Genomic DNA, 144179 nt, shown 5'->3' with positions numbered 1-144179 from the left:
AATGTGAATTTTGCCATGCATCAGTGGCTTTTCTCGGCCACATTATATCTAGAGATGGTATTCAGGTTGATGCTCAGAAGATTGAGGCAGTGAAAAATTGGCCCAGACACACATCCCTAACAGATATAAGAAGATTCTTGGGTTTGGCTGGCTATTATTGAAGGTTTGTAGAGGGATTCTCATCCATATCATCACCATTGACCAAGCTGACCCAAAAGAAGGCCAAGTTCCAATGGTCCGATTCTTACAAGGAGAGTTTTCATATATTGAAGACCAAACTGACCACTACTCTTGTTGTAACTTTTCCTAATGGAATAGAGGATTTTGTGGTCTATTGTGATGCGTCTAGAGTTGGTTTGGGCTGTGTGTTGATGTAGAGGGGAAAAGTGATAGCCTATGCTTCAAGACAGCTTAAGATTCATGAGAGAAATTACCCAACTCATGACCTTGAGCTGGCAGTTGTGGTATTTGCTCTTAAAATTTGGTGCCACTACTTATATGGAGTACATGTTGATGTGTTCACTGATCATAAGAGTTTCCAATATGTCTTCAACCAGAAGGAACTCAACTTGAGATAAAAGAGGTTGCTCGAGCTACTCAAGGACTATGATATGAGCATCCTCTACTATCCAGGTAAAGCTAATGTTGTTGCTGATACTCTTAGCAGGTTGTCTATGGGTAGTACTGCTCATATAGAGGAGGGGAGGAAAGAATTGGCTAAAGAAGTGCATAGAGTAACTCGATTGGGAGTTCGGCTTGAAGAGGATAATAAAGACGGAGTTAATGTTCAGGATGGGTCTATATTCTCACTCGTGGCAGATGTAAAAGAGAAGCAAGACCACGATCCTATCCTTATCCAATTGAAGGAAGTTGTTGATGATGTGCGAGAAAGGATTATGGCTGAAGTGCATAATTCTAGATACTCTATTCATCCTGGCTCTACAAAGATGTATAATGACATGAGAGAAGTTTATTGGTGGAGTAGAATGAAGAGATATATTGTGAAATTTGTTTCCAAGTGCCCAAATTGCCAACAAGTTAAAGTTGAGCATCAAACGCCATGTGGGTTAGCTCAAAGCATAGAAATTCTGGAATAAAAGTGGGAGATGATCAATATGGAATTTATTATGGGTTTGCCGAGGTCCCAAAAAAACATGATTCGATTTGGGTGATTGTGGATAGGATAACAAAATTGGCTCACATCTTGGCAGTTAAGACTACCGACACCGCAGAAGATTATGCAAAATTATACATCCAGGATATCATCAGGTTGCATGGGGTCCCCTTGTCTATCATCTCAGATAGAGGAGCTCAATTCACTTCTCAATTTTGGAGATCCTTTCAGAAGGGATTGGGCTCAAAGGTGAATCTTAGTACGACCTTTCATCTCCAGATAGATGGCCAAGCAGAGCGCACCATCCAGACATTGGAGGATATGTTGAGTGCATGCGTACTGGACTTCAATGAAAATTGGGATGATCACTTACCTCTCATAGAGTTTGCAAATAATAATAGTTATCATGCAAGTATTCAAATGGCTCCTTATGAAGCTTTGTATGGGAGGAGGTGCAGATTACCAATTGGGTGGTTTGAGGTCGGTGAAGTTGAGTTAATTGGGCCTGATTTTATTCACCAAGCTATGGAGAAGGTGAGAGTTGTTCAAGATAGGCTAAGGATAGCCCAAAGCCATAAAAAATCTTACACCGATGTGAGGAGGAGAGACTTAGAGTTTGAGGTGGATGATTGGGTGTACTTGAAAGTATCACCCATGAAGGGTGTCATAAGGTTTGGAAGGAAGGGAAAGATTAGTCCTCGATATATTGGTCCTTACCAGATTGTGAGGAGGATTGGGAGTGTCCCTTATGAATTAGAGTTACCCTCGGAGCTGGACACTATTCATCTGGTATTTTATGTTTCGATGTTGAAGAAGTGCTTGGACGATCCCTCATTGGTAGTCCCCATTGATAGTATTGGAACTAAGGATAGCTTGTCATATTAAGAGGTTCCGATCCAAATCCTTTATCGCTAGGTTCGCAAATTGAGAAACAAGGAGATTGCCTCAGTCAAAGTCTTGTGGAGAAATCAATTTGTTGAGGAAGCCACATGGGAAGCGGAGGAAGATATGAAAGCTAAATATCTGCATCTATTTGTGCCCATCGATGAGAATGTTGAAGGTAATGTCCATTTTCTTAATTTAAATTCGTATGTGCATTTTGAGTTTGGATAGTAAATTATTTTGAGAATTTGATTTATTAAATTACTGAATTCTAATTGTGATTTGTACCTCGAGTCCATTCTTGGTTTACTCATCATTCGAGGATGAATGATCCCAAGGGGGAGATAATATAACATCCCCAAAATTTTTCACTAAGATTCGGACCATTCTTCGTGTACGTATAGGATCGTACTAGATGAGTGTAAAGTGCATACATGAGTTAGGACCAATTCCTAAGAAATTGGAGAGTGTCGGATGTGGTTTAGGGACATAAGGGATCTCTAATATCAAGCCAAGTCCAAAGAACCCGTCTTAGCTAAGTTTTCAAATGAGTTTGTATAAGGGTCGACTTCCAATGACCTTATCTTTTCGAATATAGCGAACAGGTTGGACCACGAACTATTAACTTAAAGGTCTTTGAGTCTTCTTTCCAATGCCGCCAAGATTGCATTTTTTGGATTTTGGAGTCAAAAGTTATGACTACCTTAAGACAGACTAGTGCTGCAGGAATTTCAAGCCTGGACCATAACTGAAGAAAAACCTAGGCTTAGCGCCACAGTGGTGCGATGCGCCACTATAGCACCAGGAACAAGCCTCAGTAGTTTGGTCCTTGGCGCGATGCGCCACTAGTAGATGTACAAGGTTTTTAAGCCCATTTTCCAGAACTCAGGAAGTTTAAGCTTGGTGCTGCAATGGCGCGACGCGCCACTATAGCGCCAGGAACAAGCCTCAGTAGTTTGGTCCTTGGCGTGATGCGCCACTATCAGATGTGTAGGTTTTTTAGCCTATATTCGACTTGGAGCTGTAGTGGCGCGACTTGCCACTATAGCGCCAGAAGGATTTTAGACCATTTTTCCAGATTTTTGATGAAGGGAAAAGTGGACATTTTCCCTAATTATATATTCAGTGATTTGGTCATGATTTGGACCATAACTTTCAGTTCATTGCCTCTCCCAAAAAGCCCTAGACTCCACTCTCTTCTCTCTCAATCCATCTCCAACAAGAAATTGCCTTCAAGAATTCCTATGGTTCAAGCTTTCCATTGAAGACCCAACATCAAGGTTCCTTCAAAGTCTTCACCAAGGTATGTAAGGCCACTCAATGCATGGTTGAGTCCACTCATGTGCCCTACACCTTCTTTGAGGTTAAATGTTCATAAAAATGGAGTTTCTTGATAGGCTTATGTCCAAATGAGTCTTTTCATCTATTATCTTAATTTTTGTGATTTTGATATTGTGGAGTTAAGAAAGTGATGTGCTACATGTTGGTATGAGTTGATTGATATGAGTGGTTAAACATATTTTGTTGATTTTCTTAACTATATTAATTTCTTTAATTATGTTAATTCTCTTAAATATATTGATTACCCTAAATTATTGATTTAGAACCTTGGAGTCTTGATGAGTCCCGAAAAGATTTGCTAAATGAATAGAGGAATGATTGCATAGGATTGTATGATGTTATAAATGCATTTTTAAATTTCACTTGAAAGATACGATTGAGATTGATCGGATAGTATGATTGGAGGAGATTTGATTGTGATAGAATTAACGATTTGACAAAGTTCCAAATGAGACTTGTCGATATGATTTGATTGAGTTGATTGGATGGAGTTTTATGAGTATTGAGTCTTAAGAGGTATATCGAGAACTGAATTGGGTGAGAGTAAGTAATAACTCGAATCCAATAACTACGTCACCAAACGTATGAGGGGATTGAACCATTAAAGTTGAATGCTTCCCAAAGTATTATCCTGACATGATAGGACTTGGTTGGATATGGATCCATGATTGGTTGATTCGTTCATACCTTGGCAAGGTATGAACGGACGTGGAAACAACGTCGGCTTATTGTACTATCACTGGCTCATAAGTAATAGTTGTCGGATAAGAGAAACTCTCATATAGGTCTTGATAGTACTCCGAGTTAGATTATGTTGAATTGTATGTGATTGGTCTTGTCTAAATCATATCCATGTTTAGACTTAGGACACTTGATTGAGTTGTTTTTTCTCTTGAGTTGAGATTTCGAGTTGATTTGATTCTTCCTTGATATTTGTTTCATTCGGCCATTTTACATACTCGTACATTCCATGTACTGATGCCATTTGGCCTGCATCATTTCATAATGCAGAGACAGGTACTAGAGATCATCAACCGACGCACCGTTGAAGATCTTCTCACTTCCAGCTAGTTGGTGAGCCCTCCTAATTTCCGGAGGATACCGAGATTATCTTTATAGCTTTGTTTTGTTTGCTTTATTTTGATTGTTGGTAGCCATGGACTTGTCGTTGGCACCTCCTGGATTGTAGATAGAGGCTTCATAGACTAGAGTGTGAAAGTGTTGAATTGTCCGTTTTGACAAGTTTTATTCTAGTTAGTTATTGATTGGGTATTTGTTTGGCCTGTGGCCCTAAATTATGAATAGTAATCTTATGATTGAGTCTTCTGCTGATAGAATGTGAATGAATGAAAGTGTAACTGGACCAGGTGGTTCGCTTAAAGGCCAAAAATGGCTTTTGAGTACCGACCACATCTAGGGTACCCTTTCGGGGTATGAAAAAAATGGTATCAAAGCACAGAGTTCAAGAGTCCTAGGGAGTCTATGAAGCCGTGTCTAGTAGAGTCTTGCTTATGGGTGTGTTGTGCACCACACTTATAATCAGGAGGCTATAAGATATTAAGAATTGTTTCACTTCTTTCATACTCTGAACTCGTGCGATAGAGTTAAACTCTATATGACTTTCTTTCTAATTCGTGCATTTATATGTTACAGGTAATTCCTCCTAAGCATACTGCCAGCCAGAGAAATGCTGATACAGAGATTCCACAATCAGAAATACACTCATTGAGGAATAGGGGCCGACCTGCAAGGTATGCTGAGGCACCTCAAGTGTCTACTACTCCGCCTGCACCAACCTCGGAGGCACATTTTTGAGGAGCGATTGCTATGCTCATTCAATTAGTGGCTGCTCACAATGGTAACCAAAGTTCGCCAACTCTTAGCTCTAGTTCCCAAGAGCCGTCTGTTGCCACAAGAATTAGAGACTTTTTGAGAATGAATCTGCCGGCATTCACGGGTTCTAAGGTTGATGAAGACCCCTAGAAATTTATTAAAGAGATATGGAAGATCCTGAAAGCTATGCATGCTACAGAGATCGAAGGGGTTGAGTTGGTGTCTTATCAGCTTAAGGATATGGCAAACAACTGGTATAACCAGTGGGAACAAAGTAGAGGTGAAGATGCTGAGCCTCCTATTTGGGATGAATTTGAGGAAGCCTTTATTGACCACTTCTTTCCCATAGAATTGAGGGAAGCAAAAGTAGAAGAGTTTGTGAAACTGAAACAAGAGGGTATGACCATTAAAGAGTACAGTATAAAGTTCATCCAGCTGTCCAGATATGCTCCAGAGATGATCCCAGATATGAGGTCGAAGATGAGAAAATTTGTCTCCGAATTGGGAAGACATGTGAAGAAGGCGTGCAAAGCGGCACTTTTGATCTCCGACCTGGATATTTCAAGATTAATGGTGTATGCTCTATAGGTGGATAATGAGAAGAGGAAAGACAGGGAGGAACATCTGTGCAAGAAGGCAAAATCAGCTGGACATGAGAATGAATAGAGAAAGAACAAGGGCAACAGGTCCTTCTTCCAGAAGAGGTCTTCCAACTATGCCTCGTCCACCACAGGTGCACCTATGCTGCATAGCAGGTATGATCGGTAGGGACAGAGTCACCAGAATTTTAGATCCCAGGGTTCTCAATCCCAAGCTAGCATGGGTCGAGGTTTGAAAGGAAAGACACCATGTAGTAAGTACGGTAAGCTCCACTTGGGAGAGTGTAGAGAAGGGGATAAGGGTTGTTATAAATGTGGCCAAGTGGGCCATTTTCAGAGGGAGTGTCTAACATGGGGCAACAGGGCCCAATATTCCACCACCGTACCACCAGCTAAAGGTAATCAGAGGGGCACTACCTCAGGTGTGAGCAGGGGTACAAACCGTCTTTATGCCATGGGTAGTCGCCAAGATCAAGAGAACTCCCCAAACATCATGACGGGTATGATTCGAGTCTCTTGTCTTGACTGTTATATTTTAATGGATCTGGGTGCCACACTATCTTTTGTGACTCCTTACGTAGCTAGTAAATTTAATAAAATTCCTGAATGTCTTCTTGAGCCTTTTAGTGTAGCTACTCTTGTTGGTGATTCTATCTTAGCTGAGAGAGTCTATAGAGATTACACTGTGTCAATCCATCACAGGGATACCATGGTCGACTTAGTTGAGTTGGACATGGTTGATTTTGATGTGATCCTTGGCATGGACTGGCTTTATGTCTATTATGCCTCTATTGATTGTAGGACTCAGATTGTCAAGTTCAAATTCCCGAACAAGGCTATCATAGATTGGAAGGGTAGTCCTGTCATGCCTAAGGGTAAGTTTATTTCCTACCTTAGGGCCTGAAAACTAATCCCGAAAGGGTGTATTTATCACATCATCCGAGTGAAAGATGACAGTATTGAGTCTCCATCCTTTGAGTCGGTCCCGATTGTCAATGAGTTTCCTGAAGTCTTTCCTAAAGATCTGCCCAGAGTCCCTCCTGATAGGGAGATTAACTTTGGGATTGATGTCCTTCTTGGTACCCAACCTATCTCTATCCCTCCATATAGAGTGGATCCTGTGGAGTTGAAAGAGTTGAAGGAACAGTTGAAGGACTTATTAGATAAGGGATTTATTTGGCCAAGTGTCTCACCATGGGGTGCTCCCGTCTTATTCGTGCGAAAGAAAGATGGGTCCCTTAGAATGTGTATTGATTATATGAAACTAAATAAGGTCACCATAAAGATCAAATACATTCTCCCCAGAATAGATGATTTATTTGATCAACTTCTGGGTGCTACTTATTTCTTGAAGATAGAACTAAGATCGGGTTACCATCAGTTGAAGGTGAGGGAGTGTGACATCCCAAGGACAGCTTTTCGGACCCGTTATGGCCATTTTGAGTTCTTGTTATGTCCTTTGGGTTGACCAATGCTATTGCAGCTTTTTTGGATCTTATGAATCGAGTATTTAAGCCATATCTTGATATGTTTATGATTGTATTCATTGATGATATTTTGGTGTACTCCAAGAATGAGGAGGAGCACGCCTATCATCTTAGAGTCATCTTGTAAACTTTGAAAGACCAGGTATTGTATGCAAAGTTTTCCAAATGTGAATTTTTCCTTGCATCAGTGGCTTTTCTCAGCCTCATTATATATAGAGATGGTATTCAGGTTGATGCTCAAAAGATTAAGGCAGTGAAAAATTGGCCCAGACCCACATCTCTAACAGATATAAGAAGCTTTTTGGGTTTGGCTGGCTATTATCGAGGGTTTGTAGAGGGATTCTCATCCATATCATTACCATTGACCAAGCTAACCCAAAAGAAGGCCAAGTTCCAATGGTTCGATGCTTGCGAGGAGAGTTTCCAAAAATTAAAGACCAAACTGACCACTGCACCTGTTCTAACTTTGCCCGATGGAACAGAGGATTTTATGGTCTATTGTGATGCATCTAGAGTTGGTTTGGGCTATGTGTTGATGCAGAGGGGAAAAGTGATAGCCTATGCTTCAAGAAAACTTAAGATTCATTAGAGAAATTACCCAACTCATGACCTTAAGATGGCAGATGTGGTATTTGCTCTTAAAATTTGGTGCCACTACTTATATGGAGTGCATGTTGATGTGTTCACCGATCATAAGAGTTTACAATATGTCTTCAACTAGAAGGAACTCAACCTGAGACAAAGGAGTTGGCTCGAGCTACTCAAGAAATCTTCAGCCCTTACCACGATTCTCTCAAAAAAAGGAAGGAGATGAATCTGCCTAAGTAAGGAAGCCTATGATATGAGCATCCTCTACCATCCAGGTAAAGCTAATATTGTTGCTGATGCTCTTAGCAGGTTGTCTATAGGTAGTACTGCCTATATAGAGGAGGAGAGGAAAGAATTGGCTAAAGAGGTGCATAGACTAGATCGATTGGGAGTTTGGATTGAAGAGGATAATGAAGGCGGAGTAAATGTTCAGGATGGGTCTGCATTCTCACTCGTGGTAGAGGTAAAAGAGAAGCAAGACCAAGATCCTATCCTTCTCCAATTGAAGGAAGTTATTCACAAACAAAAGGTGATAGTTTTTACCCAAGGGGAGATGGTGTGTTAAGGTACCAAAATAGATTGTGTGTCCTAGATGTTGATGATGTGTGAGAAAGGATTATGGATGAAATGCATAGTTCTAGATACTCTATTTATCCTGGCTCTACAATGATGTATCATGACTTGATAGAAGTTTATTGGTGGAGTAGAATGAAGAGATATATTGCGAAATTTGTTTCCAAGTGCCCAAATTGCCAACAAGTTAAAGTTGAGCATCAAACGCCATGTGGGTTAGCTCAAAGCATAGAAATTCTGGAATAAAAGTGGGAGATGATCAATATGGAATTTATTATGGGTTTGCCGAGGTCCCAAAACAACATGATTCGATTTGGGTGATTGCGGATAGGATAACAAAATCGGCTCACATCTTGGCAGTTAAGACTACCGACACCGCAGAAGATTATGCAAAATTATACATCCAGGATATCGTCAGGTTTCATAGGGTCCCCTTGTCTATCATCTCAGACAGAAGAGCTCAATTCACTTCTCAATTTTGGAGATCCTTTCAGAAGGGATTGGGCTCAAAGGTGAATCTTAGTATGACCTTTCATCTCCAGACAGATGGCCAAGCAGAGCGCACCATCCAGACATTAGAGGATATGTTGAGGGCATGCATACTTGACTTCAAAGGAAATTGGGATGATCACTTACCTCTCATAGAGTTTGCATATAATAATAGTTATCATGCAAGTATTCAAATGGCTCTCTATGAAGCTTTGTATGAGAGGAGGTGCAGATCACCAATTGGGTAGTTTGAGGTTGGTGGAGTTGAGTTAATTGGGCCTGATTTTATTCACCAAGCTATGGAGAAGGTGAGAGTTGTTCAAGATAGGCTAAGGATAGCCCAAAGCCATAAAAAATCTTATACCGATGTGAGAAGGAGAGACTTAGAGTTTGAGGTGGATGATTGGGTGTACTTGAAAGTGTCACCCATAAAGGGTGTCATAAGGTTTGGAAGGAAGGGAAAGCTTAGTCCTCGATACATTGGTCCTTACCAGATTGTGAGGAGGATTGGGAGTGTCCCTTATAAATTGGAGTTACCCTCGGAGCTAGCGGCTATTCATCTGGTATTTCACATTTCGATGTTGAAGAAGTGCTTGGGCGATCCCTCATTAGTATTCCCCATTTATAGTATTGGAACTAAGGATAGCTTGTCATATGAAGAGGTTCCGGTCCAAATCCTTGATCGCCAGGTTTGCAAATTGAGGAACAAGGAGATTCCTCAGTCAAAATCTTGTAGAGAAATCAATTTGTTGAGGAAGCCATATGGGAAGCGGAAGAAGATATAAAAGCTAAATATCCACATCTATTTGTGCCCATCGATGAGAATGTTTAAGTTAATGTCCATTTTCTTAATTTAAATTCGTATGTGCATTTTGAGTTCGAATAGTAAATTGTTTTGAGAATTTGATTGGTTGAATGACTGAATTCTGATTGTGATTTGTACCTCGAGTCCATTCTTAGTTTACTCATCATTCGAGGATGAATGATCCCAAAGGGGAGATAACGTAACACCCCTAAAATGTTTCACTAAGATTTGGACCGTTCTTTGTGTATATATAGGATCGTACTAGACGAGTGTAAAGTGCATGCATGAGTTAGGACCAATTCCTAAGAAATTAGAGAGTGTCAGATGTGGTTTAGGGTCATAAGGGATCCCTAATACCAAGCCAAGTCCAAAGAACCTGTCTTGGCTAAGTTTTCGAATGAGTTTGTATAAGGGTCGACTTCCAACGACCTTCTCTTTTTGAATATAGAGAATTGGGTGGCACATGACCTATTAAATTAAAAGTCTTTGAGTCTTCTTTCCAACGCCGCCAAGATTGCATTTTTTGGAGTTTGAAATCAAAAATTATGACTACCTTACGATGGACTAGTGCTGCAGGAATTTAAGGCCTGGACCATAACTGAGGAAAAACCTGGGCTTGGCACCGCAGTGGCGCGACGCGCAACTATAGCACCAGTAACAAGCCTCAGTAGTTTGATCCTTGGCGCGACACACCACTAGTAGATGTGTAGGGTTTTTAAGCCCATTTTCCAGAATTCAGGAAGTTTAGACTTGGCGCTGCAAGGGCGCGATGCGCCACTATAGTGCCAGGAACAAGCCTCAGTAGTTTGGTCCTTGGCATGATGCGCCACTATCATATGTGCAGGTTTTTTAGCCTATATTAAACTTGGAGCTTCAGTGGCGCGACGCGCCATTATAGCGCCAGGAGGATTTTAGCCTGTTTTTTTAGTTTTTTGAGGAAGGGAAAATTGGACATTTTCCCTAATTATATATTCAGTGATTTGGTCACGATTTGGACCATAACTTTCAGTCCATTGCCTCTCCCAAAAAGCCCTAGACTCCACTCTCTTCTCTTTCAATCCATCTCCAACAAGAAATTGCCTTCAAGAATTCCTAAGGTTTAGCTTTCCATTGAAGACCCAATATCAAGGTTCCTTCAAAGTCTTCACCAAGGTATGTAAGGCCACTCAAAGAATGGTTGAGTCCACCCATGTGCCCTACACCTTCTTTGAGGTTAAATGTTCATAAAAATGGAGTTTCTTGATAGGCTTATGTCCAAATGAATATTTTCATCTATTATCTTAATTTTTGTGATTTTGATGTTGTGGAGTTAAGAAAGTGATGTGCTACATATTGGTATGAGTTGACTTATATGAGTGGTTAAACATATTTTGTTGATTTTCTTAACTATGTTGATTTCTTTAATTATGTTAATTCTCTTTAAATATATTGATTACCCTAAATTGTTGATTTAGAACCTTGGAGTCTTGATGAGTCCCGGAAAGATTTGCTAAATGAATAGAGGAATGATTGGATAGGATTGTATGATGTTATAAATGATTTTTTAAATTTCACTTAAAAGATACGATTGAGATTGATCGGATAGTATGATTGGAGGAGATTTGATTGTGATAGAATTAACGATTTGACTAGGTTCCAAATGAGACTTGTCGATATGATTTGATTGAGTTGATTGGATGGAGTATTATGAGCATTGAGTCTTGGGAGGAGTATCGAGCACCGAATTGGGTGAGAGTAAATAATAACTTAAATCAATAACTACGTCGCCAAACGTAGGATGGGATTGAACCGTTAAAGTCGAATGCTTCCCAAATTATTATCCTAACATGATAGGACTTAGTTAAATATGGATCTATGATTAGTTGATTCGTTCATACCCTAGCAAGGTATGAATAGACGTGGCAACAACGTCGGCTTGTTGTACTATCACTGGCTCATAAGTGATGGTTGTCGGATAAGAGAAACTCCCATATAGGTCTTGATATTACTCCGAGTTAGATTGGGTTGAATTGTATGTGATTGGTCCCATCTAAATCATATCCCTGTTTAGACTTAGGACACTTGATTCAGTTGTTTTTTCTCTTGAGTTGAGATTTCGAGTTGATTTGATTCTTCCTTGATATTTGTTTCATTCGGCCATTTTACATACTCGTACATTCCATGTACTGATGCCATTTGGCCTACATCATTTCATAATGTAGAGATTGGTACTAAAGATCATCAACCGACACACCATTGAAGATCTTCTCACTTTCTGCTAGTTGGTGAGCCCTCCCAGTTTCCGGAGGATACCAAGATTATCTTTATAGCTTTGTTTTGTTTCCTTTATTTTGATTGTTGGTAGACATGGAATTGTCCTTGGCACCTCCTTGATTGTTGATAGAGGCTTCATAGACTAGAGTGTAGAAGTGTTGAATTGTCTGTTTTAACTGGTTTTATTCTAGTTAGTTATTGATTGGGTATTTGTTTGGCCTTTGGCCCTAAATTATGAATAGTATTCTTATGATTGAGTCTTCCGCTGATAGAATGTGAATGAATGAAAGTGTGACTGGACCAGGTGGTTCGCTTGAAGGCCAGAAATAGCTTTTGAGTGCCGGCCACGTCTAGGGGGCATAACAGTATCGGTCCTGTATGGTTACTATCTTGGGGTATGATACTAGTGTAGACTTGATTTTTTTGATATTGTGGACTTTTAATTGATTCTAGGGATGGATTGGCTATCTCCTCACCATGCGGTCTTGGATGTTTTGTCCAAGACTGTTACTTTATGCATTCCTGACATTTCATCGATCTATGGATGGGTACTATAAGCCATATGCCTAGGGATGTGATTTTTTTTCTGAGGGGTGATGGTTGGTGGGAAAGGGGTGTCTAGCATATCTTTCTTATGTTCATGATACTAGGGTCGAAACCCCTTTCGTTGATTTAGTTCTGGTGGTTAGAGAGTATCTTGATGTGGTTCCTATTGTTCTACCTAGTCTTCATCCTGATTGTGATATTGATTTCGTCATTGATATTGAGTCGGGTACGCAACTATATTTTGTTCCACCCTACCAGATGGCTCCAGCTGAGTTGAGGGAACTTAAGGAGCAGCTCCAGGACCTCCTAGTAAGGTGTTCATTAGACCCGGTGTATCTCCTTGGGTGCTCCTGTCCTATTCATAAAGAAGAAGGATGGTACCTTTCGTATCTGTACTGATTACTAGCAGCTGAGCTAGGTGACCATCAATAACAAGTATCTTATTGCTGTGGATTGATGATTATTTGAGCAGCTCCAGGGTAGAGTAGTGTTCCCTAAGATAGACTTCAGATCGCGTTACCACCAGTTGAGGATTTGGGCAGCAGACATACCTAAGTCTACCTTTAGGACTCGATACATCAATATGAGTTCCTAGTCATGTATTTTGGGTTGACTAATTCTATAACAACATTCATGGACTTGATGAATCGTGTGTTCAAGCCCTATTTAGACTAATTTGTGATAGTATTCATTGACGACATTCTAGTCTTAGTAGGGAGAAGCATGAGCACCATCTGAGGGTTTACTTTAGACCTTGTGAGATTAGCAGTTATATGACAAATCAACTAAGTATGAGTTTTAGCTAGAGTTCACAGCATTCTTGGGGCACATGTGTCCACGGATGGGATAGGGTGGATCCGGTGAAGGTCACTGTAGTTCGCAATTTTGCCAGTCCTAGTTCCCCCACTAAGGTTTGTGGTTTTCTTGGTTTGGCAGGATACTATAGACAATTCATTGAGGTATTTTTTTCTATAGTGGCACCTTTGGCTAGATTGACTTAGAAAAATGCCCCTTTGAAGTAGTTTGACAAGTATGAGGCGAGCTTTCTGAAGCTCAAGACCTTGTTGACTTTAGCTCGAATTCTAACTCTTTCTATAGAGGGCCATAGGTTTACGATCTATCGTGATGCTTTCAGTGTTGGCCTGGGTTATGTGTTGATGTAGTAGGGTAGAGTTATTTCTTATGCTTCTAGGCAGCTAAAGCTTCACGAGAAAAATTACCTTACTTATGACTTGGAGTTTGCAGTAGTAGTCTTCAAATTAAAGATTCCGCAACATTATCTCTATGGAGTTCATTGTGAGATGTTTATAGACCATTATAGTCATTAATATATCTTCATACAGAGGGACCTTAATATAAGATAGGGGTTGGAGTTACTGAAAGATTATGACCTCTTGATCATTTATCACCTAGGTAAGACTAATGTTGTAGAAGATGCCTTCAGCTAAAGGGCAATGAGTATGGGGAGTTTAGATTTCTTAGCTGTGGAGGAGTGACCTATGGCTTTTTTCATCCAATATCTAGCCAACTTGATGGTTAGAGTTGATCTTTTTGAGCCGAACATGGTACTTGATTATGTGGAGGCTAGATCATCTTTAATAGAGCAGATTCTAGAATACTAGTTTGATTATCCATAGTTGAGGATGATTTGAGATAAGGTACTTAAAGGTGAGGTGAGGAATGAGACCTTACATCTAGAGTGTTTAGGATTGAGGGTCATATATGTGTTCCTAGAGTTTGAGACTTGGTTTGGCTGATTCAAGAGGAGTCCTATTGTCCTAGATATTCTATTCATCTTAGGGCGGCGAAGATGTATCGTTATCTGAGGCAGTATAATTGGTGGTGTGGGATGAAGATGGATATTTTAGCTTTTATGTCTAGGTTCTTGAACTATTAGCTGGTGAAGTACAAGCACCAGAGGCTCGCTGGTTTGACCCAACAACTACCTATTTCGGAATGGAAGTGGGAGTGGATAGCTATGGACTTTCTGGTGAGATTTCCATGTACCTTTTGGAGGTTTGATGCTATTTGGGTAATCATAGATTGATTTACCAAGTCTTCTCACTTTCTACCTGTTCAGACTGCCTATATTTCGGAGAGGTTAGCTCAGATCTACATTCAACAGATATTTTGTTTGCATTGTATGCCAGTGTCTATTATTTTAGATCGTGGTACTCGGTTCACTTTACATTTTTAGAGGTCTAGTTTGAGAGAGTTGGGTACTAGAGTTGTGCTCAGCACAACCTTCCACCCACAGTTGGACGGTAAGTCTAAGAGGACTCTTCAAGTCTTAGAGGACATGCTTCAGGCCTATGTTATTGATTTTGGAGGACAGTAGGACCAGTTTTAGGATATGGCGTAGTTCAGGTATTATAGAAGCTACCATTCCATTATTCAATTGGATCCATTCAAGGCGTTATATGTTAGGAGGTTTTAATCTCTAGTAGGTTGGTTTGATGCCTTCAAGGTTAGGCCATGGGGCACGAACTTGTTGTGTGGTCCTATGGATGGTTTTCATATGATACAGGAGAGACTCCATACTTTCTAGAGTAGGCAGAAAAGATATGCTGACTGGAGGCTGCGGCCTTTGGAGTTCATGGCTGGTGATTATGCTTTCCTACGGGTGTCGCCCATGAAGGGTGTGATAATATTCCGTAGGAGGTTCAAGCATATCCCTAGGTTCTTTAGTCCTTTTGAGATTGTGTCATGACCCGAATTAGGGCCTAGTGATAACATGGACATTGAAATCCCAAAAGGCTCCAACCAAGCCTCTTGTTCATATCAAAAGCAAATAAGGTGAAGTAAACGTGGAAACATCATAAAAAATTCTAAACCATAAATAGTAAATGAAGAATGTCACATGACAACATATACTCAAAACATTTGTCCAACTAGATGCCTCTAATCATAAACATGGGTGGGGGCTAAGACATGTCCCTAGCTCACCCTCAAAATAAAACATAACAAAAGTCTTAGGAAATAATAACCAACTCAATTTCTAGTCACCGATAAATGAGGACTCAACACAACTTTGCTTGATAGGAAAGCTTAACTAGCCACGTGGATGGATATGATCCTCAACCTCAACCCCTACATTATGAGTCAATGTAGGCAACAATATGCATTAGTATGTTTGAATTTACTATGTATGAGGGCACAACATGCAACATAAATAATGGAATGCAATGGACTAGAAAAGTACACGATAAGATGAGATAACTAAAATATGAGAAAATCATAATGACCAAAGCATTTGAAAGGCATACTTGAGATTATGAAAATATATAAGATATTATACATACGTGGGTTATGAACCATAACCGAAAATAAGACCATGCGAGCTATAACATGAAATCCCATTGTTACCCCTACACCGGAAAAAAGGGGAATCCACTTGCCAAGGTAGACTTTACCCCACTTGGTGGGTCACAATGTACTCTATATGTAGATCCACTAGCTAGGCTATGAAGGGAGACTACAGTGGCACATAGTTTAAGAGACATCAGGTTGCTACTAGGGCTTCAGGTATACAAAGTTCATATATACAAAATTCATATCATTCCTTAAGGCACTTCATTGGGCCCTAAGTTACCTTTTCCATAATTTGCATGAAGATAATAATTTGAAACATACTTATAATTCGTGATCATAATTGAAATATACAATCATAATTCAAATTTGGAAATTAGGGTACAACATGAATGCATGATCAGTTGATTGAAAATCATTAAAATTGACTTGAAAACATAGATGATCATATACTTACTATCAGCCTATACATAATTCATAAAGATAATATCATTACGAAGTATAATTGAAAATACACATAATTTATCACATGAACCCTAAAGATCAATATGGAAAAATTCATGGAAAAATTCTTCAATTCAATGCAATAACCATCCATTTATATTAAAATAAACTCATAATCATAATTAGAATAATAATTCATGCAATTAGAATAAAGATCATAAAACCCATAAAATCCCATACTTGAATTTAATATAAAACTTGAGAAATTGATTGGGCTTTATGGATGAAAGAATCCATGAATTAATACCCACATACCTTGAGTGAGAAGACAAAAGAATTTGGAAGAATTTGAGAGCTTTGATGGAGAGCTTGAGTGAATTTCTTGGAAGTCTTCAATGGAGTCCTTGAGAGTCTTTTGTAGAGAGAAAAATATCCGAGTAGGTGAATTATAGTAGAATGAATGAATTTAGAGGTGTAGGTTAATATATAGAGCTAAATTAGGTCCTAAAAACATCCAGGTTCATTAATTAAAAATTTGGGAAATGTCTAAAGTACCCCAACATAAAAAAAATTTGGGACACGTAAATCGCATTTGAAAAATGTGTTTTATGAATTATAAGGTAAATCGCATTCCTTGAATGGTTTTGTTTACCTAATTTGCCCTCAAGTGATTTTTTGGCTAGATTTCGTGTAAAATTACACTATGGGGGAGCATGTCCATTATGTGAACTTGCTGCACGCCCTCTTGTTTTGTGAAATTCTTTAAAAATTCATCTTTTGATATACCGGTCCTAAAAATTCTAATGAGACCATTTTTCTGCAGGTTCTGACCCCCCGATCATTTTTCTAGACTCAGATTTGCTAAAAAGAATAGGTATAATGCGTTATGCGAGCGGCCTATTTCCAAGGTATTCTTAACGCACTTATGAGCATTTTTAGGAATGGTACAGATCCTAAAATGGGTAGCTAAGGTGGCATATAAGATAGCCATACCTCTAGCTCTTTCTGATGTTCACCTTATTTTCCATGATTCTCTTCTCAGATGGTATGCTCTAGATGAGTCTCACATGTTTCATTGGGATTCGATTTAGTTATATGAGTCCTTGGGTTTTTAGGAGGAGCCTGCGGCTAAGTTAGACAGGAAGGTTAGGAAGTTAAGGACTAAGGAGATCCCATCATTAAAGGTTCAGTGGGGGCATCATCTAATTGAGGAGAAAACTTAGGAGATCGATCTTGATATGTGGACCCGATGTCCTCACCTTTTTGAGCCTTTAAGTACTTCCCTTTATTTTACTTTCGAGGATGAAAGTCACTTTAGTAGTGGATGTTATGATGACCCCGAGGTCATTTCTTAATTTTTACATGATTTTAAAGTGTTGCTCTTTCTTGTAGCTTCCTTGTTACCTTTATGAGGTGTTGGGATTTGTGGCACACTTCCTGAGGAGGTCAAGTTAGGTTTGATAGGGTTTGGTCATTTTTGAGGCTTAAGGTTTGAAAGAGTTGACTTTAGTAAACATTCATAGATTCTGCTATAGGATGAAGGTCCTGTTAGTTCCTTTAGCTCCAAAAGGGTCATTTTGGTCTAGTGTGACAATTGTTTTGGGTTTTAGGGCTTTCATTTTGAGTTAGTGCAATTAGGCATTTTAACTTTGAAGTTTTGGCCAAAGTTTGACTTCAGTCAACATTCTTAGTAGATATTCTCGAATTGAAATTTTGTTAGGGAGGTTTTTCAAGAATGCCAAGTTTGGTCTAGAACAACCTTTGGTTCGATTGCCAAGGCATTTGGGATGAGTTTATGGCTTTTTAAAGTTTCTTAATTTTTGATGTTAGTGATGACTTTGGTCATTTTTACAAGACAACCTCTATTTGTCATTTCGTCAATTTCTTTGAGTTTGGGATGTCGTCTACAAGTTGTTTATACTTTTGGTTTGCGTCATTTGTACTTTGAATAAATTTTAAGGGGTTGTTCAAATTTTTGGGACACTTAGATCTTTTTCTAGTTTCTGGTGCCATGACTTTAGCGATGAAGGGTTGGCTATTGGAGTAGACAATCTAGTGACCAAGCATTGGCTTTTGCGATGGGCACCATAGGGGTGGGGGTCGCGGAAATGATCAGGCTACTGCTTTAGCAACCAGGGTGTAACTTTAGTGACAAGAACCTCCTACATGGGGATCTATTTAAAGACCAATTGATAGCTAAAGAGATGCCACTAAAGAGACCATTTGTCAGCTTTAGTGAAAATTACTGGGATTAAATTCCATTTTCTTCTTCACTTCTTCAAAGAAAGAACCCATTGAAGTGGAGCTTGGACCAAGGTGAAATTGCTCAATTCTTGACCAATTAAAGTGATTTGCTTCCTTTACTTTTTCTAAACATGATTCTAGCTTCAATTTTTTGATTTAACTTCATTTTCTGCCTAAATTTCCTTGTTCTTCAATTTTTTAAAGTAAGATTTTTTCCCATTTGAGGTCCGAATTGAACTCTGTTTTGCTCAACATTTGGGCAAGTGATCGTCACTCCGAGGAGAGCATAATGAAGGTTTTAGTTTCATAATTCTGTAACATTGTTCAAGGGTCAATTTTTGACCCAATTCTCGTCCAAATTTTCTAATTGTAATATGGGTATCATTGGACCTGTATTGATGTCACGAGCCAAGCTAGGACCTAGATGTGAAATGGCGATCAGAACCTCAAAGAAATCCAACCAAGCCATCTTATGTATCATACATGAACACATACGAGACATAATAAGAATCAAATCAAATAGACTAGGAAAAAATGCAGAAGTACAATAGTCAAGTCAAGATGACAATATAAGCCAATACACAAGACATCCAACAAGACTCTACATAGTAAATATGGGTAGGGACTAAGACACGTTCCTAGCTCACCCTCCACATAACATGATAAAAACTTTCATAAAGATAAGAACTCATAATCTCGCCCTCGAATAGTTGATGAATCACCAATCTCGGAGTAAGAGCCCATTTGGATGGGCTTTAAGTTGGTCAAAACTAACTTAAAACCTCTTTTTAGCTTTTGAACGTGTTTGCCTAATGCTAACTTTAAGCCATAAAGTTCTTAAAGTCAGTCAAAAATGAAAAGTTAGGATTCCTAACTTTTTTTTCTAAGTGCTTAAAGTCATTTTCTTTGACCATAGAAATTACTTTTATATTCCTTATATTTTAATTGAATTTCCAAACTACCCTTTTTATTCTCTCAATCCTAAAATTCACATCATTTTCCTCATTTAAGCACTTTTATCCAAACACTCAACTCCTTATTTATAAAAATAACTTTCAGCACTTCATACATAGAAGTTACTTTTTTAAGCCCATCCAAACGGGCTCTAAAACAACTCAATCTAGCTACGTAGAGGATGCAATAAAGTATGCGTTAGTACATTTGAATGTAATAAGTATGTGGCATGCTATGCAATACAAAACATGAGATGCAATGATCCATTAATATACATGCTATAAATCTATAAGTAAAGTATTCAGAAAAACCATAATTTAATCAAAGCATTAAGAAATATAAAGGAGATCATAAAGAGTACATAGAAAGAGTATAAATATGTGGGATAGAATTACAACCAATAATAAGACCATGCGATCTATAACATGGAATCTCGATGTCTCCCCATACAATGGAAGAAAGGGGAATCTACTTGCCAAGGCAGACTCTACCCAGCTAGGCGGGTCATGAATACGTGCTATATATAGATCTACTAGCTAGGACATAAACTCAAACCTACGGTGGCACATAGTTATGAGACTAGAGACTTTATATAAGGACCCCGTAGGTCGATCCACTAGCTCAATCCTCATTCGGTTCTAAGTCAAATCCCACAAAAATAGATATCATAATATTCAAACTCAACATATATTCATGAGCTTGTTCATAAACTTCATAATTCATCAAATAGCTCATTTTCATATCATAATTTGAGTAAAGTCCTTTCAACATCACAAATCATACTTGCATGATACATAGCGTTAGGTTCCTAGGTCACCAATTAAGGATCCTGTTACACCCCACACTTTTAAACCTTGAGACGTGTTCCTAACCTTTTTGAATATGGCCAAGAGACCCCTACTATCCACACACGTCAAACAACTCTAAGAAAAGTAGAATACGACACCCCATAGTAGAGAAGGTTGGAAATAGAGTCATAAGAATCCGAAAAGAGTTGGAGGCCAAGAAATGAGTCATAGGACGCAATTCACCTACATAAGATACTAATTTAGAAGTCTTATACACTTGACCTACTTAAGGACATACCAAGCTTACGTAGTACGGATTATATAGGTTTGTGAGATAAGACGAGATTACAAACCCACGAAGAAGGGGAAAAGATGACATGTGGCAGCACCTGAAGTAAGAAGGTGACCCACCTGCTTGGGTTCAAGTAGGTTACCCACCTGCTTGGGGGGAGGTGGGCCCCACTGCCACTTGACCGCCCCTCCTTGAGTGCATGGATACGGTGGCCTAATACGGGCTAGACACGTGTCCCCCTTAAGGGATGACATGTGCCGCCTCGTAGGAACACCTATAGATATGTAATATATGACTATTCATTTTAGTTCTTATCAAGAAAATCAGCCAAAGCCAAGGAAAACAAACCCTAATCAATGAGAGGAAAGAGCGACGGCTAGGAGAGAAAAAAAGGATAAGTCTCAATTTTGTTCCATAAATTAATTATCTAGCATATACCAAGGTGATATGAAGGTATTAGTAGTGTAAGATCATGGCTTGGTGCTGCACACAATGGATAACAAGCATTCCACGCAATTTCAGCACATTTAAAGAGTTTCAGAGGCGCAATTTGGAACGTTTTAGCCAATTTCGGGTAAGGTAAGATTTATCCTTGAAATTTGGACTTTATGGAGTTGTTATGAAGTGTATTATACACCTTATACTTGGATGGAAGTAGAAAAAAATCAGTGGAAATGCCCGACGTTTGAAACAATCTATATTGAAGTCGTCGTAGCTAAATTGAAGATGAATAGTGCATTGTGTTTGTGGTGTGTGGATGCTGGTCATGTGGTGGTGTGTTAAGGTTTTGTAATATGGTTTAAATAGGTCATGTGTACTGCTGGTTTCATCCACACGATCCTTCACTTTGTGTAGTTAACGGTTTTACGAAATAAGGATTAAAAACCCTCTTTTGGTATCGTAGTTTTGGGCGAGTTGTTTGGAACTTATATTGCGTCGTATTGTGATATTTGTATGTGTTTTAGTTGATAGTTTTTGTGGTTGTTATGGCTTCCAAGGTTTTGGATTAAAATGGAATTCGGATAGTGCATGTTATAGGGGAGGTGCTGCCCGATTTTTGTTAACTCCTTAACTAGTTAAGGAACTAGTTGAGAAAGAGAATCAGGGGTTGAGTTCTATGAATACTCATGTCTATCCTAAGGTGCTGGGAAGCCAAAGTTTGTTAATACTCGTATTGATTTTATGTTACTTATGTTCAAAGAACGACGAAACGAACAGGATAAGAAGTAACCCGTAACAAGTATGTGAAACTATCTCTTCTTTCTTTTGGCATGTCTTAGATGTAGACTATGGATGATGTAAGCTTTGGTGCAACTTCACTCTTAGGTTCTGAATATGACTTCACGACTCTTGATCACTTCTGGATGTTAAGACTCTTAAAGTAGATAGACTCTTATTCCTCGAGTCTTCTATGTGACTATATAGTGATTGATTAGACAAAACTCTTCTTTAAAAAAAAGGGCTCTGAGATAACCAATGCTCAGACTTCTATAAGATATTTCATACTGGTATATGTCTAAGATTCCCAAAACTCCTTTTTACATAGTCCTTAGTGACATTTAGAGGCTATACGTCAGATACTTCCTTCCCTGATCTCCAAGTGATAGTTAAATGATGACTTCATTGAGTCACAGATAATGATTTAAACTGTGTTTTGTTTCCCACTATTCTACTCGTGTATACTGTAACACTTCTTCTCCTAGTCCCGGGCCGATTATAAGATTCGTGCTCAGTTCCACTGCATTGTTCATTGCGCGCTCACTAGAGGGATGGGGTACATATATATATATATATATATATATATATATGTGATGATGTGTTGTAATAAGGAGGTGATGGTTCTACAAATATAATTCACCGGATCCCTGATAGGGCCGGCTATATTGAAAAATTTGAGCATGCATGATTTTACCTACCCAGGTATAGGTTTCTGATTTGATAATTTACCCCCTGCTTCTCTATTTCAGATATGCCTCTAGTCATATTATATTATGTTTTACATACTTAGTACCTATATCATACTGACCTCCCTTTCTTCGGAGGGCTGTGTTTCATGCCCACAGGTACACATACAGGTGCTGGAAGTCTGTCAGCTTAGGATTCCATTCAGCTCAGCTGGAAAAGCTCCATTGTATCGGAGCCTAGTTTTTGGTACTGACCACCGATGTATAAAATTGTTTTGTTTATTCAGAGGTACGGCGGGTGCCCTATCGCACCATATGTTGTCATTAATATTCTTAGAGGTCTACAGATATGTATATGTAGGTTGTGTATGTAAGTTGGTTCAACTGGGTCTACATAATGTATGGTACATGTTATTATGTTATGGCAGCCTTGTTGACTTACGTGCCTTTTTATGATGTGATACAAATAAAAGAGGCTACTGGTTTATAAAAATATAATCACCCAATAGGGTTTTATTGCATGGTATTATGTTAATTACAGTTCAACTTGACCACAGCTGATATACACGTATACGGGAGTTTAGATTGGACCCCAGTCACGTCTTATGGGGTTGGGTCGTGACAGAAGTGGTATCAGAGCAGTTTATCCTTGGATTGTCTGCAGACCGTGTCTAGTAGAGTCTTGATTATCGATGTGTTGCACGCCACATCTATAAACAGGAAGCTATAGGACATTTGGGATATTACCTTTATTTTATATTTGAGATCATGCTGTAGATCCGAGTCATAGGACAATTTTTTATACTAACTGTGGATCTTAACAGAAGGACAATATCAACAGAAGGAAGTAATTGACGATATGGGAAGTTATAGAGCATGCAAGAAGTAAAGTAAAGGCACAAAAGATATCTATTGGGTAAGGTATTGACATCTGCTTGTAATGTAAGGGTGAAACCTGAAAGGAAAATAGACAGGAACACACAATAGATGCAGTTCAAAGTGGGACATATGAGGTAAGTCCACTATTTCTATATTATCGTTGATATTGCAAGCCTTGTATGACTGCGATATGAGATGATATTGAAAGCCCAGTATGGTTGTGATATGATATGAATGTATATATATTGGCCCTGTGAGGCATTGTTGGTATCTTCTGCGTGCATGTTTTGGGATAGTAAGAAATATAGAGGAAACTCTGCCGAAATTTTCCCAGAACAAGAAAGGGGAATGAAACCTAGATTCTTAATCTGCCTGGGAAATTGATACCGAGTACCCATATTATGCTAAACTAAAGATCTAAGAGGTACTCTCCATGTCGTTGATAAGGGTCACCCTTTTTACTTGGGGAAGTTTATTTCGGAGAAACAAAAACCTATTTGAGCAGTACAGTTCAGACCACGGTATCTCTAGCCGTATTTGTGTTGTAGGAAAAAAAAGATCTCGTGTTGAAGGGTAAGATGTCCAGCAACTGAGTTTCACTTTTCTTAAAAAGTACCAAGCCCCCAACTCATAGTTGAGAATTAGATAAGTTGTTCATGACTCAAGGATAAACCTAGGGGGAGACCATATGGGTCCTGTGATGTTTAAGAGATTCTAGTTTCTTCCAACGATGGTTGGAAAATAGTTTATGATAATAGTTTATTAGTTCTCCACCAACTAACTAGAGGGAGAAATACTAATAGAAGCACCCCAGAGAGATGTTAGGAATTGAATATGAGTATGAGTTAAAAAGGGGATATATAAGTATGAGTTTAAAGGTATAGTACATTAATATGAGGATAAAGCAAGACCGCTAGTAAGGCACACTTGGTATGGGTTGACTAAGTCAAAAGCCTGTGTTAGTTACACAGTAAGGGCAATGGGCATAAGGTATAAAGAAATGATACGTGTACACAACGTCGCTCCAAAAATAGTGGAACCCTTAAGAGACGAAGACGGCAAACTTAAGAAATAATTGGTGTAACCTACATTCACCCCAAGGAACAAATGATGTAGGTTGGGATAAAACTACTACTTCAAGAAAACCTTGAACAGTTATCATCGCAATACTAGCATTGCCTAATTGGAATTGGAAAGACTACAGGTGATAATTAATTATTGGATGAAGACAATTAGAAGGTGGCCTTGGACAAGTTATTCCATAAGTCCCATTACTCAAGTATAGATTAATAGATGAGGTGTCGTACTATGTATGGAAAGGTTCTCGACGCTTCGTGATTTAGCCAAGGTTCCGTACATGGATAGTCAGGTTATAAAATATGCAGAGAGATGGAAACATGATACAGTATCAAGTAGATTGGGGAAGGAGATTGGATGAAATTGAGATTGGACATATAGACATTGAGCAAGCTATAAGCAAATAAAGGTGTAAGGACCCTCTAAAGGGGGGAGGGGAGTCAATGAGAAAAACTGCATGGGTAAGGTGGAGGCAATTGATGTGGCAACGTATTCAAGATGGATGTTTAAAGTTCAATAAGATCCCTTGCTGAACCAAGTTAGGAAGGTTTGGAAGTCACCAATAATTGGATGGAAGCCAGAATGCTATGTAAGGCAGTGTTAAGAAGTTTTTAATAAGACCTTGAATGACATAACGCTAGAAGGTGGGTGCGTATAAAAAGAAAAAGGGCATAGCAATGAAAGGATATCGAATAACTCAAGAGACACTATAGAGGATAATGACATCATGCTAGACCAAAAGCCAAAATAATGGCTATAGAGTTGGTCGCAAAGGATGTTGCGACAGATGCATAACCAAGGAAAAGGAATAGGAAACCTCCTATGGTAGGAGATGAGAAGAGTAAATAGTGAGTAGGAGAAAAGAAAGAAGTATAGTAAGATGGGAAATAAGCAAGTTCACACATGAGTGAGATGTATACAGTAGAATGAACCAGGAGACGGAAATACTACATCTACCTCCTACAAGTTGCATCCGAATGGTTGTGAAACCTACGGATATGTATATACAAGCATCAGTCTAAGTGAGTAAATACATGGTAAAAGGAATAGGAGTTCAGTAATGACAATGCGGTTATGATATTTTGGGAGACTCTACTGAGAGATGCGAAGATAGATTAAGCCAAACTATCGACATAGAGTTAGTACTACGGGAAAAGAAAGACATGGTCATAATGGAACTAAAGATCTACCCCTATACCAGTTACAAGATAACATAGGACAGGGCAAGGCAAAACATGAAGACTAGCGAGATGACGCTAAGGTAAATCTTGGGATAAGTTGAGTACCCAGCATATTATCGCAAGGATTACAACGAAATGCGACATGAAGACTTCCTAGAGAGGTCATCCATCCTAGTATTACTCTCGCCCAAGCACGCTTAACTTCAAAATTCTAATGGAATTTAGTGCGTTAGTGCTAGTATGATCGTGCGAGATGGAAGAATCTGAACTAGCGGCAGAGAAGCGACATGAGATTATGTACCTAAAGTCCTATAAGTTACGTTGAGGGAATTGAAAAAAAAGAACTTAAGCAAAACAAGCATGATTAACTAATTATTAACTGATGACGCACTTGAATGCCATAGTTTTTCAACATGCTACCAGTTAATGTCATTTACGGAAGGCAAGAAATAATACACAAGGTCGAAGATTACACAATATGACCGGGGCTACAAGGCTCACTTCGCACTCCATAGATAGATGACTCTGGAGGGAATTTTACCGGCAGAATAACAATATTAGCCCATGCTCCTTCAATCAAAGGCTACCTACTCAGCTGAGAAGGTGTGAAATTATAGGGTAAAAGGGGTAGGACCTTATGGAGTCCCCATAGCTACTATCCTAGATGAAGGAGCCCAAGTTATAGTTAGCTACCAAAGGTCAGTCCATGAAGAAACTGAGAAGACAGATAAGCCTTCGTACACTACTTCACCCTCAGACTGATAGACAGACTAGGTCTACTAGCTACATGGTAGACGATATGTTATGGGCCTATGAGGTTGGCCCCAAAGGTAACTCAGAAAATTGGCTACCACCTGTCAGGAGTACTTATGATAGTAACTATCATTCTAGTATCTGAATGGCCCCATACGAGACTTTGTATGACAGACAGTGTAGGTCGCTAATTGGTTGGGTTAGTGTTAGTAAAACACGACTAATAAGCCCAGACATGGTTTGATAAATGGTATAGAAGGTAAAGCCTATTCAGGGAAAAGTTTTAACTGCTCAAAGTCGACATAAGCTATATATAGATGATCATCATTGCTCTTTGGAAATTTAAGCGAGTGATTGCGTGTTTTTCAGGTGTCGCCCATAAAAGGAGTAATGAGGTTTGGCAAGAAGGAAGAAGTTAAGCTCGAGATACATTGGTCTTTACTAGACCATATGTGGGATAGGCAAAGTTACCTATGAAGTGGCCATACTATTTGGGTTAAAAGTAATACACGTAGTCTTCCACCCATCAATGTCCCATAACTGTATAAGTGAACCCTTCCAAAATATTCTCTGTAGATAAAGTCAACTTAATAAAGGAATTATTCAATGAAGAGCAATCTATCGCCACCCTAGATCGACAGATTAGAAGATCATGGATTAGGACATGACTTCCGTTGGGATATTGTGGCAAAATAAAAACCAGAAAGAGGATGACCCAAGAAGTCAAAAGGGAGATAGAGAGAAGATACCCTCACTTGTTTGCTATATATAAAGGTAATCTAACCTCCTAACTAATTGGGAGACAACGAGTATACAGAAACCCCGAAATCCTTATAAAACCCTATAAACCGAATTAACATTCGAGGATGAATGTTCAAAAGGGGGGAAGAATGTTACACCCCACACTTTTGAACCTTGAGACGTGTTCCTAACCTTCTTGAAGATGTCCATGAGACCCCTACTTTCCACACACGTCAAACAACTCTAAGGAAAGAAGAATGCGACACCCCATAGTAGAGAAGGTTGGAAATAGAGTCATAAGAATCCGAAAAGAGTTGGAGGCCAAGAAATGAGTCATAGGACGCAATTCACCTACATAAGATACTAATTTAGAAGTCTTATACACTTGACCTACTTAAGGACATACCAAGCTTACATAGTACGGATTATATAGGTTCATGAGATAAGACGAGATTACAAACCCACGAGGAAGGGAAAAATATGACACATGGAAGCCAATAAAGGAGTGACACATGGAAGCACCTGAAGCAAGCAGGTGACCTACCTTCTTGGAGGGAGATGGTCCCCACCACCACGTGGTAGCCCCTCCTTGAGTGCATGGATACGGTGGCCTAATAAGAGCTGGACACGTGTCCCCCTTAGGGAATGACATGTGTCACCTCCTAGGACCACCTATATATATGTAATATATGACTATTCATTTCATTTCTTATCAAGAAAATCAGCCAAAGCCAAGGAAAACAAACCCTAATCTAAGAAAGGAAAGAGCGACGGCTAGGAGAGAAAAAAAAGGGTAAGTCCCAATTTTATTCCATAAATTAATTATCTAGCATATAAAACGATGATATAGAGGTATTATTAGTGTAAAATCATGGCTTGGTACAGCACAAAATGGGTAACAAGCAGTCCGCGCAATTTCAGCACATTTAAAGAGTTTCCGAGGCACAATTTTGCAAGGTTTAGCCAATTTTGGGTAAGGTAAGGTTTCTCATTTTAATTTGGAATTTATGGGGTTTTTATTAATTGTATTATACATCTTATACATGGCTGGAAGTATAAAAAAATCTGTGGAAATGTCCGACATTCGAAACAATCTATATTGAAGTCGTCGTAGCTAAATTTAAGATAAATAGTGCATTGTGTTTGTGGTGTGTGGATGTGGGTCGTGTGGTGGTGTGTTAAGGTGCTGTAATATGGTTTAAATAGGTCTTGGGTTTCTTCCAATTTGCGTAGTTAACGGTTTTACGAAATAAGGATTAAAAACCCTCTTTTGGTATCGTAGTTTTGGGCGAGTTGTTTGAAACTTATATTTGCATCGTATTGTGATATTTGTATTTGGTTTAGTTTCTGGTTGTTGTGGATTCTAAGGTTTGGGAGTAAAATAGAATTTGGATAGGGCATGTTATAGGAGAGGTGCTGCCCGATTTCCGTTAACTCCTTAACTAGTTAAGGAACTAGTCGAGAAGGTGAATGAGGGGTTGAGTTCTATGAATACTCATGTGTAGCCTAAGGTTATGGAAAGCCAAGGGTTGATAATACTCATATTTCTTTTATGTTACTTATGTTCAAAGAATGACGAGAGGAACGAGATAAGAAGTAACCCGTAGCAAGTATGTGAAACTATCTCTTCTTTCTTTTGGCATGTCTTAGATGTAGACTATGGATGATGTAAGCTTTGGTTCAACTTCACTCTTATGTTCTAAATATGACTTAGGGACTATTGATCACTTCTGGATGTTATGACTCTTAAAGTAGATAAATTCCTATTCCTCGAGTCTTCTATGTGACTGTATAGTGATTGATTAGACAAAACTCTTCTTTTAAAAAAAAACAGGGCTCTAAGATAACCAATGCTCAGACTTCTATAAGATATTTCACACTGGTATATGTCTAAGATTCCCCAAACTCCTTTTTACATAGTCCTTAGTGACATTTAGAGGGTATACGTCAGATACTTCCTACCCTGATCTCCAAGTGATAGTTCGCTTGATTACTTCATTGAGTCTCAGATAATGATTTAAACTGTGTTTTGTTTCCCACTATTCTACTCGTGTATACTGTAACACTTCTTCTCCTAGTCCCGGGCCGATTATAAGATTCGTGCTCAGTTCCACTGCATTGTTCATCGCGCGCTCACTAGAGGGATGAGGTACATATATATATGTGTGATGATGTGTTGTAATAAGGAGGTGATGGTTCTACAAATATAATTAACCGGATCCCTGATAGGGCCGACTATATTGAAAAATTTGAGCATGCATGATTTTACCTGCCCAGGTATAGGTTTCTAATTTGATAATTTACCCCCCTGCTTCTCTATTTCAGATATGCCTCCAGTCGTATTATATTATGTTTTACATACTCAGTACATATGTCGTAATGACTCCCATTTCTTCGGATGGCTGCGTTTTATGCCCGCAGGTATAGATACAGGTGCTGGAAGTCCATCAGCTTAGGATTCCATTCAGCTCAGCTGGAAGAGGCTCCATTGTATCAGAGCCTAGTTTTTGGTACTAACCACCAATGTATAAAATTGTTTTATTTATTCAGGGGTACCGCGGGGGCCCTATCCCACCATATATTGTCATTAATATTCTTAGAGGTCTGTAAACATGTATATGTGGGTTATGTATATCAGTTGGTTCAGCTGGGTCTACATAATATATGGTACATGTTATTATGTTATGAAAGCCTTGTTGGCTTACGTGACTTTTCATGATGGATACAAATGAAAGAGGCTATCGGTTTATGAAAAGTTTATCACCCAATAGGGTTCTGTTGCATAGTATAATGTTAATTACAGTTCGACTTGACCACAGCTGATACACACGTATACGGGGGTTTAGATCATACCCTAGTCGCGGCCTATGGGTTTGGGTCATGATAGATCCTAAGTCAACTCTTTTCATAACTTGCATGAAATTCATATCTTGAACATACTTGAAATCCATGATCATAACCAATACTTGACATATCATAGGAAATTTAGAAGGAAATCTTTGAGATTCCATGGGTGGAAGGTACCCATGAATGAATTACCACTTACTTTGATGAATTCTAGACTTGAGATTTAGAAAAGATACTTGATCTTGAAGAAAACCCTATTAATTGCTTGTTGAAGAAGAAGACTCTTGAGAGGAACCATGAGAGAGAATAGTTTGTTATTTAGGAGTTAATGAGAAAATGAGAGGGTTAGGAGTACTTAGGGTTAGTTTACAGGTGAGAACTTAATCCCAAAACGTCTGCATACATTAATAAAACATAAGGAACGACCAAAATACCCCCATTAAATCTGGCTGAACAGATCCTACGACTAGATCGTTATGAGTTGTAGATGTTTCTATGGGTCGTAGAAATGACTCATCCTAGCAAACCTGAAAAAACATAAAAATCTAATCCTCTTATTTTCTTCTACGACTCATTCCTACGAGTCATACATACTTCTACGACTCATTCCTATGAGTCATATTGTCACTATGAGTCACTTCTATGAGTTTTTATCATTTCCTTGAGTCGTCAATTGACTCATAGACCAACTTCCTTACTTAATCAAAATTTTAGTCTCAACATCAATCCTACCAGTCACTCCTATGACTCATAAGAGTTCCTACGACTCATAGGTCGACCCATAGGCTCTAGGAAAGTCAAATTTTCTTAAAATTTTCGTTCGCTTCGACTTTGAAACTTGTGGGGTCTTACAATATCTCCCCCTTAGGATCATTCATCCTCGAATGAGATTTAACTATCATATAAAGGACATGGACACAGGACCAGGATCCCAATATGAATGTAATGACACTAAAATGCATAAACTATGAAATTTTCAAACTTAGCATAAACATGATTTTAAAATCAACTTTATGAGCATGCATGCACATGAAAAACATAGGAAAGATAGAACGTAGGAGTTTAGGGTATTTGAGAAAGAACAGCTTAGTACCATAGGCTTTAGTGGAGGGAAACAAATATGGATATCATTTCATCTTGTCCGCTTCCGCTTCCCAAATATCACTCTCTACTTGTTCATTCCTTCACAATACCTTGACGGACATAACCTTTTTGTTTCTTAACCTCTTCAATTGTGGGTCTAAGATTTCCACTGGAACCTCCTCATAAGTCAAGTTTTCTTCAACACTCACATTTTCCAAAGGTACAATAGAATTTGGATCACCCACAAACTTCCTCAACATCGATACATGGAATAACAGATGAACCATAGCAACCTCTAATGGAAAGTCTAATGCATATAGCTTCTTTCCAATATGCTTTAATATCACATGAGGCCCTACATGCCTAGGGCTCAAAGTTCCATTCTTAGCAAAACGCATTACACCTTTCATGGGTGAAACCTTCAAATAGACCCAATTAGCCACATCAAAGTAAAGGTCTCTTTTTCTTATGTACGAATATGACTTTTGGCGACTTTGAGCCATCTTCAATCATTCTCTTATGAGCCTTACTTTCTATATTTCATATAATACCAAATCGGGACCAATCAATGCCATCTCACCCACTTCAAACCATCCCACCGGGGATGTACATCTTCTCCTATACAAAGCTTCCAAAGAAGCCATTTCAATGCTTGAGTGATAACTATTATTGTAGACGAACTCAATAAATGGTAGATGCTTATCCTAACTTTCTTTGAAATCAATGAAACATGCCCTCAACATATCCTCCAAAATTTGAATTGTTCTTTCAGCTTGTCCATCGGTTTAAGGGTGGAAAGCAGTACTTAACTTGACTTTCGTACTAAGACACTTTTGGAATGACTTCCAAAAATATAAAGTAAATTGAGTACCTCTATCTGATATAATAGACAAGGGAACACCATTAAGATTTACTAATTCATAGATATACATCTTAGAATAAGCTTCATCACTATAAAAATTCTTAATCGGTAGAAAATGTGCTGACTTAGTCATTCGGTCCACAATAACCCAAATAGAATCATGTTTCCTTCTAGTACGAAGCAAACCCGTCACAAAGTACATAATCACATATTTCCACTTCCAAGTAGGAATCTCAATATTTTGAGATAAACCTCCCGGACTTTGATGTTCAATATTCACTTGTTGGCAATTAAGACACTTAGCCACAAACTCTACTATGTCTTTCTTCATGCCATTCCATCAATGCACTTCTCTCAAATCACAATACATCTTGGTGGATCCTAGATTAATTAAATACCGAGAACTATGGCATTATTCAATATCAATTCCCTTAGACCATCCACATTAGGCACATACAAATGACCTTAGTAATGAAGTACCCCATCTCCCCTTCGGGAGAAAGCCTCAATGACTTTTTTAGTAATCGACTTCTTCAATTCAAGAAAAATGGATCAGGGTCTTGTTTGGCCTTAACATTCACCACAATAGACGATTTTGAGCCATTATATACAGGGATACCCTATCCTTAGAATCAACCAAACTAACACCAAAATGAGCCAATCTAGGAACCTCTTTAACCAATTATTTCTTACCTTCCTCTACATGGGCAACGCTATTCATGAAAAATCGACTAAGAGCATCGGCTACAAAATTTGCAATATGTGGATGGTACAACACATTCTTATCATAGTTCTTTAGTAGTTCCAGCCACCTCCATTGACTGAGGTTAAAGTCTCTTTGGCTAAACATATATTGCAAGATTTTATGATCGGTGAATATATCATCATGCACCCCATAAAGATAATGACACCAAATTTTCAATGCAAATACAACCACCAAAAGTACAAGATCATGATTTGGATAGTTCCGTTCATGCATTTTGAGTTGCCTAGAGGCATATGGTATAACCTTATCATGTTGCATCAAAACACAATGCAAACCAATAAGTGAGGTGTCACAATAAATAACAAAACCCTTGAAAACGTTTCGGTAATGTCAAAATAGGACCCGACGTAAGACAATCTTTCAATATTTGGAAACTTTTCTCACATATGTCCAACCATGGAAACTTTACTTTCTTCTGGGTCAACATGGTGAAAGGTGAAGCAATATATAAGAACCCTTCAAAAGAATTTCAATAGTATCGGCTAAGCCCAAAAAGCTTCTAATATCTAAAGGATATAATGGTCTAGGCCAATTCTTCACCACCTCCATTTTTTAGCAACCTTAATCCCATAACCGGACATCTAATGGCCGAGAAATGCTACTTCTGTTAGCCAATATTCGCACTTACTAAACTTGGTAAATAATTGCTTGTCCGTCAAAGTTTTCAACAAAATCATCAAGTGACCCACATGGTCCTCCTCATTTTGAGAGTAAAGCAAGATATCATCAATTAACACCACAAAAAAAAACATATCTAAGTACGACTAAAAAATTCGATTCATCAAATCCATGAAGATAGTGGGAGCATTAGTCAATCCCAATGACATGACTAAGAATTCAAAATTTCCATACCTCATTCAAAACACCATATTTGGAATATCACACTCTCTTACCTTTAATTGGTGATAACTGAGACATAGATCAATTTTAGAGAAGTAACTTGCCCCTTGCAATTGGTCAAACAAATCATCTATCCTCGAAATTAGATACTTTTTCTTTATGGTGATCATATTTAATTGTCGGTAGTCTATACACATTCAAAGTGATCCACCCTTGTTTCTAATAAATAATACGGGATCACTCCATGTTGAAATCCTTGACTTTATGAAACCCTTATCCAACAAGTCCTTCAATTCCTCTTTCAACTCCTTAAGTTCCACTAGAGACAAATGGGAAGGAGGAATAAAAATAGGTTAAGTATCGTGAAGAAGATCTATGCCAAAATCGATTTCCCTTTTGGTAGGAATACCGGGAAAATCTTTGAGAAACACATCAAAAACATTATTTACAATAGGGATAGACTCAAGAGTAAGAGTTTCAGAATCAACATCCCTAACCCACACTATATAATAAATACACCCCTTAGAAATCATTTTCTAGGACTTAAGTCATGAGATGAATCGACCCTTAACCACTGAATCATTAGCCTTTCATTCAAGAATTGACTCATTAGGAAATTGAAACTTGGCCCTACGAGTTCTACAATCAATAGATGCACATGAGGCATGTAAGAAATCCATACCAATAATAATGTCAAAATCGGTCATGTCAAATTCAATAAGATCACAAGGAATAACTTTATGCAAAAACCAACATAGGACAATTTCTTTAAACTCTCTTGGCTACCACCGACTCACCAATGGGAGTATAAACCAAAAAGGTCTCTAGGAAAATTTTGGGGCACATATCAAATCTCATAGCAAGTTACGGAGTAAAAAAATAATTTGGCACCCGGGTCAAGCAATGCATAAACATCAAAGTTAAAGAACCGTAACATACCCATAACAACATTGGGAGTCTCATCTACATCTTTCCTAGCATGAAGGACATAAAACCAGTTATTGTGTTGACCACGTATTAGTTGAGTTTGAGCATGTTGTAGAACTTTCCCTCCATGAGCAACTTGGACTTGAGAAGGACCTTCTCTTCCTCTATTAACAATATTTAGGCAATCGGATTTTTTGTAGCCCATCTTACCATATCCATAGAAAGTACCCGTTTCCATTAATCACCTTCCTTCGCGATTTTTCCCACACTTAGAACACTTGGGAAAAGTAGTACCACTAGCATTTATACCTACACCTTGAACCATCAAGTATGGTACCCTATCCTTTTCAAATATTTTTCCCAAAACATGAGAAAAATCTTGGCCTTGGAATCTTTGTCCTTGTTGAAAATGATCATTACCACCACTAGTCTTAGCGTTTGAAAACCCACCTTCAAATAGAGCTCTCTTGGAGTCTCTCATCCTCATCTACTTAAGTTTCTCTCCCTCAATTTATTCGACAAAAGTCATGAGCCAAGATATTTCTATTTACTTAACAAGTATGGTGGTCAACATTCCTTTTCAACCAAGTCAGATACCCCAGATACGAATTGTATCATTTGGGCATATGGATCGGCAACCAAAGAAAGAGCATACTTGGAAAACTTAGTGAACTTGAGGGAAACATCCCTCATACTCATGTTACCTTGTTTGAGATTTATGAACTCTAATACCTTTGCCTCTCTTAGGTCAAGTGGGAAGAATCAATCAATGAAAGCAAGCTTGAAGACTTCCCAACCAATAGGATCCTCATCAACTCTCTCGGACTTTTATTGGTTGTACCATACTTGGGCAACACCGTTGAGGTTGTAGAATGCCAATTCCATCTTTTCTTTCAAAGATACTCCTATATGTCTACCACCTTGTACACCTCATTAATGAATTCTTAGGGATCCTCATCTACCTTCAAACTATGGAATTCAGAAGGGTTCATTCTTGCAAAATACCTTAGTATTGAAGCTGAAATAGAGAATTAGGAGGAGAAACAACTCCTTGGTTTGCCATAATATGAGCTAGTATGGTGATAGTTGTCTGAAACTTTGCATTAGTCACTTGATCGGGTAGGGGACCATTACCTTACGGACTTGTCCCTCATAAGCATTAACTCCTCTTGGAAATGGAGCTCTTCTTGGAGGCATTTTTTAAAAATCGCAAAGAAAAGTCACCAGGGAGATAAAGTCTTATAGTATACCCTATCGCACTACATAGATCATGAAAGAAGTGAAGATTTTCTAAAAATACCTTATAGCCTCCTATTCATAGATATGACTCGATTCATATCCATTAATAAGAATCTACTTGACACGGCATGTTGGACTCCCTAGGACACTCTTAAACATTGTGCTCTGATACCAAGTTTGGCATGATCTAAGCCCTAGGTACGACACATCGATCAGAACCTCAAAGGACTCCAACTAAGACATATTACGTACCATACATGAACACATATGAGGAATAATAAGAATCAAATCAAATAGACTAGGAAAAAATGCAGAAATACAATAGTCAAGTCAAGATGACAACATAAGCCAATACACAAGGCATCCAACAAGCCTCTATATAGTCAGTATGGGTGGGGGCTAAGACATGTTCCTAGATCACTCTCAATGTAATATGACAAAGACTTTTAAAAGGATATTAACTTATAATATCACCCTTGAATAGATGAGGACTAACCAATCTCGAAATGAAGTAGCTCAATCTAGCCATATGGAGGATGAGTGTGATCCTCGACCCCTACATTTGATACAAGTAAGCAATAAAGTATGTGTTAGTACGTTTGAATATACTAAGTATGAAAAACATGAGATGAAATTATCCATTAATATACATGCTATAAAATGATAAGTAAATTCTTGAGAAAAACCGTAATTTGATCAAAGCATTAAGAGACATAAAGGAGATCATAAATGGTACATAGAGAGACTATACATATGTGGGATAGAACCATAACCGACAATAAGACCATGCGACCTATAAATGGAATCCCTAGATCTTCCCCACACAATGGAGGAAAGGGGAATTTACATGCCAAGGTAGACTCTACCCTACTAGGCGAGTCATGAACATGTGCTATATGTGGATCCACTAGCTAGGACATAAAGGCAAACCTATGGTGGAACATAGTTATGAGACTAAAGAGTTTATATACGGACCCCATAGGTAAAGTCACCACCTGAAGCCTCATTGGCTAAGTCAAATCCCACAGAATACATAATATAATAATCAAACTCAACATATATTTATGAGCTTATTCATAAAATTTATAATTTATCGAACAACTCATTTTCATGTCATAATTGCAATGTGAGTATAGAACTTTCAATATGACAAATAATACTTGCATGATACATAGCGTTAGGTTCCTAGGTCACTAATTAAGGACCCAAAGTCACCACTTTTCATAACTTGCATGAAGCTCATAGCTTGAAGATACTTGAAATCAATGATGATAGCCTATACTTGACATTCAAGTAGGAACTTGAATACTTAAAGAACTAACTTAAAAATTATGAAAATTGGATTGAAAGCATGCATGCTCATATACTTATACCAACCCATATATATTTTATGAAAATAATATCAATTAGTTGCATAATTTAATTAATGATCATATAATATACCATGAACAAGGAGACCCAATGCATTATCATAGAATTAGAGCTTTTTGAGTAAAATAATCACAGAAAATATAGAAAGAAAGCTATGGGATTTCATGGTAGAAGGTGCCCATGGATGATGTCATACATACCTTGATGAATTCTAGTCTTGAGATTGATAAAGGAGACTTGATCTTGAAGAAAACCCTAGAAATTGCTTGTTGAAGAAGAAGACTCTTGAGTGGAACCTTAGGAGAGAATATTTTGTGATTGGGAGTTAATGAAAGAATTTGAGGGTTAGGAGTACTTAGGGTTAGTTAATAGGCGAGAATCCAATCCCAAAAACATCCACATATATTAATGAAACATAAGGAAAGATAAAATACACCTCATTAAATCTTTTTGAACAGACCCTACTACTGGGTCCTTAAGAGTTGTAGACATTTCTATAGGTCCTAGAAATGACTCATCCTGTGAACCCTAAAAAGACATAAAAATTTGAGCCTCCTATCTTCTTGTTGAGTCACAGAAAAAGTCATGAATCTTGTTATGTGAAGAACTCAGACACTGTCCCTATGACTCACTTTTACAAGTCATTATTATTTTCACGAGTTCTCAATTGACACGTAGACCCACTTCTTGACTTGATCAACTTTACTTCCTTAACATCAATCTTGCGAATCACTCTTATGACTTATAGGTCGGTTGGTAGGCTCTGGGATAGTCAAAGTTTCTTGAAATTTTCATTCGCTTCAACTTTGAAACTTTCGGGGTCTTAGAATTGACTTGCTCATTTATCTTAGCAGTGGTTCGAGGCTCTCTAGAAAGAAAGAGCACCCGAGTAAAGGTTCGAGTGTGGTCTCAGCTTTTAGATAGGTTATGGTTTCCCTTTCTTTAGACTTGGGTTAGTTAGATTAATTATATTTGAGTAGTATTGCATTATTAGGTTGGAACCTTAAGTTGTATTAGACATTAATGATCCTTGGATAGTTATGGCCATAAGTTGGATTAGTTTGTTTAATCTTAGTCAGGGGGCCTTAGCTTAGGTGATTTTTTGTTGTGTTAGTAGAATTCTTAGACCGTGCTCTTAGGTAGCATGGAACTTAGGATATCATGTAATTTTACTTAGATTTATTCATAGGTTGTCGTGTGGTACTTTTAAGCTTTTAATACCTTATTGATATTGAATAGTTGGGCTCGAGGACGTGATATAATACTAGCAAAAGTTCTAAGTTAGTACATCTGCACTACGACGGGGGAATTACCCAAATATGTGTTTGGGTATTGGGAGTTTATATATATACTTAATATTTGTACTAGTTTCTATATATGGATGTGCATTTGGTTGAGACTTCTCTAATAAGTACTTGAACTATGTAAAAATGTGAGTTTAATTTGAAGATTTGGTAATATTTGGGACTTATTTGATTTTAAAATGGCAGAAATGCTCTTTTACTTATTAACCTGTACCTTTGGTTATTTTTACTACTGATAAGTCCGAGGTATCATTTCGGTCGGCCCATTAATATATATATCTAGTTACTATTATTCTATTTATAAGTCCAAGGTATTATTTTGGATAGCCCGTCGACACATATTTGGGTTATTAGTTCACTGTTGATGAGTCCGAGGTTCCATTCAGATGGCCTGAAGATTCTCACAAGTTTATTACTTTCCTTCATCTACCATTTGCATACCATCATTGTGTGGCTTAGTTGTTGAATGTGTTTATGATGTCTTGTATCTTTGTGTATCATTCCTTTGAGCTATTAGTGTCAGTGTCTATTCTTGGTAGTATTGTTATTATATCATAGATCTTATCCTTATATTTTTATTATCATCGTGTTGCTCTCTATATACTTGATTTTTCTGAGCTCAGTCAGCCTATGATACCTACTAAGTACCCCGTGTTTTAGTATTTATACTACACATATGCATCTTTATTTGATGCAACTCCCTGTCCGAGCCGTCCTCTATGAGCTTTAGATATCCCTTGGCTGTCATAGACTTGGATCGTGGTGAGCTCCTAGCATATAGAGACTTGCTGCTTTCCTTCTTTTATATTAACTTGTATATTTTACATTTTGACAAATTATTTCTCTTGTTTATATTGCTTTCTGTACGTAGTAGCTCCTATATAGGTGACACTAGGTCCGTGGATTCGATCTCCTATCAGTTCGATATTTTTGGTCACTTTCGGGTCTCTTTTGTACATTTTGCAACCTATTATAGATTTATGATACAGCTCGTTTCTTGTATATGATATTCATGTTTTCTGATTATTGCTATTATGATTATTATAACTTGATTTATCATCTTTCACAAGTTGTCTTTTGGAATTTAGGCTTGCCTACTTAGGGGGTACAATAGGTGCCATCATGGCCCAATTTTGAGTGACACTCAAATTCTAGGATTTCTATAATTATAGTATGGTTTCAATTTATTACCATTTTATTCATTCATATTGATCTTATTATGCATGATTTGATCAGAATTATATGATTTCAATGATTTTCACATGAACCCACACTATATGTATTATTGATTTTGAAGTCAAGCTTAGAAGATTATGCATGCATTATAAGTTTTAGAACTATGTTTCAATGATGCTTTCGAATAAAGTGACAATATGATTTTATGATACTAGGCTTCTTCCAATTGAAGTATTTTTATTAGGAAAGATTATTATGATTTAGCCACTTCCCATTGAAGTGCGATTTTAATATGAAAGACTACCATGATTTATATGCTTTCGATTAAGTGTCTCTAATGCATTTTTTATGCTATGAATCGTGATACTTTGAAATGTGTTATTCTTACGATTTTGAGTCTTTAGGATTGACTTGGTATTACTAGTCTCTTAACATTTTAAAAACTATGAATATGCTATGTATTTCTGTTTAGAGTATTACCTAGCACCGAGTTAGACTAGTGGTGATTACCCAGGTCCCAAAATTACATGTCCCCGTAGGATGTATCAATTAGACAAATTAGATAGTGGATCCACCCAAGCTTATGATCATGGTCCCTACCTTGGGAAGTAGGTTACTCTCTTTTTGGTGTAGGAGTAGTATACTGGACTTCATTTTATAGCTCGCATTATTTATGTTGGTTGACAGAATCTATCATTCTGGCATGATTATGAGTCTTTCATGAATATTGCATTGACTATGTGTTATGTTTAACAAGATTTTGTAATATTTTAGCTTGGTCTTGCATTATCTTATTTTAATACTTATCATATACTATGTCATGTTACTTCATATTCTCCATACTTAGTACAATCCAAGTAATGAGGCATGCATCTGTTGTGCCTATATTATTTCATCATACAGGTTCTGACATTTCTCCATCTGGCCATGGCTAGTGGATTGATCAGTTTTGCTTAGCTTTTAGTGAGTCCTTATGGTTCGAGGGCATGACCATATTATGACTTCTTATGTTTCTTTCATTTATTTTAGTTTTCATACTATTTTGTGAGCTAGGGCTTGTCCTAGTCACACTTATGATTAGGAGAGGCTTTGTCATGACCCAACCCCATAGGCCGCGACTAGGGTCTAACTTGGACCCCCCGTATACATATCTATCAGTTGTGGTCACGTTGAATTATAAACATGCAATGTATATAAATCAAGTGTAGTCAAACCAAACTACAAACAACACAACACCATGCATCAGAACCCTATTGGGCGATAACATTTTAATAAGCCTATAGCCTCTTTCATTTATATTACCTCATGAAAGGGCACACAAGCTGACAAGGCTTCCATAACATGATAACATATGTTATACATCATGTAGACCCAGCTAAATCAAACTGACATACACAACCCACATATACATGTCTGCAGACCTCTAATAATATTAACGACAACATATGGCGGGACAGGGCCCCCGCCATACCCCTGAATAGACAAAAGAGTTTTATATATCAGTGGTCAGTACCAAAAACTAGGCTTCGATACAATGGGGCCTCTTCTAGCTGAGATGAAGGGAATACTAAGCTAACGGACTCCCAAAACCTATATTTATACCTGCGGGCATGAAATACAACCCCTGAAGAAACGGGGTCAATACGACATATGTACTGAGTATGTAAAATATAACATAGCATAACTGGGATAGAGATGCAGGGGATAAATATATCATAAAACAAACCTCGATACTTGTATTCTGTAAATCATAAAAGCATGCATGCTCAAATTATAATATTTAGCCGGCCCTATCAGGGATCCAGTGAATACATCCGTAAAACCATCATATACCAAGTGCCATCACCACCTTATTACAACACATCATCATATATATACATACGTGCCCTGGCCCTCTAGTGAGGGGCTCAGTGGATAATGCAGTGAACTGTGCATGAGAATCTGCCCTGGCCCGGGACTCAGTGATAGAGGGGTTACAGTATACACGAGTAGAGTATTGAGTAACCGTATGCAATTTAAAATATTATTAGGGACCCGGCAAAATAAGAAAGTTAAGATTTTGCCTGAGGACCCGAGTTATGGTGTAGTCATCTTGAGTGTCCTCTAAATTCCATTATGGGCTGTCTCAATTGTAATCTCGGGGACCCTAGACATGTATTAACATAGGGCCAAATCGTTTATGGAATCAGAAACACTTAGTATCATATAGTCTTTAAGGCTTAGAGCCAGTATATTCATTATCTCCTTAATACATAGAAGTTTCCAGGGAACTAGTTCAACTACTACAAGAGTACGATATTCAAAAGTAAATAGGAGATGCTAAGAATGGAGTTACCCCAGAGTTCATATCATATTTCACTTACAACTAGGACATGCCAAAAGAAATAAAGAGAATAAGCTCTATATAGTATGTACTTCCCTTTATGTGGTCATCCGGTACATATTTCGTATCCAGCCCATCTTGGAGCTCGGTGAACAATAATGGCATCATAAAATCACTTTCATACCAAGTACCTATCAAGAGAAAGGAGAGATAGCCTTCGAGACACTACTTTTTGACACGTAGAAGCCTTAACAGGCAATATTCAATTCTTACAGAAGTTCCAATACTAAATAGTGGATAGGGGTTATGAGACGTACTTGGAGTTCAAGAAATGGAATTACCCCCACATTTCACATAAAATTCACTTACGGCTAAGACACGCCAAAAGAATAGAAAGATAGCTTTACATACTTATGCCAAAAATATGCCAAGAGAAAGCTTCACATACCTCTTATGAGTTACTCTTTATTCCGTTCGCCTCGTCTTCCTTTGAACCTATTCAACACGGAAGTAATAAGAATATCAAATACTCTTGAATTTCCATCACCTTAAGTTTCACCTTAGTATTCATGGAATCTATTTCCTTGTTTGTCTCCTCGACTAGTTCTTTAATTAGTTAAGACGTTAACGAAAATCAGGTAGCATCTTCCCTATAATGTGCCCTATCCGAATTTCCAATTACATCCCTAATACATACAGACAACAAAAAACAATAACCTGCAGCATATGTTTAAGAAATTCACACCAACAATATACAACATAAACTCCAAACGACTCGCTCGAAACTACGATACCAAAATAGGTTTTCTAGACTTTATTTCACAACGCCTTTAATTATACGAAATGAGGGGTCAGGTGGCTGAAACCAGAATCCCCCACACCTATTTTAGAACACTTTTAGTCCCTGCAACACACCACCACACACCTTCAGCATCACACCACAAGAACAATACTTTACTTCGACGACAATTCAACTATAACGACTCCAATTTAGATTGTCTTCAATGTCAAAATTTATATGAAATTTTCACATTTCCAACCACATAAAGTTCATTTAACACACTCCATAACAACACCATAAAGTACAAATTGAAAGGAGAAACCTTACCTTACCCGAAATTGGCCAAAACTATATTTCGAAAACTTCTTGATGTGCTGAAATGGGGCAGACTATTTGTGTCACCTCTCCGCTGCCCCAAAATGGAATTTTATGTTATCAAACATAATTATATCATCTTAGTATACCTTAAATAATTAATTCGCAGAACGAAATCGGGCCTTACCTTTTTTTCTAGCTCAAACCCGTAGGTCCTCTAGCTTGCCCTCCAACGTTTTTCTCTTCTTATTTCTAAGTGTAGGGCTGAAGAATTGGATCCGTATAAATCTTAAGATACATATATAAATCTTCACGTGGTTGAGGAACACCGTAGATAATTAATTCACAAAGAAAAATTGGAGACTTACCTCCCTCTAGGTGCTGTCGTAGCTTCTCTCTTCTCCCTCTTAACTTTTCTCTCAATTTTTAAGTGTAGCAAAGGATAAAAAATGAAGTTCCTATTCATCCATACATATATATATGCCTTTTTGGAGAGTGACATGTGGCAGCCCCTAAGGGTGATACATGTCACACCCTTAGGCACCCACGTCATTTCATGCACTCAATCACATGCCGCCACATGTCCTTGGTGGGGCGCACCCCCAAGTAGGTGGGTCACCTACTTGACCCCAAGAAGGTGGGTCACCTTCTTGCTTGATGTGCTTCCATGTGTCACCTTCCTAGGCTACCACATGTCCTTCTCTTCTCTTCCTCGTGGGTTCATAATCTCATCTTATTTTAAGAATCTATGTAATCCGTGCTACACAATCTTGGTATGTCCTTAAGTAGCTCAAGTATATAAGAATTCCAAGTTAGTATCTTACATAGGTAAATCGAGTCCTACGACTTATTACTTGGCCTCCAACTCCTTCCGACTTCTCTTGACCCTATTTCCAACCTTCTCTATTGTGGGGTGTCGCATTCTTCTTTCCTTAGGGTTGTTTTATATGTGTGGATAGTAGGGGTATCATGGCAACTTTCAAAAAGATTAGGAACACATTTTGTTATGCCCCATACTTTGGTACTTTGGAATGCTTTCTTAAGCTTCTTAAAAGTTTCCACGCGAGTTAGATTGTCTACCACGCTATCAAATAACTCTAAGGGAAGGAGAATGAGATACCCCATAATAGGGAAGATTGGAAATAGAGTTATAAGAATTCAGAAGGAGTTGGAGGCCAAGTAATGAGTTGTAGGACGCGATCTACTTGCGTAATCTACCAAATTGGATGTCTTACATAATTAACCTACTTGAGTATACGTCGAGCTTTAGTAGCAAGGAATACATAGGCTATTGAAGTAAGACGAGATTATGGACCTATGGAAGGGAAATAAGGAAACGACGTGCCTACTTGGACAAGTAGGTGATGCACCTACTTAGGCTTAAGTAGGTGATGCAGCAGCTTGGGGTGGATCCCACTGCCACATGGCAGCATGTGATTAGCCATATGGGTTGAGGTGGCACCCTAGGAGGCTGCCATGTGTCACCCCTAGGGGGATGCCATGTGGCACCTTCTAAAGAGATACATATATATGTCTTATGATGACTATTAACTCATTCTTCATCCAAAATTTCAGCTAACATAGAGAGAAAAGAGAGAAGCCACGGTTTAAGAGAAACTAAGGTAAGTTTCCAATTTTCTCTCCGTGAATTAATTATTTACGACATTCCTTAACAACATAGAGGTGTATATATGTATGTTATATGTCTCATAATATGATTCTCATCCAAATTTCAGCGAAGAACAAGAGAGAAAACGTGAGAGAAAGAAAGAGAGAAAATGCTAGGGAACAGACCCATTTTTGAATTAAACTGCTGTTAGTAATACAAGTATAACTCCTTGTGTAAGGATTCGTTTCATATGATTTAAGATGTTTTGGAAATATATTCGATAGGGATATAACTTTCATTTAGCCTATAAAATCCATTTTGGCTTTTATCAGCTTGAAAAAGGGTGATGAAGTATGGGGGAGGTTCTGCCCAGATTTTGGTTTGGGAAATCCTACACGGACTGCTGTTGGTATTTTGGGCATATCTTTTTGCAATAAATTTCTATAGGGGTGATTCAAGATTTTATGTGACCCTGATACACATGTATATAACTTTCATTGAGGCCACAAATCCCTTTTCCCTCAATTACCCCTTCGAAACTAAGCGACAATACAAGACAGTAGGCTGTCCAGAATTCACGTTTTGATAGTGTTGGCAAGTTTTGGCAAATTTCGGGTAAGGTAAGGTCTTTAATTTCAATTTGGAGGTTATGGTGTTGGTATTAAGTGTATTATATTTTGTTTAAGTAGCTGGAAATGTGAAAACATCATAGAGATGCTTGACGTTCGAAATAAACTAAATCGGAATCGCTATAGTTGAATTATCATCGAAGTAAAGTGTTATGCTTGTGGTGTACTGATGCAGGTGTGTGGGGGTTTGTTGCAGGGCCTAAATGGTTTCTAAAAGGGGTGTGCTTTCTGTTGGTAACAGCCACATGACCCCTCATTTCGTATAAATAAAGGCATTGCGAAATAAAGACTAGAAACCCTATTTTGGTATCGTAATTTTCAGCAAGTTGTATGTGTTGTGTGATGTCGCCATGTTTTATGTTTATATGTTGCAGGGTATTGTTGTTGGTTGGACGTAGTGATTAGGGATTTAATTGGAAATTCGTATAAGGCACTTTATAGGAAAGGTTCTGCCCAATTTTCGTTAATGCCTTAACTAATTAAAGAAATAGTCGAGGAGACGAATAAGGAAATAGGTTCCATGAATGCTAAGGTGCAACCGAGGGCACTGAAAAGTTAAGGTTGTTGATACTCACATTTATTCCATGTGAAATAGGTTCGGAGGACGATGACGTGAACGTGATGAAGAGAAGTCCATACGAGGTATGTGAAGCTTTCTTTTGGCATGTTTTTGGCATACGTATGTAAAGCTTATCTTCTCTTATTTTGGCATGTCTTAGACATAAGTGGTTGGTATATGTAATGTGTAGATAGTCCCATTCTTAGAATCCCGAGCATTGTTATACATTATACGGATCGGGCCATCATACCTCAGCATTATTATACGATATATGGATTGGGCCGTCATTCCTCGGCATTATTACACGATATGTGGATCGGGCCGTCGTTCCTCAGTATGTGCTTGATATATATATGGATCGGGCCATCATTGCTTGGCATTATTACACGTTATGTGGATCGGGCCATCGTTCCTTGGCATGTGCTTGATATATATATAGATCGGGCTATACGTTCGACAGTGCTAACAATATGCATATGCCTATAGTGATAGATGATGTATTTGTAATACTGAGTCCTCGAGCGGGCCGGATATGGTACATGATACTGGTATACAGTAATTTATTTTATGAGGTGCAGGTATAGTACCCTATTAAATGCTATACTTGATTTCCTGCATCTCTGTTTCAGTTGTTATCCCAGTTATGTATGCTTATGTACTTAGTACATGTATCGTACTGACCCTCCTTTCTTCGGGGGGCTGCATTTCATGCCCGCAGGTATAGACATTCATTTCAGAGATCCTCCAGCTCAGGATTTCCGCTCACCTATGATTGGAGGTGCTTTGCTATTCCGAAGCCTATTTTTTTGTACTGGTCCTCCAGTGTATATATGTATTTGTTCGTTTAGGGGTACGGCGGAGGCCCTGTCCTGCCATATATTACCGTACTATTCTTAGAGGTCTGTAGACATGTATGTGTGGGTTGTTTATGAGTTTATTTCGGTTGTGCCTATATGTCACATTGTAAATGTTTTTACGTTATGGCAGCCTTATTGGCTTGCATTTTATTTTATGATACGATATGAATGAAAGAAGCCACACGTACATGAAAAAGTTGTAACTCATTGGGGTTTTTGTGAGTAGTATCACTTTGCTCATAGTTTCATTTGACTACAGTTGATAGATATGTATACGGGGGTCCAGGTCGGACCCCAGTCACGGCCTATGGGGTTAGGTCGTGACATGTTTCAAGGTTTAAAAGTGTAGGGTATAACAGGCTTGTAGTTAGACATAGTATGATTCAGTTTATGAAGTCTTTGTACTCTAATTTTGGTATCATAAGAGATTATCTTTTGATACTTATATTCCGCTTTTCAATTTATTTTTTGTTGATTATCTTAGTTTCATGCTTATTTCAAGTGGCTTGTTTTAGGTTTTTTTTGGGATTCTATCCGCCATGTCACATCTACAGGGGCTGTTTGGGTCATAAAAAAATATATGCAAGAAGTGAAGTATTTCGTAAAAGTCTCATGGCCTATCATTCATAAATGTGGCCCACTTTAAACTAATGAACAAGACTCTACCTAATGTGGTTTGTCAAATATCCTAAGATGCTTAAACCTGATGTTCTAAATATCAAGTTTGTCACAATCCAAGACTACCCCCTAGACGTGAATGGTGAATAGAATCTTGAGATACTCTAAATGAATCACATGGCATAACATGACACTAAGATAGAAACATAATGGAAATAACTTGAAAATGGAATATAAGTCTCAATTGACATTCTCAAAATGGTTCCAAAATCAGAGTACAATGATCATAATGTGGAAACATACCAAGTCTGACAACAAGCCTCTACTACTTAAGTGTGACTAGGACAAGCCATTGCTCACTAAAGCAAATCTGAAATTAAAGTCTGAAATGACATCAAAGCATAAAGGTCACTACTTCCTCGAATAATGAGGATTCACCAAACTGGCAAAGCTGATAACAGTCTATCCTAACCATAAGTTGGATGAGAAGAGCTGGAACCTATATTTTAAAATAATATAGACACAAAAACATATGTAATCAGTACTCAAAATGTACTAAGTATGGAAAAAAGGATGTATAAGTATAACATTGAAATATGGTAAGTTTGAAAACATTATAGTACAATGACCAAGTAAAGCATGACATGAGAAGTAGTAAATATGAGTTTTGAAAAATAAGGCTAGGTTAATGCAATATTCTGAAAAGACTCATAATCATATCATAAGTAGAAATCATAAATATTTTGTAGGAGATATAGTTGGCCGATATAAACCATGTGAGCTATAACATGGAGTTTAGTATCCTGCTCCTATATTGAAAAGGGAGTGTCCTACTTGACATGGTAAGGACCATAATCATAAGCTTGTGTGGATCCACTAGCTAGCGTCAATTAAAACTACGTCCTACGGGGCACGTAGTTATGTGACAAGGGAATTACTTCTAAAGAACTCTGCATCTACTAACAGGTGAGCATTCATCCCAAAGTCTACTCGGTGCTAAGTGAACTCCAAACAGTAAATATGCATAATTATATTATATTCAAAATCTTTGATATGGTAAGAATCTAGTATTTTCATTCATAACTTTATATCACAAGAATACTTCTTTAAATCATGATTTCATAACATACTCATAAGAGACAATTATCTAAAGCATGTAAATCCATATAATCTTCCGTAATGAGAATTCTTTAAATCATAATTTTATAACATACTCATAAGAGACACTTATCTACAGTATCAAAATCAAGATAATCATAAATAATGAGAATACTTCAATTGGAAGCATTAAATTTAATAAAATATGCTTGATACCTTTGATGAATTGGTATTTTACCAACTCATTAGACTCAAATTCTTAAATTAATACCATGCTTTAATGCTAATTGAAAGGGATTTATGCCATAGTTCTCTTATGTGCAGGCATTACTTAGAAAAAGAGGGATTTTGAGCTAAACACCATTGAAGCACATCAATAAAGGAATCAGCGCCTCACAAAATCCACCAGTCACCTCGCCAACTAGACTGCACTAAAATTGGGGCAACACAATGGATGATTGTCTTCCCTAGCACAGAAGCTCTTAGAAGTACTGAAGGTTGAACTGAGGCAGCAACTAGCTTCTCGCAATGGTGGCTCGGCAGTTCACCGGCGCAACATAAGCCTTGATGTGGAAGATGATGACCAAAAACTGTATTTATGGAAATTAGTGCATCCCTTTGAAAGTTTCACAGACCAATATAGTGATTTGTACAATTATGTATCATTATTCTCATTATTATTATTATCCAATTTTATCTAAAAGTAGAGAGCAGAGAGTAGAGAGTAGAGATAAGTTTCTAGAGTGAGAAATAGAACCTTCATTTCATACTTAAGAAGTCTAAGATTACTCAAAAAGAAACCTTCAATATTTTATACTACATGTCATTACCCGAACCCAGGCCAGGATGGCGCCTACCATAACACCCGAGAAGGCAAGTAAAATCAAACCAAAAATGCAGAAGGTAGACATCAATTTAATATATAAGTAATAACATAAAAATGCAAAAGAAGGAATAATATAACAAAGAGGTTAAGCCATAGTATAGATGTATAAATACGATACAAAATATACAAAAATCTAAAAAGTGATCGAAATGGCGAACTGCCGCTAGACCAATCCCCGGACAGGGTGTCACCTATACAGGAGTTGCTAAGTATAAAAAGCTAACAATATATACACAACACATAACTAACTGTCCAAAAATATAAGTGCAAGTTAGTAGAAAATATGAAAAGCAGTAAGTTTTTGAATGTCAGGAGCTCATCACTATCAGATCTGGCATATCTAGAAAGCATGCTCTGGGGTTGTATCTAACTAGGAGATGCATTAAAAGATTCATAAGTGCAATATTGGTACAAAAACATTGGGTAGCCAGTAGAAAACAAAGGCCGATCGAGCTCAGAAAGAACAAATATATATATAAGTAACATGATGATACTAATAATAACATGAGTGTAACATAAACTGCAACTAATGGTGAAATGGGGTGGGGGAAGAGCATACAAAGTCCAAATAAACCCAATAATAAAAGTTGATCACAATAATTACCTTAACTCACAATATACTGGAAGAATTTATAAAATATATAACATAGAAAATATTTAGCTATGATCCCAAAAATATTATGGAATGCCAATAATCACTCTTGAGATCATTAATAAAAAGTAATAACCTAGAATATGTTCACGGGTCACACAATATCATACCACGTGCTTATCAGTAGCAAGATAGCATAGTTTCACAATTTTTGTAAGTCCTGTTCATTAGTTCATCATTTAAAAGGGAAAAATTTCTAGTTTTAAACAATGGTGAAACAAAAAAGGAAAGTAGCATATCAAATGGTTATTTATCACTCAAAGTGGGGAAAATTCCCTTAAGAGCATCACATTTGTAATGAAATCCAAGTCATTTTTGTGCTTTTTTATATTTTTACCATTTTACCCATTCCTGTAGATTTTTTATAGCTCTTATCTGAATTGGGATTGATGGCATGCTCCCCAAGGTGTTCATTTGAGTTTTGAGGTAGTTTTTTCATTTTGAGGCTTAAGGCTTGAAAGAGTTGACTTTAGTCAACCTTTAGAGATTCGAGTATCGTATAGGAATTTCAATGGTTCCATTAGCTTCAGAAGGTCCATTTTGGTCTACAAAGAAGGTTGGTTTATATTTTATAGTCTCCATTTTGTTTTAGGTGGTTTTACCATTTTAACTTTAAGTTTTGGCCAAAGGTTGACTTATGCTAACATTTTGAGTAAACAAACTCGGATAAAAATTTTGTCAGCGTCGTTACCTATGGAATGCCAAGTTTTGTCTATAATGACCATTGGTTTGGTTTCCAAGTTTATCGTAATGTGTTTTTGGCTGTTTGTGCGTTATAAGTGTTTTTTTTGAAAAATCATTGACTTTGGTCAACTTTTCATCAAAACAGCCTCCATTGGGAAATCCGTTGATATACTTGAGTCCGGAATGTTGTTTCCAATTAGGTAGCAAAGTTTTTTTGAATCAATAGGATTGTGAATGAGTTTCGAATCCTCATCGAGGGACTTTTTCCCCTTCAAGAAATGCACTAGCACAGTTGCTGGTGCGCCTATAATTTACTCTCTGCGTTCAAATCCCTTTTGCCGCATTTGTGAAACTGAGCCTTTTTTCTCTCCATTTTCATAGGCTTCTAGCCACACTCATGGAGGCAAACTTGTTTGTACTTTGCATTCACGAATAAGTCTCCGTGTTCACGGTGAGTCAACTGACTGACCTTCGCATTTGCGGAGCTTATCTCCGCGTTCAAAAAGGTCAAATGAGTCCTAGCAGTGAGGTCTTTTAAGACCTATTGCCACCCCCTTTATTCCTCAATTTCCACATATCAAACCCGATTTTTAGAGAAAAGCTTGACCAATTTCGATAATTCTTATTCCAGTGAGTTTGAGATTCTTTTGGGAATATTTTGGGATACTTTCTCATCCTATAGACTTTATAAGTTTCGCATAAATTTGTTGTTTCCTTATATTTTTTGACTATTCTAGGGTTTAAAATTGGTGGGGTCGTTCGACTCTTCTGATGCTCGGAATGTGCTCATTTTGGGGGCACAAGTTCCTTGAACTATTTCTGACCTTGTAATAGAGTTGATTTTTGATTTTGTGTGTGGGTCCTGATGTTGAAATTTTACCCAATTTTGGTTCTGTTATTAATTATAGTAATATGGGTATCATTGGCTTTGCTTTGATGTGTTCTTCGATAATTTTATAGGCATCATTGGAGGCGGCCTGGAAGGGAAAAGCTCAGGTTTAGTGATTCGTCTGTGGTTTTAGGTTTGAGGTAGGTTATGAATTACTCTTGTTAGAGTTGTCTTGGTTAGAATTGGTATATTTTGTGTAGTAAAGTGTGATTAGGTTGGTGATTTAGATGTTGATATTCTATTGAGAAATTTGATGCCGATGAGCATCGTTAGAACTAGTTTGGTTTTTAGCCTTGGAGCCTTAGTCTAGATAATATTGTTACTTATTTGCACTGCTTAGAATCCTTAGAACTTGCTTCTAGGTTGTTTGAACTCAAGATGCCGCTTGGTTGACTTGTTTAGTTTCGGTTGCTTGTTTTTTATGATTTTGGCGTATATTTGTGCCTTGTATGCTCATGATATTAAAATGTTGGGCTCGAGGCCGTGCTTTTGATATACTGGAGTCTCAGGTTAGTATTTTCATGTCCTTGATTGGATTTTCCCCAACTTGAGTAAATATATGATATTTGGCATACTACTTTCCTTAATTTACCTTGACGGTGGTAAAAAACTTTTTAAAGAATGACTAAATGCTAACATTAATATCATGGATTGATTGATAAGTATGAGGAATTTAAGGAAATTTACGGTGATATGTTATTTATGGCATTTCATGGTTGATGAGCTCGAGGTATGATTTCGGCGGCCTTTTTATTACCTTTGGGCTACACTTTATTTCATTTGATAAGCTCGAGGTGTAAATTCTAGGAGGCCCATAGATACATAATCCGGAATATTATTTTGATGTTGATGAGCTCGAGGTATCATTTTGGTTGGCCTTTTTATTGATTAGCTCGATGGTTATTCCGGGCACTCTATGCTACTTTTGGAGATATTGATCCATATCTACTACTTTATATTCATGCACTCCTTTAATATTTTACGACTTGAGAATATTAATGTGATTTTCCTATTTGGTTGGATTTACTTGACTATTGTATAATCTTCTCGTACCCTCTTTCCCTATAGTAAAAGTGTTATTCTTCTCTCTTATTATTATTAGTATCATCGTGCTGCTTATTATATATTTATTCTTTCTCAGCTTGTTCGGCCTATGATGCCTATTGAGTACACCATATCTTGGTACTCATATTGCACTTCTGCATATTTTTGATGCAGCTCTCAACTCGAGTGACCGCCAGCACGCACCTGATCATCCATAGCTATGCCAAATTCAGATTGTGGTGAGCTCCCGGCATTCAGAGACTTATTACATTTCCTCTTTTGCTCTGACTTGTATATTGAATTTTAGACAATCAGTTCTGCATTGTATATTCATATGTTATTAGCTTTTGTACTTAGTAGCTCCTGTATAGGTGACACCAGGTCTAGAGTTTGGTCTAGGGTCAGTTCATCATTTTTGGTCAATTTTGGGCCTTTTTGTATATTTTGTATTGTATTTACATATCTATACCTTGGCCTAATTTCTTTTGTTATATTCGTCTTACTTCTGGATTCTTATGTTATTAATAATTTATTTAATTTTTGGTTTGACTTTCCTAGTAGTTGGGTTTGGTTTGCCTACGTAGGGGCTATAGTAAGAACCATCATGTCCTAGATTCGAGTCGTGATAGAGTGGTATCAGAGCTTAGGTTCATCGGTATAACCATTACAAAAGCAAGTGTCTAGTAGAGTCTTGCAGATTGGTACGATGACGTCCTTATCCAGTCTTTAGGAGTCTATAAGGCATTGTTATAAAATTAATTCACTATTCTTGTTTGTGATCGTGTGCTAATTATGATGAACACCTCTAAACCTATTTGTTTCACTCATTCTCAGATGGTGAGTATGAGATCTACCCAGGGTGGACAAGGATCCCCTACGCCTTCAAATAGAGCCCCAGCTTAGGGTAGATATCGAGGTCTACACAGAGGCCGGGTAGAGCTCAGGCCACCGTACCAGTGCCGGAGCTAGATACTTAGTTGAGTAGTTCAAGAATCAGCTGATGGAGGAGGATCCATCCCAGCCCCCACTCGAATTCATAGCTTCACCAGTGTTATAGGATATCTAGCCCGAATCCTCAGCTTCAAGGAGGGTATGTCCTTAGAAGGGAGATTGCCTAGCACATTAGTCGGACCTCAGTTCTTTAGCCTTCTACTATAACTCCTTATCTAGTAGTTCAACCTATTCCTATATCTATTCAGCACATGATAGTTAGGTCAGTTATGACTGTAGAGAAGCAGAAGATGTTGGGAAAGTTTATCAAATTGGCCCCTCCTCGATTCTCGGGTGCCAGGGGCGAGGATGCCTATGGGTTTTTGGTTAATTTCTAGGAGATGTTGCATAACCTCGAGTTGGTAGAGTCCTTTGGGGTTTATTAAATACCTTCCAGCTGGATAGACCAGCAAAGCAGTGTTGTAGGTCTTATCTTAGTTGCAGACTCGCGAGATCACCCCCTATTACATGAACCTAGTTATCTGAGGCTTTCTTAGAGAAGTATGTACCCCATAGTTTGAGAGAGAGGATGGGGGATGAGTTCTGAGCACTGGTACAGGGATCGATGATGGTCATATATTATAAGTCTCGGTTCTGTGAGCTCTCCAGGCATGCTACCGTAATTATGCCAATAGAAGAGAAATGACAATGCTGGTTTGTGTGAGAGTTATCTTTTCCTTTGAGTTTGGATACTGAGAAGATGGTTGAATCAGGTTATTCATTCTTGTAGATAGTAGATCATGCATGTACTATTGAGCTTATACATTGTGAGGCCTATGGAGGCATCGATATGGGACCTTGCTGCTAGGGAAGTTTCAGTGGATACTAGTCAAATGGCAGAGGCCATCCCCACCAGTATCTACCTAATAGACTGGTTTAGTCATCCTTATAGCTTACCAATGATGGATGAGCAGATGCCAGCAATCAGAGTGGCCAAACTTTGGGTTAGTCTTCTTGGGGTCAACTTCAGGTTATTCAGGTTATGGTGGCCATTCAAGTTTAGTTGGGATATCTTAGGGAGGTTCATTCAGAGGGTATTTCTATGAGTTTGGGGTGATAGGCCACTTTTCTAGGAAGTGTCCTATTATTATCCATTGCAGATGCCAGAGTCAGCAAGGTCCATAGGGTCAACAGGTTCAGGCCCTTAGGGCCTTAGTTCAACTAGCTAGAGAGATTGTGTAGGGTTGAAGAGGTGATTCTCAAGGTACTAGAGGTTGTAACCAAGCAGGATGGATAGGTTGTAGAGGTAAATGCAGTCATATGTATGCCTTTTCGGGTAGGCTAGAGGAAGACATGTCAGATATAGTTATAACAGGTGCGAGCTTCATCTCTCACCATCCTCCCTATGATTTATTTCATCTGAGGTCCACTTACTTGGATGTGTATTCTCATTATGCTACTCGATGGGATGTTTTATGTGAGATATTGTCTGTACCGATGTGTATAGATATTCCCGTAGGTAATTCTTTAGTAGTGGATCGAGTATATCGATCTTGTGTGGTGAATATTGTGGGTTATGATACTAGAGCAAACCTGATTATACTAGATATGGTAGACTTTGACTTGATTCTATGCATGGATTGGTTATCTACTTATCATGCGATTTTGGATTGTTTGTCCATGACCATTACCTTTATGTATGCCTAGTATTCCTCTGATCGTATGTATAGGTATAGTTACTCATGTAGGGTGTGGTGTGATATTCTTACTTAGGGCTCAGCAGTTAGTGGGAAAGAGATGTCTAGCCTATCTTGCTTAAGTTTATGACACTAGTGCTAACACTCCTTCTATTAATTTAGTTTTGGTGGTCCGAGAGTTCTCTGATATATTTCCCACCGATCTACCTAGCCTTTCTCCTGAGCATGATAGTGACTTCCGCATTGATGTTGAGCAGGGTACACAACCAGTCTCTATTCCACAGTATTAGATGGCTCCAGTTGAGTTGAGGGAGCTTAAGGTACAACTCTAGGATCTCTTAAGTAAGGGGTTTATCAAGCCCAATGTGTCTCCTTGCTCCTGTTCTATTCGTAAAAAAGAAGGAAGGTACCTTTTATATGTGTATTGATTATAAGAGCCTGAATAAGGTGAACATCAAGAACTGGTACCTAATGTCGCATATTGATCATTATTTGACCAGTTCCAGGGTTCAATGGTGTTCTCTAAGATAGACTTAAGGTTAGGGTATCACTAGTTGAGGATTAGGGAGTTAGATATACCTATGACTGCTTTTAGGACTCGATACAGGCACTATGAGTTCTTAGTATTGTCTTTCGGGTTGACTAATGTCCCTGCAATATTCATAGATTTGATGAACCGTGTGTTTAGGCCCTACTTGGCCTCCTTCGATATTATATGTATTGATGATATTGTAGTCTACTCTAGGAGAAGAGAGCAGCATCAGGGATAGTACTTCAAAACTATAGAGATCAACAGTTATATACCAAATTCACTAAGTGTGAATTGTGGCTTAAGTCTATAGTATTCCTAGGGCACGTGGTGTCCAAGGATGGTATTATGGTAGATCCGATAAAGAAAGCGACTGTTCATGATTGGGCTAGGCCACATCTTCTATTGAGGTACGCAGTTTCATTGGGTTGGCAAGGTATTATAGTGGGTTTGTAAAGGGGGTTTCTTGTTTTTGCAACTCCTTTGACCAGATTGACTCAGAATAATATTACTTTCCAGTAGTATGATGAGTGTGAGGTGAGTTTTCTGAAGCTCAAATCTTTGTTAACTTCAGCTTCGATTCTTACACTTCCTATCAAGGACTAGGGATTTACAGTTTTTGTGATGCTTTAGGTGTTGGCTTGGGTTGTGTTCTGATGTAGTAGGGTAGATTTATTGCATATAAATACAAAAAGATGAAGGTGCATGAGAGAAACTACCCAACACATGATTTAGAGTTAGCGGCAGTGGTCTTTGTATTCAAGATTTAGAGGCATTACTTTTATGGAGCCCATTGTGCGATCTCCACTTACCTCTATAATCTTTGGTACATATTCAGCCAGAAAGACCTTAATTTAAGACAGCACCAATAGTTGGAGTAGCTGAGCAACTATGATGACACTCTTCTCTATCACCCGAGCCAGGCAAATGAAGGAGATTCTTTGAGCTGTAAGGCAGTGAGTAGGGGTAGTTTGGCATTCTTCTGAGTTGAGGAATGAAATTTTGCTTTGGATATTCAGTCCTTATCTAACTAGGTGGTTCATCTTGATATTTCTAATCTGGGACAGGGTACTTGCTTGTATAGAGGCTAGTTCTTTCTTGATGGACCAGATTCGGGAACAACATAGCCTTCCACCACCAAACTGATGGTCAGTTAGGGAGGAATATTAAGGTCTTGGAGGACATGCTATGGGGCTATATTATTGATTTAGGGGATCAGTGGGATAAGCCTTTGGCTTTGGCAGAGTTTGCATAAAATAATAACTACTATTTGAGCATTGATATAGCTCCTTTTGAGGCACTGTATGGTAGGAGATGTCGTTCCCAAATAGGTCAGTTTGATGCTTTTAACATTAGGCCTTAGTGCACTGATTTATTCCATGACTCGATGGATAGAGTTCCTGTGATCGTGATAGATGTAGTATCAGAGCAGTTCGTCCTTGGAATGTCTACATACCATATCTAGTAGAGTCTTGACTATCGGTGTATTGTGCACCACATCTATAGACAGGAGGCTACAGGACATTTAGAATGTTACTTTCTTTTAGATCTAAGATCGTGCGATAGAGCCGAGTCATAGGGAAAAAAATTCCTTATACTAACCTATGATTTCAACAAAAGGACAACATCAATAGAAGAAGTGATTGACGATGTTGGAAGTTACAAGGCACATAGGTAAGAAAAGGCATGAAAGACCTATGTCAGGTAAGGTGTTGCAATACGATTGACACATAAATTTGAAAAATGAAAGGAAAAGTAAACAGGAAAGTACAATAGGTGCAGTTGAAGTGGACATACGAGGTAAGTCCATTTTCATATTGCTAATTATGGGTGCCTTGTATTGATGCGATATGAGATGATATGACTATATATGTGTGTGCCCTGTGAGGCACTATTGGTATTTTTTTAGTGTAAGTTTGGGATAGTAAGGAATATAGAGGAAACTCTGCCGATTTTTTTGGAAATAGAAAGAGAATGAGATACAGGGTTGTAGTATGTCTTGAAAGGTTGTGCCCACAATAATAATGAGATTTGATTAAACCACGAGTATGGCTGACCTCGAGAAATGAGTTAATTATTGAAGTAATGGCAATAGAAACTAGGAGGTCGATACTAGTATAGTAGAATGAAGTTGGAAAAGACCTATAAGCCAAAAAGGATGATTTATAGAAGATTGATAGATCTGGATAAAATGATATATTAAGGTATCGCCTGAGTTGATACACAGGGATAAACTATGACGAGTTATAGTTAAAAGAAGTAATAGTATGATGAAGACAAGAGTGCAAGGGAAAAAGAATTGTGATGGATATGAAGTGTTAATAAGACAGCTTGTGAGACATGGAGGATAAGACTAACTAAAAAGGGTAAGTAAACCATAGTAAGAATCGTGAAATAGGCCAAGAAGTGGTATACTAGGGGACTGAATGTGAATAGGATACCTTGTCCATATAACGAAGATCGTTACGAGAATAAGTAAAGCTGGGTAAGGAAGTAACTAAAAGGTAGGACATGGTCTAAGTGATTGGAATATAAAAATAGCTGTGAAACATAAAAGCGAACTATGGAACCAGTGAGGAAGACTTATCAAGTTCCATAAGGAAAGTTTCAAATAAAGGTTAAATGACGATGAAAAGGATAGCTAATACAAGAAAATAAAGAGTAATATGGAATTCCTTGCATACAACCGAAAAAAAAATGGACATGAGCTAGAGGAATAATAAGGAAGTCTAACACAGGCACCCAAGATAGACATAAGTAACTATATACGAGGACGGAATGAAAGGACAATGTATAGTTATAAATTTCAAGGGGTAGTACAACAAGATGTTGTTAAGGTAGACCTATTATTGAGGCAAGCTCGATATGCCATTGAGAAAGTGAGCATCGGGCACACGAAAATAGTGGAAGCTCATGGGGAATAAATAATAATTGTGTATATATGACTCGAGTACCAATAATTAGACAGGATCAACACCTCACAATTAGTTTAAGATGTCGTACATGGGCAATCAAAGGTATAGGTGATATAAATAAAGACATAGATATGGCGCAGTATACTAATGATGTTGGAGAAGAATTATACGTATTTGAAAATTGGAAATAAGGGTGTTAGGTAGAACACAAACAGATAATGACATGGGTACACCCTAAAGGGGGGGAGTGGCTTTAAGTGAGATCCCATACTGGCACGAGTTGATAGGATTTAAAAGTCAACAATGAATGGATAGGAGCCATGGCACCAAAGACAGTGTTGAGAATTATTAGTAAGGACCTTGAATAGTAGAACCTCCAAACTGAAATTGGAGACGACAATTATACAGAACCCCTGAAAATCCTTATAAAACCCTATAAGCCGAGTTAAGATTCGGGGATGAATGTTCTAAAGGGGGGAAGGATGTTATACCTCACACTTTTAAAATTAGAATGTCTCTTAAGTTCCTTAGACATTATCATGTGAGCCGAATAAGCTACGACACTATCAAATGACTCTAAGGAAGGGAGAATGAGAAGGTTGGAAATAGATTCATAAGAATACACAAGGAATTGGAGGCCAAGTAATGAGTCGTAGGACTCGATTTACCTATGTAAGCCACTAACTTAGAAGTCTTACATACTTGAGCTACTTGAGGAAACACCAAACTTACGTAGCACGGATTACATATGGTCGTAAAATAAGACAAGATTACGAACCCATGAGGAAGGGGAAAAGATGACACGTGGCAGTCAATGAAAGAGTGACATGTGGCAGCACCTCAAGCAAGAAGGTGACCCACCTTCTTGGGGTCAAGTAGGTGACCCACCTGCTTGGGGGAGGTGGGCCCCACTGCCATGTGGCAGCCTCTCCTTGTGTCACCTCTTAGGACCACCCATATATATTTATATGTATTATATACTTCAGTTCATATCCTTAAACTTCAGCAAAAGCCAAGGAAAACAAACCCTAACCTAGAGAGAAAAACGTGACGGCTTAGTGAGAAAACAAGGTTAGTCCCGATTTCACTTCGTAAATTAATTATATAGAGTATACCAATATGATATGGAGGTGTTAGTAGTATAAAATCATGGCTTTTTGCATCCCAAATCGGACAGAAAGCAGCCACAACGTTTAAATCGCGCTAGAGATGTTCCGAGGCGTAATTTTGGCAAGTTTTTGCCCAATTCGGGTAAGGTAAGGTTTATCCTTTAAATTTAGACTTTATGGGGTTATTATTAAGTGTATTATACACCTTATACATGGCTGGAAGTATAAAAAAATCTGTGGAAATGCCCAACGTTCGAAACAATCTAAATTGAAGTCGTCATAGCTAAATTGAAGTCTAATAGTGCGTTGGGATTGTGGTGTGTGGATTATGGTCGTGTGGTGGTGTGTTAAGGTGATGTAATATGGTTACGTTATGGCATGGGAGCTTCTGTTTGCAGCCACATGACCTCCGCTTTGTACAATTAAAGATTTCATGAAATAAAGGTTAAAAACCTTATTTTGGTATCGTAGTTTTGAGCGAGTCGTTTGGAGTTTATGTTGTATAAGGTTGATGTGAATTTCATATATATATGCTGCAGGTTATTGTTGTTGGTTGTATTTATCTATTAGGAGTGTAATTGGAAATTTGGATAGGGCACATCATAGGGGAGATGTTGCCCAATTTTCGTTAACTCTTTAACTAGTTAAGGAACTAGTCGAGAAGGCGAGCGAGGGGATGAGTTCTATAAATACTCGTGTGTAACCTAAGGTTTTGGAAAGACAAGGGTTGTTAATATTCATATTACTTCCATGTTAAATAGGTTTGTAGGACGAAGGCATAAACGTTATTAACAGAAGTCCGTAAAAGGTATGTCAAGCTTTCTCTTGGCATGTTTTTGGAATAAGTATGTAAATCCTGTCTCTCTTTTCTTTGGGGCGTGTCTTAGATTTAAGTGAAAAATGATATGTGTATGAAGCCTGGGGTAATTCTATTCATGATCTCTGAACATGATTTATTATTCATAATTCGTGCTCACTTCTGAATGTTAAGACTCTTAAAGTAGTTAAGCTCCCATTCCTCAAGTCTTCTATGCACTGAAAAGTAGTGTATGTAAAGCTAAAATTTCCTTCTTTTGGCATGTCTTCAAGTTAAATAGTGAATGATATGAACTTGAGGGAAAATCTACTTATAAATACCAAGTGTAATTCACAGTGTTTATGTACTCCTTGATGAAAACACTCTTATAGTAATCGAACTTGGGATTCTCAAGCCTTCCATACGTTAGAAAGGGATGAGTATATGAAGCTACCCTTTCTTATTTTTTGGCATGACTTAGATGTAAGTATTATGTATAGGAAATTAGGAGTTATTCCTCTCTTAAATCTCTGAGTGTGAGTTAAGGATCTGGTTCACTTCTTACTGATTAGAACTCCTATAACAAGTTGAGTCATTACTTTTCAAGTCTTCCATGTGATAGAAAGTGGTACATGTAAAGCTTGTATTTTCCTACTTCTAGGAAGACTGGACTATAGGTACTATAGATTCTAGATGTAGCTCATGACTTGTACCCAGTTTTGAATGATAAGGGCCTTGAAATAGTTAAACTACGACTCTTGAGCCTCCTATAGGTTAAATAGTGTTGGGATTTGTAAGCTCCTATACATAGGGGCTCTTGAACATGCTTTATGGTGATATTTAAGGGATGTTTGACATGTTACAGAGTTTTACGTGCATGTATATACATTATAATATATATGGATTGGGTCGTACGCACCTCGACATATTTTGATATATAAGGATTAGGCCGTACGTTCCATGACATGTTATGCTATTTACAGATCGGGCCGTCGTACCTCGGCGTTGTTACACGATATATTGATCGGGCCTTCATACCTCGGCATTGTTACACGATATATAGATCTGGCCATCGTACCACAACATTTTTATACGATATATGGATCGGGCTGTTGTTCCTCGGCATTTTTATAAGATATGTGAATCGGGATGTCGTTCCTTAGTGTGTACTTTGTATATACATGGATCAGGTTGTACATTCCACAACGCTAATGATATATATGTTCTTATGATGACAAAATGATATAGTTATTATGCAAGTCCCCGAACGGGCTAGATACAATACGTGATCATAGTATATATGCCTTTATTTTATAAAATGTAGGTACGATAGATGGCTAAATGTTATACTTGCCCCCTGCATCCCTATTCCAGCTATTGTCTCAGTTATGATGTTTTATACTTTATATACTTAGTACATATATCATACTGACCTCTCTTTACTCGGAGGGCTACATTTCATGCCCGTAGGTACGAATGTTCATTTTGGAGATCTGCCAGCTTGGGTTTCCACTCAACGATGTTGGAAGTGCTCCACTGTTCCAGAGCCGAACTATTGATACTCGTCATTTGATATATATATGTTTGTTTATTCAGAGGTACGGCGGGTGCCCTGTCCCGCCATATGTTACCATTACTATTCTTAGAGGTCTGTAGACATGTGTATGTGGGTAATATGTGAGGTTTGTGTGATTATGGTTGTACGATAAGTTGTAAATGTTATTATGCTATGGCAGCCTTTTCAGCTTGCTTTCCCTTTCATAATATAATGCAAATGAAAGAGGCTACACATGTATGAAAATTTAATCACCCACTAGGGTTCATATGTATAGTTCTTATATCTGATAGATACATATATGGGGGTCCAAGTCGGACCCCAGTTATGGTCCATGGGGTTGGTTCATGAAAGCATCCTCACCCTTTGATAATTCCCATGACTCATACCAGTTAGCAGCCATATCACGCAGCCGATATGAAGCCAATTCAACTGACTCAGTCTTCAAAGCCCTAATGATTCACAGTGTGCGCTGTATTTGCCGAGTGAACTCCTATGGATCCTCTGCAGTTCTTGACCTATGAAATTTTTGGGGATTGCAGGTAAGGAAGTCACGAACCGTCAAGCTCTCTTGTCTATTTGCATCATCTAGGCCATGCCTTCAAGCCTGTCTTGTCATCAGTCCGATCTGCAACTACACTGCGTCTCTCATAGCTTTATCCTCCGCCCCTTGCTATGGGGCTGGAGGCTGTGGTACTGGGGCTTCAGGACCTGCAATTGCTGCCCCAAACTCCTCTAGAGGTGGAGGCATAGTAGAACTCATCGACTGAGGCACAATCCTCGGCATAGGCTAGGAATGAGCCCTAGTAACTCTTGGGGCCTAACTGGTTTCCCCTGCTGCTGACTTGCCCTTCTGCGTGGTTGTTGCTTTCCTCGGAGGAATTACTGCAAGCATAAGGATGGGTTAGTGAAAGTTCATCCTAAGAACATAGCTCCATCGCACGATCTAAGACAAGAAAGAAGGAAAACATCATAAATGTCCTGTAGCCTCCTATTTATAGATGTGGTGCACAACACACTGATAAACAAGACTCTACTAGACACGATCTGTGGATATTCTAAGGAAGGACCGCTCTGATACAACTTCTATCATGACTCAACCCCGTATATCATAACAGGTGCGCGAACTAGACACTCGCATATACCCCTGCTAACTATAAGTAAACCTGTCCCCAGTTTGAGTTATAATATATCAACAAGAATGATAACATATAATCCAATGAGGCTATCGTAACATATAGGGTTGTCCCATAATAAAAGCCGCGAGAGCTGACAAGGCTGTCATGATAAAGGGGACGTCCCAAAACATCCATCTTATAAGCACAACTGTACATACATACATGTGCAACCCACATACATGTCCATCGACCTCTAAGAGTAAGAATGGTAACATAAGGCGAGACAGTCCCCTGCCGTACTGGTAAACAAATAAATATATACATCGAGAGTTAGTACCAAAATCTAGACTCTAATATAATATAGCGCTTCTAAACTACTGAGTGGGAATCCTACGCTAGTGGATCCCCAATGTGTGTATCTATACCTGCGGGGCATAAAACACAGCCCCCTCGAGAAAGGGGGTCAGTATGACATACATACTGAGTATACAAAGCATAACTGGAAGCATATCTAAAATAGAGAGAGTCAGGGAGATAAACATGTTACTTAAGAAAATACTGTACCTGTACCTTATGGATCATGAAAACATATATGCTCGTATTATACAATATAGCTGGCCCTTTCAGGGACTCGGTGAAACATAACTGTAGGACCATAATAGGGTCCGGCGCTATTACTACCTTATCGCATCACATCATCATACATACAAATATAAATATGTACTCGGCCCTCTAGTGAGGAACTCGGTGAGTTGTTCATATCATTGCATTATGATTTCCTCATATAGCATACCCGGACCTTTGGTGGGGGAGTCAGTGAGTTGTTTATGTCATTGCATTATCATGTCCTTGTATAGTGTACCCGACCTTTTAGTGAGGGACTCGGTGGATAATCCAGTGAACTACGCATGATTACATACCCAGCCTAGGACTCGGTGAGAGAAGGGTTACAGTATACACGAGTAGAGTAGTGAGTAACCATATGTAATTTAAAACGTTGTCAACGACTTAATGAAGTAATAAAGACAAATTGTCATTTGAAAATCAGAACGATAGTCATATCAATGATCCCTCAAATATCACTATTGATCATATCAAAAGAGCCTTAAAAACCATAGGCATGAATCAAGAAGATACAAAATAACTCATAAAAGTCAAGGACATAAACTATCGGAGCATCTTTAAGAACAGAAATCATGAATCACCCTCGAGACTTATGAATAGAATTACCCCCAAAGCTCATATTAATCCTTACTTAATTCTAAGACATGCCAAAAGAAAGAAGGGACAACTTTATATACTCTCTACTTTCAAGAAGGGACAGCTTTACATACTCTCTACTTTCCCTCATGTAGTCACCATATACATATGAGCAGAGGAACCTACAACTCGATACGTATATAGTAACATATGCCGAGGAACGTATGACCCAATCCTTATATAGTAACATATACCATACCCGGCCCATCAAGGAACTCGGTACCATAAACATCTCATCATAACATCATAACTTATTTCAAGTACATATCAAGGGAAAATAAGGGTATCTTTATATACTTATGCCAAAAATATGCTAAGAGAAAGAAGGTAGCTTTACATACCTCTTATGGATTACCCTTAGCCACGTTCTTCTCGTCGTCTTTTGAACCTATTTAACATGAAATAAATACTAAGGTTAATACCCTTCGTTTTCCAATTTCAAACTCTACAACCAAGTATCCATAGGAATCGTTTCCCTATCCATTTCCCTCGACTAGTTCATTACTAGTTCCGAAGTTATCGGAAATCGGGCAATATCTCCCCTATAACTTGCCCTATCCAAACTTCCAATTACATCCTTAATTACTAAATCCAACCAGAAAAAAACAACCAGCAACATATATACAAGTAAATCACTTCAACATTACACACTACAAACTTCAACCAACTCGCTCAAAACTACTATACCAAAATAGAGTTTTTAATCTTTGTTTCGTAAAACCTCTAACCATACAAAATAGAGGGTAATGTTGCTGCAACCAGAAGAACCCACACCCTCTTTAGAACACTTTCCATCCCTGCAACACACAACCAACCCATCTGCAACCGCAGCAATATAATCACAACACACTACTCGACTTCGATTTAACTCGAATGACTTCAATTTAGTTTGTTTCTAACGTCAAGTATCCTTATACAATTTTTCAAATTAAATCATCATTTAAGACATGTAATATACTGCATAAAAACATCATAAACTCCAATTTGAAAGGGAAAACTTTACCTTGCCCGAAACTTGCCAAAACTTGCCAAAACTCGCCTTGGAAGTTCTCCTAGCGTGGCTGAAACTTTGTGGCTATTTTTTATCCTTTTGGTTCTAATACAAACCATAAATTTACATTACTAACACCTTCATACCCTCGTGGTATAATCTAGATAATTAATTCACAAAACAAACTCGGAGAACTTACATTTTTCCTCCCCAAATCCGTAGCTCTCTTTCTCTCTAGCTTAAGGATTTCTCTTCTCTTTTTTTCTAGGATTTTCTTGGATAAGAATGAAACTATAGGATAAATATGAACTAAAAGTCATAATATATATATATATATATATATATATATATATATATATATATATATATATATATATATAGGCTACTTTAGGGGGGACACATGTTAGCCCCTAAGTGGTGACATAGGTCAAGCACTTATTGGGCCAACGCATCAAGCCTCCACTCATGGGCTGCCATATGGCAATTGGGGTCCACCCCTTGCTTCAGCTACTGCCATATGGCACTTCTAGATTCTGCCACATGGCACTCTCTCTTTCTACCACATATCACTTTCTTTTCTTCTTCATGGGTTCGTAATCTCATCTTACTTTATAAACCTATGTAATCCTTGCTACGTAAGCTTGGTTAGAACTCAAGTAGCTTAAGAATGTAAGATTTTCATGTTGGTAGCTTACGTAAGTAATTTGAGTCCTACGAATCATTACTTGGCCTCCAACTTCTTCCGAATTCTTATAACCATATTTCCAATATTCCCTACTATGGGGTATCACATTCTTCCTTCCTTAGAGTTGTTTGATAGTTTTATAGATTATCCGGCTTTCATGGTGCCTTCTAAGGAGCTTAAGAACCTTTCAAGAAACTTAAGAGCCCTTCAAGAAACTTAAGAAGCTTATGAACCTTCCAAGGTACAAATGTATGGGGTATAATAGTTAGGTTTCATCTAGCAATTCTAATGTAAGATTCTAGGATATGCTAGATATTATGTGGCTATTCCGACCTCTTATTCTAGTAGAAGTCTGGTTGTAGTTTGACCAACCCGATATAAGATTCTTCAAAGGCGTATGTGTTCTTTAGTAAGTTGTTCATTGTTGTATACCTCTTATTGTGTACCCACCGAGCTTATGGGGGAGTCATGATTATTACTAAAATAACTTTGTTGGTAAACACTAGGCTTATGGGGTCCAATTAGGTTTTGGATAAGTTACTACTTTCATTATTTATCTTAGTATCCCTATTGAATTTCATCTCTAGCTATGCCTTTTCTATTATCTCAGTACCATATTATTTACTCATTGATTATTATGTTACTGTAATTGCAAGCGCGATCGGCCTATGATGTCTACTCAGTACCTGTTGTTTAGGTACTCATTCTAAACTCAACATCTTTTTCCTATATGTAGATCTAAGTTCTAGTCGACTATGTTGATTATTGAGCTATAGTAGCCAGTGTTCCATAGATTGAGGGTGTGAGCTTATTGGTGTTCATGGTTGACTTATCTCCTTTTGTATATTTATGACTAGTCTTTATATTCTGAGATAGTTTATATATTTTGTATATGTCTAGTCCGATACTTAGACTTATGTAGTAGCTTTGTACCAACATTTACTATGTTTCAGGATGGATCTTTGAATTTTGTCTTCATTCTAGGGTTGTCTATATTATGGTCTTATTTCCGCTGCTATCCCTTAAATTTGCTTTATTATGCTCTTGTTAAAGTCTTTCGCTCCCTAGGCCTGTTATCATTAGGTTCCAGGCTAAGGGTTGGCCTACCTACTAGTAGGAGTTAGAAAGTTCCATCATGCCTAATACAAGGAATGATTAGAGGTTGCAAAATTTCAGAGCTTATAGATCTCAAGTCCAAGAAAGTGTGGCCCAAGGTCCCATGCGGTCACCTCCTTGTGGTAAGTGTGGTAAGCTCTACCTGAGAGAGTCTTGAGATAGATTAAATGATTGTTACAAGTATGGCCATGCATGTCACTTACATAGAGAATTTCCCATGGGGAGACAGAGTGATGGGGGTAATAGAGCCCAATCTTATTCAGCAGCACCGCCAAATACAAGTGATCAAAGGGGTTCTAATTTAGGGACAAACAAAGGTTTAATCTGTCTATATGCTATGGATAATTTCCAGGACCAAGAGAACTCACCAGATGTTATAACCATTATGCTTTGAGTGTTTTCCCATGTTGTTTATGCATTACTTAAGCCAGGTGCTACCTTTTCCTTTGTGACTCCTTAATTCACTGTTAAGTTTGGGATTCTTCTTGAATGGGTCTTAGAACCTTTCAATATTTCAACTTTTGTTGGTGAGTTTATTCTAGCTAAGAAAGTTTAATGCTATTGTATAGTCTCCGTCTACCAAAAAGACACTTCTGCAGACTTAGTCGAATTAGACTAGCTGATTTCGATGTCATTCTTGGGATGGACTGGCTTTAGGCTTGTTATGACTCTGTTGATTGTAGAACCCGAGTAGTCAAATTTCAATTTTTGAATGAGCCAGTTATTGAGTGGAAGGATAGTCCACCCTTGTGTAATGGTCAGCTTATTTCATACGTTAAGGCCAGAAATTTAGTCTCCAAGGATTATATCTACCACATTGTCCGAGTTAGAGAAGATAGTGTGGAGAAACCATCCCAGTAAGTTCCAATTGTGAATGAGTTTCCTGAAGTCTTTCTTGATGATTTGCATGGAGTCCCTCCTAATAGGTAGATAGACTTCGGAAAAGATGTACTTTCTGATACTTAGCCAATTTCTATTCCACCATATAGAATGGTTCTCACAGAGTTAAAAGAGTTGAAGGAGTAGCTGAAAGATCTCCTAGATAAAGGGTTCATTAGGGTGAGTATCTCACATTGGGGCGCTCCTATCCTATGTAACACCCCTCAAAATTTTTCCCTAAGATTCGGACCTTTTGTTACACCCCACATCTTTGAACTCGGAGGGTTCCTTAAGTTAGGACCCTATTGAACAACTCTAATAAGGGAGAATGTGAGACCCCATGGTAGGGAAGGTTGGAAATAGGGTCAAGAGAAGTCGGAAGGAGTTGGAGGCCAAGTAACGGGTCGTAGGACTCAACTTATCTATGTAAACTACTAAGTTAGAAGTCTCACATACGTGAGTTACTTGTTTACATACCAAGCTTACGTAGCAAGGATTTCATAGGCTCTTAAAGTGAGACAAGATTACGAACGAGACTACGAACCCGCGAGGAAGGGTAAAAGACCACGCGTGGCAGCCAATGGAGGAGCGACACATGGCAGCACCTCAAAGAGGCAGGTGATGCACCTACTTAGGGTCAAGTAGGTGATGCAGCGGCTTGGGGAAGGTGGACCCCGCTGCTACGTGGCAGCCCCTAATTGGCAGCATGACACGGTGGCCAATCATGGCTTGACACGTGTAATCCTTAGGGGATGACATGTGTCACCCCTTGGGACCACCTATATAAGTTGATATGTATCCTAATGACTTCAGTTCATTAACAAATTTCCAGCAGCAACGTGAGAAAATAAACCCTAAGAGCTAAGGAGAAAATTTCGACGGCTTGGGAGAAAACAATAGGTAAGTCCCATTTTCGTTCCGTAAATTAATTAATTAGCGTATAATACGACGATATGGAAGTATTAGTAGTACAAAATTAGGATTTGTTGCAGCAAAAATCGGACAGCAAGCTGCCACAACGATTCAGCACGTGAAAACAATTCCGAGGCGCGATTTCGGCGAGTTCTAGCCAATTTCGGTAAAGGTAAGTTCTTCCCCTCTAATTTGAAGTTTATGATGTTAAATTATGGTGTATTACACACATTAGTAGATGATGGAAGTTGGGAAAAGGTTTGAAAAGTTCGGCGTTCGAAATAAACGAATTTAGAATAGCTATAGTTAAGTTGTTGTCGAAATAAGGTGTTATGCGCGTGGGGGCTGCTGCTGGTTGTGTTGAGGCGTGTTGCAGGGTCTAAAAGTTCTCTAAATTAGGTGTGGGAGCTTCTGGTTAAAGCCACATGACCCTCCGCTTTGCAGTTAAAGAATTCGCGAAAGAAAGATTAAAAACTCTAGTTTTGGTATCTTAGTTTCGAGTGAATTGTTGGGGGTTTATATTGTGTAATTTTAGTCGTAATATGTATATGTATGGGCTGCTGGTTGAATTGTTGGTTGGCTTCAGGTTCTAAGGATATGGTTGGGAATTCGGATAGGGCACATTATAGAGGAGGTGCTGCCCGATTTTCATTAACGCCTTAACTAGTTAAGGAACTAGTCGAGAAGGCGAGCGAAGGGATGAATGTTATGAATACTCGTGGGTAGTCAAAGCTGCTGAAAAGTCTAAGGTTGTTAATAATTGCATTACTTCCATTTTAAATAGGTTTCGAGGACAACGACGTGGACGTGATTAAGAGAAGTCCATACGAGGTATGCGAAGCTTCTTTTGGCGTGTTTTTGGAATAAGTATGTAGAGCTATCTTTGTTTTCTTTTGGCATGTCTTAGATGTAAGTTATGAATGATATGTATGTTATATTTGGGATTCAATCCATTTATAAAGCCCTGAATATAAGTCGAAACTCTCGTTTACTTTTTGATGTTAGAACTCCTACAATAGCTGGGTTGTTGCCTTTAAGTCTTCTAAGTGATGAAAATTAGTATATGTAAAGCCTATTTCTTCTTTCCTTTGGAATAACTTAATTTTAAGTTAAATGGTATATGATATAGGTTTAGAGGTAATTCCATTTATGAGCTCTGATTGTAACTCATGACTTGTAGTCACTCCTGAATATCAAGAGTCTAAAAGTAGTCAAACTACTATTCTCGAGCCTGCTATATAATGAATAGTAAGTAGAGGTACTAGCTCCTCTTTTTAGAGGCTCTGAAATGATAAATGCCGTTAATTGCATGAGTTGAGTCATTGATTAGATAAATTGTGTTTCTGATTTCATAGACTATATTTCTGATTGCATAAATTGTGTGGCATTATTCTGATGCATGTTTGTGATCCCTAAAGCCCAACTGATGTAAGCCCTAATGACATCTAAAGGGATACCTCGGATTATTACTCCCCCAGTCTTCAGGTGACAGTTCACTTGACTGTTTCATCTAGTCTCAGATAATGACTTAGTTGCATATGGTTTCTCACTACTCTACTCGTGCATACTGTAACCCATCCTTCCTCGAGTCCCACGATGGGCTGGGAACGTTATCGTTCATAGTGTTACTACTTCTTTCACCGCGTCCCGGGCCGGATGTATATAGTTCCACGCATGAGGAGACGATGCCGTACATGAGGTGTGATATATGTTATATGGTATGACGATATGATTATTCACCGAGTACCGGGCCGACTATAATATGATAGTATATGTGGTGAAATAAGGAAAGAACACCGAGTCCCTCCTTAGAGGGACGGGTACGTATGTATATTATGATGGTATGCTATAGACTACACCACTCCATTCACCGAGTCCCTCACTAAAGGGGCCGAATACTTTATGTAGGCATACATATGAGATTAGAGTGATACAATGTGACCCTGAGCCCCGCAGTGAATCAGGTGTAATACGATGATATACTTGGTAAGATTATACCATATACGATGATATGATACCGTATGTGATGATATGATAAAATAAAATGCATGATAATACGATATGTGAATATGAAGAAATGATTATGACACCGAGTTCACTAGAGGGCCGGGCACAATATATGATGATGTATACGATTACTTGTCCTAAAATGCAGGTACAGTAATTTGTTAATTGTTATACTTTCCCCCTGTATCGCTATTTCAGTTATGTGTTGTTATGCTTTATATACTCAGTACATATATCGTACTGACCCTCCGTACTCCGGGGGGCTGCGTTTCATGCCCGCAGGTACAGATGTTCATTTTGGAGATCCGTCGGCTTAGAAGTTCCTCTCAGCTGTGTCGGCAGTACTTCACTATTCTGGAGCCTAAATTTTGATGCTGGTTACTTAATGTATACATTTGTACATTCAGAGGTACGGCGGGGGCCTTGTCCCGCCATATGTTGCTGTTACTATTCCTAAAGGTTTGTAGACATATGAATGTGGGATGTTTGTGAGCTCGTGTCGATTGTGCCTATATGGCATTTTGTGAGTATTGTTTTTATGTTACAGCAGCCTTGTCGGCTTGCATTCCTTTATGTGTTATGAGACGAGTGAAGGAGGTCATACGTACATGAAAAAGTTTTAACTCATTGGTTTTTTTTATGACTAGTATCACCTTGTTCATAGTTCAATATGACTACAACTGATAGGTAGGTATACGGGGGTCCAGATCGGACCCCAATCGCGGCCTACGGGGTTGGGTCGTGATAGAAGTGGTATCAAAGCAGTTCGTCCTTGGAATGTCTACAGACCATGTCTAGTAGAGTCTTGTTTATCGGTGTGTTGTGCACCACATCTATAGACAGGAGGCTACAGGACAGTTAGGATGTTACTTTCTTTCAGATCTAAGATCGTGTGGTAGAGCTATGTTTGTAGGATGATCCCTCACTAATGTACCATTATGTTTGCAGCAATGCCTCCAAAGAAAGCGACAGTTGCTCAGAAGGGCAAGTCAATAGCGGATGAAACACATCAGACTTCGGGGGTTATTAAGGCTTATACCCAGTCTATGCCGGGAATCATGCTCCAGTCGGCGAGCTCTACTACGCCTCTAACCCTAGAGGAGCCTAGAGCAGTAGTAGCTGCAGCCCCTGAGGCCCCAGTACCTAGGCCTCTAGCCCCACAGCTAGGGCCAGACGACAGGGCAATGAGGGATGCAGTTCAATTATTGACCAGATTAATGGCAGGGCAGGTTCAAAGGCATGGGCTGGGGATAAAGAGGTAATGCAGTAAGCGCCAGACCAATAAAGATTACAGCAGAGGCCAGCATAAGAAGGCTAAGTTGGCTGGTGATTCGGGGGAGCGTCAAGGCAGACAGCCTTACCAGTATAGTCGATACCCTACCCAACCAGCTTGGAGGGTGCCTCTTCAGTCCCCAGGTGGAAGATTCAATAACACGGGATTTTCAGGAGTCGATCAAAGCTCTAGGGTTTCGGGTTCACCAATAAGCAAAGGTTCGCGTCAGTCGAAGCCACCTTTGCCCCAGTGTCCTCACTGTGGAAATACTCACTTTGGGGAATGCCGTCTTACTACAGGTGCTTGTTTCGCCTGCTGCCGTCAAGGCCATTTGGTGAGAGAGTGTCCATTCAGAAAACATTTAAGGGATGCAACTCAACCTATTGGATCAATTGTTGGAGTTCCTTATTCGTTGGCTACGTGCCCTAAAAGACAGGATATTCATACCTCAGCAGGCCATGGTAGAGACCGCGGCAGACCTTCTAGTTCTAGGAACTCATCGAACCGCATTGATGCTTTGGCTAGTGGACAGGATCAGGAGGTGTCGTCAAATGTAGTTCCAGGTATATTATTAATCTCCTCTCAGGATGTATATGTATTAATAGACCCAGGCTTCACCTTGTTATATATGTCTCTATTGGCTGTCAGTATTGGGCGCCCTGTGTGGCTGCGATATAATACGATAGGAATATATATGATGTGTGCCTTGTGAGGCTGCGATATGATATGATGTGACTATATATATATATATGTTGGCACTGTGAGGCATTGTTGGTATTTTCTGCGTGCAGATGTTGAGATATTAAGAAATACAGAGGAAACTCTGCCCAAATTTTCGTAGAAATAAAAAAAGAATGAGCTGCAGGGCTATAGTATGTCTTGAAACGTGGTTCTCGCAACAATGATGAGATTTGACTAAAAAAGTATGGCTGACCTCGAGAAATGAGTTAATTGCTGAATTAATGGCAATAGAAACTAGGAGATCGATATTGATATAGTAGAACGAAGTTAGAAAAGAGCTATACGCCAAGGAAGATGACTTATAGAAGACTGATAGATCGGTATAAAACGATATGGCGAGGCTTCTCCTGAATGGATACATAGGGATAAACTATGACAAGTTATGGTTGAAGGAAGTAACGATATGACTAAGACAAGAGTACGATGGATAAAGAATTGTGATGGCTATGAAGTGTTAAGAAGACAGCTACAAATTAAAAGTATAGTATGATGAAAAAGTAATAAGATAAGTCCCCTACTACCACGAGATTGATATGGTTTTAAGCAGGATTAGAAATGAGCCTTAAAGCACACGACAAAGATGCAAGCTCAGGAGGCGTAAAAAAGTATGGTGTACACGTGACTCCACTCTAATGATTAGTGGTATCCACTGGAATAAAGTTAGTATAATGACGAAGCTCGAAACATGAGTCATTAAAGTATAAGTACACTCGAGTGGGGAATGTGCACCAATTATGAGCCCTCGCTAATTACTGATTGGGATGAATGGAATGTGGCTTTGAGTGCACTACTACATTACGGATACTACTCGAGTATCAATCATTATATGAGATTCGATTCGAGATATTCCAAATATTAAAGCACCCTACGATTGTGCTAGGGTTTCCTAGAAAGGCAACCTAACGTGGGGATGATTTAACAGATGATGTAGATATGGTGCAGCCCGTTAAATATGTTGGAATAGAATCATTCGCGTGTAAATAGCTGAAGATATACGGAGAATGACATAGGTAGACCCTAAAAGAGGGGAAGTGGACAAAAGAATTACAAGCGTAAAAGAAAATCAACTGATGCTATCGCATGTAAATGGGGACACTTAAACGTCATACGAGACCCCATAAGGGATGGACGTGATCATACCCAAACTGATGCACTGGATTCTGTCAAAACTCCAAAGTTAAGTGTGCTCGAATGAGAGTAGCACAGGGATGGGTAACCCCCTAGGAAGTGAAAAAGGGAACGAAACAAGTATGACAAAAAGAGATTATATAGGTGTGTTAGTACAACGACACATATAGAACAGAGTAAGCCAAGAGCAGAAAAGATTATGACTGAAATACAATGCACTTCGTGAAAATGGCACAAGAATAGTTGTACAGCTTACGAACATTGGCATACTAAGAGCGAGGTCAAATGATTATTTGGTAAAAGGAAGTCAGTAATAGCAAGGTGATTTCCATACTTAGAATCTATTAAAGAAAAGTGTAAGATGGTTCGAGATAGAACTATTAAGATATAATCGGTATCAAGGAAAAAAGCCATAGCAGAGCCCTGACCTCGACCGAAGGAGGTAAGCCACTAGTATAGCAATGCTAAGGAATTTTCTAGACTGCTCTAAGTCCATACACACGTTTATGTAAGGATTACAATATGATGTATGGTAAGAAAACTGGAGAGAAGATCTGAGTAAAAGAGAAAGATAGCATACCTAAGGTATTACAAGTTAAATTAAGAGGAGTTGTACAATAGCTTAAGTTAAAACAAGCATCAGCAGTCTGATAGCCTATCTCAGGGAATGGAAACCCCGACTGAGAGGTGGAAAGCAGTTAATATGTATTATAGTATGAGCTAACCTCGCATTCTAAGGAACTGGAGTTCATACGGGCTATGGTAGATGGGCTGACAGAATCAACCTGTTCCCCTCCAGTTAGAAAGGCGTATTCAGCTGAGGGTTCTGCGAAATGACATAGTAGGGAAACAATAAGATTTTACAGAGTCCCCACATCTATTATCTCAGATAGAAAAGTTCAATTTACAGCTAACTGCTGGAAATCATTTCAAAAGGGATTGAGGAACCCAGATGAATCTTAGTATGACATTTTCCCCTTCGATTAAGGGACAGGCCCAGATGTGATCCACTAAATTATTGATAAAGTAAATCTTATTCCAGGACAAGATATCGATTAGCAGCCTAAAGTCGGCAAGAAGGGGATACATTGATCCTTCACAGGGCATTTTTAGAATAGATAAAGCTGCCTATGATTGGGACCTATCGTCTGATTTGAAACAATACATTCAGTTTTCATAGATCAATGCTCCGCAAGAATAGAAACGACACTCCTAGAATATTTCTCGTGGAGGAGGTCCTCGTAACAGGGATTTATCTTACAAGGGGCAACCCATTTCCACCCGGGATCAGCAGATTAAACGGGTTGCGAACTAAGGACGTAACTTCCGTCAAGGTACTGTGGCAGAATAAGAATCGTGAAGACATAACCTGGGAGGTTGAAGAGGACCTGAAACACAGGTGTCCATACCTATTCCCGACATCTACAAGTAACCCCGACTCCTGAATACTTGTATATTAAAGATATGAATAGACAAGTGTGTGATATCATAAAAGAAAGGAACCTCTCTATAATCTATATATAGTCTTAAGGGAAGTTATAGCTAACATTCGGGGACGAATGTTCTAAAGGGGGGAAGGATGTTACACCCCACATCTTTGAATTTGGAGGGTTCCTTAAGTTACTTAGAAGCTAGTATGTGAGCTACTTAAGTTACGACCCTATTGAACAACTCTAATAAGGGAGAATGTGACACCTCATGGTAGGGAAGGTTGGAAATAGGGTCAAGAGAAGTCGGAAGGAGTTGGAGGCCAAGTAACGGGTCGTAGGACTCAACTTATCTACGTAAACTACTAAGTTAGAAGTCTCACATACGTGAGTTACTTGTTTACATACCAAGCTTACGTAGCAAGGATTTCATAGGCTCTTAAAGTGAGACAAGATTACGAACGAGACTACGAACCCGCGAGGAAGGGTAAAAGACCACGCGTGGCAGCCAATGGAGGAGCAAAACGTTGCAGCACCTCAAAGAGGCAGGTGATGCACCTACTTAGGGTCAAGTAGGTGATGCAGCTGCTTGGGGAAGGTGGACCCCGCTGCCATGTGGCAGCCCCTAATTGGCAGCATGACATGGTGGCCAATCATGGCTTGACACGTGTCATTCTTAGGGGATGACATGTGTCACCCCTTGGGACCACCTATATAAGTTGATATGTATCCTAATGACTTCAGTTCATTAACAAATTTCCAGCAGCAACGTGAGAAAACAAACCCTAAGAGCTAAGGAGAAAATTTCGACGGCTTGGGAGAAAAAAATAGGTAAGTCCCATTTCCGTTCCGTAAATTAATTAATTAGCGTATACTACGATGATATGGAAGTATTAGTAGTACAAAATTAGGATTTGTTGCAGCAAAAATCGGACAGCAAGCTGCCACAACGATTCAGCACGTGAAAACAATTCCGAGGCGCGATTTCGGCGAGTTCTAGCCAATTTCGGGAAAGGTAAGTTCTTCCACTCTAATTTGAAGTTTATGATGTTAAATTATGGTGTATTACACACATTAGTAGCTGATGGAATTTGGGTAAAAGGTTTGAAATGTTCGGCGTTCGAAATAAACGAATTTAGAATAGCTATAGTTAAGTTGTTGTCGAAATAAGGTGTTATGCGCGTGGGGGCTTCTGTTGGTTGTGTTGAGGCGTGTTGCAGGGTCTAAAAGTTCTCTAAATTAGGTGTGGGAGCTTCTGGTTACAGCAACATGACCCTCCGCTTTGCAGTTAAAGAATTCGCGAAAGAAAGATTAAAAACTCTAATTTTGGTATCTTAGTTTCGAGTGAATTGTTGGGGGTTTATATTGTGTAATTTTGGTCATAATATGTATATGTATGGGCTGATGGTTGAAATTTTGGTTGGCTTCAGGTGCTAAGGATATGGTTGGGAATTCGGATAGGGCACATTATAGGGGAGGTGCTGCCCGATTTTCGTTAACGCCTTAACTAGTTAAGGAACTAGTCGAGAAGGTGAGCGAAGGGATGAATGTTATGAATACTCATGGGTAGTCAAAGCTGCTGAAAAGTCTAAGGTTGTTAATACTTGCATTACTTCCATTTTAAATAGGTTTCGAGGACAACGACGTGGACGTGATTAAGAGAAGTCCATACGAGGTATGTGAAGCTTCTTTTGGCATGTTTTTGGAATAAGTATGTAGAGCTATCTTTGTTTTCTTTTGGCATGTCTTAGATGTAAGTTATGAATGATATGTATGTTATATTTGGGATTCAATCCATTCTTAAAGCCCTGAATATAAGTCGAAACTCTCGTTTACTTTTTGATGTTAGAACTCCTACAATAGCTGGGTTGTTGCCTTTAAGTCTTCTAAGTAATGAAAATTAGTATATGTAAAGCCTATTTCTTCTTTCCTTTGGAATGACTTAATTTTAAGTTAAATGGTATATGATATAGGTTTAAAGGTAATTCCATTTAAGAGCTCTGATTGTAACTCGTGACTTGTAGTCACTCCTGAACATCAAGAGTCTGAAAGTAGTCAAACTACTATTCTCGAGCCTGCTATATAATGAATAGTAAGTAGAGGTACTAGCTCCTCTTTTTAGAGGCTCTGAAATGATAAATGTCATTAATTGCATGAGTTGAGTCTTTGATTAGATAAATTGTGTTTCTAATTTCATAGACTATATTTCTTATTGCATAAACTGTGTGGCATTATTCTGATGCATGTTTGTGATCCCTGAAGCCCCAACTGATGTAAGCCTTAATGAAATATAAAGGGATACCTCGGATAATTACTCCCCCAGTCTTCAGGTGATGGTTCACTTGACTGTTTCATCGAGTCTCAGTTAATGACTTAGTTGCATATGGTTTCTCACTACTCTACTCGTGCATACTATAACCCATCATTCCTCGAGTACCATGATGGGCCGGGAACATTATCCTACACAGTGTTAATACTTCTTTCACCGCGTCCCGGGCCGGATGTATATAGTTCCATGCACGAGAAGACGATGCCGTACATGAGGTGTGATATATATTATATGGTATGACGATACGATTATTCACCGAGTCCCAGGCCGGCTGTAATATGATAGTATATGTGGTGAAATAAAGAAGGAACACCGAGTCCCTCCTTAGAGGGCCGGGTACGTATGCATATTATGATGGTACGCAATAGACGTACACCACTCCATTAACCGAGTCCCTCACTAAAGGGGCCAGATACTTTATGTAGCCATGCATATGAGATTACAGTGATACAGTGTGACCCTGAGCCCCGCAGTGAACCGGGTGTAATACGATGATATACTTGGTAAGATTATACCATATATGATGATATGATACCGTATGTGATGATATGATGAAATAAAATGCATGATGATACGATATGTGAATATGAAGAAATGATTATGACACCGAATTCACTAGAGGGCCGGGCACAGTATATGATGATGTATAGGATTACTTGTCTTAAAGTGCAGGTACAATAATTTATTAACTGTTATACTTTCCCACTGTATCGCTATTTCAGTTATGTGTTGTTATACTTTATATACTCAGTACATATATCGTACTGACCCCCGATACTCCGGGGGGCTACGTTTCATACCCACAGGTACAGATGTTCATTTTGGAGATCTGTCAGCTTAGAAGTTCCTCTCAGCTATGTCGGCAGTGCTTCACTATTCTGGAGCCTAAATTTTGATGCTGGTTACTTAATGTATACATTTGTACATTCATAGATACGGCGGGGGCCTTGTCTCGCCATATGTTGCTGTTACTATTCCTAAAGGTCTGTAGACATATGAATGTGGGATGTTTGTGAGCTCGTGTTGATTGTGCCTATATGGCATTTTGTGAGTATTGTTTTTATGTTACAGCAGCCTTGTCGGCTTGCATTCCTTTATGTGTTATGAGACGAGTGAAGGAGGCCATACGTACATGAAAAAGTTTTAACTCATTGGTTTTTTTTTATGAGTAGTATCACCTTGTTCATAGTTCAATATGACTACAACTGATAGGTAGGTATACGGGGGTCCAGATTGGACCCCAGTTGCGGCCTATGGGGTTGGGTCGTGACACCTTTCTTGTATACGTATAAGGTCGAACTCGGGTATTGTAAAGCAATTTAATGAGTAAGATGAGTCTTTGAGAAATTGAGCAGCGTTAGAGGTGATGTGGGGTCATGAAGGACCCCTAGGACCAAGCTAAGTCCAAAAGATACATCGTGGCTAAGCTTTAGGACGAGTTCATAAAAGGGATCGACTTCTAACGACCCTATATTTTGAAAGACGACAATCTAGGTGGCCTACGACCTATCAAATTGAAGGTCGTCGAGTCTTCTTTCCAACGCCACTAAGAAGGTAATTTTCAGAGTTTGAAGTCGAAAGATATGACGATCCTAAGATGAACTAGTACAGCAGAGTTTCTGGCTTGGGTTGCAATTGCTGGAAAAGTGGACTTGGTGCCATAGTGGCGCGATGCGCCACTATCGCGCCAGAAACATGCCTCAGTAGTTTGGGCTCTGGCACGGCATGCCACACAAAGGTGTGCAGGGTTTGTCAAGCCAAATTTCCAGGATCCAGGAATAATGGCCTTGGCGCTATAAGGGCGCGACGTGCCACTATCGCGCCAGAAACATGCTTCAGTAGTTTGGTCTCTGGCGCGGCACGCCACTACGAGGTGTGCAGGTTTTTAGGTGAAATCAGCCTAACGTTGCAATAGCGCGATGTGCCACAATCGCGCCAAGAGCATTTTTGGCCTATTTTTAAAACTTTTGAGGAGGGGCAATTTTGGAACTTACCCAAATTATATATGTATTACCTTGGTCTTTTGGGAGGACATTTTACAGCCTCTCTCTCTCTCTAAAAGCCCTAAGAGCTTCTCTCTCTCTCTTTTCTTCCTCTTCTCCATTTCCAACAAGAAGAGTTCCAAGAGCTTCAAGATTCGAGTTCTCCAATGAAGACCCAACAACAAGGTCTTCTTCAAGTCTTTACTAAGGTATGTAAGGCTATCCAAAACATGGGTTGAGTCCACCCATGTGCCCTACTCTTGCGTTGAGGTTAGATGTCCATGAAAATGGAGTTTCTTGGTATTGTTTATGTTTGAATGAGTTTTGTCCCCTATTTATTGGATGCTATATGTGTTGATGTTGTTGAGATAAGAAGTTCCTAAGACCTTCATATTAGTATGAGTTGATGGAGATGACTTGTTATTATGTTTTGTTGATCTCTTTAGCCATGTAATTATGTTGCTTAAGTCAATTTCCTTAAATATGTTATTCTACTTGTGTTGTTGAGCTAAAGTCATAGAGTTGTGATGAGTCTTGAGTAGATATCATAAATGCTTACCTAAATGAGGCTTGATTGAGTAAGTTGGAGGATAGAATTGATGAGTGGACGAGGTCCTAAATGGAATTTGCCATTATGACTTAATTGAGATGAAATGAGAATAGAGTTAATGAGTTGGCAATATCCCACATGAAACTAGTCGTGAGGGCTTGTTTGAGATTATTGGAGGGAGTCTTATGAGAATAGAGTCATGGGAGGAGTATCGAGCACCGAGGCAGGCGAGAGTATAGTCCGTACTCGAACCCTAGGAACTACGCCGCCAACGTAGGTAGGGATGGAACTGTTAAAGTCGGATGCTTCCCATGGGATCAAATTATTAAAGTCGGATGTTTCCCATTTATTTGTCCTGAAATGATAGGACTTGACTAATCGATGGTATCCATGATTAGGGAGGCGTTCATGCCCTGGCAAAGTATGGACAGACGTGGCAACAACGTCTGATTGTTGTACTATCACCGGCTCATAGGTGATGGTTGTCGGATAAGAGAAACTCCTATCTAGGTCTTGATAGTGCTCCGAGTCAGTTGAGTTGAGTGCCTTATGAGTTAGTCCCGTCTAAACTATTCTTGTTCAACTTAGGACACTTGAGTGAGTTGTCATGTATGTATGAGTTGAGACCCTGAGTTGATGTTGATGTTTCCTTGATGTTTGTTTCATCCGACCATTTTACATACTCGTATATTCCATGTATTGACTCCATTTGGCCTGCATCGTTTCATGATGCAGAGACAAGTACTAGAGATCATCAACCGGTGCTCCGTTGAAGATCCACATACACTCCCAAATAGTTGGTGAGTCCTCTTAGTTTCCAGAGAATGTTGAGCTTTCTTGTATAGTGTGCTGTCGTTCCCTTTATTTTGATTATTGGTAGCCATGGACTTGTCATTGGAATCTCTTAGACTTTGATAGAGGCTTCATAGACTGGAGTGTGGGGAGATTGAACTGTTATTTTGAGGAGTCCTATTATATTTATTTTGTTGAGTTAAACATGTTTGGCCTTCGGCCCCCATATTGTAAATAGCATGTTATAATCGAGCCTTCCTTTGAGCGTATAGGACCGAATGATGGAATAGTTGAGTTAGGTGGTTCGCTTGGAGGTCAAAAATGGCTTTCAAGTGCCGGTCACGTCTAGGGTATCCTCCTGGGGCGTGACAAATATGGTATCAGAGCCTAGAGTTCAAGTGTCCTAGGGAGTCTATGAAGTCGTGTCAAATAGAATCTTGTTTATGGGTGTGTTGAGCACCACACTTATAAGCAGGAGGCCATAGGACTTTAGGAATTATTTCCCCTCTTTCATACTCTGCATTCGTGCGATGGAGTTAAACTCTATGAAACTTCCCTTCTAATTCGTGCGTTTATACGTTATAGATAATGCCTCCAAAACGTACTGCTAGATAGAGGAATGCCGATAATGCAGAGATGCCCCAGTCTGAGGTACGCCCGGCAAGGGCTAGGGGCCGACCTGCGAGGTATGCGGAGGCACCCCAAGTGCCTGCTACTCCGCCTGCACCCACGTCAGAGGCAGAATTTAGAAGGGCGATTGCAATGCTCACTCAACTAATAGCTGCCCGAAATGGTAACCAGAGTTCGTCGACTCTTAGATCTAGTTCCCAAGAGCCGTCTGCTGCCGCTAGAATTCGATACTTTCTGAGAATGGATCCGCCGGCATTCACGGGTTTGAAGGTTGATGAGGACCCCTAAAATTTTATTGATGAGATATTGAAAATTTTGAAAGCTGTGCATGCTATGGAAATTGAGGGGGTTAAGTTGGTGTCTTATTAACTCAACGATGTGGAAAACATTAGGTATAACCAATAGGAGCAAGGTAGAGGCGAGGATGTTGAACTTGCTATGTGGGATAAATTTGAGGGAGCCTTTCTTGACCACTTCTTTCCCCGAGAGTTGAGAGAAGCGAAGGTGGAGGAATTTGTGAATCTGAGATAGAAGGGTATGACTGTTAAGGAGTATGGCCTGAAGTTCATCTAGATTTCTAGGTATGCTCCAGAAATAATCCCAGATATGAGGTCAAAGATGAGGAAATTTGTCTCCGGATTAGGGAGGCATGTGAAGAAGGAGTGCAAAGCAGCATTGTTTATCTCGGACATGGATATTTCGAGACTAATGGTGTATGCTCAATAGGTGGAGGATGAGAAGAGAAAAGACCGAGAGGAGCATCTGAGCAAGAAGGCAAAATCAGCGGGCCATGAGAATGAACAGAGGCAAAACAAGGGCAACAGGTTCTTCTTCCAAAAGAGGACTTCCAATTATGCCTCATCTACCGCAAGTGCACCTATGCCGCAGAACAGGTATGACCGGCAAGGACAGAGTCACCAGAATTTCAGACCCCAGGGTTCTCAATCCCAGGCCAGTGTAAATCAAGGTTTGAGGGGGAAGCCACCATGAGGCAAGTGTGGTAGGCTCCACTTGGGAGAATGCAGAGCGGGAAGAGTTGGTTATTATAAATGCGGCCAAATGGACCATTTTCAAAGGGAGTGCCCAACAGGGGGAAATAGAGTCCAGTATTCTGCCACCACACCACCGGCTAGGGGTAATCAGAATGGCACTACTTCAGGTATGAGTGGAGGTACAAACCGCCTGTATGCCATAGGTAGTCGCCAAGATCAAGAGAACTCTCCAAACTTCGTGACGGGTATGATTCAAGTCTCTTCTCTTGATTGTTATTTGTTGATGGATCCGGGTGACACCCTATCTTTTGTGACTCCTTATGTGGCTAGCAAATTCAATAAAATTCCTGAGTGTCTTCTTGAGCCTTTCAGTGTAACCACTCTTGTGGGTGATTCTGTCTTAGCTGAGAGAGTCTATAGAGATTGCACTGTGTCAATTCATCACAGGGATACCTTGGCTGACTTGGTTGAGTTTGACATGGTTGATTTCGATGTGATCCTTGGCATAGACTAGCTTTATGCCTGTTATTCCTCTATTAATTATAGGACTCGGGTGGTTAAGTTCAAATTCTAGAACGAAGTTGTCATAGAGTGGAGGGGTAGTCCCGTTATGCCTAAGGGTAAGTTTATTTCTTACCTTAGGGCTAGGAAGCTAATCTCAAAAGGGTGTATCTATCACCTTGTCCAAGTGAAAGATGGCAATGTTGAGTCTCCATCTCTCGAGTCGGTCCGGATTGTCAATGAGTTTCTCAACATCTTTCCCGAGGATCTGCCTGGAGTCCCTCCTGATAGGGAGATCGACTTTGGGATTGATGTTCTTCCTGACACCCATCCTATCTCAATCCCTCCATATAGAATGGCTCCAGCCGAGTTGAAGGAGTTGAAAGAACAGTTGAAGGACTTGTTAGATAAGGGATTTATTAGGCCGAGTGTCTCACCATGGGGTGCTCCAGTCCTATTCGTGTGAAAGAAGGATGGGTCCCTTAGAATATGTATTGACTACAAACAGCTGTATAAGGTCACCATAAAGAACAAATACCCTCTCCCCAGAATAGATGATTTATTTGATCAACTTCAGGGTGCCACGTGTTTCTCAAAAATAGACTTGAGATCCGGTTACCACCAGTTGAAGGTGAGAGAATGTGATATTCCGAAGACTGCTTTCCGGACTCGTTATGGCCACTTTGAATTTTTGGTCATCTCCTTCGGGTTGACTAATGCCCCTGCAGCTTTCATGGATCTCATGAACCGAGTGTTTAAATGATATCTTGATATGTTTGTGATTGTATTCATGGATGATATTCTGGTCTACTCCAAGAATGAAAAGGAGAATGCCTATCATCTTAGAGTCATTTTACAAACATTGAGGGACCAGGTATTGTATGCAAAGTTCTCCAAATGTGAATTTTGGCTTGCATCAGTAGCCTTCCTAGGCCATATTGTATCTGGAGATGGTGTTCAGGTTGACGCTCAGAAGATTGAAGCGGTGAAGAATTGGCCCAGACCTACATTCCCGACAGAGATAAAAAGCTTCTTGGGTTTGGCTGACTATTATCGAAGGTTTGTAGAGGGATTCTCATCCATATCATCACCATTGACTAAGATGACCCAAAAGAAGGCTATGTTCCAATGTTCCGATGCTTGTAAGGGGAGTTTCCAGAAATTAAAGACCAAGCTAACCATTGCTCCTTTCCTGACCTTGCCCTATGGAATAAAGGGCTTTGTGGTCTACTGTGATGCATCCAGGATTGGTTTGGGTTGCGTGTTGATGCAGAGAGGGAAGGTGATAGCCTATGCATCAAGCCAACTTAAGGTTCATGAGAGAAACTACCCAACTCATGACCTCGAGCTGGCAGCTATGGTGTTTGCGCTTAAAATCTGGCGCCACTACTTGTATGGAGTGCATGTTGACGTATTCACCGATCACAAGAGCTTACAATATGTCTTCACCCAGAAGGAACTCAACCTGAGGCAAAGGAGATGGCTCGAGCTACTCAAGGACTACGACATGAGCATCCTCTACCATCCAGGTAAAGCTAATATTATTGCTAATGCTCTTAATAGGTTATCTATGGGTAGCACTGCCCATGTGGAGGAGGGAAGAAGGGAATTGGCGAAGGAGGTACATTTATTAGCCCAATTGGGAGTTCGACTCGAAGAGAACAATGAAAGTGGAGTAAACGTTCGAGATGGGGCTACGTCCTCACTTGTAGCAGAGGTAAAGGAGAAGCAAGATCAGGATCCCGTCCTCCTCCGGTTGAAGGAAGTTATTCACATACAAGGGGTGATGGTTTTCACCAAAGGGGAGATGGTGTATTAAGGTATCAAAGTAGATTTTGTGTACCTAATATCGATGATGTTCGAGAGAGGATTATGGCTGAAGTGCATAGTTCCAGATACTCTATTCATCTAGGCTCCACAAAAATGTACCATGACTTGAGGGAAATCTATTGGTGGAGTGGGATAAAGAGAGATATTGCGGAATTCGTTTCCAAGTGCCTGAATTGCCAACAGGTGAAAGTCGAGCATCAAAGGCCATATGGTTTAGCTCAAAATATAGAAATTCCAGAATGGAAATGGGAGATTATCAATATAGACTTTATCACAGGCCTTCCGAAGTCCCAAAAGCAACACGATTCGATTTGGGTAATAGTAGATAGGATGATAAAATCAGCTCACTTCTTGGCAGTTAAGACAACTGATATCACAGAAGAATATTCAAAGTTGTACATTTAGGAGATCGTCACGTTGCATGGGGTTCCTTTGTCTATCATCTCAGATAGAGGAGCTCAATTCACTTCCCAATTTTGGAAATCCTTTCAGAAGGGACTGGGTTCGAAGGTGAACTTGAGTACGACTTTCCACCCCCAGACAGATGGCCAACCAGAGCGCACCATTCAGACGTTGGAAGATATGTTAAGGGCATGTGTGCTTGACTTCAAGGGAAATTGGGACGATCACTTACCTCTCATAGAGTTTGCATATAATAATAGTTATCATGCAAGCATTCAAATGGCTCCTTATGAAGCTTTGTATGGGAGGAGGTGTAGATCGCCAATTGGATGGTTCGAAGTTGGTGAAGTTGAGTTAATTGGGCCTGATTTTATTCACCAAGCCATGGAGAAGGTGAGGGTTATTAAAGATAGGCTAAAGACAGCCCAAAGTCGCCAAAATTCTTACGCCAATGTGAGGAGAAGAGACTTAGAGTTTGAGGCTGGTGATTGGGTGTACTTGAAAGTATCACACATGAAGGGTGTCATGAGGTTTCGAAGGAAAGGCAAGATCAGTCCCCGATATATTGGTCCTTACCAGATTTCGAGGTGGATTAGGAGTATTGCCTATAAGTTGGAGTTACCATTAGAGCTAGCCTCTATTCATCCGGTATTCCACATTTCGATGTTGAAGAAGTGCTTAGGCAATCCCTTGTTGGTAGTCCCCATTGATAGTATCAGAGTTAAGGATAGATTATCCTATGAAGAGGTTCCAGTTCAAATTATTGATCGCCAAATTCGCAAATTGAGAAACAAAGAGATCGCCTCAGTCAAAGTCCTATGGAGGAACCAAATTGTTGAGAAGCAACATGGGAAGCGGAGGAAGCTATGAAAACTAAATGGACATTACCTTCAACAAGGGGGATGAATGATCCCAAGGGGGAGATAATGTAACACCCCTCAAACATTTTCCCTAAGATTCGGACCTTTCTTGTACATGTGTAAGGTCGAACTCGGGTATTATGAAGCAATTTCATGAGTAAGATGAGTCTTTGAGAAATTGATCATCGTTAGAGGTGATGTGGGGTCATGAAGGACCCCTAGGACCAAGCTAAGTCCAAAAGATACATCGTGGCTAAGCTTTAGGACGAGTTCATAAAAGGGATCGACTTCTAACGACCCTATATTTTGAAAGACGACAATCTAGGTGGCCTACGACCTATCAAATTGAAGGTCGTCGAGTCTTCTTTCCAACGCCACTAAGAAGGTAATTTTCAGAGTCTGAAGTCGAAAGATATGACGATTCTAAGATGAACTAGTACAGCAGAGTTTCTGGCTTGGGTTGCAATTGCTGGAAAACTGGACTTGGTGCCATAGTGGCGCGATGCGCCACTATCGCGCCAGAAACATGCCTCAGTAGTTTGGGCTCTGGCACGGCATGCCACACAAAGGTGTGCAGGGTTTGTCAAGCCAAATTTCCAGGATCCAGGAATAATGGCCTTGGCGCTATAAGGGCGCGACGTGCCACTATCGCGCCAGAAACATACTTCAGTAGTTTGGTCTCTGGCGCGGCACGCCACTACGAGGTGTGCAGGTTTTTAGGTGAAATCAGCCTAGCATTGCAATAGCGCGATGTGCCACAATCGCGTCAAGAGCATTTTTGGCCTATTTTCAAAACTTTTGAGGAGGGGCAATTTTGGAACTTACCCAAATTATATATGTATTACCTTGGTCTTTTGGGAGCACATTTTACAGCCTCTCTCTCTCTCTAAAAGCCCTAAGAGCTTCTCTCTCTCTCTTTTCTTCCTCTTCTCCATTTCCAACAAGAAGAGTTCCAAGAGCTTCAAGATTCGAGTTCTCCAATGAAGACCCAACAACAAGGTCTTCTTCAAGTCTTTACTAAGGTATGTAAGGCTATCCAAAACATGGGTTGAGTCCACCCATGTGCCCTACTCTTGCGTTGAGGTTAGATGTCCATGAAAATGGAGTTTCTTGATATTGTTTATGTTTGAATGAGTTTTGTCCCCTATTTATTGGATGCTATATGTGTTGATGTTGTTGAGCTAAGAAGTTCCTAAGACCTTCATGTTAGTATGAGGTGATGGAGATGACTTGTTATTATGTTTTGTTGATCTCTTTAGCCATGTAATTATGTTGCTTAAGTCAATTTCCTTAAATATGTTATTCTACTTGTGTTGTTGAGCTAAAGTCATAGAGTTGTGATGAGTCTTGAGTAGATATCATAAATCCTTACCTAAATGAGGCTTGATTGAGTAAGTTGGAGGATAGAATTGATGAGTGGACGAGGTCCTAAATGGAATTTGCCATTATGACTTAATTGAGATGAAATGAGAATAGAGTTAATGAGTTGGCAATGTCCCACATGAAACTAGTCGTGAGGGCTTGTTTGAGATTATTGGAGGGAGTCTTATGAGAATAGAGTCATGGAAGGAGTATCGAGCACCGAGGCAGGCGAGAGTATAGTCCGTACTCGAACCCTAGGAACTACGCCGCCAACGTAGGTAGGCATGGAACCGTTAAAGTCAGATGCTTCCCATGGGATCGAATTATTAAAGTCGGATGTTTCCCATTTATTTGTCCTGAAATGATAGGACTTGACTAATCGATGGTATCCATGATTAGGGAGGCGTTCATGCCCTGGCAAAGTATGGACAGACGTGGCAACAACGTCTGATTGTTGTACTATCACCGGCTCATAGGTGATGGTTGTCGGATAAGAGAAACTCCCATCTAGGTCTTGATAGTGCTCCGAGTCAGTTGAGTTGAGTGCCTTATGAGTTAGTCCCGTCTAAACTATTCTTGTTCAACTTAGGACACTTGAGTGAGTTGTCATGTATGTATGAGTTGAGACCCTGAGTTGATGTTGATGTTTCCTTGATGTTTGTTTCATCCGACCATTTTACATACTCGTATATTCCATGTATTGACGCCATTTGGCCTGCATCGTTTCATGATGCAGAGACAAGTACTAGAGATCATCAACCAGTGCTCCGTTGAAGATCCACATACACTCCCAAATAGTTGGTGAGTCTTCTTAGTTTCCGGAGGATGTTGAGCTTTCTTGTATAGTGTGTTGTCGTTCCCTTTATTTTGATTATTGGTAGCCATGGACTTGTCATTGGCACCTCTTAGACTTTGATAGAGGCTTCATAGACTGGAGTGTGGGGAGGTTGAACTGTTATTTTGAGGATTCCTATTATATTTATTTTGTTGAGTTAAACATGTTTGGACTTCGGCCCCCATATTGTAAATAACATATTATAATTGAGCCTTCCTTTGAGTGTATAGGACCGAATGACGGAATGATTGAGTTAGGTGGTTCGCTTGGAGGTCAGAAATGGCTTTCAAGTGCCGGTCACGTCTAGGGTACCCTCCCGGGGTGTGACATTCTATTCGTGCGAAAGAAAGATGGTTCTTTTAGGATGCTTATTGGATATCGTCAGCTGAAGACGTTTACTATAAAGTATAAGTATCCCCTTCTGAGAATCAATGATCTTTTCTACCAACTTTAGGGTGCCACTTTTTTCTCCAAGATAGATCTCAGATAAGGCTATCATCAGCTGAAAGTAAGGGAATGTGATATCCTGAAGACAACTTTTAGAACTAGGTATGGTCACTATGAGTTCCTAGTCATGTCCTTTGGTTTGACTAACACTGCTGATGTATTTGTGGACCTCATGAATAGAGTGTTCAATCAGTTTTTAGAAATATTTGTTATCGTATTTACCAATGAAATCCCGATCTATTCGAGGAATGAGGAAGAGCATGCCAACTATCTCTAATTTTTTCATCAAACTCTCAAGGAAAAGGAATTATATGCTATGTTTTCAAAGTGCGTGTTCTAGCTTTCATATGTGGCCTTATTAGGCCATATCATTTTTGGAGATAGTATTTGAGTTGATTCGAAGAAGATTAAAGGTGTTGAGAATTGGCTCAGACCCATATCCCCGACTGACATAAGTAGTTTCTTGAGTTTGGCTGGTTATTATAGCATATTTGTTGAAGGATTCTCATCAATATAGTCTCCATTGACTATGTTGACTCAAAACAAGACTCTGTTTCAATGGTTTGATGGTTGTGAGAAGAACTTTAAGAGTTGAAAATGAGGTTAGCTACTACTCAGGTTTTGTCCCTATCCGAGAGAACAAATGGGTTTATATTTTATTATGATGCATTCAGAGTTGGATTTGGTTGTGTGATAATGTAGAAAGGCAAAGTCATAACTTATGCTTCTAGATAACTCAAAATTCACCACAGGAATTATCTGACTAATGATCTATAGTTGGCGGTGGTAGTATTCGCTCTCAAGATTTGGCATCATTATATTTGTGGCGGGCATGTAGATGTGTTCATCAATCACAAAAGCCCGCTGTAAGTCCCTTGAAGTCAAAAAGTTGGATCGAAGGAGAAAAAACTCTAGAAATGTTGATAATCCTCAAGTATATAATTTACTTTATGACTCATGGTCTTTCCTACGATTCGTGGGGATGAGTCGTAAAGTTAATCCCTAAGCCTGAAATGATGAAAACTCAATAGAGGTCCCTACAAATCAACAAGATGAGCCACAGTCTTGATGATGAATCGTATGACTCGTAACAAAACTTCAGAGACTCATAATTTTGAAGGGTTTTAGTCTTGTAGGATGCGTTGATCTACGAATTATAAACCAAATCATAGATGAAACTTTTCATGACCCGACCTAGGGCCTAGACATAACGCGATGATCGAAACCCTGAGGGAATTCAACCAAGCCTCTTGATATATCATAGGAATAAATAAGGTAAAGTAAATACGGAAATAACGTAGGAAAAGTCTAAATCATGAATCATAAAAGATGTGTAAACTTGACTACATAGACTCTAAAACATTTGTCCAACATGTGCTTTTACTACTCAAGAAGGGCGGGGGATAAGACATGTCCTCTATCTCACCCTCAACAAACTCTAACAAAAGTCTTTGAAATAAAATACATGCATAACTCGTCTTGGATAGATGATGATTCACCAATCTTCACCTGATGGGAACTCTACTAGCCACGAATGGGCAGAATATGATCCTTGACCCCTACATTATGAGACAATGTAGGCAATGATATACGTTAGTACATTTGAATGTACTAAGTATGTGGGAGTGTCAGACAATATAAATCATAGGATGTAATGATCAATTTACATACAAAATAAACAAAATAAGTAAAGTCATGGGAAAACCATAATGATCAAAGCATTGAAAGACATAGTCAAAATCATAATAGGACATAAAGAGAGAATACATATGTGGGATAGAACCATAACTGACAATAATACCACATGAACTATAACATGGAATCCTGATGTCTATACAATGAAAGAAAGGGAAACCCACTTTCCAAGGTAGTCTCTACCCAGCTAGGCAGATCATGTACATACGCTATATGTGGATACACAAGCAAGGCACAAGGGCAATCTTATGGTGGCACATAGTTATAAGGAAAAATACTATATACACGGACCCCATAGGTCAAGCCCCCACCTCAGGTCATCATTCGGTGCTAAGTCAAATTCCACATAATGCATAACATAATAATCACACTTAACTTATATCATAAACTTATTCATAAACTTCATCATTCATAGATTAGCTTATTTCATGTCATACTTACAATGCGAGTAAAAGCCTTTCAACATCACAATATCATACTTGCATAATTCATGTCAGTAGGTTCCTAGGTAACCAATTAAGAATCCTAAGTAATCTTTCTTCATAACTTTCATAAAATTAGTAACTTAAAGATAATTGAAATCCATGGTCATAATTCATAATTAAATTTAGACTAAACCTCGTATACATAGTCAATTTGAGTAAACCCTTGAGAATACTTTGGAATCATTGAACTTCATAATCATACTTCATGTAACTCATCATTTAACATAGCATCATGCTTGGGCATTCATAATTCAATTTAAAATCATGCAATTTATATAGAAATATACTTATTTTGATTCTTGATAACAAAATAAAACATAATTGAAACAACCCAACGTAATTCATCAAATAGGGTTTAAAACCCAATTGAAATTAATGAAATGTTGAGTTGAAACCTTGGGACTCCATGGGTAAAAAGAACCCATAGATCATCCCCTCATACCTTGAATGGAATTGAACTTGTAATTGAGAAAAGACACTTGATATTGAAGAAACCCTAGCACAAAACTTGAGGAAGATGAAGATGTCTTGAAGAACTTTGGAAGAAAAGTCTTAAAAGTGATCTTAGAGTTTATGAGGGAAAAGAATAGACTTAGGAGCATTTGGGACAATTACATATTGAATCTAGTCCCAAAAATGCCCACATAATGAAAGAATATGTAATGGACGACCCGTATTGGCCTTCGTGGTCATGACCTGGTTCCAAAAAACTATATTTTTTTGAGATTTCATCTTTTGTTCCTCGATTCTGACTTTCCAACTTCCTGGGTCTTACAATATCTCCCCCTTGGGAATATTCATCCCCAAAATGGACTCAAGCTAGCATGAATGGAATAGTAAAGGAAAATAATAGCCCACCATAAATGAAAAATATCTCGATAATGCATAAAACAAAAAATCTTTGATCTAATGAAAAACATAACTTTAAAACTCATTTTATGAACATAAATACATATGAAACCAGGAGGACAACTGAAACACATGATATGGGCTTATTGGATCATGAAGGAACAAAATACCTCAACTAAGCACAGAAGGAAAGAGACGAGGATATTGGGACATCATATCAGATTCGGCTTCCTATGTAGCCCTCAACCTCTTGATTCCTCCATAACACTTTAACTGAAGTTATTTCTTTGCTTTTCAACTTTTTAACCTGCCGGTCCAAGATCTCAACTAGAGCCTCCTATATGAAAGATTCTCTTTAACCTCAATACTATCCAATGACACAATAGATCTAGGATCACCAACAAAATTCCTCAATAATGACACATGGAACACCGGATACACCAATGCTAAATCAGAAGGCAAATCCAACTCATAAGCCACCTTACCAATCCGCCTCAAAAACTGACATGGGTTAACATAGCGGGGACTTAGCTTCCCTTTCTTACCAAATTGCATCACACCCTTCATGGGTGAATTTTTCAAGTAAACCAAATCATTAACCTCAAATTCCAGTTCCCTTCTTCTCACATCCAATAGGAAAATTCAAGTTCCCTTCTTCTCATATCCGAATAAGATTTTTGTCAGCTTTAGGCTATTTTCAATCTTCCTCTAATTATTCTAACATTCTCCATAGCCTCGAATACCAACTTGTGTCCTATAAAAGCAACTTTACCTACTTCAAACCAATCGATAGGGGATCTGCACTACCTACCATACAAAGCTTCAAATGTAGCCATCTTAATGTTAGAGTGGTAACTATTATTATAAGAAAAATCTATAAATCACAAATGATCATCCCAATGTCCTTTAAAAACAATAATTCATGCTCTTAACATATCCTCTAATGTTTGAATGGTACGCTTGGTCTGACCATCTGTTTGTGGGTGAAAAGCCATACTAAGCTTTACTTGTGTATTAAGACCCTTTTGGAAGGATCTCTAAAACTGAGATGTAAACTAAGTACCTCGATCTGAAATTATAGATAATGGAGAACCATGAATCTTAACCAAATCTCAAATACATAATCTAGCATAGTCCTCGGCTGAATATGAAGTCTTAACTGTGAGAAAATGAGATGACTTAGGAAATCAGTCAAAAATCACCTAAATAAAATCATGTTGCCTACGAGTATGAAGCAAACTAACAATGAAGTCTATATTCAAGGCTTCCCACTTCCAAGTAGGAGTCTCTACGTCTTGAGACAAACCTCTCAATTTTTGATGCTCAACTTTAACTTGTTGAAAGTTACGACACTTAGCCACAAATACTGCAATATCCCTCTTCATGCCATTCCATCAATATACTTCTTTCAAATCTCAATACATCTTTGTGGAACTAGGATGAATAGAGTACTGCAAACTATGAACATCAGACAATATCTTATCTTTCTAGATATCAACATTCGGAAAACATAGTCGGCCTTGATATCTTAAGACACCATCTCCCCCTTGGGAGAAAGCCTCAATGGATTTTACAGCCACCACTTTCTTCAATTCAACCAAAGTGGTACCACTATCTTGCTTTATGTTTATATCCATCACAAGAGATGATTTAGAACCATTTTGCATAATAAGACCACCATATTTCGAATCAGCCAATTGAACACCCAAATGGGCTAATCTATGCACATCTCGAACTAGCTGTTTCTTCTCATCCTCAACATGAGCAGCACTGTCCATGGATAATCTACTAAGAGATTCAAAAACCACATTGACCTTTACTGGATAGTGTAGCATACTCATGTCATAGTCCTTCAATAACTCAAGCCATCTCCTTTTTTGAGTGAATGCATATTGCAAACTCTCGTGATTAGTGAAAACATCTGTATGGACACCATATAGATAGTGTCTTCACAACTTCAAAGTAAATACCATTACCGCCAATTCCAAGTCATGCGTTGGGTAATTCTTCTCATGAAGCTTTAGTTGAATTGACACATAAGCTATCACTTTACTATTTTGTATTAGGACACAACTAAGACCAACTCATGAAGCATCACAATACACAACAAATCCATTAGAACCTTCTGATAAGGTCAACATTAGAGAGGAGGTAAACTTATCCTTTAACTCTTGGAAGCTTTTCTCACAAGCCTCATATCATTGGAGTTTTATCTTCTTTTGAGTCAAAGTAGTCAAGGGAGATGCAATTAAAGATAAACCTTCAATAAACATCTATATTAACCGTCTAAGCCCAAGAAACTTCAAATATTAAAAGTATTCAATGGTCTAGGCCAATTCTTATATGCCTTGGTCTTTTTTTAGATCAACCATAATTCCTTCTTCGTAAAAAATATGACCAAGCAAAGCAACTGCCCTTAACCAAAATTAACACTTATTAAACTTTGCATACAATTGATGGTCTTTGAGAATTTTCAACACAATCCTCAAATAATCGCCATTCTCTTCTTTACTTCAAGAATAGATCAAAATATTATCAATGAACACAATCACGAACATATTCAAGTATTGGTTGAATACCCTGTTCATCAAATCCATAAATGATACAGGGGCATTCATTATTCCAAAAGACATAAATAATAATTCAAAGTGACCTACCGAGTTCTAAAATCTATCTTTGGAATGTCACATTCCCTTGATTAGAGTTGGTAATAATCCAATCGAAGATCAATCTTTGAAAAGTAGCTCGTTCCTTGAAGTTGATCGAACAAGTCATCAATCCTCAGAATTGGATACTTGATCTTTGTGGATACCTTATTCAATTGCCAATAATCTATATACATACAGAATGACCCATCTTTCTTCCTAAAAAAATAACATGGGAGTACCCCATGGTGAAATACTTGGCTTTATGAAACCCTTATCCAGCAAATCCTTCAATTTCTCTTTCAGCTCCTTAAGTTCCACCGGAGCCATATGGTAAGGAGGAATAAAAATATGTTTAGTATCGAGAAGGATATCTATGCCAATGTCTATTTCCCTTTCAAAAGGAACACCGAGCAAATCACCAAAAGATACATTGGGAAACTCATTAACTATAGGGACCGACTCAAGAGTTGGAGTTTCAGAATCAACATCTTTAACTTGCACTATATGATAAATACACCCTTTAGAAATTATTTTACGAGCCTTAAGACATGAAATGAATCGACCGTTAACCAGCGAATCATTACCCTTCCATTCAAGAATAGGATCATTAGGCAATTAAAACTTGACTTTACGGGTAATACAATCAATGGATGCATAGGAGACATGAAACCAATACATATCAAGAATAATATCAAAATTGGTCATGTCTAGTTCAATAATATCAGAAGGGATAACTTTATGCAAGACCGACATGGGATAACTATATATACATTATTGGACCTTTTGAATAACAGCCAATAGCTGAGACTGACTCACCAATAGGAGTATAAAATAAAAAATCTTCTAAAAATACTTTGGGGCTCACATCAAATCTCATACCAAGGTAAGGAGTAACAAAAGAAAATTTTACACCCAGATCAAGCAATGCATAAATATCAAAGTGAAAGACCCATAACATACCCGTGACCACATCGGTAGTTTTATCCACATCTTTCCTAGCATGAAGAACATATAATCGGTTGTTGCATTTTTCATTATTTAGTTGAGCTTGGGCACCTTATTGCACTTTTCCTCCTTAGGCTACTTGGTATTGAGGACGAACTTCTCTATCTTTGTTGGCAACATGAGGACACTCGGATTGCCTATGGCTAACCTTTCCACATCCATAACAAGCATGCATTCCCATCAAACATTTCCTTCCTTAATTCTTACCACACTTGGAAAATGAGAGACTACTAGTATTTACACCTCCACCTTGACCCTTAGGGTATGGAAACCTATCCTTATAAAACTTATTCCCCGAACCTTGGACTTGTTGAGAACATCCATACCACCATCGGTCCTAGCATTTGAAATCCCACCTTTATAACGAGCCCTCTTAGAGTCTCTCATCCTTATATCTTTGAGTTTCTCTCTTTCAATTTGCTCATCAAAGGTCATAAACCAAGATATGTCCATGTCCTTAACAAACATAGTGGTACGACATTGTTTTGCAAACAAGTCGAATAACCCTGATATGAATTGGCTCATTCAGGCACATAGATCAACAACCAATGGAGGAGCATACTTGGATAGATTGGTGAACTTGAGGGCATAGTCCCTCATACACATGTTGCCATGTCGAATATTAATGAACTTTAACACCTTGGCTTCTCTTAGCTCAAGAGGGAAAAAGTGATCAAGAAAAGCAAGCTTGAAGGTTTCCCATCAATAAAAACTTCATCCACTCTTTCTAACTTTCATTGTGTATACAAAACTTGAGAAACACTCTTGATTTGGTAGGACGCCAACTCCACTTTCTCTTTTGAAGTCATCCCCAGAATACTCAATATCTATTAAACCTCATCAGTGAACTCTTGAGGATCCTCATCCACTTTGGAACCATGAATTTGGGAGGGTTCATCCTTGCAAAGTCCCTTAGTCTAGAGACTAGAGTAGGAACATTAGGAGGAACCACAACCCCTTGGTTGGACACAACTTAGGCTAGCATGGTGATATCTTTCCAGAACTCTGCTTTGGCCACTTGGTCGGGTAGGGGACCATTGTCTTGAGGGACTGGAGGGGCTTGGTCTTTATTTATATTGACCCCTCTTTGCATTGGTTCTCTTCTTGGAAATATTTCTGGAAATTGCAATGGACAATTGATCGGGAAAGGAAATATTAAAGTATACTCTATAGCATGACATAAATCATGAAAGAAGTGAGGATTTCCTAAAACCCCTTATATCCTCCTATTCATATATGTGGCGCGCTTAACAACCATGAGTAAGACTCTACTTGACATGGAATGTTGGACTTCCTAGGACATCTTAAACCTTGTGCTCTGATACCAAATTTGTCATGACCCAACCTAGGGACTAACCATAACACAATGATCAAAACCTAAAAGGGCTCCAACCAAACATCTTCACATATCATAAGCATATATAAGGTAAAGTAAATGTAGAAATAATATAGGAAGAGTCTAAATCATGAATAGTAAAAGAGATGTAAACTTGACTACATAGACTCTATAACATGTGTCCAACATATGCCTCTACTATTTAAGAAGAAAGGGAGCTAAGAAAAGTCTCTAGCTCACCCTCAACAAACTATGATGAAAGTCTTTAGAATGAAAAACATGCATAACTCACCCTCGTTAGATGAGGACTCAACAATCTTCACCAGATGGAAACTCTAATAGCCATGAGTGGGTGGAATGTGATCCTCGACCTCTACATTATGAGACAATGTACGCAATAAAATATGTTAGTTTGTTTGAATATACTAAGTATGTGGGCGTGTCATGAAATATAAATCATAGGATTCAATGATCAATTCACATAGATGATAAAGAGCATAAGTAAAGTCATGAAAAAACCATAATGATCAAAGAATTAAGAGAAATAGTTGAAATCATAATAGGACATAAAGAGAGTATACATATATGGGATACAACCATAATAGACAATAATACCAGGTGAGCTATAACATGGAATCCTGATGTTTCCCCATTCAATGAAAGAAACTTATTCATAAACTTCATAATTCATATATTAGCTCATTTCATGTCATACTTGCAATGTGAGTAAAAGCCTTTCAACATAACAATATCATACTTGCATAATTCATGTCAGTAGGTTCCTAGGTCACCAATTAAGGATCCTAAGTCATCTTTCTTCATAACTTTCATAGAATTAGTAACTTAAATATAATTGAAATCCATGATCATAATTCATAGTTGAATTTAGATTAAATCTCGTATACATAGTCAATTTGAGTGAAAACCTTGAGAATACTTTGGAATCATTAAACTTCATAATCATACTTCATGTAACTCATCATTTAACATAGCATCATGCTTGGACATTCATAATTCAATTTAAAATCATGTAATTTATATAAAAACATACTTATTTTGATTGTTGATAACAAAATAAAATATAATTGAAACAACCCAACACAATTCATCAAAGTAGGGTTTCAAACCCAATTGAAATTAATAAAATGTTGAGTCTAAACCTTGGGACTCCATGGGTGAAAAGAAACCATGGATCATCCCCTCATACCTTGAATGAAATTAAACTTGAAATTGAGAAAGGACACTTGATATTAAAGAAACCCTAGCCCAAAACTTGAGGAAGATGAAGATCTGTTGAAGAACTTTGGAAGAGAAGTCTTAAAAGTGATCTTAGAGTTTATGAGGGAAAAGAATAGACTTAGGAGCATTTGGGACAATTACATATTGAGTCTAGTCCCAAAAACGTCTACATACATTAATGAAAGAATATGGAATAACTGAATTACCCTTCATTTAACTAAAAAATAGGGTTGTAAGAAAGACCTATGATGGTCCACGGTGCTCATTATGACCCATTGTGGTGTCCTTGATATAGGGGAAGAGTTTCAAGACTTGCTCCACAGAGACCTTTGTGGTATGTGGAGCTCATTACGATCGTGATGAACGAGCATAGTGCAGGACCTGTAGGAGGGTCAGTAGAAGAGACAACTGTGGAACCGACTATGGTCCGTCAAGGTTTACATGGTCCATGGTGGTGAGGTTTGGTCCCTTCCTTGGGAATATTTGATGATTTCTTAGGGGAGGGGTCACCACTTAGGGCACCACAATTCATGGTGCTCACCACGGTCCATGGTCCTTTTTATGGTCCTTTCCCTACTGAACTGAGTTTCAGAACCACCACCATGATATCTCACCATGAGTGTGGTACGAACTATTGCCCATCATGGTCTTCGTGGTCATGACCTGATGCCAAAAAGCTTTATTTTTTTGGAATTTCATCTTTTGTTCCTTGATTTCTGACTTTTCAAGTTGGGGGTTTTTACAAAACATCAAGGACTTAAGATTTCATGGATTCTCAAACCAGTAGGATGACTCAAAATGACAAGTCATAAAAGTTATTACGACTCATAGAGTTAAATTCATGGTTCCAAAATCCGAGTTTAATGAAGGGTAATATTGCCTTTTACCCAAGCTTGGTTCAATGTATATATACACTTTATGGCCATGTTCAGAGCCTACAAATCCCCCAGCCTTTGAAATTACCCTCCTATTTTATTTTATTCTCCCAAATTTCTCTAAGGCAAGACAAAGCAATTCTCTCAAGGTTCTCTTCTACAACTCTAAGGAAGGGTTTCAAAAGAAATCAGTTTCTTCTCCCATTTTTGGTTGATTTCATCAAGGTATACGGGGATTCATTCATGGGTTCCTTTCACCATTGGATTCCCAAGGCTTTCTCAAAATATTTCTTGAATTTTAATTACTTTCTAACCCTAGTTTTGACGAATTGCATTGGCCTGTTTCAATTATATTTTTAATTGTTATTAGTGGTCATTATAAACCTTATTCTATATTAATTTCATGATTTCAAGTTGATGTATAAACGCCCATGCATGAAGCTATTTACAATGATTATTTACATGAATTATGATTATGAAGCTCAATGATTTTCAAAAATAACTTTTGTGAAAGAGTTGAGATTTATGATTGAATGATGAAAGTTATAATGATGATCAATGATGATCCAAGTAAGTTATGGATTCTTAACAAATCAACCAAGTTAATGAGCGACTCTAATGATTATTTTCATGATGAAGTTAATGATGATGCTTTTATATTTTTAATGAATTCTATTGGGATACTGATTAAGCACAAAGAGGACTTTTAGGTAGGGTTTGGTCCGATGGTGTACCCAAGGGAATCCTAGTAGCAAGCTAAAGTCCAAAACTACGTTGCCACTTTAGTTTGTCTTATGGTTAAGCTAGATGATACGGATATAGATCATAATATTAAAGTTGTTCTCATGGAGTCTACCTTGGAAAGTAGCCGCTCTCTTCTCGTGGTAAGAGTTACATTAGATTTCATGTTATAACTCACATGGTGTTAAGATGTCGGTTAAAAGTCTTATCCCACAAAAGTTATATGCAAAAGGAGTAAGTTTTACTATGAAGTTTTATGATATATTGACCATAAGTTTTCAAGTGATTTCAAATGCTTTTAAGCTATATTCATGTTCATTTATGATAGGTCATGCATCATATACCATATTTATCATGTACTATAACTTGTTCATGCATATCTTACATACTTAGTACCTTCTATGTATTAACACATGTTTTGGCTACATCATCTCATAATGTAGGGATGGACAATACTCACATTCCTCACATTTATGGCTAGAGTTGACTTAGCATTTTTGAGTTATTATTGGTGAGACCTCATTCATCAAGGATGGGACTTTCTTTCATATGTTACTTTGAATTTCTTTATGATTTAGGTGAGTTAGGAGCTTGTCCTAAGCCCCCATCAAAGTCTAGTATAAAGGCATTTTTAGACGTTGAGAAAAAATTGATGTAGTCCATTTTGGACATTTAGATTGAGTTTACTTTCCGTTGAATTCTATGTTGAGTTGATTCTTTTGATTATTTATTATGTTGGTTTACCTTATGTAGTGATGTATGCTAAGATGGCTTGGTTGGAATCCTTCAGGTTTTTGATGACTGTGTCATGACTTTGTTCTAGTTCAGATCGTGACAAACTTGGTATTAGAGAACAAGGTTTAGGAGTTTTCTAGGGAGTCTAATATACCATGTCAAATGGACTATTGTTCATTAGTGTAAATCATACCACATCTATAAACAGGAGGTTGTGAAGCATCTTAGGAAAATTTTAGTTCTTTCATGAATTATGTCATGCAATAGAGTGGTACTTTAAGTATTTCCCTCTAACGCTTGTTCTTTGCAATTTTCAGAAACTACCTCTATGAAGATACCCAGCTCAAAGGAATGTTATTGAAGAGGAGAAACAACCTACAAATGACCCCTTGAATGACAAAGTGACTAATGTCGAGTTTTGAGCGGCTTTTTATGTGCTTTCTCAAGCCATGATGGCAAAACCTATCCACGAGGTTGTGTCTCCCATGAACCCACGTGTGGGTACAATGGCAATAAGAGTTCGTGACTTCATAAGGATGAATCCTCCAGAGTTTTAAGGTTCTAAGTTTGAAGAGGATATAGAAGATTTTGTTGATAATATTCACAAAATTGTGGAGATTATGGGTATTAGCCCGATTGAGAGGTCGGAGTGGCTACTTAATAATTGAAAGGTATGGCTATAATTTTCTTTGATCAAAGAAAGAGTGAGAGGCCTATAAACTGGGAAGAATTCAAAGGAATGTTTCTTGATCGCTCTTTCCAATTGGAGTTAAGGGAGGCCAAGATACAAGAGTTAAACAATCATAATAAGGAGGTATGAGTGTGAGGGAGTATGCCCTCAAGTTCACTCAATTATCAAAGTATGCTCCATTCATGGTTTCCAACCCAAGAGATCGTATAAGCAAGTTCATGTTAGGTGTGTCAGATTTGGTTTCTAAAGAATGTAAGATGGCTATATTGATTCAAAAAATGGAAATATCTTTACTTATGACCCATGAAAAGCACATAGAGGGTGAGAAGTTAAGGGAGAAAACTAGGGAGTCTAAAAGAAAAGGACCGCTGGTGGTGATTCCTCTAATGCTAGGTCCGAAAGTAGTAGATGTCCTCATTTTTGCCAAAGGTATTTCGTTCAAGGTTTTGCAAATGCTACATCTCCAAGGTTTGAAAAATATAGGGTGCCCAACCCTTAGCCTCAAGGAGGTGCCCAAATTGGCCAAGTTACCCCCACATGCAAGAACTATGGGAAGAACCACAAGGGGGAGAGTCTAGCGAATTTGAATGTGTGATATCGATGTGGAAATCTGGGTAATCATGCCAAGGAGTGTAGGGTGAATGATGGTCTTCCTTAAGGCCAAGGTGCTTATGGAGGCGAAGTTCAAAAAGGTGCCTAAGTGCAACCAAAAGGTGGTCAATGGAACAGTATGTTTTATGCTCTTCCTAGTAGGAAAGAGGTGCAGGTGAATCCCGATGTTATTACCAATATATTTTAAGTTTTTCACTATGATGTTTATGCTTTACTTGATCTGTGTGCAAATATTTCTTTTTTCATTCCTTATGTTGCCATGACATTTGATGTTAGCTTCGAAGTATTGTTGGAGTCTTTATGGCTCAAAAAGTCTACAAATTATCCATTTTTGATTTTCCATTAAGTTACCTTATGTGATTTAGTTGAACTTAATATGAACAATTTTGTTGTTATCCTTGGTATTGATTGTCTATATGCATGTTGTTCTTCTATTGATTGTAGAACCCGAGTGGTTGAGTTTCAATTTCTAAATATGCTGCTCCTAGAACAAAAGGGTAGTAATTCTGTGTTTAAGGATCAATCATTTCGTGCCTTAAGGCTAGAAAAATGATTTCCATCTGTTGCATCTACCATCTTGTGAGGGTTAGGGATACTAATTCCAGAACCCTTCTCTAGAGTCGGTCCCTATTGTTAATGCATTTCCAAATGTGTTTCCTGATGATCTACCTATTGTTCCTCTAGAAAGGGAAATTGACTTTGGCATAGACCTTCTTCTCTATACCCAACTTATTTTTATTCATCCTTACCGAATGGCTCTGATGGAACTACAATAACTGTGAGTTTTGGCTAAGGAAGGTTGCTTTTCTTGGTCATATTATATCTGTTAAAGGGATTATTATTGATCCTAAGAAAAGCAATGCGGTTAAGAATTGTCCTAGACCATTGTCTCCTTCAGATATTAGCTATTTCTTGGGCCTAGCTAGATATTATAGAAGGTTTGTGGAAGAGGTTTTTTGATATCGTCACCTTCGACTAAGTTGACTAAAAAGAAAGTGAAGTTTTAATGGTCAGAAGCTTATGAGAAGAGTTTCCAAGAGTTGAAAAATTGTCTTACTACTACTCCTATTTTGACCTTACCAAAAGGGTCCGATGGTTTTCATTGTGTATTGTAATGCCTCAAGGGTTGGCCTTGGTTGTGTCTTAATGCATCATGGTAAGGTGAAAGCCTATGCTTCTAGGCAACTTAAGGTGCATGAAAGGAATTATCTAACTCATTACTTAGAACTAGTGGCAGTTGTGTTTTCTTTGAAGATTTGGAGACACTATCTTTATGGTTTCCATGTAGATGTATTTACCGATCATAAGAGTTTACAATATGTTCTTAAGGAAAAGGACTTGAACCTTCAACAAAGGAGATGGCTTCAATTGTTGAATGACAATGATATGAGTGTGTTGTACAATCTAGATAAAGATAATGTGGATGCCGATGCACTAAGTAGATTATCCATGCATAGTTTTTCACATGTTAAGGAAGGTAAAAAAGAATTGGTTAAGTGTGTCCATAGATTGGGTAATTTAGGAGGTTGGTTGGCTAGTTCTAGTGATGGATTTACGCTTGTTCAAAATGATTCAAAATCATCTCTTGTGTTAGATATCAAGGTCAAGCAAGATACTGATACGGTGTTAGTTGAGTTGAAGAAACCAGTTGCTAAAAAGCCATTGCGGCTTTCTCCAAGGGGGAGAGGAGATAGTGTGCTTTGTTAAAAAGGAAAATTGTGTATGCCTAATCTTAATGGTTTAAAATAATTGATATTAGATGAGGCCTATAGTTCTCGATATTCGATTCATCTGGGATCCACCAAGATGTATCATGATTTGAGAGAGGTGTATTGGTGGAATGTCATGAAAAAGGAAATAGAATAATATGTGGCAAGGTTTCTTAATTGTCATGCTGAGAAGGTTAAACATAAAAAACTGAGAGATTTAGCTCAAGACATTAAGATTCCTACTTGGGAGTGGAAAGATGTGAATATGGACTTTGTAATGGGTTTGCCTCGTACTAATAAACAACATGATTCTATTTGGTTTATTGTAGATTGAATGACTAAGTCAGCTCACTTTCTCTTAGTTAAGACTTCTTATAGTGCAGAATATAATGCTAAGTTGTATGTACATGAGTTGGTTATGGTGTTTTCTTGTCCATTATATCAGATTGGGTTACTCAATTCACTTCACACTTTTTGAAGTCCTTTCCAAAGGGTATTGGTATGAAAGTCAAGTTAAGTGCCTTTTTTCACCCTTAAACCGATGGTCAAGCAAAAACAATGATTCAAAATTTAGAGGATATGTTAAGGGCGTGTGTCATTGATTTCAAAAGAAAGTTGGGATGAGCATCTACCATTGATTGAGTTTGCCTACAACAATAGTTATCACTCTAGCATCTAAATGGCTTCTTTTGAAGGCTTGTATGGGAGAAGGTGTAGGTTCCTAGTGGGATTATTTGAAGTAGGAGAGATGGAATTTATCAGACCAAATTTGGTTTTAGATGCTATTGAGAAGGTGAGACTCATAAGAGAGAAGTTGAAGGTGGCTCAAAGTCGTTAAAAGTCCTATTCGAATGATATGAAAAGGGAGCTTGAATTTGATGTCGATGATTGGGTCTAATTGAAGGTTTTACCTATGAAGGATGTTATGCCTTATGGTAAGAATGGGAAATTGAGTCCTAGATATGTCGGACTTTATAAGATATTATGACATATTGGCAAGATGGTATATGAGTTAAATTTTCTGTTTGAGTTAGCTATGGTTCATCCGGTATTTCATGTGTCCATCTTAAGGAAGTTTATGGGTGATTTGAATTCCATTGTGCTATTGAAAGATGTGAGTGTTAAGGAGAACCTGACTTATGAGGAGGCTCTAATGGAAATTTTAGATCGGCAAGTGAAAAGGTTAAGGAACATAGAGGTTGCGTCCGTCAAAGTATTGTAGAGAAATCAACAAGTAGAGAATGCTACATGGAAAGCAGAAGAGGACATGATAAAGCATTATCCGTATCTCTTTCCTTCAACTCAAGCCCAAGGTATTAAGTTTCTATTATTAAAATTGATTGAATTCCTATTATTTATTTGTAAAACCCTGTAAGACGAAAAGACGAACAAAAGAAAAAATTTCAAAGAACATGGAAATGCCCAGACCTATGAGTAAGTCTATGATTCACTTTAATTGTTACATGTCATAAACATGGCTCATAGAGGTGAAGAAGAGGATTGGAAATTTGGCTAAGGCAAAGTGTAGGTCTATGAGTTATATTAACACTTGTAAACGTGTCTATGACTCATAAAAATGAGTTGTAGCGTAGGCCTCAAACCCTGCAAGCCATTGACCCTCAAAATCTACTCTACGACTCAACAAGATGTGTCGTAGAGTATATGACGATCTGTTAAGAGGAGTCGTGATGAAACTTCATAAACCATCAACTTGCGGGTTTTATAGACCTACATGACGAGCTATTTTAATGAACCATTGAGAGGAAGATGAGCCGTAAACACGACTCATTGTAAAATTATTAGGGTTCTATTTTCATGCCTTCTCTAGAACTGCAAGACAAGTCATAATAATGACTCATCACCATATCTACGACCCATAGACTCAAGTCGTAGGGTTGCCCGATTAGAATTTTAATGAGGAATAGTTTGGTATTTTTCCTATATTCTAATAGTGTATATGGACACTTTTAAGGTCTACATTCATTATGAATTGGATCATAAATACTCCTAAACTCCTAAGTTCTAGAGTATATGACGATCTGTTAAGAGGAGTCGTGATGAAACTTCATAAACCATCAACTTGCGGGTTTTATAGACCTACATGACGAGCTATTTTAATGAACCATTGAGAGGACGACGAGCCGTAAACACGACTCATTGTAAAATTATTAGGGCTCTATTTTCATGCCTTCTCTAGAACTGCAAGACAAGTCATAATAATGAATCATCACCATATCTACGACCCATAGACTCAAGTCGTAGGGTTGCCCGATTAGAATTTTAATGAGGAATAGTTTGGTATTTTTCCTATATTCTAATAGTGTATATGGACATTTTTAAGGTCTACATTCATTATGAATTGGATCATAAATACTCCTAAACTCTTTATTTTCCCTCATTTTTCCCTAAACAAAAAATTTCACTTCTTTTCCAAGGTTCTTCAAGAGTTCATCAAGCTTCCAATAGGGTGTCTTCAAGATCAAGTATCCTTTCTCAAGTTCAAGTCTAATTTCAATCAAGGTATGTCTGGATTCCAAGGTTTAATTATCAATATCTCATAAAATCTCATTAATTTTGAACTTCAATTTTGATGAACTGCGTTGGGCTGCTTCAATTTCATTTTAAATCATTTGTTATGATCATTACAAGTATGTTTCTATGTAAATTATATGATTTCAATTTACATTATGAAAGCCCATGCATGTAGCCATTTCCCATTATGAATTATGCATTATGTTCATGGAGTTCAATGTTTCCAAGGTATTCTCATAATTTTCAATCAAATTGATATGTATATGAGTTTTAATCTGATTTCAAGTATAAATTACGATCATGAATTACAAGTACATTCAGGTTATGATTGTCATGCAAGAATAAAGATAGGTGACTTAAGGCCCTATGTGGATGTATATGACTTTTAATCTGATTTCAAGTATAAATTACGATCATGATTTATAAGTATGTTCAGGTTATGATTGTCATGCAAGAATAAAGATAGGTGAATTTGGGCCATATGTTGTGACTTAAGGCCTAATGATATGAATTATGTATGTATGAATTTTAAGTTGGAAGAACAATACTCAGATTTCACTTATGTTATCAAATGAGCAACTCTATGAATTTCAAACTTGTGATCATGTTTATGATATATGTTGACTATGATTTATATGCTATATATGTATTCCATGGAATTTAACTTAGCACCGAGTGGACTTTAGGTAGAGGCCCTACCAAAAGCCTTAGTAGCAACCTCATGTCTCATAAACTACTTGCCACCATAAGTTGCCGAATGGCTTAGCTAGTGGATCCACATATAGCGTATGTACATGACCCGCCTAGTGGGGTAGAGTCTACCTTGGGCAAGTAGATTCCCCTTTTTCTTCGTTGTGTGGGGAGATAACGGGATTCCATGTTATAGATCACATGGTTTTATTGTTGGTAATGGTTCTATCCAATATATGTGTATAAGTCTCATGTTATTTTATTATCTTCAACTATGTATTTTAAATGCTTTCATCATCATGGTATTCCTCATGACTTTACTTATCCTTTTTACTATGTATGTTCTTGATTATTGCATTTCATGATTTACATTACATATCATTCCAACATACGTAGTACATTCAAATGTACTAAATGCATATTGTTGCCTACATTATCTCATAATGTAGGGGTTGAAATTAAGGATCTTATCCATCCACGTGGCTAGTTAAGCTTACTTAGCCAAGAAGTTGTGGTGAGTCCTTATCTATCAGGGACTAGTTTTGAGCTGTTGTTCTCTTATTTCCAAAGAAATTTTTTTCAGTATATTGAGGGTGAGCTTGGGACATGTCTTAGCCCCCACCCACTTTAATGAGTAGATGCATCTTGTTGAACAAATGTTTTGAGTCTATATCGTCAAGTGACATTCTTCATTATGTTTCATATTCTAGACTCTCTTATGATGTTTTTGAATTTATTTTACTTTATATGTGCTTTATGATATGAAAAAGACTTTATTGGATCCCTTTGGGGTTTCAATCGTCGTGTTACAACTAGGCCTAATGTCGGGTCGTGACAAACTTATTATTATAGCACAAGGTTTAAGATATCCTTAGGTGTCCAATATGCCACGTCAAGTAGAGTCTTATTCATTGTTATGAAGTGCGCCACATCTAAGAATAGGAGGCTATAAGATGTTTTCAGAATTCTCACATCTTTCATGTTATATGCCATGCTATTGAGTTTACCTTACGACTTCCTTTCCCTAACGTTGTTACGTTGCAATTTTCAGAAATCATGCCTCCAAGAAGACCACCATTACCAAGGAGAAACAATGCTAATGAAGCCCAAATTACCTAGGCTCCTCAAGACAATGGTTCCCTACTCGACAAATTGACTAATGCGGAGTTTTGGACCTTCATTACTATGCTAGACCAAGTGGAAGCCAACTAAGGGGTTGCAGCTCCTCCTAATGTTCCTACTCCAGCCTCAAGAGTGACGTACTTTGCGTGAATGAACCCTTTGGAGTTTCATGGATCAATACTTGATGAGCATCCTCAAGAATTCATAGATGAGATCTACAAGATAGTGAGTATTATGGGGGCGTTGTCCAAAGGGAAAGCGAAGTTAGCGGCTTATCAACTTAAGAGTGTTGCACAAGTATGGTACACCCAATGGGAGATAAAAAGGGTGGATAAAGGCCATATTGAATGGGAAGCCTCCATAATTGCTATCCCTGATCACTTCTTCCCTATTGAGTTGTTACACCCCGTAGTTTTATACCTTAGAATGCTTCTTAAGCTTCTTAAGTTTCTGGGAAGGCTTTTATGTTTCTTAGAAGTTTTCATGTGAGTCGGATAATTTATAACTCTATCAAAGAATCCTAAGTAAAGGAGAATGAGATACTCCATAATAGAAAAGATTGGAAATAGGGTTATGAGAATCCGGAAGAAGTTGGATGTCAAGTAGTGAGTCGTAGGACTTGACTTACTCGCGTAAGACACCGACTTGGACGTCTTACATAACTAAGCTACTTGAGTAAACTTCGATCTTAAGTATCGAGGAATGCATAGGCTCTTAAAGTAAGGCGAGATTATGAATCCGCGAAAGAGAAATAAGGAGACGATGCGCCTACTCAAAGCAAGTAGGTGATGCACCTACTTTGACAAGTAGGTGATGCACCTACTTAGGGTCAAGTAGGTGATGCAAAAGCTTAGGTAGACCCCCACACTGCTACGTGGCATCCAAGGAGTGGAGGCATAATTAAGGTGACGCCCTAGGGGCTGCCACGTGTCAACCCTAGAGGGATTCCATGTGTCACCCCATAAGGTCACCTATATATATGTATTAAGTTACTAATACTTTAGTTCTTTGTTCAAAAAAATCAGCAGCAACAAATAGAACAAAACCCTAAGCTAAGAGAGAAAAGGGTGACGGCCTAGGAGGAAAAATAAGTTAAGTGCCGATTTCATTCCGTAAATTAATTAAATAGTATATACAATGATGGTATGGAGGTATTAGTAGTATAAAATCAAGGCTTGGTGAAGCACAAAATGGACAGCAGGCAGCCATGGCGTTTAAATCGCGCTAGAGAAGTTCCGAGGTGCAATTTTGGTGAGTTTTGCGGAATTTTGGGTAAGGTAAGGTATTCCCTTCAAATTTGAAGTTTATGGTGTTTTTATAGGGTGTATTAGAAACCTTTAATGCTTTTTTAAGTGTAAGAAAGTCGTGGAAATACTTGACATTCGAAATAATCTAAATTAGAATGTTATAGTTAAATTGTAATCGAAATGAGGCGTTGTGGGTGTGGGGGATGCCGCTTGTCATTTGGTGGTGATTTAATGATGGAATATGTGTTAAAATAGGTGTGGGTTCTTCTGGTTGCATCCACCCGCCCCTTTATTTCGTACGATTAAAAGTATTGCAAAATGGAAATGAGAAACCCTATTTTGATATCATAGTTTTGGGGGAATGGTTTGGAACTTATATTGCATCGTATTGTGGTATTTCTATGTTGTATAGATGATGGTTGTTGTGGTTTTTGTGGATGATAAGTTTTGGGGGTAAAATGGAATTGTTCATAGGGCATGTCATACGGGAGGTGCGGGCCGATTTCCGTTAACCCCTTAACTAACTAAGGAACTAGTCGAGAAGGCGAGCGAGGAAATGAGTTCTATGAATAGTCGTAGGTAATATAAGACTCTGAAAAGTCTAAGTTTGTTGATACTTGCATTGCTTCCATGTTAAATAGGTTTGGAGGACGACGACGTGAACGTGATTAAGAAAAGTCCGTAAGAGGTATGTGAAGCCACCTTCTTTCTCTTGGCATGTTTTTGGCATAAGTATGTGAATCCACCTTCTTTCTCTTAGAATGTTTTTGGCATAAGTATGTGAATCCACCTTCTTTCTCTTGGAATGTTTTTGGCATAAGGATGTGAATCTATCTTTCTTTTCTTTTGGCATGTCTTAGTCTTCAGCATCATGTGTATATGAATTGTGGGACAAATCTACTTATAAAGCTCTAAATATGATTCATGACCCCTACCTACATCTTGAAGTGAGAGCTCCTATGCTAATTAAGTTAGTGCCTTCCATTGTCTCCTAGATGAGGCAAAGTAGAGGGTATGTAAAGCTTGTCTCTCTTTTCTTTTGGACATGTCTTAGATTTAAGTGACAAATGATATGTGTATGAAGCCTAGGGTAATTCTATTCATGAGCTCTAAACATGATTCATTATTCATAATTCGTGCTCACTTATGAATGTTATGACTCTTAAAGTAGTTAAGCTCCCATCCCTCAAGTCTTCTACGTGCTGAAAAGTAGTGTATGTAAAGCTAATGTTTCCTTCTTTTGGCATTATTTCAAGTTAAATAGTGAATGATATGAACTTGAGGGTAAAGTTACTCAGAAATACCAAGTGTAATTCACAGTTCTTATGTACTCCTTGATGAAAGCACTCTTACAGTAATCGAACTAGGGCTTCTCAAGCCTTCCATATGTTAGAAAGGGGTGAGTATGTGAAGCTACCCTTTATGATTTTTTGGCATGACTTAGATGTAAGTATTATGTATAGGAAATTGGGAGTTATTCCACTCTTAAAACTCTGAGTGTGAGTTAAGCCTCTTATTCACTTCCTGCTATTTAGAACTCCTATAACAAGTTGAGTCATTACTTTTCAAGTCTTCAATGTGATAGAAAGTGGTACATGTAAAGCTTGTATTTTCCTACTTCTAGGAAGACTGGACTATAGGTACTACATAACATGGATTTGGAGAATTTCATTTATAGATTATGGATGTAACTCATGACTTGTACCCACTTTTGAATTATAAAGCCCTTTAAGTAGTTGGACTACAACCTTTGAGCCTCCTATAGGTTGAATAGTATTTATATGTGTAAGCTCATATACCTAAGGGCTCTTGAACATGCTCTATGGTGATATCTGAGGGATGTTTCATATGTTATAGAGTTTTATGTGCACGTATATGTATTATGATATATATATGGATCGAGACGAATGTACCTCGGCATATTTTGCTATGTAAGGATCAGGTCATACGTTCCACGGCATGTTATGCTATTTATGGATCAAGCTATTGTACCTCGGCATTATTAAATGATATGTATGCATACGGATAGGGCCATCATTCCTTGGCATTATTATACAATATATGGATCGGGCCGTAATTCCTCGGCGTTATTATATGAGATACGGATCGAGCCATCGTTCCTCAGTAGTAGTATACGATATATGTATCGGGCCATCGTTCCTCGACATGTACTTTCTATATACATGGATTGGGATGTATAATCCACAACACTAACAGTATATATATACCTACAATGATAAAGTGATGTAGTTGTTATATCGAGTCCCCGAGCAGGCCGGATATGGTATATTATAATGGTATACGTGACCTTATTTGATAAGATGCAGGTACGGTAGATGCTTAAATGTTATACTTGCTCCCTATATCCCTATTCAAGTTGTTGTCTCAATTATGATATTTTACGCTTTATATACTCAGTACATGTATCATACTGACCCCCTTTTTTCGGAGGGCTGCATTTCATGCCCGCAGGTACAAATATTCATTTTGGAGATCCACCAGCTTAGGATTTCCACTCAGCTATGTTGGAAGTGCTCCACTATTTTGGAGCCTAGCCTTTGGTGCTGGTGAGCAAATATATGTATTTGTTTATTCAGGGGTACGGCGGAGGCCCTGTCGCTCCATATGTTACTGTACTATCCTTATAAGTCTGTAGACATGTATGTGTGGGTTGTTTATGAGTTTGTTTTGGATGTGCCTATACCAAATGTTGTAAATGTTTTTATGTTATGACAGCTCTGTCGGCTTGCATGCCCTTTCATGATATGATACAAGTAAGAGAGGCTATTTATTTATGAAAAGGTTATGACCCATTGGGTTTTTTGTGTATAGTATCATATCACACATAGTTCAACTTGACTATTGCTGATAGGTATGTATGCGGGGGTCCAGTTTAAACCCTAGTCGCGGCCCATAGGGTTAGGTTGTGATATAAGCTAAAGTAAGCCAAAGTGTTGGAGTTCATTAATCTTCGACAAGGTCATATAGGATTGAGTGACTATGCCTTCAAGTTTACTAAGCTATCCAAGTATGCTCCTTCATTGGTTGCCGATCCATGTGTCCAAATGAGCCAATTAATATCAGAGGTGCTCGACTTAGTTGCTAAGGAATGTCGTACAATTGTGCTTGTTAAAAAAATAGACATATCTAGGCCTATGACTTTCTCTGAATAAATTAAAGGAGAAAATCTCAAGGAGATGAGGATGAGGGATTCTAATAGGGCCCGGTATAAAGGTGAGATCTCTAATGCTAGGACTGGTGGTGATAGTAGTGGAGGCTTTCAATAAGGCCAAGGTTCAGTGGAGAAGTTTGCTAAGAATAGGGCGCCATACACTAAAGCTCAAGGAAGAGGAGGCATGAATGTTAGTATCCCTTCTTTTCCTAAGTGTGCAATGTGTTGGAAGAATCATGGTGGTAGTGCTTGATGGGAACTGGTGCATTCTATGGATATGGAAAAATGGGCCATAAGTAGTCCGAGTACCCTCATATATCCAACAAGGGTGGAGAAGGTCATCCACAAAGAGGCCAAGTGAAACAAGGAGCCTAAGCTCAACTTAAGGGTGGCCAACGCAATAATCGATTCTATGCTCTTCATGTAGGAAAGATGTGGATGAGACTCTTGGTGTGGTTATGAGTATGTTATGAGTCTTTAACTTTGATGTTTATTCATTGTTTTATCTGGGTGATAACTTATCTTTTTTTTACACCTTACCTTGCTATGAGATTTAATGTGTGCCCCGAGGTGTTATTAGAACCTTTTTCAATTTATACTCCTGTTGTTGATTCGGTATTAGCCAAGAAAGTTTATAGGAATTATCCCGTGTCAGTCTTGCACAAAGTTATTCCATTTGATCATGTTGATATTTATATGAACAATTTTTACATTATTCTTTGTATGGATTCGTTACATGCCGCTTATTTATCTATATGTTGTAGGACTCATGTGGTTAAGTTTCACTTTCCTATAGACCCTATTATTGAATTGAAGGGTATAATTCGGTGGTTAAAGGTCGATTCATCTAATATCTTAAGGCTCGGAAAATGATTTTCCAAATTGTGCATTTATCATATTTTGCAAGATATGGATGTTGATTCCGAAACTCCCACTCTTTAATTTGTCCCTATAGTTAACGAGTTTTCTGATGTGTTTCCCGATGATTTGTCGAGTGTTCCTCCTGAAAGAGAAATTGACTTAGGCATAGATCTCCTTCCAGATACCCAACCTATTTTTATTTTTTCTTACCATATGGCTCCGGCAGAACTTAAGGAGTTGAAAGGGCAATTGAAGGATTTGTTAGATAAGAGTCTTATAAGGCCAAGTATTTCACCATTGGGTGCTCCTATATTGTTTATTAGAAAGAAAGATGGGTCACTCCGAATGTGAATAGACTACCGACAATTGAATATTTTTACCATAAAAAACAAATATCCAATTCCGAGGATAAATGACTTATTTGATCAATTAGAAGTAGTGAGTTACTTCTCTTAGATTGATCTTTGTTATGGTTATCATCGGTTAAGGGTAAGAGAGTGTGATATTCCCAAAATGGCATTTCGAACAAGGTATGGTCATTTTGAATTTATAGTAATGTCGTTTGGTTTGACTAAAGGTCCCGCTATGTTCATGGATTTGATGAATCGTATTTTCAAGACATACTTGGATATGTTTGTAGTGGTATTCATTGATGACGTCATGATTTATTCACGGAATGAAAATGATCATATGGGTCATTGAGAATTGTACTGCAAACATTGAGAGTCAAGCAACTATTTGCGAAGTTTAATAAGTGCGAGTTTTAGCTGAGGGAAGTTTCATTTCATGGCCATATGGTGTCCAGTGATGGGATTAAAGTAGATCCAAAGAAGAGGCAGTTAATAGTTGACCTAGACAATTATCACTTTTGGATATTAGGAGTTTCTTGGGATTAGACGAATACTATAGAAGGTTTGTTGAAGGATTTTCATCTATTACTCAGCCTATGACTAAGTTGACCCAAAAAAGTTGAAATTTCAATGGTCGGATGAATGTGAAAAAAGCTTCCAAATATTGAGGAGTTATCTTACGTTAGCTCTTATTTTGACATTGACCGAAGGTTCGGATGGGTTTATGGTTTATTGTGATGCCTCACATGTTGGTTTGGGTTGTGTCTTAATGCAATATGGTAAGGTGATAGCCTATTCTTCTAGGCAACTTAAGATACATGAAAGGAACTATCCAACCCATGATCTTAAACTTGTGGCGGTTGTGTTTAGGTTGAAAATATGGCGTCACTATGTTTATGTGGAGCATGTTGATGTGTTCATTGACCATAAGAGATTGCAATATATGTTTAGCGAAAGGGACTTGAAACTTAGACAAAAGAGTTGGTTGAACACCTAAATGGCTATGACATGAGTGTATTATACCATTCGAGTAAGGAAAAGATTATAGCCGATGTTCTTAGTCAGTTTTCCATGGGTAGTGTTGTGTATGTTGAGTAAGGTAAGGAGGAGTTGGTCAAAGATGTTCATAGATTGGCATGTTTATGTGTGCGTTTGGTTGACTCCAATGATGGAGGTGCTCTTGTACATAATGGCTTAGAATCGTCTATTGTGGCCTATATTAAGGCCAAACAATACAATGATCTATTATTGGTTGAATTGAAAAAGTCAGTTGCCGAAAAAGCCATTGAGGCTTTCTCCCAAGTGGGAGATGGGGTACTACATTACCAAGGATGTTTGTGTGTTCCTAATGTTGATGGATTAACATAGTTGATAATGAATGATGTCTATAACTCTCAATATTCAATTCATTAGAGATCCACCAAGATGTATCGTGATTTGAAGGAAGTATATTTGTGGATGACATAAAAAAGGACATAGAGGGGTTTGTGGCTAAGTGTCCTAATTGTCAACAAGTTATAGTTGAGTATAAAAAACCTGGAGGTTCAGCTCAAGACATAGAGATTCCTACTTGGAAAATGGGAAGATGTGAATATGGACTTTGTAACGGGCTTGCCTCATACTAGAAGAAAATATGATTCCACTTGGGTTGTTGTGGATCGAAGGACTAATTCGGCACATTTTGTACCGGTTAAGACTTCTTATGAATTGGATCATAAATACTCCTAAACTCTTTATTTTCCCTTATTTTTCCCCAAACAATTTTTTTGACTTCTCTCCCAAGGTTCCTCAAGAGTTCATCAAGCTTCCAATAGGGTGTCTTCAAGATCAAGTATCCTTTCTCAAGTTCAAGTCTAATTTCAATCAAGGTATGACTGGATTCCAAGGTTTAAGTCTCAAAATCACATGGAATCTCATCACTTTTGAATTTCAATTATCATAAATTGTGTTGGGATGCTTCAATTTCATTTTAAATCATTGGTTATGATCATTATGAGTATGTTTATGTAAATTACATGCTTTCAAGTTGAATTATGCAAGCTCATGCATGTAGCTATTTTTTGTGATTAATTTTGCATTATGTTCATGGAGTTCATTGTTTCCAAGGTATCTCATGGTTTTCAATCAAATTGATTATATTTATGAGTTTTGCTCTAATTACAAGTATGAATAAAGATCATGAATTACAAGTATGTTCAAGTTATGATTGTCATGCAAGTATGAAGATAGGTGACTTAAGGCCTGATGATATGAATTATGTATGTATAAATTGTACTATGGAAGGACAATACTCACATTGCACTTATGTTATGAAATGAGCGACAATATGAATTTCAAACCTATGATCATGTCTATGATATATGTTAACTATGATTTCTACACTATGTATGTATTTTGTGGGATTTTATTTAGCACCGAGTGGACTTGCAGTGGGGGACTAACCAAAAGCCTTAGTACCAACCTCATGTCTCATAAGCTACTTGCTACCGTAGATTGCCTACCTACCTAGTGGGGTAGAGTCTTCCTTGACAAGTAGAGTTCCCTTTATCTTCGTTGTATGGGAGAGAATGAGATTCCATATTATAGCTCGCATGATCTTATTATTTGTTATGGTTCGTATCCCATATATGTATATGAGTATCATGTTATTTATGGTCTTTAACTATGTCTTTTAAATGCATTGACCATCATGGTATTCCTCATGACTTTAATTATCCTTTTTACTATGTATGCTCTTGATCATTGCATTTCATGATTTGCATTACATATCATGCCCACATACGTTTTACATTCAAACATACAAATACATATTGTTGCCTACATTGTCTCATAATGTAGGGGATGAGATTGAGGATTGTATCTATCCACGTGGCTAGTTAAGCTTACTTATCCAAGAAGTTTTGGTGGGTCCTCATCTATCGGGGACTAGTTTTGAGTTGTTGTTCTCCTATTTCCAAAGACATTTATTTTCAGTATATTGAGGGTGAACTAGGGACATATCTTATCCTCCGTTCATGTTTATGCGTAGAGGCATGTAGTTGGACAAATGTTTTGAGTCTATGTGGTCAAGTGACATTCTTCGTTATGTTTCATACTCTAAACTCTCTTATGATATTTCCATATTTACTTTACCTTATATATGCTTTATGATATGACAAGATATTTGGTTGGAGTCCTTTGGGGTTTTGATCACCGTGTTACAACAAGGCCTTAGGTCAGGTCGTGACATCATTTCTTCGTATGTCATTCATATGCATGCATGTTCATGAATATTGATTTTAAGTCAAGTTTTATGATAAGTATGAAAATTTCATGTGCTATGCATTTTAAGGTGTCATTGTATTAATGTTGGGTTGCTAGTCCTCTTTCTATTTCATATCTATGCAAGTTAAATCTCATTCGAGGATGAATGTTCCCAAGAGGGAGATACTGTAATACCCCAAAAGTCAAAAAGTTGGATCGAAGGGAAAAACTCCAGAAATGTTGATTGTCCTCAAGTCTACAATTTACTCTATAACTCGTAGTCTTTCCTACAATTCATGGGGATGAGTCGTAAAGTTAATCCCTGAGCTTGAAGTGATTAAAACTCAAAAAATATCCATACGACTCAAAAGAATGGGCCATAATCTTAATGACGATTCGTAAGATTGATGCATTACAAAACTTCAGAGGCTCATATTTTTGTTGATTTTCAAATGTGCAGGATGAGTTGGGTCTCCCACCCATAAACCCTTTGGCGAATCATAAGAATGAGTCATAGATGAAACATTAGAGACTTAAGATTTCACGGATTCTCAAACCTCCCGGACGACTCAACATGACGAGTTGTAGAAGTTATTACGACTCGTAGAGTCAAATTCGTGGTTCCAAAATTTGAGTTTAATAAAGGGTAATATTGTCTTTTCTCAAAGTTTGGTTAAGTATATCTAGACATATTTATGGTCTAGTTCAGAGCATATAAATCCCCTAAACCTTTTAATTTCCCTCCTTTTCTAATTCATTCTCCCAAATTTCTCTAAGGCATGACAAAACAATTCTCTCAAGGTTGTCTTCTACAACTTCAAGCTAGGGTGCCAAGAGCAATTGATTTCTTCATAAATTTTTGGGTTCATTTCATCAAGGTATGTGGGGTGTCTTTCATGGGTTTCTTTCACCCATGGAGTCCGAGGTTTTCCTCAAAAGACCTCTTAAATTTCAATTACTTTCTAAACCTACCTTTGATGAATTGCATTGGACAACTTCAATTATGTTTTAAATTGTTATCAGTGGACATTATAAGCATGATTCTACATTAATTAGATGATTTCAAGTTGAAGTATGAATCCCCATACATGAAGCTATTTCCAATGATGATTTACATGAATTATGATTGTGAAGATCAATGAGTTTCAAAGAAAGCTTTTGTAAAAGAGTTGAGATTTAAGATTGAATGATGAAAGTTATAATGATGATCAATGATGATCCAAGAAAGTTATTATGGTGTGATAAGGACAATTCTCACATAAATCATGATTTAAGATGGTGATAAGGAAAATTCTCATGAAATTTATGGATTTTTAATGAATCAACCAAGTTAATGAGCTACTCTAATGATTATTTTCATGATGAAGTTAATGATGATGCTTCTATATTTTTAATGAATTCCGTTGGAATATTGACTAACCACCGAGAGGAATTTAGGTGGGGTTAGGTATGGTAATGTAGTTAGTTATCCAAGGAAGTCCTAGTAGAAACCTAAAGTACCAAACTATGTTGACACTGTAGGTTGCCTTATGGTTTAGCTACTGGATCCCCATATAAATCATACTACCAAAGTTGTTTTCACAGAGTCTACCTTGAAAAGTAGCCTCTCTCTTCTCGATGTTGGAGTCACATCAGATTAGTCATTCACCCTATACCATATTGTTCATGTCCTATCACTTGTTCATACATATCTAACATACTAAGTACCTTCTATGTACTAGCACTCTTTTTGCCTACATTATCTCATAATGTAGGGACATGCGACACTCATTCTCCTCACATTCGTGGCTAAAGTTGACTTAGCATTCTTGAGTTGTTATTTGTGAGTCCCGATTCATTAAGGGCGGAACTTTCTTTCAATGTCTAGTGTAGAGGTATGTTTAGACATTGAGAAAAAAATTGATGTAGTCCATTTTGGACATTGAGATTGAGTTTATGTTCATTTAACTTCTATGTTGAGTTGATTCTTCCATTTATTTTGTTATTTTCATTTACCTTATGTTGCGATGTATGCTAAAATGACTTGGTTGGTATCCTTTGGGTTTTTAATTGCCATTTTATGGCTTGTCCTTTCATTAAGTCGTGACACCTACAATACGTATTCATTCAAAAAGAGCTCAATCTTAGGTAAACAAGATGGCTAGGATTGCTCAAGGACTACGACGTGAGTATTATCTACCATCAAGGTAAAGCTAATGTTGTTGTTGATGCTCTTTGTAGGTTTTCCATAGGAAGTACCGCTCATGTTGAGGTAGATAAGAAAGTGTTAGAAAAAGAAGTTTTCACAACCCATGCTAGGCCCTAGGATTGACATAGTGATCGAAGTGCCCAAGGATCCAAACCAAGCCTCTTAGTATACATCGCATACATAAGGTAACTTAAAACATCAATGAAAGAATAAGTGGAAGATAAATTTCAACAAAGTCTCCCTAAGAAGAAAGCTTAAAGAAAGTTGTTTGAACAATCGAAACTACAACCCAATGAACGTCTAAACATGCCTCTACTATAGTCTAGATGAAGGCTTACCCATAGAAAAAAGAAACATCATGATAAAAGAACATAAACTCATATCGCTTACTCCCTCGAGACATGAGGAATTACCAATCAAATAATGCTAACAAAGATAACTCTAACCATGAGAGAAAGGATGAGCATGATCGTCAGACCCCACATTTTGATACAATGTAGGCAAAAAGTGTGTTCGTATATGGAATGCACTAAGTATGTGAGAAGCATCCATGAATAATGATAATATGACATAATCAATATGAACATATGATGCATGACCAATATCTTTAAAAGCATAAGTAAAACTCAAAAATATTTAGATAACATCATAATCATTGTGTCAATGCATCATAATGAACGTAAGACTTATATGATAGCATAAACCTTTTGTGTGGGAATAGGACCTAAAATGACACTTAAGACCGTGTGGGCTATAACACTGAATCTGATGTAACTCCTGCGTCGAGAATAGAGAGTCTACTTTTCGAGGTAGATTATGTGAGAATATCTTAACATCATGATCTATATGTGGATCTACTAGCTAGGCCATAAAGGAAAAACTATGTGGGCAACGTAGTAAGGACTACAAGTCACTACTAGGATTCCCTTGGGTAGCTACTCGGCTACCTGAATGAACCCTACCTTAAAGTCCTCTCGGTGCTTAGTCATTATCCCAATGAAATTCATTAAAACATAATCCTTGAGTAGTTCATAAACATGATTGATTTATATAAGAATGAGAAAAACTTTCAATTCTTATGAAACCTAGATTAGGTGAGTAAACCTTTCACCTCTTTAACATGAGTGTGTGAGAATTACCTTTCACACTATAGATACATCATTGAAACATCATTCAAATATCCTTGAAATCATAATTCATCATCATTATAGATTTTCGTAAAATACTTCATCACTTCATGATTAAAATTCCATAATTGCATACTTTAAAATAACATAATGCATGAGTCCATATAAATCAACTTGAAAGCATGCAGTTCAACTCAATATATGCATAATTAAATCAATGACAATGATAGAAAATATAAATGAATTGACTCAATGCGATTACATAAGAATTAGGGCTGTAGGAATATAATTTAATAAGAGAAATCTAGAAAACCTTGGGACTCCATGGATGAATTCTAATATACCTTGATAAAATAAACCCTAAATGCAGTGAATATGGGAACTTGATCTTGAAATTCCTTGACCCTTAACTTGAACATAGAAGGAGAACTTGGAAGGATCCTTTTAGAGAAAGAATTATTGTAATTCAGGATTCGAGAGTGAATGAGGGGAATTTAAAGGGTTTAGGTTGTTATAGTCTTTAGGAATAGGCTTAAAAATGTAGTCTAGGAATAAAATGAGCTGGAAACGAAAAACTTCCCTTACTTAAGGCTTCTATGGTTTCTTAGTGTGAGGTTGGTTGAGCTTTCTTTCTAGGTCGGTGAGTCGCCAACCTAACTTTCCTAGTTTCCCTGAGTAATTGCTCAAGAAACCTCAAATTATTTGGCGAGGAGGATTGGCTCTCCGATCAATTCGGTAGGTCGCTGATTAGTTCGCTTTTGTCGCCTAGTCCTCTCTTTGCCTGCTAATTTCTCTGAACATTTTGGTGAGAGTAGCTTGCTCACCTAGTCAACTTGGCGAGTTGCCAAGTTTACTCCTTGATCGCCTAACTTTCCTTCTCCTTGAGTCAAGTCATCAAATGCTTAGGAAAGCTATTGAGATTTTTGGAGAGTCACCAAACATCACTTGGTAAGACGCCAAGGTAGGTTGATGAGCACTAGACTCAATTTTCCACACTTTTCCTTTTCCAACTTTTCAACTTCTGGGGACTAGTAGAAGTGTATAGACTTGCATGATTGGGATTCTATCTTGTGAACTATGATGAAAGAGGAATGACTATTCAGAATAAGGCTTAGTCTTCATTGGTTGTCAAGATAAAATAAAAGCAAGATCAAGATTCTAATCTCCTCCAATTGAAAGATGATGTTCATAAGCAAAAAGTGATGTCTTTCTCCAAAGGGGGAGATGGAGTGTTGAGATATCAAGGAAGGTTATGTGTTTTGAGTGTTGATGGTATTTCGGATAAAATATCCCTACATATCTAATTCATCCTAGCTCGAAAAATATGAACCATGACTTGAGAGAAGTGTATTCGTGGAATGGAATGGAAAGAGATATAGAATAGTTTGTATCCAATTGCTCGAATTGCCAACAAGTCAAAGTTGAGCATCAAAGGACTTATGGTGTAGCGTAGGATAAGGAGTTGTCATAATGGCATTAGGAGATGATCAACATGGATTTTATTGCAGGTTTACCATAGTCTCGCAGCAATCATGATTTTATTTAGGTGATGTGGATAGAATGACCAAATCTGCCCTTTTTTTGCCCGTCAAGACTACAAATTCAGCAAAGGATTATGCAAGGTTGTAAATTCAACAGATAGTCAGTTTAATGGATTCTCCTTGTCCATCATCTTAGACAGAGGTACATAATTAATTGCATAGTTTTGGAAGTCCTTTTAGAGGTAATTGGTATTACCACGTGCCTCTTATTTAGTTTTACTACAATAACAACTTTCATTTGAGCATTCAAATAGCTCTATATGAGTCTCTTTATGGGAGGAGATGTAGATCAAAAATTGGGTGGTTTCAGGTTCATGAAGCTGAGTTAATAGGGACAAACTTAGTTTATCAAGCTATGGAGAAAGTGAAGATCATCAAAGAAATGTTGAAGATTGCGCAGAGTCATCAAAAATCCTACACTGATGTTAGGAGAAGATACTTAGAGTTTGAGGTAAATGATTGGGTGTATTTCAAAGTTTCAACTATGAAGGAAGTTATGAGGATTGGAAGGAAAGGGAAGTTGAGTCCACGCTACATTGTTCCTAACCTGATCATAATGAGGATTGGAAATGTTGCCTATTAGTTAGAGGTCCCATAAAAGTTAGATGTTGTTCATCCTGTTTTCCATATACCCATGCTTAAGAAGTTCTTGGGAGATCTTTTACGCATTGTTCCTACAGAAAATATTAAGGTTAAAGATAGGTTATCCTATGAGGAGATTCCTGTCCAGATTATTAATCGTCAGGTTCATAAATTGAGAACCGAAGAGGTTGTTTCAGTGAAATTTCTATGCGAAATCAGTTTGTTGAGGAGGCTATATGGGAAGCCGAGGATGATATGAAAGATTAGTACCCACATTTATTTTCCCATTTAGAGTCGATATTGAAGTTAAGTTCCTATTCCTATCTCTGATGTTAGTGCCTTATTGAGTGTGACTAGTTCTCCTTGAGTTTATTGTTTGAGTTCTTGCATTGAATTCGTGCCTTGAGTGAACTCCTAGCTTGGTCATCATTAGAGGATGAATGATCCCAAGTGGGAAATATTATAACACCCCTAAAGTTCCTAGCCTAAAATTACTCTAAAAATATCAGAAAAAAGTGAAGTTGTAGATCAAGGCTTTTTCATGGGCCCTTTTCACTGACTGTGGCGGGCACCACGAACCGTGAAGGTTGTCCATAGAGTGGAGGACAACTTGTAAACTTTCCAAGGGAGGGTTCACAATCTCCTCTATGGACTATGGTTGCTTTTATGATCCATGGATTTGATTTGTCAACCTCACCCTCTCCAGGACTCAGAGACCCACCTTTATGGGCAACTATACTATCCATGAAATACTATATGACCCGTATAGTGCTCTGTGGAAGGTAACCTTCAAGAGACTATTTTCCATAATTTTCATGGAACCCTCCATGATCTGTGGACGTGTCCACAGGACTTGTAAGTATCTCGTGAAACCATGACCCTTAGAGAGTTTGTTTCGGTGCCACTTAACGGATGCCTTTACAGTCCGTGAAGAGCTATATTGTCTGTTTAGGGCCTCTCATAAACTGCCCTGCTTAGTTTTAACATGGGCAATTTTGGTCATTTTTTATGTTTTCTAAACCTAACCCAATACGTTTTCTGACCAAAAAATCAGTCCCTTATCATAACCAATAGGGTTTTTCCTCTTATTAACACTTGTAGCTTTTGAGAGAAAGGATTAGAGAGAAGAAAGAGGTAGGGTTCAAGATTTTCAAGCGGGGTTTTCAATTTTTTACTAGATAATCATTTTTCCATGTATGTAAGGCTAACAGGACATTGGACTAAGTTCTTCCTTGTGCCCTACATATTTCTACAGTCAAGTTAAGCTATGATGTTTTAGTTTCAATTTCGAAAAAGTGAATTTTTTATGTATCTACCTACTCCCTTATTGAGTTCTAATATGTATATTATATTATACTTGATAAGTTGATATTTGAGGTTATGGATTTGTGTTTGATTCACATGAACCCTAGTTGAGGTTTGCATTAAATACCGTATGTGTTATTGATGTTAAAAGAGGAATTATTGTCATTGTTTAATTGAGCATGATGTTGAGTTTGAAGGAGTCTTTTGATATCTATTTTCAAGAATGAGTAATAACACATTTCAAATGTCATATTTTTGAGAATTGAGTTGAGAATTTAAAGTGTGTTTTAAATGCGTTGTTGAGATGAGATGTTACGTATATTTAAGAGAAGAGATGATGACAAGAGAAGATGATGTAAATTGATGTAAAAGTCCAATGAGACAAGATGAAATATATTTTGAGTGTTTCACTCACTTGATGTATATGTATATGAGAATAATGATGTTTTTAGGAGTAGTATTGAGGACCGACTTGAGAAAGAATTTAAATGAATAAATTGTCATGACCCAACTCCGTAAGCCGTGACTGGTGCCCGAGTTAGGCACCCATACATACCCTTAACCCCACTTAGCATGTTAGCAGAATAAACAAAAGTAGAAATCAAAAATTGGTCGCTAGAGAGCGCATGAGAACATATAAAGCACAAGAGGGCCATTAAGTCCATCACGGAACACAAAGCCCAAAACCTATATACATAACCCACATCACAAGTCTACAGACCTTTACCAAATGATAGCCTAGTCATATGATGGGATAGGGCCCCATCGTACCCTTAACCAATATGTATGAATGTACAACAGAAATGTTAGTACCAAAATAGGGCTCCAGACAAAGGAGCACTGCAAACCAATAGGGTGGATGTCCTATGCGAGCGAATTAGAAAACCGAGCATTTGTACCTGTAGGCATGTAACTCAGCCTCCGAAGAAAGGGGGTCAGTACGGATAATGTACCGAGTATGTAAAGCATAGACTTTAATAGGTAAAGCCATTACCTGAACAGAAGGTGTAAAAAAGTGCAAAATATCCAGAATATCAAAATGTTTTCCATAACCATAGATAATATATGCAGAAAAACATATGCCATATCCAGCCCTATTATGGGACTTAGTGAAAAAATCGTGGTCGCCGCCCCATTACTAGAGCCACAGCACATCATAACTTCAGAGTAGAGATTATCTCTGTACCAAATCATATCATATCATATGGTCATATCAGATCATATTATATCATATGTATACATGGCACGTCATAACTCCACAAATCAAACCCATGTACAGGGCGTACCTGCCCCCTCACGTCAGGGTATGGCATACGATACAAAGAAGTACGCATGAAAACAAAACCTGACCCGGGCTTGGTAAAAGAAGAATTGAGGCATCCAAGAGTGGAGTAGTGAGAAACTAAATGAACTTTAAATCATTTTTGAGGCTCGATGGAGTTAACAAACTGAGCTATTATTCAAAAATCAAGACAAAAGTCATATAAAGTACCTTTTGAATATCACTATGAGTTATATCCAAATAGAACTTTTCGAATCATATACACTTATCTAGGCATAATAAAATATTCTTTGGAAAATCAAGATGTTGTCCATCCTAGCGACTCTACGAATAGGAACTTCATTGGAATCATATAAAAGTCATATACTTGTTTCATAAAAACCATGCCAAAAAGGAAGATTAGCTTTATATACTTATGTCAGAGACATGCCAAAGAAGGAATAGTTAGCTTTACATACTTATGCCAAAGACATGCCAAAGAAGGAATAGTTAGCTTTACATACTTATGCCAAAGACATGCCAAGAGAAAGAAGGGAGTTTCACATACCTCTTACAGATTACTCCTAATACGTTTGTTTCGTCAGATCTTGAAGCTATTTAACATGAAAGTAATACTATGGTTAATGACTTTTAACTTACGAATTCCAACTCTACAACTAAGTTACCGAAAATTGGGCAGCATCTACCTTATAACTTCAACATCTCTGAGATTTTAACTCGGCCAAAATATCAACAACCATACAAAAAACAACAATAAGCAGCATATATATAAATAAACAACATTACAATATAACTCTAAACCACTAGCTCAAAACTACGCTATCAAAATAGAGTTTTTAACCTTTATTTTGTAAAATCTTTAACCACACCAAATGGGGGGGTGGAGGGGTATTACATCCCATACTTTTATATCGTGGAATGCTTCTTAAGCTTCTTAAGTTTCTGGGAACGCTCTTAAGTTTCTTAAAAGTCATCATGTGAGTCATATAATCTATAACGCTATCAAATAATCCTAAGGAAAGGAGAAGGAGATACTCCATAAGAGAGAAGATTGGAAATAGGGTTATAAGGATTTGAAATGAGTTGGGGGGGCAAAATAACAAGTCGTGGGACTAGACTTACTTGCATAAGCTACCAACTTGGATGTTTTACGTATTTAATCTACTTGAGTACACATCGAGCTTAAGTATCAAGGAGTAAATAGGCTCTTGAAGTGAGACAAGATTACGAACCCACAGAAGGGAAACAAGGAGACGACGCACCTACATTAAATAAGTGGGTGATGAACCTACTTGGACTAAGTAGGTGATGCACCTACTTGGTCCAAGTAGGTGACTCATTTGTTTGGGGTGGACCCCATGCTGCCATGTGGCAGTATGTGAGTGGGCGCATGGATGAGGTAGTGCCCTAGGGGGATTCCATGTGTCCTCTCTTAAGGACACAAATATATACATATTTGATGACTATTAAGTCATTTTCATCCAAAAATCAGCAATAAAGATGAGAAAAAAATGTAAGAAAGAAGAGAAGGTAGCCACGGATTTGGCCAATTTGAGGTAAGACTCCGACTTTCATTCCATGAATTAAATATTTAAGGTATCACACGACTACATGACGGTGTTTAACAGTATAAAATTACTATTTGGGGCAGCAAAGAAGGGATGCGAATAGCGCGTCAATTTTCAGCATGTTAAGAGAACTTCCGAGGTAAGTTTTAGCGAGTTCTAGCAAGGTATAAATACATATTGGAAACATGAAAATATTCATGTTAGGAATAAAGAATGTTGCAGGTCATGTAGGTGCTGGTTGATGCGATTTTAATGGGTTAAAGTTTGGCTAGAGTCATTGTTATTCTGGTGTTATATTGGGCATTGTTTTGTAGTATTGCAGGGCTACAACATGACTAAAAGTGACTGTATATGCTTCTGGTTTCATCCACATGACACCCCGGTTCGTGTGGTTAAAGGTTTTAGAAAATAGAGATTAAAACCCCTATTTTGGTATTGTAGTTTTAAGCGAGTAGTTTGGAGCTTGTGTTGTGTAATGTTGAAGTAGTTTACTTGTATATATGCTGCTTATTGTTGTTGTTAGTTGGATGCTAAGGTTTGGAGGTTAAACGGAAGTTTGGATAGGGCAAGTTATAAGAGAGAGATGCTTTCCAATTTCTGCTAACTTTGGAACTAGTAATGAACTAGTCTAAGGAAATGGATAAGGGATTGGTTCTTATGGGTAATTAGTGGTAGAATTAAAAGCTTGAAAGTCGAAGGTCACTAATCTTAGAATTACTTTTATGTTAAATAGGTTCAAGAAACGACAAGAAGAGCATGTTAAGAGTAATCCATAAGAGGTATGCAAAGCTAACGTTTCCTTCTTTTGACATATTTTTGGCATAAGTATGTAAATCTTATTCGTTCTCTTGGAATATTTTGACATAAGTATGAAAAGCTAATATTTCTTTTGGCATGGTCTTTATGAAACAAATATATGATTTTTTATGGTTCCAAGGAAGTTCCTATTCCTATAGCCACTAGGATGGCCAATTTCTTGATTTCCAAAGGACATTTTATTACGCTTTGATGCGAGTATATAATTTCAGAAGTTCCATTTTGATGTAATCCATAGTGACTTTCATAAGGTACTTGATATCACTCTTGTCTTGATTTTGAATGATAACTTATTTTAATTATTCCATTGAGCCGCATAATATATTTTGAAATATGGAAATGATTTTAGAAAGACTAGTTTGACATAGACCATCGTGACATCTGAAAGACATGCATTATGATTATCGCTCAATTTCTCCAATATGACTTGGCTTCGGAGTTACACTATCGAGTCTCTGGAAATGTGTTGTATTTTATATTGCATTTAGTTTCTCACTACTCCACTCATAGATGCCTCAACGCTTCTTTTACTAAGCTCGGGCCAGGATTTGTTATCATGCGTACTTGTTTGCATTGTTCGTCGTGCCTCGATGTGATGGAGCAAGTATGACCTATACATGGTATTTGTGGAGTTATGATGTGCCATGCATACATATGATATGATATGATTGTTATAACTCGTATTTTGCACATTAGGGCATTTTGGGATAACGATAATAAGTCAAGGGCAACGCTATGGTTGATCTTGTTGGATACAAAATTCTTATGACTAAATTGGAATTTCAACTTGGAAATAGTAGAAAAAGTAAGGGGCAAAAATTGGAATTTCTCATGGAGGATGTTATATCCCGTATTTTATACGGTTGGATGTTTTAAGGTAGCCGTGGTAAAGTTAAGGGAATGAACATCTTCCAAAATTTATTTAATATACAAGTTGGATATGAATATTATTTATGATCATTAATAGTGTGGAAATATTGGAAAAGACAAAGGGCAAAAAGGAAAATTCGCAAAGTGGCCTATGGTAATATTGTGGAAGGCTAGGGGTAAAATGGGAATTTCACAAAGAATTCAAGAAGACTCATGTGGGCCCCACATGTCACATGGCAGCCCATGATTGGAGAAAAGGGGTGTGTTGGACCAATGAAACCTTGACATGTGTCACCACTTAGATCTTGACATTTGTCACCACTTAGGGCTTGACATGTGTCACCACTTAGGGGATGACATGTGTCACCCCTAAAGTTATATATATATATATATGAGTCTTATGACTCATTAATTTCCACACTCATCTAGAGATTTCAATACAAGAAAAACGAAATGAAAAGAGAAAGAAAGAAGAGAAGACAAGAGAAACTTAGGCTAGAAAGAAGAAAGAGCTACGGTTTTGGGAGGAAAAAAAGGTACGTTTTCCGATTCCGTGCCGAGAATTAATTATATGAGCTATAACATTATGTTATGAAGATGTTAGTAATGAAATTTTAGGGTTTGATTCATCCCAAAACGATACCAAACAGCCCATAAGTTTCAGCTGCGCTAAAGGAAATTCCGAGGCAAGTTTTGGCGAGTTTTGGTGAATTTTGGGAAAGGTAAAGTTTTCTGTTTTGAACTGGACTTTATGATGATGTTATGAATTATATTACATGTCTTAAAATATGCTGGAAGTGTAAAAAAATGTATAAGGATGTTTGACGTTGGAAACAAACTACATGGAAGTCATAGTAGTTAAATCGAAGTCGCGTAGTGTGTTGTTGTTGTGGTGCTGCAGTTTGGTGGTGGTTTAATTGCGTGTTTCAGGGCTGTAAAGTACTCAAAAATGGATGTGGGTGCTGCTGGTTTCATCCACACAACCCTCCATTTGGTATGACTACATATTTTACGAAATAAAGGTTAAAAACTCTATTTTGGTACCGTAGTTTGGAATGAGTTGTATAGAGCTTGTATTGTGTAAAGTTGAAGTGATTTAATTGTATACATGCTGCTGGCTGTTATTGTTGGTATGGTTGTTGACATGGTGGCCTAGTTGAAAACTCGGGGATGTTCAAGTTACAGGGGTGATGCTGCCCGATTTTCGGTAGATTCGGAGCTAGTAATAAACTAGTCGAGAGACATAGATAAGGAAATGATTCCTATGGTTACTTGGGTGTAGAGTTGGAAATTGGAAAGTGAAAGTTTATTAACCTTAGTATTAATTTCATATTAAATAGGTTCAAGAGACGACGAGGCGAGCATAGTTAAGAGTAATCCGTAAGAGGTACGTAAAGCGAACCTTTCTTTCTTTTGGCATGTCTTTGTCATAAGTACGTAAAGCTTATACTTTCTCTTATTTTGGCATGTATTTGTTATAAGTATGTAAAACCTTTCTTTCTTTTGGCATATTTTTGACATAAGCATGTAAAGCATATTCTTTCGATTTTCATGTTTTAACATAAGTATGTAAAGCTAATCTTTGTTTTGGTATGGTATTTATGAAACAAAAATATGACTTTTATATAATTTCGAAGAGGTTCCTATTCCTAGAGCCATTAGGATGGCCAATTCCTTGATTTCCAAAAGGTATTTTATTATGCTTTGATACGTCTATATGATTCCAGAAGATTTATTCTGATATAATCCAGGGTAACTTTCGAAAGGTACTTGACATGAGTCTCGTCTCGATTTTTAAATGATAGCTCATTCTGATTATTCCATTGAGTCTTAAATATGATTTAAATTGCATACAGTTTCTCACTACTCCACTCGTGGATGCCTCAAAGCTTCCTTCACTGAGCCTGGGCCAGGATATGTTATCGTGCATACTTCTCTGCATTGTTCGCCCTGTCCCGACGTGAGGGGGCAGGTATGACATGTACATGGGGTGGTGTATATTATGCCACGGAGTTATGTTGTGCCATGTACACATATGCTTATGATATGATATGATGTGATATGATATGATTTGATATGGCCATGTGATATGATATGATATGATTTGTTACGGAGATATTCCCTATTCTGGTGTTATGCTGAGCTGTGGCGCCAATGACAGGAGGGCGACCACATTTGTTCACCGAGTCCCATAATGGGGCCGGATATGGCATATGTTTTTCCGCATACATTATCTGAGGTTTTGATCAGCATTTGATATCTCGGGACATTTTGCTCAGTTTTGTACATTCTATTGCGGTAATGACTTTACTTATTACAACCCATTATATGTGGTTTGATAAGCATTTGATATTTCTACACCTCCAGCAACATGCAGCATCCAAGATGCTTGCAGAACTGCAGCATGAATCAGCAGAATTGCACCTCTTAATGTGCATTTCTACTGCAGGATACTACAGCTTAGAAAGGCAACAGGAAGTTGAAGCCTCCTTTAAACCTACTACAAGATTGCAGCTGGATCTCCAATCCACAACATCTCCAAACCTGCTGACTAATACAGCTCCAAAGCGGCTGACTGATACACCTCTTTCCATTTTTCATCCTCCATAGCTGCTATAATCATGATATTGAAGTTGATGCATCTCTCCATTTGGACTTACTTGGTATGACAAGACTAAAAAGGGCAAGATGAATAGAACTTTCTCATCCCATGCGAGATAGAAGTTTCGTAGACTTGTTCTGCTTCAGTTTAACTATGTGATTCATCGCGTAGTTGAAAAGGACTAGTGTAGGTTACTTTCTTGTTTTTTCTCATGGAAGGGGAGAGTCTCCCTCATTTATGCTTACTTAGTTGACTTGTACCAGGAGGAGTCCTCCCATAGGTTTAATGCTTTCTAGTTTTAGTTAGCCTTTTTTATAACGGGAATGAGTTAGCCGACCTTAGTAGGTTAGCCGACTTATGAACTAACATAGGATCGGAGGTAAGGTTGATGTCCCCCTCCGTGTATTTTTACTTTATTTATTTATGTTAAGGCTTGGGGGTGCTGCTCAACCCCTGACTGTGCACGAGAGGTGGGAGCCTCATGTAGGGTCTGTTCCCCCCCTTCCAAAAAAAAAAAAATAAGCATTTGATATTTCTGGATATTTTGCTCATTTTTGCACTTTCTGCTCTGGAAATAACTTTACTTATTACAGTTTATGCTCTACATACTCGGTATATTTTCCGTACTGACCCCCTTTCTTTGGGGGCTACGTTACATGCCCGCAGGTATAGATGATTGGTTTGCTGATCTGCTCGCTTAGGACATCCACCATGTTGGTCGACAGTGCTCCTTTGTTCGGAGTCCTATTTTGGTACTAACACTTTCTATTGTATATATATATACGTTGTTCAGGGTACGGCGGGGCTCTGTCCCGTCATATGACTAGGATATCATTCTGTAGAGGTCTGTAGACATGAGATGTGGGTTTTTTATATATGTTTTGGGATTTTTGTGTTTCGTGATGGCCTATCGGCCCTCATGCATTATATATGTTTAGAGATCCCTTCTGATCATTACCTATGTTTATTCGATTAATGTACTAAGTGGGGCTAAGGGTACGTATGGGTGCCTAACTCGGGCACCAGTCATGGCCTATGGAGTTGGGTCGTGACAGAAGTGGTATCAGAGCGGTCCTTCCTCGGAATGTCTACAGACCGTGTCTAGTAGAGTGTTGTTTATCGGTGTGTTGCGCGCCACATCTATAAGCAGGAGGCTACAGGGCATTTAGGATGTTATCTTTCTTTCATATCTAAGATCGTGCGATAGAGCCCATCCATAGGACATGAAATTCCTTTTTCTAACATTTGATTTCAGCTAAGGAACGATATCGATAAAGGAATGCGATGGATGATATTGGTAGCTACATAGTATACGGGTAAGTAAAGGTATGAAAGCGATATGTTGAGTAAGGTGTTGAGCTTGAAATGTAAAGTTGAAAATTTGAAGAAAAGTAGATAGGAAAGTGCAATAAATGCAGTTTGAGGTAGACACACGAGGTAAGTCCATTATTTTCATACGGTTATTGATATTGAAAGCTCTATGTGACAGTGATATAAGGTGATATAAAAAAATGTATATGTTGGCCCTGTGAGGCATTGCTGCTATCTTCTGCGTGTATGTTTTGAGATAGTACAAAATACAGAGGAAACTATTCCCAATTATTTTTTTGAGAATGGAACAAAAGTAAGGAAGAGACTGATACATATGTTTAGAATATGTCTTGGAAGTTGATACCGATAGGGTAAAATTTATAACGTTGGACTAAAACTGAAAGAGGTTCCCTCTATGTTTTCGGTAAAAGGAGTACCATTTTTACTTGGAGAGTCATAATTCGAAAGAGAATTTCGGTTGGAAGGAAAAGTGTCCAGCGATTGAGTTTCATTCTTGCTGGAAAGTACAAAACCCTCAGCTGTTATTTGAGGACTAGAAAAAAATTGTTCACTACTCAAGAACATGTGAGTCAAGTACTAGGAAGTACTCTGATGCTTAGTGGATATTAGTTTCTCTCTGGTGGAGGTTGGGAAAATGTTGTATGGGGACATCTTATCAGTTCCTAGTCGACTAATTGGAGGTGTAACCTGTGAATGGAAAAACATAAATTTGTAGGCGATTCAAGGTCACGTGTTTCATGTGGTGGAAAAATGCTGGGGTGATTCATTAGGGCCTGCGATACGGAGGGATGATTTAGACAAAGGTTGAATACGTTTGCCTTACCAACTAGAATTAACCTGTAGCAAGAATTGTGAGGAAGGTGAAGAAGTGTTATACGAGTAGGGTATACTGTGAATATACGAGAATCGTTATGGAAATAAGTAAAGCTTAGTAAGGAAACAACTACAAGATATGGTCGTGAGTAAGATTAGGAGTTAGTATCGGGTACACGATAAGGATGAAAGCTCATGAGGCAGAAAAGGGTATTATGTATATGTACCTCCATATTGGAAAATAGTGGGATACCTAGAGGAGAAAGAACAGAAATTACAAAACAACCGAGGCATTATGAAATTATTAAAGGAACAAGTAGTATCCATTGGGAAAAACTGTGATAACAAAATGTGAAACATGTGTCATCAGAGTATAAGTGCCCCGAATGGAGAATCGGACACGGCCATAAGCACTAGTGACGTACTGATTGGGATGAATTGAATGTAGCTTCGACTAAACTACTACATTAGTTATGTGACTCGAGTACCAGTACTTGGACTAGATTGTGTAATATTCATCGAGAATACTAAGCAACCCATGGTTGTACTAAGGTTTCTTATAGAGGCAACCTAAAGTATAGATGTTCTAATAGAAGGTGTAGACATGGTACGGTATGTTAAATATGTTAAAACAGAATCATTTGTGCATGAATAGTTGAAAATGAACAGAGGATGACATGGGTACACCCTAAAGGGGGAAGTGGACAAGAGAAATATAAGCGTAAGAGAAAATCAACTGATGCTATCATATGTATATGGGAACGCTTACACTCCAAACGAGATCCTATAACAGATGGATGGATCTCGAGGCTAATAATAAATAGATATAAGTTGCGGTATCTGAGACCGTGTGAAGAATCATTGGTAGAGACTTTGACGGATGGTGCGATCACTACCCTCGGGAATCTAGTAGTCCAGGACGAAAGATAGTCACGCACGAAAGTAAAAAGTAAAGATTGAGGATCAAAAAGGGTAAAATAGTAATTGTAAAAGATGGATGTGTTACGAAAGTGTCTCAGAATCTGTAAAATCTCTACTCACTCCCAATAATGTAATAAAGGTAAAACGAGGAAATGGACGCGATTATATCAACATTAACGTACCCAATTCCATCAAAGTTATGAGGTTAAGCGTGCTCAGGTGGGAGCAATTTTAAGATGGGTGACCCCTGAGAAGTATGCAAGAATTCTATATATTCAGACTTAAGACACAAATGACAGGCTAGAGTAACTTAAGGGAAAACTAGAGTTTATGGAATGGCTATAAACCGTAAGAGGCCGCGTAAGACGATGTAGACTAGGTTGGTGAAGAGACAGAAAGTACATCACAGCTCTAGAACAACGATATGCTTGAACAGCGTTTGGAGCTATTTTGTAGTCTAGTTGATAGTGAATATATACATATATATATATATATATATATATGAATGTGTAGGATGTCCCACGTACGATTATATCGGTGGACATGTGAGTTCCAACAACTGGTGTCACAGTAAGAAAGGTATTAATCACGCTAGGGTACCAAAGATCGAGCGACAATAAGAATAAAAGGTACAACTATTGCAACGTACTCTACTATTATTTGACTGTAGGTTAAATTGGAGATTTTAGTAGAGCGATATTTGGGAAATAAAGAGGGTAAGTAGATAGAAAACAAAGAGAACAAACTATTAGAAGGAGGTGAAAAGTAAGGAAACCTCAGTAAGTGAAACTCCCGAGAGAAATCACCAGCAAAGCGCGAGACCATATTATATTAGGCCAAAGAGGGATCACAATATTCTCAAGTAACAAAAAAGGAAACCCATAACGGGGAATGAGGACTCGTGTAAGACCTACTAGTTCGAGTATATTTTCAATTCTCAGGAGAACCAGTGATGGAATGGGCAGTTAATACAGCATCGCCGAGAGGGAAGTTTATTTCCTACCTTAAGGCGAGAAAAATGATCAGAAAAGGTTGTGTTTATCACCTGGTTCGCATACAGTATTTGGAAGCGGAAGCGCCAACCCTTCAGTCAGTTCCCGTAGTTAATGAATTCTCATAAATATACCCAGACGAGCTTCCAGTACTTCCTCCCGAATGGGAGATAGACTTTACCGTAGATGTGCTGCTAGATACCCATATGATATATATTCCTCCATACAGAATGGCATCTGCAGAATTAAAAGAGCTGAAGGCTGTTTTTGTTGGTATGGTTGTTGACATGGTGGCCGATTTGAAAACTCGGGGATGTTCAAGTTACAGGGGTGATGCTGCCCGATTTTCGGTAGATTCGGAGCTAGTAATAAACTAGTCGAGAGACATAGATAAGGAAATGATTCCTACGGTTACTTGGGTGTAGAGTTGGAAATTGGAAAGTGAAAGTTTATTAACCTTAGTATTAATTTCATGTTAAATAGGTTCAAGAGACGACGAGGCAAGCATAGTTAAGAGTAATCCGTAAGAGGTACGTAAAGCGAACCTTTCTTTCTTTTGGCATGTCTTTGTCATAAGTACGTAAAGCTTATACTTTCTCTTCTTTTGGCATGTATTTGTTATAAGTACGTAAAACCTTTCTTTCTTTTGGCATGTTTTTGATATAAGTATGTAAAGCATATTCTTTTGATTTTCATGTTTTAACATAAGTATGTAAAGCTAATCTTTGTTTTGGTATGGTATTTATGAAACAAAAATATGACTTTTATATAATTTCGAAGAGGTTCCTATTCCTAGAGCCATTAGGATGGCCAATTCCTTGATTTCAAAAAGGTATTTTATTATGCTTTGATACGTCTATATGATTCTAGAAGATTTATTCTGATATAATCCAGGGTAACTTTCGAAAGGTACTTGACATGAGTCTCGTCTCGATTTTTAAATGATAGCTCATTCTGATTATTCCATTGAGTCTTAAATATGATTTAAATTGCATACAGTTTCTCACTACTCCACTCGTGGATGCCTCAATGCTTCCTTCATTGAGCCTGGGCCAGGATATGTTATCGTGCATACTTCTCTGCATTGTTCGCCGTGTCCCGACGTGAGGGGGCAGGTATGACATGTACATGGGGTGGTGTATGTTATGCCACGGAGTTATGGTGTGCCATCTACACATATGCTTATGATATGATATGATGTGATATAATATGATTTGATATGGCCATGTGATATGATATGATATGATTTGTTACGGAGATATTCCCTATTCTGGTGTTATGCTGTGCTGTGGCGCCAATGACAGGAGGGCGACCACATTTGTTCACCGAGTCCCATAATGGGGATGAATATGGCATATGTTTTTCTGCATACATTATCTGAGGTTTTGATCAGCATTTGATATCTCCGGACATTTTGCTCAGTTTTGTACATTCTATTGCGGTAATGACTTTACTTATTACAACCCATTATATGTGGTTTGATAAGCATTTGATATTTCTGGATATATTGCTCATTTTTGCACTTTCTGCTCTAGAAATAACTTTACTTATTACAGTTTATACTCTATATACTCGGTACATTTTCCGTACTGACCCCCTTTCTTAGGGGGCTGCGTTACATGCCCGTAGGTACAGATGATTGGTTTGCTGATCCGCTCACTTAGGACATCCACCATGTTGGTCGACAGTGCTCCTTTGTTCGGAGTCCTATTTTGATACTGACACTTTCTGTTGTATATATATATACATTGTTCAGGGTACGGCGGGGACCTGTCCCGTCATATGACTAGGATATCATTCTGTAGAGGTCTGTAGACATGAGATGTGGGTTTTGTATATATGTTTTGGGTTTTTTGTGTTTCGTGATGGCCTATCGTCCCTCGTACATTATATCTGTTTAGAGATCCCTTCTGATCATTACCTATGTTTATTCGATTAATATACTAAGTGGGGCTAAGGGTACGTATGGGTGCCCAACTCGGGCACCAGTCATAGCCTACGGAATTGGGTCGTGATAATGATTTTATATGATAATCTGATATGATATGATCTATTATGGAGATATTTCATACTCTGGAGTTATAATGTGCTGTGGCGCCAATGACGGGGCGACGACCATGATTGGTTCACCGAGTCCCATAATGGGGCCGGATATGGCATATGTTTTCTGCATACATTATCTGTGGTTATAAAAAGCATTTTGGTATTCTGGATATTTTGCTCATTTTTGCACCTTCTATTCTGGTAATGGCTTTACTTATTACAGTCCATGCTTTATATATTCGGTACATTATCCATACTAACCACCTTTCTTCGGGGGATGTATCGCATGCCTGTAGGTACAAACGCTCGATTTGTTGATCCGTTCGCCTTGGACATCCACCTTATTGGTTGGTAGTGCTCTTTTGTCCGAAGCCTTATTTTGGTACTAACTTTTCTGTTGTACATTTGTACATGTTGGTTAAGGGTACGACGGGGCCCTATCCCGTCATATGACAAGGCTATCTTTCTATAGAGGTCTATATACTTGTGATGTGGGTTATGTATATATGTTTTGGGCTTTGTATTCCATGATGACCGTAACGCCCCTCTTGTGCTATATCTATTCTCATGCGCTCTCTAGTGACCCATTTTTGACTCCTACTTTTGTGTATTCTACTAACACGCTAAGTGGGGATAAGGGTACGCATGGGTGACCAACTCAGGCACCAATCACGGCCTATGGAGTTGGGTCGTGACAAAAGTGGAATAAGAGCAGTTCGTCCTTAGAGTGTCTAGAGACCGTGTCTAGTAGATTCTTGTTTATTGGTGTGTTGTGCACCACATCTATAAATAGGAGGCTACAGGAAATTTAGTATGTTACCTTTATTTCATATCTAAGATCGTGCGATAGAGCTGAGTCATAGGGAATGAAATTTCTCATACTAACTTGTGATTTCAGCAGAAGGAAAACATCAATAGACAAAAGTAACTGACAATATTGGAGGTTACATGGCATGCAAGTAAGCAAAGGCACTAAGGAGATATGTCAGGTGAGGTATGGAAATATGATTGACATGTAAGGTTGAAAGGTGAAAGGAAAGTAGACAGGAAAGTGTAACAAATGCAGTTTGAGTTCGACATATGAGGTAAGTCCATTATTTTCATACGGTTATTGATATTGAAAGCCCTGTTTGGCTGTGATATGAAGAAATATATATTGGCCCTATGAGGCATTGCTGGTATTTCCTGAGTGCAGGTTTGGGATAGTAAGGAATATAGAGGAAACTCTATCGATTTTTTTTAGAAATAGAAAGAGAATGATATATAAGGTTGTAATATATTTTGAAAGATCATATCCACAGTGACGATAAGGATGAAAGCTCATGAATCTGAAAGGGGTAGTGTGTATATGTACCTCCACCTTGGAAAATAGTGGGATCCATCGAGTATAGGGAATAGAAATTTCAAAACAACTGAGGCTCTATGAATTTATCAAAGGAACAAGTGGTATCGTTTGGAAAAAAAGGGTTATAACAAAACGTGAAGCACGTGTCGTTATAGTATAAATGCCCCCAAATGGAGAATCGGACACGATTATAAGAACTAGTGACGTACTGATTGGGATGAATGAAATGTGGCTTTGGCTAAATTACTACATTAAGTTATATGACTCGAGTACTAGTACTTGGACTAAATTATGTACTATCTATCGAGAATACTAAGCACCCTATAGATTTACTAGGGTTTTTTATAGGGGCAACTTAAAGTATGGATGATGTAACAGAGGGTGTGGACATGGTGCAACATGTTAAATATGTTGGAATAGAATTATTTGCGCATGAATAGTTGAAAATAAACAGAGGATGACATGCGCACACCCTAAAAAGGGGGAAGTGGATAAGAGAGGTACAAGCGTAACAGAAAATCAACTAACGTTATTATATGTAAATGGGAACGCTTAAACTTCAAACGAGATCTCATAAGGAATGGATGGATCTCAAGGCCAACAATAAACAAATAGAAGCCGCAGTATCTGAGATCATGTAAGGAACGACCGGCAATAAATAGATAGAAGCCACAGTATCTGATACTATGCGAGGAACCATTGATACTATGCGAGGAACCATTGGTGGAGACCTTAAGGGATGGATGTGATCATACGAGCACTAACGCACCGAATCCCATCAGAACTCCGAAGTTAAGCGTGCTTGGGCGAGAGTAGTACTAGGATGAGTGACCCTCTGGGAAGTGAAAGAGGAAATGAAACACAAGTAATCCTAACCTTTGGAACTCTGATATTGATTGCTTGATGAAAATATATGTTATGGAAATGGGACAGAGAAACTCTCCATATAGTGGGTATAAGATCCGGAGGAAGGTTTTGGTTAACATTCGAGGACGAATGTTCTAAAGGAGGGAAGGATGTTACATCCCATACTTTTGTACCTTGGAATGCTTCTTAAGATTCTTAAGTTTCTGAGAAGGCTCTTAAGTTTCTTAGAAGTCATCATGTGAGTCGGATAATCTATAATTCTATCAAATAATCCTAAGGAAAGGAGAACGAGATACTCCATAAGAGATAAGATTAGAAATAGGGTTATAAGGATTTGAAATGAGTTGGAGGGGTAGGCAAAATAACAAGTCGTGGGAATCGACTTACTTGCGTAAGCTACCAACTTGGATGTCTTATGTACTTAAGCTACTTGAGTACATGTCGAACTTAAGTAGCAAGGAATACACATACTCTTGAAGTGAGACGAGATTACGAACCCACGGAAGAGAAATAAGGATACGACGCGCCTACGTGAAATAAGTAAGTGATGCACCTACTTGGACTAAGTAGGTGATGCACCTACTTGGAATAAGTAGGTGTCTCACCTGCTTAGGGTGGACCCCACACATCCCCAAGGCCGCAGTAAGTGGGCGCATGGATGAGGTGGTGCCCTAGGGGGCTTCCGCATGTTACCCCTAAGGGCTTCCACGTGTCCCCTCTTAAGGACACATATATATACATGTTGTGATGACTATTAAGTCATTTTTATCCAAAAATCAGCAACAAAGAAGAAAAAAAAATATGAGAAAGGAGAGAAGGCATTCACGGATTTAGCCAATTTGAGGTAAGCCTCCGACTTTCGTTCCGTGAATTAATTATTTAAGATATCCCACAGATAAATGACGGTGTTTAACTGTGTAAAATTACTATTTGGGGCAGCAAAGAAGGGATGCGAACATCCTATTAATTTTTCAGCATGTTAAGAGAACTTCCGAGGTAAGTTTTAGTGAGTTCTAGCAAGGTATAAATAAATATTGAAAACATGAAAATATACCGTTATGACTAAAGAACGTTGCAGGTCATGTAGGGGCTGGTTTGATGCGATTTTAACGGTTTAAAGTTTGGCTAGAGTCGTTGTTATTGTGGTGTTGTGTTGGGCATTGTTTTGTAGTATTGCAGGGCTGGAACATGACTAAAAATGACTGTATATGCTTCGGGTTGCATCCACATGACACCCCAGTTCATTTGGTTAAAGGTTGTACGAAATAGAGATTAAAACCCCTATTTTGGTATCGTAGTTTTAAAGGAGTTATTTGGAGTTCGTGTTGTGTAATATTGAAGTAGTTTACTTGTATATATGCTGTTGATTGTTGTTGTTGGTTGGCTGCTAAGGTTTGGAGGTTAAATGGAAGTTTGGATAGGGCAAGTTATAGGAGAGATGCTCCCCGATTTCTGCTAACTTCGAAACTAGTAATGAACTAGTCTAAGGGAATGGATAAGGGATTGGTTCCTATGGGTAATTGGTGGTAGAATTATAAATTGGAAAGTCGAAGGTCACTAACCTTAGAATTACTTTCATGTTAAATAGGTTCAAGAGATGATGAGGCGAGCGTGTTAAGAGTAATCTGGAAGAGGTATGCAATGCTAACGTTTCCTTCTTTTGGCATGTTTTTGGCATAAGTATGTAAATCTTATTTGTTCTCTTAGCATATTTTTACATAAGTATGAAACGCTAATCTTTCTTTTGGCATGGTCTTTATGAAACAAATATATGAATTTTTTTATGGTTCTAAGGAAGTTCCTATTCCTAGAGCCACTAGGATGGCCAGTTTTTTGATTTCCAAAGGACATTTTATTACGCTTTGATGCAAGTATATAATTTCAGAAATTCCATTTTGATGTAATCCATAGTGACTTTCATAAGGTACTTGATATGACTCTTGTGTTGATTTTGAATGATAACTTATTTTAATTATTTTATTGAGCAGCATAATATATTTTGAAATATGGAAATAATTTTAGAAAAACTAGTTTGATATGGACCATCGTGACATCTGAAAGACATGCACTATAATTATCGCTCAATTTCTCCTATATGACTTGGCTTCTGAGTTATACTATCGAGTCTCTAGAACTATTTGTATTTTATATTGCATTTAGTTTCTCACTACTCCACTCGTGGATGCCTCAATGCTTCTTTCACTAGCTCAGGCCAAGATTTGTTATCATGCCTACTTCTTTGCATTGTTTGTTGTGCCCCGACGTGAGGGGGCAAGTATGACCTGTACATGGGATTTGTGAAGTTATGATATGCCATGTATACATATGATATGATATGATATGACCATCTGATATTATATGATCTGTTATGGATATATTCCCTACTCTAGAGTTATGATGTGCTGTGGCGCCAGTGATGGGGCGGCGACCATGATTTGTTCACCAAGTCCCATAATGGGGCCGGATATGGCATATGTTATCTGCATACATTATTTGTGGTTATGAAAATCATTTTGGTATTCTGGATATTTTGCTCATTTTTGCACCTTCTATTTTGGTAATGGCTTTACTTATTACAGTCAATGTTTTACATACTTGGTACATTATCCGTACTGACCCCTTTTTTCGGGGGCTGCATTACATGAACGCAGCTACAAATGCTCGGTTTGCTGATCGCTCGCCTAGGACATCCACCCTGTTGGTTGGCAGTTCTCCTTTATCCATAGCATTATTTTGGTACTCACTTTTCTGTTGTACATTTGTACATGTTGGTTAAGGGTATGAAGAGGCCCTATCCCATCATATGACTAGGCTATAGTTTTATACAGGTCTGTAGACTTGTGATGTGAGTTATGTATATATGTTTTCGGCTTTGTGTTACGTGATGGCCTTAATGACCCTCTTGTTCTATATCTTTTCTCATTTGCTCTCTAGCGACCCCTTTTTGACTCCTACTTTTGTTTATTCTGCTAACACGCTAAGTGGGGCTAAGGTTATGTATGGGTGCCCAAGTGGGGCACCAGCCACGGCCTATGGAGTTGGGTTGTGATAGAAGTGGTATTAGAGTAGTTCATCCATGGAGTGTCTATAGACCGTGTATAGTAGAGTCTTGTTTATTGGTATGTTGTGCACCACATATATTAACAGGAGGCTCAGGACATTTAGGATTTTACCTTTCTTTCATATCTAAGATCGTGTGATAGAGCCGAGTCATAGGGAATGAAATTCCCCATACTAACTTATGATTTCAGTAGAAGGGAAACATCAATAGAAGAAAGTAACTGACGATATTTGAGGTTACATGGCATCAGGTAAGCAAAGCCATTAAGGAGAATGTCAGGTGAGGTATGGAAGTGCGATTGACAAGTAAGGTTGAAAGGTGAAAGGAAAGTAGACAGGAAAGTGTAACAAATGCAGTTTGAGTTGGACACATGAGGTAAGTACATTATTTTCATACGGTTATTGATATTTAAAGCACTGTGTGGCTGTGATATGAAGAAATATATATTCTCCATGTGAGGCATTGCTGGTATTTCCTGAGTGTAGGTTTGGGATAGTAAGTAATATAGAGGAAACTCTGCCAATTTTTTATTTTTTTTAGATATAGAAAGAGAATGAGATATAATATTGTATTATATATTAAAAGACGTATCCACGGTAACAATAAGGATGGAAGCTCATTAAGCAGAAAGAGGTATTGTGTGTATGTACCTCCACCTCTAAAAATAGTGGGATCCCTCTAGCATAGGGAATATAAATTGCAAAACAACTGAGGCACTGTGAAATTATCAAAGGAATAAGTGATATCCTTTGGAAAGAAAAGGATGATAGCAAAATGTAAAGCACGTGTCATTAGAGTATAAGTTCCCCTGAATGGAGAATTGGACACGATTATAAGCACTTGTGACGTACTGATTGGGAGGAATGAAACGTGGCTTTGGCTAAACTACTACATTAAGTTATATGACTTGAGTACCAGTACTTGGACTAAATTATGTGTTATCTATTGAGAATACTAAGAACCCTATAGTTGTAATTTTATAGGGGCAACTTTGTCACGACCCAACCCCATAGGCCGTGATTAGGGTTCGACCTGAACCCCCGTATACATATCTATCAGTTGTTGTCAAGTCGAACTATAAACAACATAGTAGCATGTATTAGAATCCTATTGGGTGATAATATTTTCATAAACCGGTAGCCTCTTTCATTTGTATCACATAATGAAAGGGTACGCAAGCCAAAAAGGCTACCACAACATAATAACACATGCAATACATCATATAGACCCAGTTAAACCAAACTGACATACACCACCCACCTATACATGTCTGCAGACCCCTAAAAATATTAATGACAATATATAGTGGGATAGGGACCTCGTCGTACCCCTAGATAAATAGGGATAATTATATACATCAGCAGCCCATGCAAAAAACTAGGCTCCAATACAATGGAGCCTCTTCCAACTGAGCTGAATGGAATCCTAAGCTGACAGACTCGCAAAGCCTGTATTTGTACCTGTGGGCAAAAAACGCTGCCCTCCAAAGAAAAGGGTTCAGTACGACATATGTATTGAGTATATAAAACATAACATAATACAACTGGAAGCATATCTGAAATAGAGAAGCAGGGGATAAAATATCAAATCCGAAACCTGTACCTGTACCCTGTGAATCATAAAAACATGCATGCTCAAATTATACAATATAGCCGGCCCTATTAGTGATCCAGTAAATCATATCTGTACGACCATCATAGGCCCGGTGCCATCACCACCTTATTATAACACATCATCATATATATACATACGTACCCGGCCGTTTAGTGAGGACATAGTGAGTTTTTCATGTCATTGCATTATCATGTCCCCGTATCGTGTACCCGGGCCTTTAGTGAGAGGCTTGGTGGATATTGCAGTAAACTGCAAATGTTTACATACCCTAGCCCAGGACTCGGTGATAGAAAGGTTACAGTATGCACGAGTATAGTAGTGAGTAACCATATGCAATTTAAAATATTATCATAGACTTGACCGTATAAGAAGATTAAGCTTTCGTCTGAGGACCTGTAGTAGTGTAGTTACCTCGAGTGTCCTCTAAATTCCATTAGGGGCTATATCAATTAGCATCT

Source organism: Solanum dulcamara, chromosome 9 (genome assembly GCF_947179165.1).
Source record: "Solanum dulcamara chromosome 9, daSolDulc1.2, whole genome shotgun sequence".
Classification (NCBI taxonomy): Eukaryota; Viridiplantae; Streptophyta; class Magnoliopsida; order Solanales; family Solanaceae; genus Solanum; species Solanum dulcamara.
This window is presented reverse-complemented; position numbering follows the sequence as displayed.